This window comes from Megalopta genalis, chromosome 1 (assembly GCF_051020955.1).
Source record: "Megalopta genalis isolate 19385.01 chromosome 1, iyMegGena1_principal, whole genome shotgun sequence".
Taxonomy (NCBI): Eukaryota; Metazoa; Arthropoda; class Insecta; order Hymenoptera; family Halictidae; genus Megalopta; species Megalopta genalis.
In genome coordinates, this window is record NC_135013.1 from 37327029 (window position 1) to 37448924 (window position 121896).

General features: G+C 40.9%; 6 protein-coding genes across 15 annotated transcripts; 3 read left to right on the forward strand and 3 right to left on the reverse strand.

The window, feature by feature from the left end:
* The first annotated feature begins 11829 nt into the window (after positions 1–11829).
* Positions 11830–51349, forward strand: LOC117218773 (uncharacterized). 2 transcript variants are annotated; one of them, XM_033467418.2, is made up of 5 exons: positions 11830–12523; positions 40858–40931; positions 43204–45456; positions 45580–47556; positions 48330–51349. In XM_033467418.2, exons 1-5 carry the CDS (start codon positions 12496–12498, stop codon positions 48903–48905), a joined length of 4908 nt encoding a protein of 1635 aa, XP_033323309.2. In that variant the 5' UTR covers positions 11830–12495; the 3' UTR covers positions 48906–51349. The 2 variants fall into 2 exon arrangements, with proteins under 2 accessions (XP_033323309.2, XP_033323308.2); XM_033467417.2 differs by having other exon boundaries at positions 43204–47556.
* A 263-nt stretch (positions 51350–51612) lies between these two features.
* Positions 51613–56689, reverse strand: Sirt6 (sirtuin 6). The gene is made up of 7 exons (XM_033467416.2): positions 56350–56689; positions 56015–56142; positions 55244–55362; positions 55046–55169; positions 54804–54977; positions 54237–54360; positions 51613–54089 (listed from the first exon to the last, which is right to left on the reverse strand). The coding sequence occupies exons 1-7, from the start codon at positions 56413–56415 to the stop codon at positions 53592–53594; spliced, it is 1233 nt and encodes a 410-aa protein (XP_033323307.1). The 5' UTR covers positions 56416–56689; the 3' UTR covers positions 51613–53591.
* A 106-nt stretch (positions 56690–56795) lies between these two features.
* Elp3 (elongator complex protein 3) lies at positions 56796–60141 on the forward strand. The gene is made up of 10 exons (XM_033467415.2): positions 56796–57665; positions 57728–57920; positions 57989–58230; positions 58306–58509; positions 58570–58823; positions 58898–59087; positions 59159–59376; positions 59448–59708; positions 59766–59947; positions 60029–60141. The coding sequence occupies exons 2-10, from the start codon at positions 57902–57904 to the stop codon at positions 60112–60114; spliced, it is 1656 nt and encodes a 551-aa protein (XP_033323306.1). The 5' UTR covers positions 56796–57665; positions 57728–57901; the 3' UTR covers positions 60115–60141.
* Positions 60142–60923: 782 nt separating this feature from the next.
* plx (PTB_TBC1D1_like and TBC domain-containing protein plx) lies at positions 60924–109093 on the forward strand. Of its 5 annotated transcripts, none has more exons than XM_033467410.2 (16): positions 60924–61226; positions 87761–88135; positions 101878–102024; positions 102463–102645; positions 102722–103024; positions 103198–103402; positions 103486–103602; positions 103697–103913; positions 104105–104422; positions 104515–104801; positions 104880–105041; positions 105115–105431; positions 105503–105755; positions 105829–105947; positions 106011–106235; positions 106317–109093. In XM_033467410.2, the coding sequence occupies exons 2-16, from the start codon at positions 88049–88051 to the stop codon at positions 107235–107237; spliced, it is 3861 nt and encodes a 1286-aa protein (XP_033323301.1). In that variant the 5' UTR covers positions 60924–61226; positions 87761–88048; the 3' UTR covers positions 107238–109093. The 5 variants fall into 5 exon arrangements, with proteins under 5 accessions (XP_033323301.1, XP_033323302.1, XP_033323303.1 ...); XM_033467408.2 differs by lacking the exon at positions 60924–61226 and adding an exon at positions 86409–86929; XM_033467409.2 differs by lacking the exon at positions 60924–61226 and adding an exon at positions 86963–87334.
* Positions 109094–109426: 333 nt separating this feature from the next.
* Positions 109427–113735, reverse strand: LOC117218769 (U4/U6.U5 tri-snRNP-associated protein 1). Of its 2 annotated transcripts, XM_033467413.2 has the most exons (11): positions 113474–113734; positions 112685–113133; positions 112476–112604; positions 111993–112406; positions 111781–111922; positions 111421–111695; positions 111258–111345; positions 110986–111184; positions 109934–110120; positions 109718–109872; positions 109427–109633 (listed from the first exon to the last, which is right to left on the reverse strand). In XM_033467413.2, exons 1-11 carry the CDS (start codon positions 113634–113636, stop codon positions 109606–109608), a joined length of 2229 nt encoding a protein of 742 aa, XP_033323304.1. In that variant the 5' UTR covers positions 113637–113734; the 3' UTR covers positions 109427–109605. The 2 variants fall into 2 exon arrangements, 1 of the variants encoding a protein (XP_033323304.1); XR_004489864.2 differs by lacking the exons at positions 109427–109633; positions 109718–109872 and adding an exon at positions 110716–110834 and having other exon boundaries at positions 109928–110120; positions 113474–113735.
* A 1132-nt stretch (positions 113736–114867) lies between these two features.
* On the reverse strand, positions 114868–121430 carry LOC117218701 (uncharacterized). Of its 4 annotated transcripts, XM_033467259.2 has the most exons (9): positions 121018–121430; positions 120805–120939; positions 120501–120599; positions 120318–120410; positions 119922–120104; positions 116970–119834; positions 115742–116885; positions 115355–115663; positions 114868–115239 (listed from the first exon to the last, which is right to left on the reverse strand). In XM_033467259.2, the coding sequence occupies exons 2-9, from the start codon at positions 120901–120903 to the stop codon at positions 115028–115030; spliced, it is 5004 nt and encodes a 1667-aa protein (XP_033323150.2). In that variant the 5' UTR covers positions 120904–120939; positions 121018–121430; the 3' UTR covers positions 114868–115027. The 4 variants fall into 4 exon arrangements, with proteins under 4 accessions (XP_033323150.2, XP_033323149.2, XP_033323148.2 ...); XM_033467258.2 differs by having other exon boundaries at positions 115742–119834; positions 121101–121430; XM_033467257.2 differs by having other exon boundaries at positions 115742–119834; positions 121018–121429.
* Between the last annotated feature and the right edge of the window lie 466 nt (positions 121431–121896).

A 121896-nucleotide genomic window follows, 5' to 3' on the forward strand; every position in this document is an offset into this window, starting at 1 on the left:
TGTTCGCTGAAACTGCAAAGTAATGTCGCAGACGTATCGAGAACCGAAGAATAGGTTTGAAAAATTCATTCCTGCGTAGGAAAACGTTATAGCGGAGCTATCAACGCGGTGAGCTGGATTTCAGCTCGAAAATGATAGCCGGAGGAACCGTTCGATTTGCATAGGGTCCACTTATGGTCGAGGGACGATCATTCCCTGGGACTGCGACGCGAAGGTGCATTAGCTCCTTCAACATCGAGGCCTGATTGCCACGGTCCCCTTTGTTCCAGCCCGATAAAAACCGAACAAATAAGAATGAAAGTCAGAGGAAAGGGATTGACCGCGATGTCCAGATGGTCCATCGTGACCTGACGCTAGCAAAGGGGTAGGATGAGAGGAAGTCACCCCTCATTGTTCGGATCTCGCGTCTGGACCTGTCGGAAGTCAAATTAGATGCTCGGAAAAAATTGGCAGGAAAAAATGAGAAAGGGCAGTTGACGTTTAACCGTTTCCTCTCCTACCTGGCCGGAAGAGGGTTACTTGGGAACGAATTTCAACTATCTTGGATGCGAACGGTCCAGAGGCGAGATCCGACAGATCCATGTTAGCAGAATTTCATTTCAATTTTATGTTAGCGAATCTGCACCCGGAGAATTTTATTGCGGGAAATTGCTTTCCGGATAATTGAATTTTAGGGAATCCGTTTCTAAAGAATTTTGTTGTAAAAAATACGCTCTTAGAAAATTGAATTTTAGATAATCTATTTCTGCAGAATTTGCTTCTAGAAAATGTAATTGCAGAGAATTTGCTTCTAAAAAATGTAATTGCAAAAAATTTGCTCCAGAAAGGGTAAAATTGCAGAGAATTTGCTTTTAAAAAATTTAATTCTAGGAATACCACATCGAAAAAATTTTGTTGTAGAGAATTTGCATCCAAATAATCAATTGCTAGAAAATTCGCTGCCGAAGAATTTAACCATGAACCAATTCTACAGTCCTCGCTTCTAAAAAATCAACAAACAATTGCAAATTCTTGACGGTTAAATAGTAATTAAGTTTGATAGAAAACATTCTTTTGTCAGACCATAGGAAGGGCCAGAAAAATCGTGGGGACTAATTTATGATTCACCCTGTATAGCAATAAAACGGAATCGTCCGTGTCCGGATATTTGTGCGAAATTAGGTTACTTCGAAGCCCCCAGAAGTTTTCGAACAGCTTTGCGAACGATCGTTCCGTTTTTGCCGGAAAAGTTGCTCGAGGGACAATGGTCCTATATCTGTATCTGTTCGGAGCGTACCTGGCCGATGGCTGGCACAATAACACCAATTGCTCCGCAATTAACTGGACGGAGACCGACGCAGAATTCCCCGGCGAGCATCCTGTTGTGGATTAAGACCTACGGTGTTCATTTTTCTGGGAATTCATTGTGAAGTTGATTGCCGAAGAAATAGCGAACAATACCATAGAATACCATACAATACCATACATACCATACATACCATACAATAACATATTTACGCAATTCAAGGGAGAATCTAGAACACATCGATTTCAGTGCTTAAATAATCATTTCCTGAAGTTAAATGGATAAAGAGTTTAGTTTTATCTTAATTCGCGACTTGTTGTTTGTGCGACTTCTATGATGTCTATTAGAAATTATAGTTGCACGTTGGAGAAACGAAACGTGAACATAGTAAACGTCTATTCAATATATTTTATAATAATATATTCATTTTACGCATAAAAAATAATTATATATATAATTATTTTTATCTTGTCAATTTTTATATGTACAGGGTGTTCCACAATTATTTTAACAGCCGAAAATGAGGGGTAGCTGAGGTGATTTGAAGTAACTTTTTCCTTTGCGAAAATGCGATCTGCGGCTTTGTTTACGAGTTATTAACGGAACACACTAGAAAATTAAAACGGCCATCACGCTTAAATTACTTACTATTTCGGGTCCGAAAAATTAGTAAATATTCTTCAGTCGCTCTAAAGTAAAGGTGAACAGCGTTTTTCTTAAAAATATCACTGTTACGTAGTAAAAAAAAATCCGGAATGTTCTCGCTTCGTGATTTGTTCAATACTTCGAACGCGGCTCGAGTTCGTCCCAACCATCTGTCGAAGCCTCGTGCTGCGGGCTCTCGAACTTCGCGCCGTCACCTCTCATTGGTCAGTGTTTTCCGTTAATAACTCGTAAGCAAAGCCGCAGATTGCATTTTCGCAAAGGAAAAAGTTACTTCAAATGGCCTCATCTACCCCTCATTTTCGGCTGTTAAAATAATTGTGGAACACCCTGTATATATATAAATTGATATTTATTACGTGTAGGATCTGTTCCGATTGAACATGATGCGTAAAACAAATATATTATTATGAAATATATTGAATAGACGTTTACTATGTTCATGTTTCGTTTCTTATAAAATATATATAGATATAATATAATTTTATATTTTATAGATATTATTCCACCTTATCTTGTGTTACATTTAATAATATCTTTACTTCATGCTCCATATTTAATCCAAACGAATCCCGAACAAAATAAATACGGATCTAATTCGTATACTTTTCGTTATTCCATTTTATGTTCTATTTAATATTTCTCTGTGGAACTTCCTGCTCATCAGAAACAAGTTCTAAAGCCGAAGGAAGAAATGCCAGTTTCTTAGCAACTTCCGCGTCCGCTAACAACATTCCAGGATCGCGTAAAACCCGCAGCGTAATTATTGTTAGCCACGACGCGACGCGACAATTCGTGTAAATGGTACGAAACGAAGCGTTGCGCCGGTCTTTCATTGCAAAATAAATTGTCCCTTGGAACGGTAACGTTAGAACGTTTTACGGTAATAATCGCATGGTGACGATTACCAACCCTCTGGCACGGGTTACAGCTACAGTTAGAGATAGTTACAGATTTATAAAAAAGAGCATATCGGTCGTGGGCGTAGCGTGCTCGAAGGAGAGCTCGATGAATGGAAGGAGACCAATTTTGGTCATTTCGGTAATAATGTTGACCGGTCGTTTACCCGGCAATCATCATCCTTGACAAGCAATAAATTCTGCTAAACAATAAAGCGCGTGGTTCGGTTGTTCAATTCAAAATTATGGTTGTATACATATAATATGATTTTATTAAATATGATTGTGTTATAATTATCTATAGTTTCTTCATAGAGTTTTCAAAGTATTCCAAGTATTCAATGCATTCGAAGTATTCTTCGAACGGATATTCATGTTCGGTGCAAATCCATGCATTTATGGTAGGGTAAGTCCGGGAGTGATCAGCCACTGTAATTATCTCGAAGCGGCGGCGACATATGGCGTTACGGAAAACAATTTAATAAATTGTTGATCACGTATTGCAATTGTCGCGAAACCGTATCCTAATTTTGGAAATTTCGTTTAAAGCTTTAGACGGATCTGAAAGTTTTTTCACTAATTTATACATATCGTCGGAGCAGTAATTGACACAAATAGGTGAGTTTATTTACACTATTTTAATTTTAAAGGATATAGTATGCATAATACTACTATATTACCTCGATAGTACGCATGTATTCATTTCTACTTTATATTAGAAATGCGGTCGATCACTCCCGTAATTCTATTGGGTTGGCAACTAAGTAATTGCCGATTTCAGTTATAGATGTCTCTCACTTCCATTTTTATGATATCCGTAAATGTTATATTATAAAATTATTATTATTATTATTATTATGTTATTTTTTATTATCCGTGAATGTTAGCAACTGGACAAATTGAATGCAGCGGTCAAGGAAAAGCGACCAGAATTGGTCAATCATAAATGTGTCATTTTCCACCAGGACAATGCTAGGCCGCACACGTCTTTGTCCACTCGGCAAAAATTGATGGATATTGGTTGGGAATTGATGTTACACCCACCATATAGCCCCGATCTCGCGCCATCGGATTACCACTTATTTCGATCCCTGGACAACTCCCTTCGTGGTAAAACTTTTAACGATAATGACGCTGTAAAATCTCACTTAACTCAGTTTTTGGCCGAAAAGGATCAGACTTTCTACGAGCGTGGAATTTTCAAGTTGTCAGAGAGATGGCAAAAGGTCATCGAACAAAATGGAAAATACATTACAGATTAAACTTCATTCCAAGTAAAAAAAAATTTTTTATTTCATCGAACAAATCGGCAATTACTTAGTTGCCAACCCAATAGTATAGACCGACTATGTTAATCCGGGAAAATTCGACCACATTAATTGTTTCGTCCTTTAACGCAATTTTTATTCTTCTTCTATCCGATCTTCTTCAAAGCGAATTCGCTTTCTTTTTAAGTTGGAAATCACTTAATTTCCAAAGAATTACGTTTGGCTTGAGTACCCGTATACCTTCAACGGACGGTATGCACCTAATAAAACACACCTGTAGCTACTAGATAAAACATTTTTCAAGTCGTTAAAGAGTAATTACTGCGCGGCTTCTAACAATTTCCTAACAATATTTTTAAATAGGAGAATAACAAGATTAATGATTTCAAAAGCTTTTGTCGCACGCTTGGGGTAAATCTGCAACTGTGGAGAATGGAACGTCTGCTATTAGAGTTTCAGATCATTTAGAGTTCCAGATGCCATTCCAGATTACGCATATGGTATCATAAAAATGGAGCAAAATAAAGAAACTAATTTATCGCACGATTTCATTGGAACTTATCCTTCCTCATCTCACAGACTTCAAACGACTAACGTTCATAGTTCCTCGGCTTCAGCTCGACCAGGCTGTTCACGCGATTTACACATTCCAACAATTCCAAATGAACCCTCACTAAGAAAATTGTTACATAACATTTCACCAATTCCGCAAACAAGTGCGACTGTCACGGTCGGAAAACGCGGTAGGCAACTTGCAAATATTATAAATAGTTCAGAGTACATTGATACAAAGAAGAACAAGGGAATTATTATGTAAAGAAACAGGAATGTTTCAATTAAAAAGGGGGAAGAATCTAAATTAATGAACAAGACAATTAGAACAATCATTCGACTCAAGCAGAGATAATCCAGTTTTACAAGAAAGTGACACGTTATTAGAAGAATGGAACCAAAATGAATGCGTGAGATGCAGAGAGGACCATTTCGAAACCACGAAAAGTGACGATTGACTTAAATGTGTGAGGTGTAGTCGTTGTTATCACGAGGCTTGCTTCAAATATGAGAATTTTTGTGAATTATGCGGGAAGCTGGAGAAAAAATAGCATAATAATTATTTTCTTTATCTACAATATTTTTTGTAAGGCACAGTCTGTTATTTTTCGAGGTCGCTCTCACTCGTAATAAGTGGCCGCTGTAACCCGATGATGCGGGTGAGATCGTCCATTTACAGTATTTTTGTTTTTTGCTTGAAAATGGAAGTACATATTTTAATTTGGCGCAAAATATTGTTTAAGTATATGCAAGAGAACTTGCATTTTGAAAAAAATGAATTGTCAGAACGATTTAGGTTAATTAAATTGTCCCAGAAACTAGTGAATTAAATCGTGAGAATTAATTCTCCTAATATAAATGTACAGAAAGAAACTGTTTAATATAAATGTACAAATATATATTGTCTAATATATATGCACAGTAATATAAATGTACACAACAAAATTGTCTAATGTACATACGCGGTAATAAATTGTCGAATATAAATGTAGAAAAATAAATTGTCGAATATGAATGTGGAAAAATAAATTGTCTATTATAAATATACAAAAATAAATTGTCTAATATACATGCACAGTAATTGATTGTCTAATATAAATATACGAAAATAAATTGCACAGTAATGAATTGTTTAATGTACATGTACAGTTATAAATTTTCGAGAAGACTCAGTTGCATACGGACCCAAAATAAACATTCTTATATGACTATCTAGTTTCTGACGATTGATTTCTATTTCCACAATTTTCATTAACGTTTCTACGAAACCTAACATGTCTAGCACGTCTCAAAAACCATATTGAATAACCTAACGAATAAAATTATGGAAAGTTAAGAGTCGATCAACTACTTGCTATCAAGTAATCTCCGACATATAAAATACAGCGAAGTCTTGGCCAAAGAACGATCGTTGTCTGTAAAAGTCCACGAACGTCTTTACAACCCTCCGACAGCTCAGTTTTGCTTTGAACTTTCGAACAAAGATGACCCCGCAGAAGGCAAAATATATGACCCGAAAATGTTATCCGTCTCAAGGATGGACGACAAAGGAGTTAATCGAACGAAATTCGCCGTGCACGTCGCAGGTATCCGGCATTAACATACGGACACCCCCCCGGTGAACGTTACGGGATAGTTTCATTTTGTTTCTTGGGATGGTCCTCGGTGCCTGCGGGGATAATAACCCCCGGAGTTAACTGTTGTGTCCCGTATTATTTTATTGGCCTCGTAGAGATCGGGCAGCTGTTTGACCAACAGACTTCAGAGATTATGCAGCTACCTTTTTGTTTACCGCAGGTATAAGCGAAGATCGTCGCTGGCGATGACGCGGAGGCTTATTGTTGGCTTGAAGGGGCATTTATGACATTTTTTATTTTTATTACACGTTCTTACCGATGAATTTTTTCTCGCGGTGAAGAATTACAAATTGCTTTTCGACCATAAAACCAACGATTAAGAGAGGGTGGAGAATTTTTAGGGCTTGTTAAAACATGATTGCTAGACCGCGGTTCATTGTGCGAATTGGCATCTTTGAGAATTTTTTTTTGTAAAACCTTGAAGAAGGAAATGATATTTTACACCGACTAGAAAATTAGAAAGCTTAATTACTAACGGAAATAATGAATCTATTTACTATTTCTTACATATTATTATTTTTTACCTGTTATTATCATATTGTCATTACTCTTACTGTTATTACCGTCGTTATTATTCTCATTATTGTTATTATTAGACTCTGATGTTGTGTATTTATGACAAAATCAAGCATGTGCAATTCAAAATAGCAAAGAGATTAAATGGAATTAAGAACGCCAAAATATTATTTACAGAAAAAAATTTTGTCCAATAACTCTCTATTTGATTTCTACATTTTCCAATTGTTGCAAACAATTGTTATTTTGCATGAAGATTCGCAGTTTAGTCATTATACACTCGTATTCGTTTACTCGCTGATATTTAAACTTTCCGAAACGAAGAGTTCACCCAACAAACAAATGAAATTAAATTAAATTATTTATTTATTCAAGAAAAAGAACATATTTCCTAAAAATAGGCTTGGCGGTTACTGCCTTAAAAAGATTAGACCATTGAAAGTGAAGAAATAGGGGTTGATAGATAAGTGTTCGAGACAACAAAAGCTGATAACAAAGGGAAGCATGAAATAAACAGTAGAAAATTGAATTTAAATGAACCTTCGACGAATGGACCAGAGAAAAAATCGTGTAAATTGATGGATACGTGTAAATCGACAGAGAATGATCGCGGATAGGCAAGATGACTATTTCGGCGACCTCGATGGGACAGAAACGCAGAACTTTCGCGGCAGGTTTCTTATCGCTATCGCGAATGGCGCGACGAGCATCGTTCACCGTTCGTCCCCTGTTGTTCTGGCTGCGAGCTGACGCAAGTTCGAGCATACATTATCTAACGAAACTTTAATGCTCGGTCATCCATCCAATGACGGTGACCTTGCACCTTATCGACGAGCAACTATCGACGGCAATTTTCACGATCCGCGTTGTGCATTAGTCCAGATTCCTTTCGAACGACTTCGATAACGGACTTCGCCGGCTCTAGCGAAAAACAACGAAGCATAGAAACAAAACGCAGAACAGCGAAATATGTTTTTTGTATGCGTTTTGAATTCTTGGAACAAATCGAGTTGTCAGAAACTTTCCAGAGTTATTTACGGCGAAACTAGAACAATTCGGTAATCGTTGAAGCAGGCCATCAAAATATCTGCTTTGTTTTTAGTGACGTGAAAAATGTTCGTGGCACAATTCGAATGGAAGAAGTATCATTTCGTGAAGTTATTATTTTTGGTTTCCAACAGAGAATGGTTTTATACGCAAGCACAGTAGAATCTCGATTATCCGGAATTAATTAGCCAAATTCGTTCCACGCGTAGATTTAAATCGATCGATTGATTTGAAACGAGCCATGGCGACTAAATGAACTGTAAAAATGTGTTAAAACGTCGGTTAGTGCTGTAACTTAATAATTGCTCCATTATCTGAACATTTAACTATCCCTATACTGCATTACCATTTTTTACAAATTCAATAAGAACTGAGAACCGTGATGAAATCGATAGAATGATGCACGTTGATGCACATAGGTCGAAACGGAAAAGAAAGATTTCGGGGTTCTTCAAAATTATGTTACCTTTCGGAAATGAGGGAGAACACTTCCTGAAAGTAGAATTCCTGGGAACACTTGAAAGAATTTCATTTTTAGCGAAAATGCAATCCGCCGATTAGTTAACGAGTTATTCACGAAAAACGCTGGCTAATTGAGAGGCGAGTTCGGATGAAACAAGACAGAAACACAAGCGGAACGCCTTGCTATAGCCAAGCAGGCTCCTCATTGGTCAGTGTTTTTTGCAAATAACTCGTAAACCATTCCGCGAATTACATTTTCGCTAAGAAGGGAAGTTAGGCTAGGGGAAACCGAGGCTAGAGATTCCGATTTCGAGAAAACATGAAAATTGACTAAGAAATATTATTTATTTCATTTAATTTATTGTTAAATTTATTCTACTTTAAAATTGTTAATTCATATTTGATATGTTGCAATAAGTTTTTCATAGAAACACGTTTTTTTCGTGGTCAACTCAAGCGGAACTTCTTACCCCGTTGTGGGACAAGTTAGGATAAGATGTTACTAAAAAATAAATCTTACTTTTTAATGGAATATTTCATTCTTTAATGAAATAAAACACAATTTCATTAATAAATTTTGTTTATCAACTTCAGATTAACAGAGATACATATATATTTTTGAAAGAAAAAATATACTATCTTTGGCGCAAACGTTAATGTAGTAAAATTAAAATAATAATCTAATATTATGATAATTTTTCGGAACATTTTTACTTAGATACGTGTGGCAATGTATACAAATATTTTGTTTATATATTCCAATATTCTAATAAATGCTATTACAACATGTTCTTAATTGTTATTTGATTTATGAGAACAGAACAAAAATAGTGACTGCGAAATATTTATTTACCTGGTATGTGCGACTATTATCTTGTCTAAAACTACACAATTCGCTATCGCGGACGCTACCAAAATGGTTGACGGCGTGGCGCGATCGGTTCACGCTTTCGAAACAATTGAAAGTATAACGCGATTCTTTTTTATCTAAAATATATTAGCATCGAAACAATTTATCCCCGGAACTTCTAGCCCCAATCTCCCCTGCCCCTCACTTAACACAGTTTTGAAGAAGCCTGTATCTTTCTATTCTGTCTCGAACACCGTTCTATCGATTTCATCACGGATCTCAGTTCTTATCGAATTTGTAAAAATTATAATACTCGATTATCATTATTATAGATATTATATTATTACAGAAACTCGCGATTATCCGACATTTTGACAGATTTCTACAGTTCATTCGCTTGTCATCGATCGTTTTAGATAATTTCGCTAAGGAAAAAGTTATTTCAAATGATCTCAGGAACCCCCTCATTTTGCGGAAGTAACATGCTTTTGGGACATTCTGCTCAACCGATGCAGAGCCAATATGATATTACAACATAAGATGTTACATTATAACATTTTGTCTCATAACGGTTTCAAAAACCGAAACTGATATTAGAACTGTTTCCAACCCCTGATACCTACTCGAAAGTAACCGCGATTACTATGAATTAAAAAATTGGTTGCCTCACTTTTATGGGATAATACATGCCAGTCAATATTTCTATTTGGTAGGTTTATTGTTAATACGTTCGCTGCCAGCATCATTAGCATTTACACTTATTATATTTATCCTATTAAACACATCGTATCCTGTTATAAAATATGACAAAAATATCGTCAAAGAGTACAGTGAGATGTGATCTGAGTTCGCGCTCAGATTGCATATAAAAATGAACAATTTGGGAAGATTTACAATTATTCAACAACTAGTATAGTCAACAACTATAAAAATGAGCCGCGAGGCTCGAATAATCGTATCTCCTCTTCCCAAATTGTCCATTTTTGTGCGCAATCTGAGCGCAAATTACCACTTCAATGGCCGCGCGTCTCCGCAGTCAAACGTCGCCAGGGGCCGGCAATATTTATGTAAATTCATGAAATAATTCAACATGTGCGAACATGAAACAAAACAAAGCAACAACAACAACACATTTAATACAACAAATTTAATATTTTCCTTTGTGTGATAATTATTAAAGCATTACATACACACATTGCGTGCGCGGCTATTAAAGTGTTACGGAGAAATTATTGTATCTACAAATTCTCTAAACGCTACATGCGTTCTCTCCATGCTATAAGTTTCAATTCTCAATAATTACATTCCGGAAATGAATTCGACGTTCTTGACCGTGAAACACAAAATCGTGGTCGTGACACACGTTTGACGCTGTTGACGAACGTGTTAACACTAAACCTACCAAGCAGTAACAGTAACCGGCGTACACCGCTTCATAAAAGCGACAAGATCGGATTCATTTAATTTTCGTAAAGTTTGAAAGAGTCTTCGAAAGTTTGCAGAATCGCAAAATACGGAAACGATCGTTTCGACCGCGGCGGATTTATAGAATCGTTTCGTTTCAAATTCATCGCCACAGTATCACGATTATCGTTGAAATAAACGAAAGTTACGGCGTTCCGGACGAGCTCGGTAATCGAGAGCCTAACCCTACGCCGAGCCGCGACAGAGGAGCCTCGAGAAGCGTTCCACCCCCTTTACATAACTCCCGTTGCACCGTTCCTCCGGTGCACCGTTTCCCGGCGCGGATGCGCTCGACCGATCGAAAGAGGGAAGCGTATCGGATCCGGAGAAGCGTATTAAGCCCTGTCTGTGTCTGTGGACGGATCCAAGAGTCGCGCACACTGCGCGAGAAAGAGCGAGATCGAGAGCGAGTGAGAGAGAGAGAGAGAGAGAAAGAGAGAAAGAGAAACTCCCTACAGACATCCAAGCCCACCCACAAACACCGCTAACCGAGCCGGATGGTGGGGATCGGCGTCGATCCAAGCAGAAGAGAGAGAAAATCGTCGCGAGAGGATCGTGTCTTCGGCGTGGTGGGGGTGACGATAGAGAGGAGAGTAGTCCCCGGAGAGAACCGGCACGGACGGCGGCAGACGTAGCCGGGCGGCAGGTGGAGAAAAAAAGAGAGGAGCGATCCGGACGAAGACAGTCTCGTGTCGGGAGAATAGTGGGGGAGTATTAGTCCCACGGCGCGAGGAGGAGAGCGCGACGTTACGGGGGCGGAGAGAGCGAGACGCTGAAAGGAGAGGGTTCCCGAGCGGCGACGACGGAGCTGGAACCCGGTCCGTAGAGGGAGGAGAAGGAGGAGGAGGAGGAGGAGAGGAAAACGAGGAGAGAAAGAAGGGTGGGGATGACCGCAACACGGAGATCGGACGAGGATGGACATACGGGACCGTTCGTAGAGCAAATAGAGAGGCGAGCAGGGTCCGGAGGAGCGACGGATCGAGATAGAGGGGCGTACGCGCGGTACCGTGGATCCCGGGGGTGGGGGTAAGAGACCCTGGGGCAGAGAGAGAGAGAAAGTGGGGGAGCGAGTGATCCGCTGTTCTGGTAGGGTGAAGAATCGCGGTGGGGAGACAAGGGATACCCGGTGAAAGAGAGCAGGTAAGAGTGGGAGGGATGATGATGAGCTCAGACCGTACGCCAGGGAGAAATTGTCAGTAGAGTCGTGTCACTTCTCAGTGGTTAGTCGACTTGGCTTGATCTGTTCTCGTGGACCTTGCTTCTCGCCCACTCCAGAACTTGTTCTCTCGTGGTCGTGTGCTCCCCCTCTCCTCTCGGTCCTCCGGAGGGAGACCGTTCGCTGGTCGCGGCCAGTTCTCCCAGTCCGACCAGCGAGTCCTTTACTCGTCCGTCGTCCTTCGACCGCGTCGCATCGTTGGTTCTTCGCACAGTGGTGATTATCCCTGGTATAGCAATCGGTGGTGTCTCGTGTCCTAGTCTATACGCCTGGATAACGGATCCTTGGCTAGCAGCACGATCGGTCAACGGTCCAGGATTGGATCGTCATCCGGGAGTCTTCGTCGAGCTCGCTTCGACAAGAGGGTGCCCACCGTCTCATTATTCGAGAGGCTGCCGTCCGTCCTCGCATCCCTGAGGGGGTGTCCGGGTGACGTCGCCGAACCGGATCGACCGTTGGCTTCAAGGACTTCAGGACTCGGTGCGGATTTGTTCAAAGATCTCTGTCGAGGCACGGTGGAACGTGTGCAGCCCCCCATGGGGGGGTCGTGTTAAGTGTAACGTCCCTGGTTTGTTCGAATGTTAAGTGTGACCGGGACCGACCTTGGGACCACATAAGTGCTTCGCAACGCTGTGGATGGCCTACATGGATTACTCGACGAAAGGTAGGTGCGTATCGATTTAGACTTATTAGGGAGGGCATGCAATAGCGATAGGACTCGGGATAACACGCGTTCCGGGATCCTCGGGATCCAGAGCCGCGAAATGCTAGATCCTAGGGGGATATACCGGCCCCGCCTGTGATCGATCTTGCTCGGACGGTTCCGTTAGCAGACTACGCGGACTTTGTGGGTCAGCTTTTAGCGGCGTCGCGAATTTTTCTCGGATCGTCGTTAGGAGATTTCAACGGAGATCTATTCTAGGCTATTCTAGGGGTCAGAGGCGATGATCTCGTTGATGGATATTCATGCGGATGTTTGGTACCGTTAGATCGACGAATTTCTTCGATAAAGCGCTGATTTCAACGTTTTTCGATTAGGAGAAATATTCTAGTTATCTAAAATAACATTTTTAAGAAGATCTAAGAAACGAAAAGCACGGTGACTTAGATCTTTTAAGGATTCAGACGATGATTTTGTTATTTCTGCGTTTCGATTTACTAATGCGGATGTTTACTAATGTTGTATCGTTGATCATTGATATAACATCAATAACAGATATAACCCCGATTTCGTTATACATCAATTAGAAGAAATATTCCAACGATAACATTTTTAAGAGAGCAATCTATGAAATACAGTATCCACCAAAAATCTCAATGATGCAGCTAAAGTTAAAAAGTTGCTCGGACAGCGAGAACTAAATTAAAAGATGGAAAGTGTCACCCATACGCGAACGACGTGGCAGCAGGCGTACTAAAGGCCCGCAGTCCACTCATTACGTGTATAATTACATTCTAATGAACGTTGCAATGGACAAACACGTTCTCGTGACCACGAGCCTCCCGTTGACGTCTCCGGCCGGACGTGAAAGATGCCCGTTATCGCGCGAAAACGTAGATCGTCTGGGTCGTTACATTTTCCTAATGGATCGCGATAGCGGCGAGATGATCTATCAGGAGGATCGACGGCTAAACAGTGGAACAGAGGTCTTAATTAGAAAGGAGTCGCGTTATCGTCAGATAAGTCGCCGGAGATTGTATTGCAGCTGTTTCGAGATGATCTGCCGGCGAGATCGTAGATCGCGAACGAAAACAAATCGTCGTCACGATCTAGGCACGAGAAACAATGTTGCGCGTTTCTCTGTCTCTCTCTGTTTTTCTCCCATTCTCGTCGGTGCGGGTGGAAACTTTGCGTGAGAAAACCGTTTTCGGCTCCTCTTTGTCGGTTTATTTGTCACCGGACTGAGGAAAATATCTCAGGGATCGATCGCTTTGTGATTCATGCGCGAAATATCGGGTCCCTCGAGCCGACTTCCAGTTAAAAGGTGTTTTTATCTCCCGTGTCTGTTAAAACGTCAGCAGATTTTTGACACGCTCGATTGTTCGTGGTAAAGTGGAGTCGTGGACACGCGCCGATGTTATCTTCTTAGAATCGTTTTCCGAAAATCTTAACGTGGACGTTTTCTTTGATGTTAAACGTTCCACGTTTTTCATTCGAAGATCACCGAAGTTGCGAAGCAAATTCAGAGTTCCAATTCTTATAACGCGACACACGCAAATTGAAATTAATTTAACCGTTTCGGTCCAAAGAACGCGATCGCGCTGTTTAAATTTTGCTTCGAAAAATCCCGAGACATTTGTACGCTATGGTAGCGCGCTTAATTATACTGACTCTCGCGTACATCGCACAGATGTTTTTTTAAATGTAAATGATACAACTGGCACATTTTGTATTTTTGTATTTCATTGTTATCTTCTCAAATAATTCTTATTGCGCAAAACTTGAAATATTTATAAACTAATGGTACGCGTATTAAGACGAACGTTATCGCGCTGTTCGGCATTTTTTGACCGCGTTTTTTCAATGACCCCTGCGACTGAAACGGTTATTGACACTAATCGTGTCGGTCGGATCGACCGGATTCATATTTTCTTTTATTTCAAAATTACCGGCGTTGTAGAGAAATTGTCCTGGTAACAAAACTGGCGAAAAACTGGAGATAAAAGAAAAATGAATCTGTATCGTTGCTCTCGCGAGGCGTCGTTACGTCAGTGATTTCTAGTGCTAAAGTGAAATAGCGCTCTGTCGTTTTCTGATTAACATTCAAGCACCAAAGTCACGGAACCAGAGTCAGCAGAAAAATTCCTCGTCTCTTAAGAAAACACTGCAAACGGACAAAGTCTAACGATTGTGATCTCTTGTTTAGTAAACAACGACCTCGGCAAACTCTCCGAAAGAACATCGCGCACGATCTTTTTCTTTAGCGACGAACATCATAAATAGATCACAATCGACGCAGCTCCGAAAGAGGTCGCGCAAAAAATTCGGCAACGTTTTCGGTCAACAATAATTTGTCAAAACCTGCAGAATCCTGTTCGGAGACAGATTCTACAGATCGCGAAACTATTCTCCGAGCTGTACTTTGATCCTTGAATCAGCGCAGAGAGCGTCGAACGCGACGATGTAGATGATTATCTCGGGAAATATCTGAAGTTCGTGGTATCAACAGCGCGAGAGAAACGTCGCGACGATTCGCAGATAGGATCCCCCGGTGTCCTCGATCCCGCGGCTCTCGATCCTCGAAACCGTGTTTCGGTTTATTTTCGCGTCGATGCCGAGTCAAGGAGACCGCCGAGTCTGTTGGGATCAGTCGAACGCCGCGAAAACGAGGGAGAAAAAAACGTCGGAGCCGGCGTATCGTATACCCGGTGTCTGATTTTCTTAACGAGGCGCGGCATTGTTCCGGGATCGAGCTAACCGCGGCGTTAACGTCGGCCCCATCACCCATCAGGAGCCTGGGAAACGTTTCCGCGGCCGATCGCAACAGGAAACGACCGAATTTAGCTGGCTAACGAGTCGAACGCGCAACGGATGATCGTTATCTATCGACAGCTCGGCCCTCTTATCTCGCGGCTTTTCGATTAACGCACGAAATGTCGATCGGTATCTGCCGATCCCGGGTCCCACCATTAATTCCGCGATGGATTTTCTTCGTTTTCTGTGTCAATGTTGCCGACCGGCTCAACAGAGGATCGATCAACATCCCCGCGGACTTCGATCACGGTATCGCGAACACTCGATCGCGTTTAGATGGCGGCAGGCTGTTTCAATCGATTCGTCGAAAGAGGTTCGCTGTATTATGAGATTAACGCGTTAATCAAATGAACGCGTAATCAGATTAATTCAATTAACACTAAATGTTTCATACTTTTTCTAAGTTTCGTATTCTGGATTTTGAGATTGCTCGCGTTGTAGAAATGTTTTCGTTGGAAATACTTCAATTGATTCCTGAAGTCATGCGTACCCTTTAATAGAGTTGGCAAAATTAGATAAAATTGTCAAGACTGAATAAAAACATCAAGACTGAATAAAATCGACAAGACTGAATAAAATCGACAAGACTGAATAAAATCGACAAAACTGAATAAAATTGTCAAGACTGAATAAAATTCTGTATTGTTACCCTTGCGCAGCGTTATTATGTCAGTCAATTATAGTACCGGGGAGGTTTAATGTTACTAAAACTGAAAACAAAGGGTAACAATTTATCATAGTAAATGAAGTGTTAACACTTTTGTAAACACTTATGCAAATTCACATTTCTATGTGTCGTTTCACAAAAATTCTAATTGAAAGAATTCCTTTGTCAACTGAAAGATAACACGCGTTAGAGTAAAAAGAAATTAGAATGCTATTGGAACTAAGAAAATTGCCTTAACATTGTTGTTTGGAAAACATCATCGAGATTGTCGCTTAAAAAGCAGGAATTTAAATACTCCAGATACAATGAAAAGTTTTATAGATAGAATAGAATAAAATTTTGTATCCAAATAAAATAAAACATTTATTAGTTAAACTTGATTCGTATAAAATTCTAGAAAATTTATCTAGAAGTATTATACAAATCTGTTGGTTCACTAACCTCTAATAACGATTAGTTCCCCAGTCATTATTGTAGCACATAAATTGTGCTCCGCTTTATTGGACAAGTTTCACCAACTCTTCCTCATCTGTAGACATTTTCGTAGACATTAGGTCATGCGATCGTCCATATTTAACGAAGAACGAACTTTACGGACAATGACGAAGATAAACGACTAAATGAATCACAGACTAGCATTTCTTATTCAATAAAATACAAACTCGTGAAATTCTTGGACGTATGTAATACTTAACCGCACAAATTGCACGGTAAATCTATTAGAGAATCTTTTGTAGAAAATCTTCGACTTTTGACCAAAACTGTGCGAATACAAAGCTGCGATAACTTAGACATTTCGTGAAGGACGAATATAAATATAATAGAACGACATACAAGACAAAAATAGTTAGGGTATCTACGAGGAAATATGGACGAATAAAAAATTATAATTATATTTAAAAATGTAACTATATGTACAAATGTAATTGTATTTATAAATATAACTATATTTAAAAATACAGCTATATTTTAAGATACAATTATATCTAAAAATACAATTATATCTAAATATATAACTATATCTAAAAATACAACTATATTTAAAGACATAATTACATTTAAAAATATAAGTCTAATACTTTTAGAACGATCAAGCGGTTGTGCTGATAACAAATATCGAAGTCAGATTAAACAAGCAGAGTCACTAAAATATTTATCAACCCTTTGCAGTCGAACGGCGCCTCTGAGGCGCCACAAAAATTGCTATACCTGAGATCAACTATACCAAATCAACTTAAACAGTACCAGCTTCGTTACTATCAAACAGTTTCTATACAGTTAGTATAAACAGGGGATACTTATTGGTTAAAAATTACAACAGATACAATTCCACACGTTATACGTTGCAATAAAGTATGTGTGTAATATGGAAAAACCGTGGTTCAGAAGAGATGCTTTAATCTAGGATGAAAACAGCAGATTTGTATTGGAAGATTGCGTTGAGAGTTCGCGGTGCAGCGTCCACAAAATTAAAAAACCGTTGAGAGACCGGGTGGAGCGAGGGTGTTGGCCCGATGAATGGGGAAGCATCGAGTCAGATGGTTCGCGGGAAACGGGATTCTTCGACGTAACGGCAGATAAGGATAGGCGCGGAAGGTCCTTATCGTCGTGGACTCGGCGCTACCATTCGGTGTTCTCTCGAATGTCCCTCGACGCTCTCGGCTCGGCCGAGATTAGGGGACACGTAAGCGAGGCCTGTCGGCGACGCTACGCGACGCGACTCGCGAGATCTCAGGCGAAAGAGCTCGTCTCTCACCTTCGGTTCCCGCAGGCTTGGTCGCGAATCACGGCTATCGAGCGGCGCGAGCGAAAAAATAAATCGATACGGGCTTCCTGGAAACTGTGGCACTCGGATTGCGTCACCCGCGATTCGCCGCGTAATCTCGTTATCTCGTAAGCTTTCGTTTCCACCGCCTCTCCCATCTTTGTCGATTTCGGACCGTGGCGTCGCCGCCGGTCGCCATTGCCACACGTCGGACGGCCGATCGATGATAACATCGGACGCGGGAGATCTCTCGTGTCCCGGGCCCGAGAGATAACTTCGTAGGAGACGACACCGTTCGGATCGCTTCCAGCGAAGTGGAATTAGTCGATTGGTCGAGCCTCGTTCGAGTAATTTATTTCCAATTCATGCTCCGAAGGCTATTGTTATCTTAAAATCTGCTGATAATACGCGCGTGGCAATAGCATCCGAATGTAGCTAATTGTAGCTATAACAACAGATTCAACCTCGCATTTGTAGATCTTCAAGAATGTTGGTACTCGATTCTTCCGATTTTTAAGGATGTTCGAGGATATTAGAACTTCAGATTCTAGAACTCGTGATTCTTAATTTTCCAGGCTATTAGAACACGATTTTTAAGGATATTGGACCCTTAGATTCTAGATTTTCGTGGGCGTTGGACCTCGATTTTAGGATATTAGGATTTGATTGGTTTAAGGTTATCAGAACTTTAAATTCTAAAACTCGAGATTCTAAATTTTCAAGGATATTAGAACTCTATATTATAGATTTCCAAGGTTATCAGAGTTCCATATTCTGAAATTTTAAATCTCCAAGGCTATTGGCGCTCCATTGACACTCCAGAATCTTAAATGATTTTCTAAGCAACGTGATTTGTGTGTATTTAACGAAAAGTGAAGAAATAGATGAGATAATATGACTCCAGGATTGAAAGAAATATTCTCTAAGATGATGTACCCGTTTGTAGAGATGCCAATAATTTGTCAATCGTCGTCCGGAGAGCCCCAGATTCGTTCGGAAGTGAATAACCGAGGGAATTACATTTTCACGGGGCAAAACACCGGGCTACGGACCCGTAAAAGCCGAATTAGGGCGTGGCGTGCTAAGCCAACCACTCCCTTTTCTCACCCCACAGTCAGCAGCCTTCCCTCTCGAAACATTCCAATTAGCTTAGGGCTCGTTAACGACCGGGCAAAAACGTTTCGGCTTCTCTCTTCCGGCATCAAAGTCCCCGGACTTAGAGAAAACCCCTTGCATCAATTGATATCGTCGGTACGATTAGGAAAATATTGCAACCCGCCACCTTCTTTCTTAACATTTCGCAGGTCACCTAGCAGGTTTCGTCTACCGCTTTATCAGTCCTCGCGAAGCGGTGGCTGTGTCAATGTTGACCCGGATTATTGAAACTATTCAAATCGTTCGTTTAATTACTGAGTTCTCGGAAATAGGAACAACGTATTCTCGTAATAGGAACAACAGAAATGTTAATAAGCGTGCAAGAATCTTCAAAATATTTTTAAAAATATGTTTCGAAAAATAGCTGAATAAAACTGAGAATACAACAAATTACATGCGGCGGCGATTGAAAAGTTTATTAATAAGGATTCCGGTAGGTAAAAGTGTCGAATAAGAATTTTTTTTAATTTCGTGCCAGTCACGATTGATTTGTTTGTGATATCGATCGATCTCGAGTTCATGGCCGTTTCGGGACATTTTGACTCGGGTCATCGCCCCGAGGAAAACAACAAAAAAGAACAGTTGAGAAGACAAGGTGTTGCTGGCGGAAGGTCGCATGAAAGACTGCCGCGAAAATATAGTTTCGGTTCGGAGCAGCATAAGAATCGACGAACCAATTCTGCCAGTTGAAAAATCGCCCAAAATCATCCGTTTCTGTTCTCGTAAAATGTAGAAAAATATAGAAAAATAGTGATAGAGAAATTCAAAGAAAAATAGAGATAGAAAAATAGAAAGAAAAATATAGGGAAATAGAAAAAAAATGTTAAAAAATAGGAATAGAGAAATAGAGAGAAAAATATAGAAAATAGAGAGAGAGAAATAGGGAGAAAAATATAGAAAAATAGAGATAGCGAAATAGGGAGAAAAATATAGAAAAATTGAGATAGAGAGCAAGACAAAAATAGAGAGAAAAATAAAGAAAAATAGAGATATAGAAAAAGGGAAATAGAGAAAAAATTGAGATAGAAAACGAGAGAAGTATATAAAAAAATCGAGATAGCAAGAAAAAAGAAGAATAGAACTAAAGAGAAAATTATAGAGAAACCGAGGGAGAGAGAGGAAGAGAGAGAAGGAGAGAGAGAGAGAGAGAGAGAGAGGCGAATAGAGAGTTGTCCGGCGTGTAGTGTGCGGCCGATCCATAACGCGGGGCAGTAAGTATAACAACCGTGTTTCTAAGGTACATGCGGAAAGACACGGTTGGGCCACGTATACTGGCAGATTGTTTCCCGTGACATTCTTACACGCGGACAAGCCGGCTCCCCGGCCAATCGTAAAACCGGAGAAGAACTCGTTGACACGTATATAGCCACCCCCGCGGCGCGGCGAGCCACCCCCGCGGCGCGGCGAGCCATAGGCGCGGCAGGGGACGGTCGATCATCCCCGGGATTTATTAAATTCATGAGGGTAATTTCTCAGGGCTTTAGATGTGGTTATAGTTAACTACGCTTCAAACCGCGGGACGATTATTGTCGCTTGGCCGCGAAGACACTTGCTTCTTACCCCCTTTCCTTGGGTTAGTTGCTTCATTCCGCGGCCAATCCGGCCGTCGATAACGCTCGTTCCACGTGGTTAATCACCAAGACTGGTCCTACGTTGCTGAATAATTGATCGGGCGTGTTTCGCCCTCGAAAATTTCCGAGGCTTTTCATCGTGGAAGTTTGCTCGGAAGGGTACGGAGAGATAAGAAACAGAGATAAGAAACTGAAATGAGATCGTCGCGCCAAAATCGGGCTTGATAGCGGTAAGGGTTGTCCTCTACGAGGTCTTTAGATCGATTTCGTACACTGCAAGCTGTACAGATCCACTTAATTTCAACGTTCATAATTTTTATTAACTCCTTGCATTACAATAACGCGTCAGTGGCGAAGTGCACGGGCATGATTTACTGGATGTGAATGTTATTCGTTTGTTTGATCTTTATGCAAAATAAAAACTGTCTTAATTAATTATAAGAAACGCTAAATTAAATAAAACTGCCTCTTCTTGTAATAATTTCAATGAATTAAGGACAGTGTAAGAGTTTGGTATCTTTGTCATTTTTCGGTATTTCACCTAGCCAATTTTACAAATTGAGTCTGTTCAAAGTATCCAAAAGAATTCAAGTTCCATTCTATTTACACGAAATCTGATAAATTACAGCTTCTTTCGAAAAAACAGATAAAGAATCGGCGAAGCTGTCAGACCCGTTAAAGCACATGCCCCGTTCCCCGCGAACTAATCCGCAAAGTAAACACACGATCCGTTCCCCTTGTTAAAGGTTCCATTAAACGAGAACGTCAATTAGACAGAATTAAGTCTTTCAGTTATTACGTTCCGCCCATTCGAATTCGCTGTAATCGCGGAAAATCCGCAATGTGGTAATTACTGAACTGCGGATTTTATGCATTTATAGCACACGCAACTGTCTAGGACCCCAAGCGCATACTAGACTGAATAATAATCTCATGTATTCAAAGCGAGGCGTTCTGAAAATTTCATACAATCGAACCATTCAACGAGATTTAAGAACCCTTCTACTCCAGCATGATCATCGTTCGACGTAGCTTCTCTCTTGAATGAATATCAGCACGCGATTAAAGAGAGAACTTTGCTTTAGCATGCATCTCTGAAAAATTTGCTCTAGCACGCATCTCTGAAAAATTTGCTTTAGTAAGCATCTCTGAAAAATTTGCTCTAGTATGCATCTCTGAAAAATTTGCTCTAGTAAGCATCTCTGAAAAATTTGCTCTAGCATGTACATCTGAAAAATTTGCTCTAGCATGCAACTCTAACGAATTTGCTCTAGCATGCAGTTCTAACAAATTTGCTCTAGCCTGCACCTCTGACAAATTTGTTCTAGCATGCAGCTCTGTAAAATGTTTTCTAGCATGTATCTTGGAAAAATTTGCTCTAGCATGTGCATCTCTGACAAATTTGCTCTAGCACGTATCTCTGAAAAATTTGCTTTAGTAAGCATCTCTGAAAAATTTGCTCTAGTAAGCATCTCTGAAAAATTTGCCCTAGCATGAAACTCTAACAAATTTGCTCTGGCCTGCACCTCTGACAAATTTGTTCTAGCACGCAGCTCTGACAAATTTGTTCTAGCATGCAGTTCTGAAAAATGTTTTCTAGTATGTACCTCTGAAAAATTTGCTCTAGCATGCATCTCTGATAAATTTGCTTTAGCATACAGCTCTAAAAAATTTGCTCTAGCATGCAGCTCTGAAAAATGTGCTCCAAAATGCACTCTAATAACAATGTTGCACTATGTGCTCAACGAAAGTACCCAGAACGTCTCGAATCTGTTAATTTTCTGCTTCTCTGTGTAACAATTGATCCAGAAGATCCATAGTCGGGCAACGAAATTGACGAACGAGGCATGTTCCGGCCCCGTTGGCCGTGTTCTGTCGAACCGTGGAGAAACCGGCCGCGGAAAAATTAGAATGTCGCAATTACAAATTCGTTCTGGTTTCACTGTCGGCCTGAGAAAAAGGAGTTTTTCCGCGGCTTCGATCCCCGTGTGGCCGCCTTTCATTTTCCATACCGTTTATTGCCCGATCCGGCCCCGTGGTTCCCAAGAGAATCCCGTAAACGTGAGAAACGCCGTTCCCATTTATCACCCGACGCGTAAATACGAAAGCAGCGTTACGCATGCGACTTCCATTTTCATAAATATCCAGCGAATCGCGAGCCGCGCGATAAAGCGGGGCTTCGATTCGATTATGCCTTCTTCTGTTCCCTCTCAACAAACCGCGTACACATTCGATATTATCGAATAGTATGCCACAGTTTGTGTCAGCATCGCTGTACTGTTATTCTCATTATTCTCCGCGCACTTTAACACTTGTTTTTTCCATGTACACTTGTTACCAGACCGCGGATTTTATGCGTTTACGGCAACAATGAGTAGATCGGACGGAAAACAGCAGCGACGCTATTACAGAAATTTGGCAACTTTATTCTATTGTTTATAACTAGACCGCGGATTTTATGCGCTTATGGCAGCAATTAGTAGATGGAAGGGAAAACAGTGACGCTATTATAAGAATTTGGCGCTATTATGTTCAGAGTACGGATTTTATGCGTTTAGAAAAAGATTTGGCAGATCAGATACAGAACTGTGAAGACATTGGAAGCAATTAAAGACGAAGTTATTATTTTCAAATTTCTACAATCATTGAAAGAGGAAATACATTTTCATTTTACTTACATTTTTATGCATTTAATTTTGTACAATTTTTATTTTGCACAAAGTTCCGCGATCTATTTACAACTCTTTAAAGAGTTACATTCTTTTTCTTCCAATCGAAGAACACAATTTTTATTTTACAGAAAGATCCGCAGTCTACTTTCGATCTATGAACAATTTTGATTTTGATCGAAGCACACGTTACAGCAATTTTTAAAAATTAAAGTTCACGTTATGCCAACTTTTTATTAAAGCACACGTTACAGCAAATTTTTATACTTTGATTTTTGGAGGTTCTATGGACAGAACAGTTTTCATTCCTAGTATAAGTGTAATAAAGTATTCCTAGTTTATTTGTAATAATTTTTTAAACAATCTTCTCGATCGTCTAATGATTCTCGAGATAAATCTCGGCATTTCGGCGAGTACAAGCAGCAACGTAACAATTTCTCAGACTTCGTCCAAGGTCTCTCAGAATTCGTCCAAGGTCCCTCAGAATATGTAAGCGTTTTTTTGGTTTCTCGGAGGCTCTGGTAACGGATCGAGGCGTAAATTGTCGGTCGATATCTGTTTTCGGGATTCGGCTCGTCTGACGAGGACGCTCGAACGTCTTTTTCATTTTCTTCTGTTTGTTCCGATGCCAGAGGTCGTCTTCTCGTGTTTACACACCAGGCAGATCAGCCGTTTTCGGAGAAAGCCCGTCGATTATGATCACGGCGAGATAGCGGCGTGTTTCGAAATCCGTTCGATGACGACGCATCGTCACCACCGGCTCGGTCGAATCGAGGAATCGCTCGACGTACCTACATATTTATCGATTGCGAGCGAACCTCCTCGAGATCCAGACTTTGCAGAAATATTCGAGAATGAGTGGGTGTTCGAAACAGAATATCTGGATTTAAGATATCAGAATAAAACGAAGATATTTTTGTGCCTGGTTTCTGTTTCTAGACAGAAACTCTCCGCCGACAGCTTGCGACACTGGCAAATGCACATCGAATGCAATTAAATATTTCAGATTATTTAGAAATTTTTCTCTCGTTTTAGCATTTTTATGGAATCGATTTAACTCGGTTAAATTGTCCTATAGTAATGGAAAATCGCATTTCTTTCATGAGAACGCGACACGTGTTACTTCGTAACGATGGTAAAACCGAGTTTATTCAAATTTCTCACAATTTTTCCAACAATGTGAACAACAGCTTTAATATAGAAAAATAAGACTCATATGTTAAATGACTTATCAATTTCACTCGTTTCTGTAACAATTTTTAACGACAGATTTTGATAACGGGATAACGAAATTTTGGTTCGATATAAAAGAAATCGATATAATTATCGTCAATGATCATTATTTATAATGAAAATGGGCAGCTGAGATTTTAGACAGTGGAAAGATTAAAAAAGTTTAAGGACATCCATGTGCTGTTTTCAACAGATTCAATTATTAAAGAAAGAAATTTTTATTTGACTTTGTTGCACTTGATGTAGATAAGTTTCATTTTGCATAAAGATCCGCGATCTACAAATAACATTCCCATTTACTAAATTATCCGCGAAATCTCCGTCGCGAGTCGGACTCGTTATAGTGCAAGCAGTTAACGATTCAATTACAACGTACGACAAAACGGAACATTTCCGAAATATATTGGAATAATTGTCAATTATCTCGCAGCGCGTTAATTATAACACACTATCGGTTAATTCGTCGCTCGAGAGAGAGAGAGAGAGAGAGAGAGAGAGAGAGAGAGAGAACGTAACCGGTTACACCGACATGACGTAGCATTATTGTATCTAACAAGCCAGATACCGGAGATAACATCATCGTACGAGATCGCAGAATCGAATCCCAATAGGGCAGATCTGGATGGTCAAAGTGTAATCACTTTGAACACGAGCCGATACCGATCTTCGGCAACTAAATCTTCCATTGAAGTATTCGGTGACATCGCGACGGCGTACTTTGTACCCGTCAAATTAGAGACTAATCACCGTATCCGATACTGTCTAATGATTCTGATACCGCGGCTCGATATCGTACTGCAGAGACACTTTCGTTCCGAATCACTGTTCCCTCGATCTCTGCTCCTCGTTTCAGAATATTCGAATCGAAGGCACGCTTCCCTTTGAAACAATATCAACTGTCAGCGCGACCACGAGAAATTAAGAATCGAAGAGCGCGTCGAATGTGTGCATTGCAAATTGATCATGCATAGAATATCGCACATTGTTTCGATTCCGTGTTATCCGATCGATTCTACCGTTCGTGAATACTGATTACACGTACTTGCGTGAATTATTAGGGATAATTATTAGCGTTAATTATTAGCATTAATTATTAGCGTTAATTATTACCGTTAATTGACTGTGCTGATCAGCATCTTCGTAACGAAACGAAGAAGAAGTCTGACAGAAATTCATTTCCTCCATTATGAATTTTAATCAGTTATACTTCCATCATTTATTCATCTTGGCACCTTATCTTGTTCCGTGGCTTAGATCAGCTTTGAGCAGAATTTTATTCGGATAACGGATAAGAGATAATTTTAAGGAGAGTAAAGATTTTTAGAAAGAGTTTTTTTTTAAAGAGTTTAAGAAGAGTTCATTTATGAGACACCGTCAAATATAAATATCGAATCGGATATGAATTTTATTCAAATGAGAATTTGTTTGAATAGGAAATCATACAGGAAACAATTGATTTGAACAGAAGTAACAGAATGTTCTGAATGTATTCGCGAAAATCTATTCTTATAAAAATACAGAAAAAAGAAAACGGTCAAGGATTGTTCGCGTAATTATTCGAATAATTTAATTAACAAATTTAATTAATTTTAATTAAATACATTCATAAATAATATTTATGAATAAATTCGCATAATAATAAATTATAAATTCGCATAATAATAAATTATAAATGTATAATAATCATTATTCATCCGGGCAATTATCTTAGAGGAAATAAATATTCGAAACAAGTCGAATAATGTTCGACTCTGGTTTCCATTAGAATCTGGCAACGGATTTGTAGTTTCAATGAAAATCTGGCAACGATTTCTAGCCTCTCGATGAAAATCTGGCAACGATTTCTAGTTTCGTTTGAAATCTGGCATCGATTTGTAGCTTCGATTGAAATCTGGTTCGTCGACCATGAGACGGTCCGTCGTTGATCAGCGATTTTGACGCCTAAAAATCTTCGAGATCCATGATGGCGGACCGGAAGCGAACGCCGGGAGGCAGGAGATGAGCAGAGAAGCAAAGTGAGGAGAAAAGAAAAGAAAAGAAAATGCAAAATGCGAAAAGCATGTGTCACCGGGCAAACGGAGGGTGGCCGCAGGGTGTCACGGGTGGGTAGGTCCAAGGTTGTCAGGGCTACGACTCTCGAAACACACTAACCGACCGCCATCTTTGCTTCTCCTGCGTGCTGCGTGGGTGTATCCGAGCGTGGAGAGAGCGGGGATGAAGGGGTTGGCGGGGGCCAGGGGAGGTGGCGGGAGAGGGAGAGCAGCTGGGTCGACGAGAGACGAGCGAAGAGATGGAGAAAGAGGGACGAGAACGACGCTCTCTGGTCGAACCTCGGGAGAAACGGAGAAAATAGAGCCAAGCAGAGAGAAAGAGAGAGAGAGAAAAAGAGAGCGCCGGAGATAGGCAGAATGGTGGGGCCGCCGGAGAATGGGGGAGAGATGAAAAAAGGGGAACTCTGGCGAGGGGAGAGGCGAAAATGCGACGAGACGCGTGGGATTCGGGGGATGCCCGGGGTGGAATAGACCGCCCTAGTTACGTGGGAGGATCTATAAATTCTACGACTGAAAATAGAGCTAATTGAACAATATCTTATTGCATCATTTTTTTTATTTTATTTTCTATTTTTTATGTCATTTGTCGCTATTGTGCAACATAGTTGCTATATAGTTGCAACAAGTTGCAATAAAAGAAAAAGTAAGCGATGAAGTAATTGAAGGATACTTAAATAATCTGACAACAAAAGAGAATAATAAAACAAAAGAGAAATAATATAGTAATAAAACAGAATAGTATAGATCGTTAGAACAATCGAAATAAGGCGCTTTATATCGTCGAACAAATAAATGTTAATATTATCAAGTATCGCAGTTATAAATTATAAATATATAATTTAATATAGAATATCACATATATTTTGTAAAATATATCCTTGTTAACCAATTAGCTGTTTTTGACGAGTATGTACTATACTGGCAACATTTTGTGTTACGACATTCTTTATTACATTTTACAAAAGCGTTGTATTTAAACAAAATACGAACAAATTCAAAAATAATTACAGTAACTTACACAGACTTCAAAGAGATAGCAACAGATAACCGGTTAAAAGCTATCAAAAGCTAGTGAAAAAGAAAATCTTAACAATTCAATTTCATCTAAAAGAGATCTGGTATAATTAATTTCATCCCTATATTTGAAATTAATTCTAATCTAAATTCCTATTAAAAATCTGTTGTAATCTGAAATTTCGAACTAAATTTCTACTGATAAGCCATTATAATCTAAATCATAGTAATCTAAATCAATAGTGAACCAACTACATAGTGCTATCAAAAACCAGTGCTCGTCTAGAAACTATTAAAAATCCCAGAAGTGAGTACCGCAAGGCTGAACGATGGACCAATAATTAGCGTACAATATTACAGCCTGCTCAAAATTTATTAGAAGCTGAAGAATTCAGCCTGGACCATCTATCGAATAACGCTAGGAATATCAAAGCATGGTGAAGTCAAAAGTCATGCCTAGGAACTGAAATCTGGACGATGACAGAAAGAGAGTATCGACGTCCGTAGAAGTAGCCAGGAGTAAAAGAGTGACGAAGAGAGGAAGAAAGAGACAGTTGGCCCGCAGAACGGGGGAGGGCTAGGGGGAGATAAAGCGGATCGGAGAAAGAGACGGTGAAACTGGTGGGGCTCTAGGCAAGGAGGGTGGGAACGGTGCGGCTCGAGAGGGGGGGTTAAAGGAGCCCGGGAGAGGGAAACGAGATAAAAGCTCGGACAGATGAGAGTCGGCCAATGGCGGGGATCTCCCCACCATTGGTTCAGCGCAGCATCCTATGATTCGTAGGTGGCTCGGAGTCGGCGGAAGTGCGCATGTACGCCCTCGATGGACTGACTGACACTGCTCCCTTTTCCACGGCCCTCTGCGACACCCCGGCTCTCCCCGGGGGTGCATTGCGGATGTAGGGCGTGGCGGCTGAGCCCTTCGAGCTCGGCCACCCTCCATTTCCTGCTCGAGAATCTCGTCGAACGAATTCGCCGAATCTTCGTACACGGCTCCTCGATTTCTGCTGCGGATGCATTTGTTCGGTCGAAAGTTCCTACGGTTATTTTTTTTTATTTCGTTCCATTCGATCTATTTATGTACACGGATAAACGCGTATTTTTACAAGAACAGAAGAAAGATATATCATATTTTTCCTGACAGAGAATCAGCGTATTAGGTAGACGATTTATGGAAACTTGTTTTGAATTTTGTATAAAATGTGTTTAGAATTTTTTGAAGAAATTATAGCGAAATCAGAAATTTTAGATTGCAATGGCTCGATAATACAAATTTGATTAGACATTTCAAATTATAATCGATTTTTAATACAGATTTGAATTCATTTTAAATAGGGGTGAAATTAATTGTAGCAGATCTTTTATATAAAATTTAATAATGATAAATGTTTATCAGAATATTTTAGATTATAATTGCTTATCGATAGAAATTTAGTTAGAAATTTCAAACTATAACAGATTTTTAATAGGAATTTAGATTAGAATTAATTTTAAATAGGGATGAAATTAATTATACCAAATCTTTTAGATGAAATTGAATTGTTAAGATCTTTTCTTTTAGAAATTTTCGATTATAATATAATTTCATTCTTTCAATGATATTTTTTTTTACGACCCTTTCGAATTAGACTAGAAAGATGGTTGAATGGACAAGGGTTTTGAACGCTATCAACATCTTCATATTAGATAATATATCCTTGTGCCGAGAAAAATCGTGCAGAAAATTGGATATTTTTATCAAACCGAATGCTGGTTGGAGAATGCGAAGCACCAGATACGGCGATTATGACAATTTCGCAGAAGTTCTTGTCGTTCCCATCAGCTGTGATCTAAGTTGAATCAACACGATCAACGGGCAATCATCATTATCTGTGAGAAGAATACAGTTCTTCCCCGCGATCAGGCGCACGCTACACGCGAATATTCGAAACAAAAGCGCGTAAAAACTGAGCGCGAAACCGAGTCAGCCGGGATCGATTCGGCCGAGAGTCGGTTTCTCTCAGCGCAGGCTGACCGAACCGGTTGAAAGTGCGATTTGCGTGGGAGCGATGGTTGCGCGCGAAGAAGGAAAAAAAATAGAAATCGTAGTTTTTGTGGTTCACAGAGCCCGGTAACGATTGTCTGTCCCACCTGTGATCGACGATCGTTAGAAATGGAAAGCACCTGGATTTCCACCTGTCCGCCGCGGAGAGCACAGTGTCCGTCCCGAATTTCACCGGTCGTCCTTATAGACTTGACGTGCTCCCCGATTTCATATTCCACGCGAACCGGGATCGCCTATATCTAGTTGATCCAGATAAAGCGATTTTCGAAGTAGAATCTCTCGAAATGCTGATAACCGACGGCGAGCGAAGATAACCGATTTTTAAGGTTGAATCTGCAGCGACAGATAAACCGGCTGTTTGCTGCGTTACGAAATTGCTGTCGCGATGTCTGTATCTCGTTTGAATTTCAATTTATATCGACACTCTGACAAATTGCAGATGTAACTACAGATGCTGTCCGCAAGGATCCATAGTAGGGCCGTTTATTAGGAACGACTTGCTTTTGGATCTGAGTGCGATAGGATGTAAATGTGTTGCATATGCGGATGATTTGTTCTTAATGATTGAAGGGCGTAATCGAGTGGAACTGGAGAGAAAGGGAACTGAATGGATGAGAATTGTGTATCAGTGGGGAGAAAAAGTAGGAGTGTCCGAATCTAAGAGTGTGATGTTGATGATGAAAGGAAATTTGGCAATGACCAGAAGCCCGAATGTACGTATGAAAGATAAAGGTATGAAAAGAGTTGAGTGTGTGAAATATTTAGCTATTTGGATGAGTGAGAGAATGCAATTCAAAGTACATTTGAAAAGTTTGAAAGACAAAATAACTGGAGTGGTTGAACAAATGAGTAGAGTGATGAGGCGAGAATGGGGAGTGAGAAATGCGTGTGATTTATAGAGGTTTATTTGAAGCGTGTGTGATGTATGATGCTAGTGTATGGTGTGATAGTATGAAATTTCAGTATGCTAGAGATATTATGAATAGATGTCACACAGCGAGTGGTTGTGTATGCTTGTCTGAATGTGTGCAGAACCGTTTCGACGGGTGCATGGAATGTAGAAGAAGAGGCATGATTTGGCAATGGAAGCATGGTGAGTGTTGGCGAAAATGAGATTGTGAATGATGAGGAAATTGCTGGGGTGGAGGAACAAGAGAGAGATTTATAAATGAGAGAATGATAGAGATATGGCAGCGTAGATGGCATGAGAGTGAAAAAGGGCGAGTGACGTATGAATATATTACGAACGTTCGATTTGCATGGAAGACGATTAAGTTTGAACCTAGTTTATATGTGTGTTTCTTGATAACTGGGCATGGAAGTATGAATGACTTTTTATGTAAACGTGGATTATGCGAAACTAGGATGTGTGGATGCGGTAGAGCACATGAGGATTGGAAGCATGTGTTAGTTGAGTGTGGATGGTATGATGATATCCGTAATCTGAATGACTGTGTTGTGAAAGTGTGTGATGATGGGAGTGTGGATGTAAAGAGCGTGTTGGAGAATCAGGAGACATATGAATGTTTTAGTGTATTGGCGAAGAATGCGTTTGAGAGAAGAAGAAGCCTGGTGTCCAGAGGCGCAGGGGAGGTCCCCTTGCAGGTTGAAAGGTCGGTTGGATACGGTTCGCCGGATTCAGTCGGCCAATTCCTGTAAGGGCCTTTGGAGAGTAGCGACTCCACGCACTCGAAGCGCTGGTTCACCAGTACCGGAAGTGTAGGCTTCCAAACTGGTAGTAGCTAACACTACGAAAGATCAAACCAGTGATCTTGACTGGTACCGTGGGGACCGGGAGCCCCCGAGGAGTGCCTCGGCCCGGTCATGGGTAAGACCCTCGCGGGACCAATGATAAGGCCAAATGCTGGTCAGAGGCCCCTTTTTACAGGGTCTCGGCGGGTGAGCTGCGCATCGTTCAGCTCGGGCACCGTCCTGCAGAGACGGTAGAGCGTGGAAAGTCGCTCGGCACCACCGGTTGTCTACTCTTTAGGACCTGCAGCCTGGGAGTGTACCGGCAGTTTCCGCATTAGCGGGAACGCGCTGATTGGGCGTATCCCAATCCCACGCCCATGGGGGCCGTGTGGATAAACCTTCGGGTTGGTGCCGCATGGAAGACGATTAAGTTTGAACCTAGTTTATATGTGTGTTTCTTGATAACTGGGCATGGAAGTATGAATGACTTTTTAGGTAAACGTGGATTATGCGAAACTAGGATGTGTGGATGCGATAGAGCACATGAGGATTGGAAGCATGTTTTAGTTGAGTGTGGATGGTATGATGATATCCGTAATCTGAATGACTGTGTTGTGAAAGTGTGTGATGATGGGAGTGTGGATGTAAAGAGCGTGTTGGAGAATCAGGAGACATAAAGATAAACCTTCGGGTTGGGGCCGCATGTTAAATCATCAGAGACGAATATGTAACTATAGATGTTTTTTTTTCTTCGCGAGAACTTTACGAACGCCAGATTTTGTGCTATAAGAGAATTCGAATTCGATGGAAAGCGAGACTTGACGACATTAACATGAATTTAATATTACATTCTATCTAATATTTATTTATAATCATTTGATAGTAAAGTGTCCGGATTTTCGATAGAAATACGACTATAACGGAGTTGGAAACTATTCGAATTATAGCTGCTCAGAACTGCTCGAGGCAACCCGAGATTGCGTGTGATTGCTAGAGACTGCTCGTGACTGCACGTGATTGCGCGATACTGCTCGATACTACACGATACTGCACGATACTGCACGATACTGCTCGATACTGCTCGATACTGCACGATACTGCACGATACTGCTCGATACTGCTCGGAACTGCTTGTGACTGCTTGTGACTACACGTGATTACACGTGACTGCTTGTGACTGCTTGTGACTGCATGTGATTGCTCGTGATTGCTCGCGACTGCTCGCGACTGCTCGTGACTGTTCGTGACTAATTATGTCTGCTTGGGACTGCTTGGGACTACTTGGGACTACTTGGGACTGCATATGACTGCTTGCGAATGCACGAGAATGCACGAGACTTTTCGTGGCTGCTCGCGACTGCACGTGACTACACGTGACTGCTTGTGACTCTTCGTGACTGTTCTTGACTGTTCGTGACTGTTCGTGAATGCTCGTGAATGCTCGTGAATGCTCGGGAATGCTCGTGAATGCTCGGGAATGCTCGGGACTGCACGGGACTGCACGGGACTGCACGGGACTGCACGGGACTGCACGGGACTGCACGCGACTGCACGCGACTGCACGCGACTGCCCGCGACTGCCCGTGACTGCCCGTGACTGCCCGTGACTACCCGTGACTGCCCGTGACTCTCCGCGACTGCTCGTGACTCTTCGTGACTGTTCGTGAATGCTCGTGAATGCTCGTGAATGCTCGGGAATGCTCGGGAATGCTCGGGACTGCACGGGACTGCACGGGACTGCCCGTGACTGCCCGTGACTCTCCGCGACTGCTCGCGACTGCTCGTGAATGCTCGGGAATGCTCGGGACTGCACGGGACTGCACGGGACCGCACGGGACTGCACGCGACTGCACGCGACTGCCCGTGACTGACCCGGGACTGCCCGTGACTCTCCGCGACTGCTCGCGACTGCTCGTGACTGTTCGTGACTGTTCGTGGCTGCTCGCGACTGCACGTGACTACACGTGACTACACGTGACTGCTTGTGACTCTTCGTGAATGCTCGTGAATGCTCGGGAATGCTCGGGACTGCACCGGACTGCAAGGGACTGCACGGGACTGCACGGGGCTGCACGGAACTGTACGGAACTGCACGGGACTGGACGGGACTGCCCGTGACTGCCCGTGACTCTCCGCGACTGCTCGCGACTGCTCGTGAATGCTCGGGAATGCTCGGGACTGCACGGGACTGCACGGGACTGCACGGGACTGCACGGGACTGCACGGGACTGCACGGGACTGCACGGGACTGCACGGGACTGCACGGGAATGCACGGGACTGCACGCGACTGAACGCGACTGCACGCGACTGAACGCGACTGCCCGTGACTGCCCGTGACTGCCCGTGACTGCCCGTGACTGCCCGTGACTGCCCGTGACTGCCCGTGACTGCCCGTGACTGCCCGTGACTGCCCGTGACTGCCCCTGACTGCCCGTGACTGCCCGTGACTCTCCGTGACTGTTCGTGGCTGCTCGCGACTGCACGTGACTACACGTGACTGCTTGTGACTCTTCGTGAATGCTCGGGACTGCACGGGACTGCAAGGGACTGCACGGGACTGCACGGGACTGCACGGGACCGGACGGGTCTGGACGGGACTGCACGGGACTGCCCGTGACTGCCCGTGACTGCCCGTGACCGCCCGTGACTCTCCGCGACTGCTCGCGACTGCTCGTGAATGCTCGGGACTGCACGGGACTGCACGGGACTGCACGGGACTGCACGGGACTGCACGGGACTGCACGGGACTGCACGGGACTGCACGGGAATGCACGGGACTGCACGGGACTGCACGCGACTGAACGCGACTGAACGCGACTGCCCGCGACTGCCCGTGACTGCCCGTGACTGCCCGTGACTGCCCGTGACTGCCCGTGACTGCCCGTGACTGCCCGTGACTGCCCGTGACTGCCCGTGACTGCCCGTGACTGCCCGTGACTGCCCGTGACTGCCCGTGACTGCCCGTGACTGCCCGTGACTGCCCGTGACTGCCCGTGACTGCCCGTGACTGCCCGTGACTGCCCGTGACTGCCCCTGACTGCCCCTGACTGCCCGTGACTGCCCGTGACTCTCCGTGACTGTTCGTGGCTGCTCGCGACTGCACGTGACTACACGTGACTGCTTGTGACTCTTCGTGAATGCTCGGGACTGCACGGGACTGCAAGGGACTGCACGGGACTGCACGGGACTGCACGGGACTGCACAGGACTGCACGGGACTGCACGGGGCTGCACGGGGCTGCACGGAACTGCACGGGACTGCACGCGACTGCACGCGACTGCCCGCGACTGCCCGTGACTGCCCGTGACTGCCCGTGACTGCCCGTGACTCTCCGCGACTGCTCGTGACTCTTCGTGACTGTTCGTGAATGCTCGTGAATGCTCGTGAATGCTTGGGAATGCTCGGGAATGCTCGGGTCTGCACGGGACTGCACGGGACTGCACGAGACTGCATGGGACTGCATGGGACTGCATGGGACTGCACGGGACTGCACGGGACTGCACGGGACTGCACGGGGCTGCACGGGGCTGCACGGAACTGCACGGGACTGCACGCGACTGCACGCGACTGCCCGCGACTGCCCGCGACTGCCCGTGACTGCCCGTGACTGCCCGTGACTCTCCGCGACTGCTCGTGACTCTTCGTGACTGTTCGTGAATGCTCGTGAATGCTCGTGAATGCTCGGGAATGCTCGGGACTGCACGGGATTGCACGGGACTGCATGGGACTGCATGGGACTGCATGGGACTGCACGGGACTGCACGGGACTGCACGGGACTGCACGGGACTGCACGGGACTGCACGGGACTGCACGGGGCTGCACGGAACTGCACGGGACTGCACGCGACTGCACGCGACTGCCCGTGACTGCCCGTGACTGCCCGTGACTCTCCGCGACTGCTCGTGACTGCTTGAGACTCTTCGTGACTGCTTGTGACTGTTCGTGAATGCTCGGGAATGCTCGTGAATGCTCGTGAATGCTCGTGAATGCTCGGGACTGCACGGGACTGCACGGGACTGCACGGGACTGCACGCGACTGCACGGGACTGCACGCGACTGAACGCGACTGCCCGTGACTGCCCGTGACTGCCCGTGACTGCCCGTGACTGCCCGTGACTGCCCGTGACTGCCCGTGACTGCCCGTGACTGCTCGTGACTGCTCGTGACTGCTGGTGAGTGCTGGTGAGTGCTGGTGAGTGCTGGTGAATGCTGGTGAGTGCGGGTGAGTACCGGTGAGTACCGGTGAGTACCGGTGAGTGCGGGTGAGTGCGGGTGAGTGCGGGTGAGTGCGGGTGAGTGCTGGTGAGTGCGGGTGAGTGCGGGTGAGTGCCGGTGAGTGCCGGTGAGTGCCGATGGGTGCTGGTGAGTGCTGGTGAGTGCTGGTGAGTGCTGGTGAGTGCTGGTGAGTGCTGGTGAGTGCTGGTGAGTGCTGGTGAGTGCTGGTGAGTGCTCGTGAGTGCTCGTGAGTGCTGGTGAGTGCTCGTGAGTGCTCGTGAGTGCACGGGACTGCGCGGGACTGCGCGGGACTGCGCGGGACTCCACGGGACTCCACGGGACACCGCGGGACTACACGGGACTACACGGGACTACACGGGACTACGCGGGACTACGCGGGACTACGCGGGACTACACGAAACTCCGCGGGACTACACGAAACTCCGCGGGACTCCACGGGACTCCGCGGGACTGTTCGTGACAGATTATGACTGTTTATGACTGTTTATGACTGTTTATGACTGATTATGACTGCTCGTGATTGCTCGTGGCTGATTATGACTACACATGACTGCATGTGTCTGCTTGTGACTGTACGAAAGTGCCCGAGAATGCACTATAATGCTCGTGACTGTTCGTGACTGATTATCACTGCCCGCAACTGCTCGCAATTGCTCGGACTGCTCGCGACTGCTCGCGATTGCTCGTGACTGCTCGGGTCTGTTCGCGACTGCTCGTGACTGATTATGACTACACGTGGCAGATCGTGACTGCTGGTGAGTGCTGGTGAGAGCTGGTGAGTGCCGGTGAGTTCTGGTGAGTGTTGGTGAGTGTTGGTGAGTGCTGGTGAGTACTGGTGAGTGCTGGTAAGTGCTGGTGAGTGCTCGTGAGTGCTCGTGAGTGCTCGTGAGTGCTCGTGAGTGCTCGTGAGTGCTCGTGAGTGCACGGGACTGCGCGGGACTGCGCGGGACACCACGAGACTCCGCGGGGCTCCGCGGGACTCCACGGGACTACACGGGACTACACGGGACTACACTGGACTACACGGGACTACACGGGACTACACTGGACTACACGGGACTACACGGGACTACACGGGACTACACGGGTCTACACGGGACTACACGGGACTACACGGAACTCCGCGGGTCTCCACGGGACTCCGCGGGACTGTTCGTGACACATTATGACTGTTTATGACTGTTTATGACTGTTTATGACTGATTATGACTGCTCGTGATTGCTCGTGGCTGATTATGACTACACATGACTGCATGTGTCTGCTTGTGACTGTACGAAAGTGCCCGAGAATGCACTATAATGCTCGTGACTGTTCGTGACTGATTATCACTGCACGCAACTGCTTGCAACTGCTCGGACTGCTCGCGACTGCTCGCGATTGCTCGTGACTGCTCGTGACTGCTCGCGACTGCTCGTGACTGATTATGACTACACGTGGCAGATCGTGACTGCTGGTGAGAGCTGGTGAGTGCCGGTGAGTGCCGGTGAGTGCTGGTGAGTGTTGGTGAGTGCTGGTGAATACTGGTGAGTACTGGTGAGTGCTGGTGAGAGCTGGTGCGTGCTGGAGACTGCACGCGACTGCACGGGACTGCACGGGACTGCACGGGACTGCACGGGACTGCCCGTGACTGCCCGTGACTGCCCGTGACTGCCCGTGACTGCCCGTGACTGCCCGTGACTGCCCGTGACTGCCCGTGACTGTCCGTGACTAGACGTGACTAGACGTGACTGTATGTGACTGTATGTGACTGTATGTGACTGTCCGTGACTAGACGTGACTGTATGTGACTGTATGTGACTGTATGTGACTGTATGTGACTGCATGTGACTGCATGTGACTGGTTATGACTACACGTGACTCCAGGTGACTGCATGTGACTGTATGTGACTGTATGTGACTGCATGTGACTGATTATGACTACGCGTGACTCCATGTGACTGCATGTGACTGTATGTGACTGTATGTGACTGCATGTGACTGCATGTAACTGCATGTGACTGTACAAAAATGCACGAGAATGCACTTGAATGCACTGGAATGCACTAGAATGCACTAGAATGCACTAGAATGCACTAGAATGCACTTGAATGGACTAGAATGTACTAGAATGTACTAGAATGCACGAGACTGCTTGTGACTGCTCGTGACTGCTCGTGACTGATTATGACTGCTCGTGATTGCTCGTAATTGCTCGTGGCTGCATGTGATTGCATGTGACTGTACGAAAATGCACGAGAATGCACTTGAATGCACTAGAATGCAGTAGAATGTACTAGAATGCACGAGACTGCTCGTGACTGCTCGTGACTGCTTCGGACTACACGTGACTGCTTGGGACTACACGTGTCTGCTTGGGTGTGCTCGGGACTGTACTAATCCTTTTTAGTCGACTATTTTATTCGAATAATGATTGTTCATTAGTCGTTATAAATTTCTCTATCTAGTTATACGTGTAAAGTATTATTCGAATAATTTCGAATAGTTCAGATCATTTATTCGTATAAAGATTGTAAATTTATTCGTAGAAAAATTGTCAAATTGTTCTAATGGTTTATTCGAATAAGGATTGTATAATTATTCGAATAATAATGTGAATAATCTTTTACTGTTCCTGTAAGAAATTTGATCATTATGAAGAAATGCTAATGAAACGGGCGATTCGATGTCCATTTGAAAGTTAAACGCGTCGGAAAATTGTTCGGTCCCGCGGGGTAGCTAAACGAACGAGATTCCCTCGGTGAATAGTAAATCGGGGGAACGGTGTCCCGGTGAAGGAGAGGAGGAAAAAGGAGAAGGACGCAAACCGACCATAAATTGCTCGTGTCGAATTAATATCCCACGCTTTACGCGCAATCGTGCGAGCTAAACGCGGACGCAGACCGCAAGCAAAGTGACCGCTCGAAAAACCCGTTTGGTCCGCGTGATTTACGCGCATGAATAAAGTCACCTGCCCGGCAGGTACGTTTGTCACGGGAGCCACGCGGGGAACAGGTTCATTCGAGACCGCTTGTTCGCACCTGTTCCTCATAATTCCAGTAACTTACCGTTTCGCCAAGGGAGCACCGTAGATCAGGATGACGATCCTTCTCGATCCTTGTCGATCTTTGTTGATCCTTGCTGGACATCCTGTATCCTGAAACTGGTAGCACGTTGCTACAACGGGATCTTCACTAGTATTGCCGTTTAAAATGATTCTTTATTCACACATCATTCGCGACAAGCAGTGTTAGTACTGATATTACAATGTCGATGTTAATACTGATATCTACATTGGCTGATCATGAGTGGCGCATTCTACGTGACGCTAAATCTGTCATGCAGTAACGGTACCATTGTAACCGGCGTGCATTGTTTCATAAAAATGAGATGATCGAATTTAATTAGATTTTGTAAAGTATTTATTATAAAACTTTATCCAACAATTTATTCGGAAAATTTCCGTGAAAGAGTCTCTGAAGCTTGCTGGATTGCAAAATAAAAGAACGGTCATATTTTGACCGTGGTAGATTAAAATTACAATTATAAAATTATTCGAATAAAAAAATTGGAATATCTTATATTCGAATAAGATTATTATTATTGTACGATGTTTTTCGTAGGAGATGGTGTGACATGATGACAAATGATGACAATTCTGAACGTTGTTCAGCTATTTTTTGGAACATCTTTTCGAAGATATTTCTTGCAGTCTGAAAGTCTCTCCGTTGTCCCTAATGCAACAGCAATTTATTTGATTTAATTCCCGGACAATTCCCCGATTTCAATACCCTGAATCAACGTTGAGCGACGCCTCGCCAGGGTTAATCTAACCGCTCTTTTAGCCACGATATGACGGAAGCATCTCGTTCTTCTTAATCAAATTGGTTAATCACGATGTGTAATTCTTACATCAGAAATCGGTGTAAACTGAATTTCTCATTTAGCTTCGAATTCGTTGTTGATTTCGTTGACGTTCGTTTTCGAGTTACGTGAATCTGTTTCTACCGGTAGTGAAAAATCGATCTGCAAAGGATTAACAGATTTCGGAATCAAGCAGTCAGAACACCGCGCTGACAGTCGCTGGCATAGAGCTGTTATCGCATAGCCTGTTGTCGCTAAGCCGAGGAATGATCGAGGCCTTTTATCGCCGGCAATCGAGTTCCCTTATTTTTCTCTCTGGTCGTTTATTTGCGTTCCTCGTATCGTTCTCGGAAGTGGAGAGCTCCATTCTCGCCTCCGGGATCCTTGGACGTCGTTTTCCACCAAGCAACGGTGTAAATAGGAACGGATTGCGGTCAGGACGTCGTTGCGAGGCCACTGATAAGTGTCATTGTCCCAGCTCCGGCGGCGTTCTTTTGCGGTCGTCTATCAGCTTCCGGAATATACGGCTGATCACCGTGGTACACGATCGCGTGTCGCCTCGGGATCGTTTAAACAACGACGACGAATTTACAAACAATAAGCCATTATCGTCGGGCCGACGGCAACCGGTCGACGAAATCTTGTCGCGGAAACGTCTCGCGGACGTTCATGGATATTCAGGTTTTCGGTGGACTAATTATCTGGAATTCGTTAGCTCTGGGAATCGGTCGATCGCGGGGACACGATAGAAGTAATTGTTTCTCGAGTCGACAGTTTGTGGAACTAGGTTAGACGTGCGAATTTTGAAGGGTCCGAGACATCCGAGAGCAAAGAGATCCTCGGCCTTCAGCCGTTTGCAATCGAAGCTATCTTACTTCGAAATACAGAACATATTTTCTAAGCTGCATGCGAAATTTAGCCTACTGACAAGTACAGTACTTGCAGTTTTAACAATTTTTTTTTTTTTAATATAAATCAATTTAATGATATAAGAAAAAATGGTATAGCAATTTTTGATGGCTCCTCGTCACGTGAGGACCAAACTTTTTATACAACTTTGTTTTGCAGGGTGATAAGTAGACTGCGGATCTTTATGCGAAATAGAAATTTTTGAAGAAAAGTGTAAGGAAAGTGTAATATTATTAAAAGTGTATCTTTTAGTAATATTGATAAGTTAAAAGTAGCCTGATAGAATTATGAAGTTCCTCTTTTATCTTCACAATTTTAAGTATATTTCAGCCACTGATTTTTCCTATAAACGCATAAAATCCGCAGTCTAGTGAAATGGCGTACAGCATCAGTTGAAGGTTAACTTCGCAAGATCAGCTGTTAATGAAATTGATAAATAGATCGTTAGCATTTTAACAACCGCTTGATCGTTCGAAGTTAACCGATGCCTAATTGACGCTCAGATTGTGCACAAGAATGGACAAATTGGAAAGAAGACGATACGATTATTTGTGAGCCTAGTGGGGCTCGTTTTTATATTTGTTGACGATATAACAATAATCGTATCTCTTCCGAAGTTGTCCATTTTTGTGCACAATTTGAGCGTTAATTAAAGCGTGCTTTAATTTTTTTTACAGTCACTGTCAACGCTGGTCCCAACCAGGAGAACGACAACGAGGCTCAAGCAGATGCCGCATCGCCACCTTCTAACGTAAGTCACCTTACAGGTTAATTTATTTAAATTGATAGAAACGATTTGTTCCTTTTATACTGTTTTCCTTTTTCCTCTCTTACGTTAACATTGTTGTAGTAGATAATATTTAACTGACATTATAATCTATCACATTTATCCTTTGTACCTTGCTTTTTCGGAGCTTCATGTCGCATCGACTTCGAGGTCATTAGCGACTCCTGCTGCGGGTTATATCCTTTCAATCAGTTTGTTGTCCGTTACTGTAAAGTGTTCTTCATGTATTAAGGCTGAGGTTAAGTTTTCTTTACTTATAATATGATAAATTAACATTTCCTTGATATCTTAAGTCTTAACTTATCATCTGCAGTACAAAGTAATAAAATGCTGTTTCTTATATTCGATCCATTAATAATACTAGAAAAATATAATCTTTGTCTATTGTGTACAGTCTTTTAGCTCAATTCTAGTTTCAGTCTTTTTCTGATTTTCCTGTTATATTACAGTCTTGACATAGTTCGTCCTTTCTCGTCCTTATCGAGTATTCGGGAAGGGTATTCCTTATTTAACTCTATTTGTTCCTGCGTCAATATTCATAAATAATATATAATAACAATATTAATAAAATAAATAAAATAATATAATAATGATATTCATAAAAATAATATATCAGCCTCTCTTACTTTTACTTCGTACCTCCTGTAATCCTACTCCTTCGTCTTGGATACAAATAGGAACATCCTTCGGGATGCTAGTTATCTTTAGCATCTTTCCCCCGTAAGTTACCTTCCTTTCGATAGTAGTATTCATTATATTATACATATATCGGTCTCTCCCGACGTCGTCAGAAACGAAAATGTACCATCAGTTCCTGATCTTCGATACGTAACCCGTCGCAGCGATAAAAGGGCGCTGTGTAGATGCTAATCATAATAGCTGTGCGATCCACTATAATCACTTCAAGCTAATAATATGTATCTGGGTTACGACACCGGGGTACCTGTGATCATTCGATCGGGAAACAGTCCTAAACACTTATCGTGTCCTCTTTCGCAACTTCGCCCGAAAAACCGTGGCAACTGTAGCTCGTTCCAAGGATCAATAGTTTGGACACTGATAAGCCGACAGGAGTAGCGTGCCTCGGTGTCGTTGAACTCGTCTTTGAACTTGGATCGAATCGATATCTTTAGAAAAAAGCGTTTAGAAGGATTACAGTAACCCCGATTCCCGTGGTTTCTTTTCTGACGGTCGTCGATGACTTTTCTACGAATATGGGATGCAAACTTGGACCCAGAAATATACAATGATGTGCATCCGCTATCGTAATTAGACTCTTTAGATTAGTATGAACAAATTCCTCCACTTCCTCTTCTATTCCTCCCTCGAAATTGTTGTATTGTATTAGGTCATTAAGTCGTGAAATAATTTTACAGTTAAATTTGTTATTATAATTTGTTATAAAACATTGTTATAAATATAGCTTCATAATTAGATCACTTCGTACGATTTTTATTATAATATACAGTGACTCCCATTAATATTTGGACACTTTTTGAAACGAGATAACATTTTGAAAACTAGAGTAAATAATTTGAATTTTTTTTAGATGATAGAGGGGCTAGTATACTAGACAATGACTAAACTATTTTGTTACAATCCTGCTACTACTTGGAATGAGAAAACAATATACCGAGATCCACAAAACAGATTTTTAAAATTTTCGTTATGGGCTCAGATAAAGAAGTTAAACAGCGAGAGTTTTTTCATTTTCTTTTGTCATTCTAGCCAATAGAAAAATTAAAAAAAAAATCCATCCTAGTTATGGTCTAGTAGACTGGCCTAAAAAAATCAAGTCGTTTAGTCCAATTCTAAAAAAGTTATTGCGTTTTGAAAAGTGTCCGAATATTAATGGGAATCACTGTACATATGTGCTTATAATACCAATGTGGGCGGTCCGGAAAGATAGGAGGAGTGGTCCCGCTAGAGGAATCATTCTAGCAAGCCCTGCCTTACAATTAGATGAGGGGATATTGGAAGAACGATTGAAGACAGTATAGAAGCAAAAGCTCTCCCCAGCTTGTAAACAAAAATGAACAATTTCGGAGGAGGAGATACGATTATTCGAGTCTCGCGACTCGTTTTTATAGGTATTGACAGTCGGCGACTATAAAAACGTATCGCGAGTTCACGTTCAATTTCTAATCCTCGATTCTGAACAGTTCCGTGATCAAAAGAATCTGTCTTCGGCTTCTGGAACACACAGTTTAACTAGCTGCTTACTTTGAAATTTTAGGTGGATCTGCCAGAAAGCGCGCACCCCTGTCCCGCGTGTCCAACTGTGCTGTCCAGCTTGCACGAGCTGACGAACCACCTGCGCGGCCACAACTCTCCCCGTAGCACGGACTGCAGCAGCGAGGACGACTATTGTTGCGGGGTTTGTAACAAGGTGCTGAGCTCAGCGAGCTCATTGCATAGGCACGTGCTGGTGCACTCGCGCGAGCGTCCATTCAAATGCAAGCATTGCGATATTGCATTCACCACGAACGGTAACATGAACAGGCATCAGAGGACAGCGCACAGATCGACAACACCACATAGATCAACGCCATCACACAGGTCAACGCCACCACACAGTTGCACGGACTCGGAGGGTAGCAGCGATTCGGACAAGCTATCGAAGCGCCCGGACATCGAGGAATATAACAACAACGAGATCGCGAAACGGAACTCGCCGGATTTCATCGACCGACAGGAGAAATCGCCGAACCTGAAACGGAAGGCATTGGACAACCCGAACGACGAGGAGAATTGCAAGAGGCACAAAACTCTGCTGAATAACGTCCGAGCAGAGATCAAGTCGAGGCCGGAGGACAACCCGACTGTCTTCAACTGCCCTGTGTGCGATAGACAGGACTTCGCAACCACCGCACTACTAGAGGCTCATCTGGAGCGCAATCATCCTAGCTACGAGGCGAAATGCGAATCCTGCAACCTGTCCTTCAAAAGCCACCGTGTGTTGAATCTCCACCGATTCATGATCCACTTCATGGAGTACTCGATGAGCACCGCCAGCCATAAGTCAGTAATCGGTTTCAACGATCTGACCTTCGTGGATTTTTCCTCAGGCAAGTTTACTGCAATTGCACGAGCCGTCTGCGAACAGTCAGTTCATGTGCCTGCTTCCGGCGAGAAGGCAACATTCCAATGTACTAAGTGTCTTCGAGCATTCCCTTGTAGAACGGCGGTAGACGAACACGAGATCGACTGTGGCACGGCGGCTAACGAACACGAGATCGACTGCGACACGGTGAGCTCCCAGGCCAGGGTGATCGACGACATCCAGTCGAAGAGGGACGACTTCTTCGCTGGCCTCGACCTGCAGAACAAGGCTGCTATGACCGAAGCCAAGGAAGGCAAAGATCTGGCCGACATCCAGAGCATCATCTCAGTCACATCCGGGCCGATTCTGCAGAATTTTCCAAGGTCAGACGCGAGTACTCCTGAAAACAACATCAAGTTTAATCTGAGCGTCAGCTCGTCCGGTTCATCCGGCACGTTCTCTTCGGAGTGTAACGAGGAGGAGTTGCAGGACGCTTTCGCGGCTGAATTTAGAAAGATGAAGCTGAAAGGCGAATTCCCGTGCCGTCTTTGCACCGCAATATTCCCAAATTTGAGAGCGCTGAAGGGCCACAACAGGGCGCATATGGGCGTCGGTCCAGGTATGCCTTATCCGTGCAATATGTGCGCTTACACCAGCACCGACAAGGCCACCGTGGTGAGACACTTGAGAACCCACAACGGGGACAGGCCGTACGAGTGCTCGTTGTGCAACTACGCGTTCACGACCAAGGCGAACTGCGAGCGGCACGTGAGGAACAGACACGGTAAGCTCAACCGAGAGGACATCAAGAACGTGCTGATCTACCACCCGAGCGAGGACTCGACCACGGACAACGTGGGCCGAAACTCGCCCAGGGTGATCAAAGAGGACTTGAGGAAAGGTTTGATGTATACTACCGATGAGCTGCATCATCAGACGCAGATGCATTATCCGTCGGTGCCGATGGAGGGCCGCGGCGAAATCCGAATAATCGAGGAGGCGAAGCTGCATAACTCGTTGTCCTTGCACAGCGACTACGAGAAGGCCGTAAGCTTCCCGATGTCGGGTCAGCAGGCAATCGAGTTAACGCAGAACGCGGACGAGAGAAAATCCGGGGACATCAAGCAGCAGGACTACACGAAGCTCGAGGAGGACCTTGAGTCGAGATCATCGGAGGGTTGTATATCACTAGTCAGCGATACCAAATCCGATTCGTACCAAAGAATACAAGCTAGTCCGATAAACCTGAAGAAGCGTCTGGCGGTGTCGGAGGCGGGCGGCGAGGACGGTCCTCTGGATCTGTCGATGGACGTTCTGGATCTCAGCAAGAAAAAGCGCAAACAGGACGGAAACTGCTCGGCCACGCAGGATCGGTACGAAAAGGAGGCAAATCAGCAGATCCAGCAACAGATGATATTGACCGAGATTCTACTGAAGTCTGACCAGGTGCGTAACGCGGCGGGGAAGGGGGTCTACCCCAACACTCCCCTGTTCTATCGCACGTACCCTGACAACTCAAGTCAGAGGATACTGCCGCCGTTTTTTTTCACACCACACGTGTTCGGACAGGAATTAGCGTTGAAGGAGAGGCTCCATAAGGAATTGGTCAGAGGCTTGCAATTGACCAGCGGTGGGACTTTGGTGGAGCCAACGATCGGGACCGCCGGGTTCAACGCTTATCCGCAAGGCAAGAACGCGGTCTCGCAATCTGCGAACGATCAGACCGACTACACGAAGCTGATCCCATCGAAGCTGACGAACAAGGCGTTGACCGGCAGGAACAAGCCCGACAACCGCATACCGTCGGCAAACCCGATGAAGATGGTGATCAAGAACGGCGTGCTGATGCCGAAGCAGAAGCAGAGACGGTACAGAACCGAGAGACCATTCGGTTGCGAGCACTGTTCGGCGAGATTCACCTTGAGAAGCAATATGGAACGACATATCAAGCAACAGCATCCGCAGTACTGGAGCCAGAGACCCAGAGGAGGACACTCGACCAGAGGCAGACCGCCCGCGAGTCATCCCACCTTGCTTCAGAATCTGGAGCAAACTGCGTCCCGAGTGACGCAGTCGTACCCTAATATTCTGCCTAAAGCGGTGCCGAGCGCAGAGTACTCTGCAAAACACCCTATTTCGGACCAAGTGAAGTACGCCATCCTGGCGCAACAGTTGAAGGCCAGCAAGGTCGCGGAGAACGACTCCGAGGAGGAGCTGGTAATCGACGAAGAACGACAAGAGAAGGAGCAAGAGCCACAGAAGGAGAAATGCACTAGCTTGCTGAGAGATCAGTTGGAGGGCTTGGAAGCCGCGAAAGAGATGGAAGTGGAGCCCGAGGAGTGTGCGAAAGGAGAGTCGACCAACACCGAGTCGGCGAACAGCGAGAATGCAAATGATGAATCAAAGATTTCGGACTTGGAACAGTCGATGGAAGCTAGCGAGCAAGACAATATTAAGACGACGTTCAAGGCCGACTCGGTGGATGAGAAGGCGGAGAAGATGGAAGACCTGGCTAGCGTGCCGGATCTGTTGAAGAATGCCAAACAGCAATTACCGCCGTTTCAACCGCAGTATCTGAGCGACGAGGAGGGCCTGGTCGCGTCGAACAGCGGCAGTAGCAACTCCGGCAGCGACGAAAAGTCGGATTCCGTGAACTCGTTGAATTCTGTCAGCACATCACCAAAAAAAAAGAAGAAAATGAAGAAAAAGAAGTCCGCGTACTCCATGGCGCCGAACCGAGTTATTTGTCCCTTCTGCGAGCGGGCATTCCCGTGGACGTCTTCTTTAAGGCGACACATCCTGACGCACACGGGCCAGAAACCCTACCAATGTGTGCATTGTTCCCTCCTTTTCACCACTAAATCAAATTGTGATCGCCATCTGTTGAGGAAACACAAGACGAACCCCAACAAGATACGCAGGGTCAGGAACTCCTCTTCGCCGGACAGCCAGGCGGTCATCAACAACAACAATTCGTTCTCAATGAGAAACGTGCCCGAACGGCCTTATAAATGCAATTTATGTCCTAGCTCAACCTTTTCAACCCTGGGCAACTTGAAAAAGCACCGCTCGACGAAGCACGCTCGCAAGCTGAAGTCTAGATCCGACACTCCGTCCAGCGAACCTCAAAACAGTCCTCAAGAATGCTCGAAGCAGAACGAACAGACTGATGACGACAGCCAATCGTCGAGCGTCTCCGAGAGCATGGACACCACGCCGGTGTCCGGAGTATCCAAAACGAATGTGAACACCTCGCCGACCATCAACGAAACGCCCAGATCCCGAAGACCTTCTCCGAGGTCGTCGCCTGGTCCCAGCGATGTACCCTTCAAGTGCCACCTGTGCGACTGCGGCTTCTCCGAGAGGCAAGATTGCTTGGAGCACATCAAGATGAAGCATAAGAAATCGTACGCGGTGCTGATGGCGAAGGGTGCACTGGATATGGACATTGATACCGTTGAAGATCATCAACAGCCGCCGCCGCAACACCACCCCAGCGACGGCGAAGAGAAGAGAGGCCGCTTCCCGGACTACAGCAATAGAAAGGTAGGTATCGAGTTGTTGATGAGATTTGCTGACCATGGTGGTCCGAAATCGTCAGAGCGAAACCTGTCATAAGCTGTTCCGTGAGAACATTTAACATTAAACCTATCAAGTAGCAATGGTAACTGGTGTCCATTGCTTCATAAAAGAGAGGTAGCTAGAATTTATTTAGATTTTGTAAAGTTTTCATCACAAAACTTGCTCCAATGATGTAATTTATTCAAGCATTTTCCATGAAAGAGTCTTTAAAGCTTGCTGCAGAATTGTAAAACAAGGAAACCGTCATTGTGACAGCGATAGGTTCAGTGTTAATGAATTCGAAATTGTTCTTGCATTACGTACAACCCGTTACAATTAACCCTTTGTACTGACTCTGTTATATCACGATCATTTTTACATTATCAAATTTGTTTCAACTGAAAAAACTATTATATGAGTCACGGGACTCAATTTCATATGCACATAAAATACAGGAACAATAAGTTATATGAAATACAGATACTTCAGATCGGAAAAACTGTTTTGAATTAACTAGAACTTAAAATGGCTTCAAGTACAAAGGGGTTAATTCCTATTTGTAGCTTTCGCGTCTGGCAATCGACGCGGACAATGTTCATTTCGCAAAGAAAATCCGTACAGTTTAGTCATTACGGTTTCGGACAACCTGTCGGTATCCGGCAGGTGTGTCTAAGCGACGTGTTTGTTCTGTGATAGATATGCGATTGCCGCGACAACCCGGCGTGATCCAAACGAGTTGGTTTTTCGAACATTTCCAGGTTGTCTGCGCCTTCTGTATGAGACGGTTCTGGTCAGCGGAGGACTTGCGCCGGCACATGAGGACGCACACGGGCGAGAGACCGTTCTCCTGTGACATCTGCTGCCGGAGGTTCACGTTGAAGCACAGCATGCTGCGGCACCGGAAGAAGCACGAGTCGGTGGACTCCCCCATGTACGTGGGGACCAGCGGCGACGAGGAAAACTCGCCCACTCAGCCACCCACCATTACACCTAGGACTGAACAGCAACAAAAATCACCTGTTCTGGTAACTGGCAACACGGGCAGTTCTAGGATACAGGAACGAATCTCGCTTCCTAACGTGGCCCCCGTTGCCACGGGGGACGCGGCGCCCAGCGGACTCGTACGATTCCACCCTTACAGGAACTTGGCGTCCCTAACGAGGAAAGTGAACACCGCCCCGCAAAACACGAACCTGGATGCCGGCGAGAGCACGGATAACGATCTGATCTCAAACCTCCTGGGCATCCCGGATAAGAATTTCATCGACCGAGTGCTTCAAGCGTCCGCAGATGACGCCGCCAAACTTCTCGGTGTGAAGCACAGCCATGAGTGAAATCGCGATCCCTGTCACCTGGACAATTCACGATCGTGCCTTAGATTGTTGCCCTCCACGCAAGGGTGGCTTTGGTACAGTTGACAGCGCTGGTTCTCTAGCCCCTGCGAATTTTAAAAACGATGCATTGACACGTTATCGTTGGTAAAAAGCCGTTGAGATCTTACGATCTATGGCTAGTGATGCTATCGCACGATTGGTGGCGCTCAGATTACGATCTCGATACTAATTATACACACAAACCAGTGCCGTTAATTGTACCAAAGGATGGAAGCGTGAACGCGCGTTACTTCGATGAGTCTTAGAAACTTTTAGACAGTACAGATATGTGCCTAGAAGTTTCTAAGACTCGTCGAAGTAACGCACTTCCGTCCTTTGGTACAGTTAACACAGCAAGTGGTACTTTTTGTTGTTATCGTTCGGGTTTTCGCGGTGGTGGGATTCGAAGATCGGGAACTGGTTAGCACCCTGCCGCTTCATCTCCGAAGATACGCATAAGACATTCCGAACAATATTCTTCTGTTTCAATTAAAATTTGAATAGCATTGTTCAGTTGTTAGTCGTTGTAGATTCGGTTTAGATTGGCGTGAATCTTTCGTTGCTTGTCCAAGTTATGTCCACTGGGCATTAAAAACCGTCTGAATCCCACCACTGGCTTCAGGTCACGGTGAAAGTACCATCCTCTAATCTCAGCTCTTCCTTAATCCTTAATCCGAAAATAACCCTGTTCGACCAACTTTAATGTCCGCCTCTCAGCGGGGAATAACCTTCCGATGGTGCTTTCAGACGATGATAAAAACGCCGGCATCGATAAGAGTGAAAAGTACATCATCCTATTTGAAATAATTAAAATAATGAAACAGCGGGAAAGATCTCGTCGGGTTTCACCGTGGAAAGAGGAGAAAACGATCGATTTCGTAATCGCAGCGCCACCAATCGTGCGATAGCGTCACTACCTATAGATCGTAGGATCTCAATGGCTTTTCTCCAACGATAATGTGTCTACACATCGTTTTCGAAAGCCGCGGGAGTTTCGAAACGCGGTTAGTGTGTAATTACATCTCTCTCTCTCTCTATCCCTCTCTCTCTCTCTCTCTTTCTATATCTATCTATCTATCTATCTATCTCTATCTATCTATCTATCTATCTATCTATCTTTCTCTATCTGTATTATGTACATATCAATATTTCTGCACGTGTAAGTGATATAGAAGAAGCGATGTCGTACGTCAGAAACGACAAGCTATCGTCCAAAGATACGTTGTACGCAACGAATTAATTAAATGTTCTTCTATTTATTGTTTACAATATACTTAGAGTCGGGACTGGAGAGGATATCTCTTCCATGTAGGAGGGAGCATCTCTCCCACGTAGGAGAGAACGTTAGTCTCGATGTTAATTCGAAAAATATAGAAGTATAAATACATATAAATATATACATATGTAATAATCTACTTCTATTCTGTCGCGTACAGATCTACTTGTATATAGATAGCTTAATTCATAATTTTTTGTAGGTGTATATTTCGCATCGTGGATAGTTAACATGAATGAGTTCTTCGCGGAGGAAACGATATTTAAAAGCCATTATACCAAATAGTCGAGTCACGGTTCGCTGGCAGATAACTTTTACGGATCGAACCGAGCCGATAAAACATTTGTATTTCCTAGTTACATACCTTCCTTTTCTTTTTTTACCCACCGCCTCTATTCCCTTCAGTTTTCGTGCAATCTCTCTTCTTCGTTCACACCGTGCAGCCCCTTTTGCATTTCATACAAGTAAACAAAGTTACTACTGCTTCGACCAATGAGGACCCGTGGCACTGAAGCCAGAACTATAATGTGACTAGACGAGCGAGATAATTGCCACCGTAATGTTAAGGTTAAGCGTTGTTCTAGGATTATGTATGAACAATTGGGTGTATCGATTTCTGTACAATTTATGCAAACCTTTAGAAAATGTTCGAGAAACAAAATTCGACGATTGTGCTTCAATAGTTGGTTCTTCGAAGACTTTTAAAAGTACTAGTATATTTTCTCTATTTAACCAGTGAGTTTAGTGCAATTTTGAATGTGTTTTTCTATGATCACAAAAATATTATTAATTGAAAATTCTAATTAAAAATTCGTACTTGCCATTCCGGTGATTTATTTGATTTGAATTGAATTAATCGTATTGAATTGAATCTGAAATAATAGAAAACGTTATTCCAAATCTTATCAGATGTCGATACATCACAAAATGTTATATGTATATGATGATATAGATCTATTTATTAAATAGGAGAATACGTTCAAATCTTTGAAGTGACAGTTTTTCTTGCTTCAAATTTAACAAATTTAAGCTATAAAATAATTATTGTAGTTCACATGTACATGATTATGTTGTATTCTTGTTTAAACTTTGCCTACGAATAAGAATATACGATATCAAAGACATTAAACGTTGTTCAATCTATTATTACACGAGTAACCGAACCCACTATGTATCATTAAACTTAAACTTCATGCATTTATGACAAAAATAAGTACATATACAAAATAATAGTAAAACTTATGTCAATGAATCAAAGAAAAATTCTACAGTCTAATGTGTTTGAAGATATAAAGATCTGTAGTCTAATTACCACACCTTACTTTAATCTTAACGATTGACAAGCAGACGCAGATCAAATTAATAGGTGGGTATAGATAACATAGTCGCAGATCCCGTTTCCATAGTTTTATTTCCCGTCGAATGCTATAATATTTCACTAATAGTAACGTCCAGTAAATAATGTCAATTAAAGTAATAAATTATTAAGAGCAACCAAGCGCGCATCGCTATGTACATATAAATATTACACGTTTCACTAATCTGCGTTCTACCGTAAAACACGCTATCGACTGAATAGCGTCGAATGCCGATATAAGAAAGACTCGCTTATATATCTTTTTCTTCTTATTCAAATTTCCTTCTTTTTTTTGTAAATCATTTGCACTTCCTTTCCCGAGTTGCTCACGAGGGCATAAATAATGGTTTACGAAAGTATTCCGAACACCTTTTAAAATGGAATAATCTGTTTATAATTGGACGGAATGACTTGAATTTTTTAGAGATATTGAAAAAATAAATTTACTATACAATGCCTAAAAAGTTCTTTTCTTAAATTGCAATTACTTAAAATTATGGTACAAATAAAAATCTCATGTCTTTTTAACAGTTTTATCTGAGCTTATAACTTTTATTTTAAGTCATTTGGTCCAATTTAAAAAAAACTTATTTCATTTTAAACGGTTTTCGAACACTTCCGCGAGCCATTGTTCATCATCACAATGTGTGAACATCGACGTATCTATTGCTTGGTTCGACGTTCGTTCTGGAGAAGAGATCTGTATCGCAGTTGCGATTGTACAAACATGTGCGTTTAACGAGAAAGAGACACTTAACTATCAAATGACCAAACAACATCGACGCTCGTACGGAGCTTTCTATTAAAAAGATCTCAATCTTAAACGTTCCAAGCTAGCAACGAGTATCTCAGTTAAAACATCATTATAGAACTTCCTTAATCGCTCCATCAATAATCGAACAACCTCCGGAAGTATTGGTCACAGTTTCAGAAAACACGAACAGTGTATATATATCATATATCATATATATATATATTTATATGTTAATTAAACGCACTTAAACGTAATATGTAATGTGTGTACTTCTAGGTAACGATAGACAGTATACTGGCCCAAAAACCTCATTCTGAAATTACTTTAAACACTTCCAAGACTCAAAATATGTAACAATAGTTTCTCGATCTGTTTTGGCTCACAGCCCGCCCCCTTCTCAAGCATTGTTTAGTATCATCTGCAGCCAAACTATCATAAAAATTTTCAAATAAAAAATTGAAGTTAATTCTTAACATTTGTCAGATGTATTCAGCACCCATAACCTCTCTGACTACATCATTACCTGTAAGTACACATCTCTCTTGAGAGATCTACGCAGGATCCCTATCAACGTGTTACAAACGATCCTAAATAAATCATCTTAAGTACATAACGTTAGACAATGTACTACGACAATGGAAAGAACCCATGATGTGCATGCATCTATCCGCAGGTCGGAAGTATGATACAACGTTAGTCGCTGAAACACTGACCTTCAGGGCATGAACTACGCTTGTACACACGCTCGAGTAATGGGGCAAGCGGACAAAACATGAAGCGATCACGAAATTACTACTACACATATGTACACGTATTGCGCAGCGTTCTCTGGCATCTGACGATAAAAGCGATTTACCGAACTTCTGTTACAATTCTCTGTGACCTTTTCCCCCCCGCTTACTACGATATCGTTTCCTGTATAAACAAATCGGTAGCACTTTAGGCATTCTTCACATGCAGATAACATCCATTCTATATGCACTCATGGATAAGTTGAACGTAGACTGAAAACTAAAGGGGTTTTTCTGTTTCAGAGCCCGAAAACTCGATCATTCGTCAGACTTATAACAGAGGAACCGCTCCGGTCGCAGCTTTCTCGAAATCTACAACCCTTTTCGTTGAATCCTTCAAATTTTTGTGATCTGATTTAACAGGAAAAGGCTTGTCGAATTTTTAGTTTGTTGTCAAGTCTCCGAAACAGAAGGACCCCTCAACAAGAATATTAGGTCGTTAAGATCACCATATGTTGAAATCTTCATGCTACAGTATATCTGACACTTGTAAGCCGGGGTCCGGCTGGCTGACACTCTCCGTTGAAAACTCCTCGAACGGTTCCAGTTGATCCTTGATGTCCTGCTCGATCTTCACAGGGTTACTGCTCATGTCGCCGACCACCGGATCGTTGCATTCTATCTTCGGCGTGTTCAATGATTCCGGATCCTCCGTTTTTATGTCCTGGTCCATCATAAAGGCCGGCTTCTTCGTTTTCGCGTCTCGTTTAGTGTCCGTCCGCTCTCTCTCGTACATGAACGTCTTCCGTTTCCTTTTCATGGGCTTGCACACTTTCTTGTACAGGACGTTCATCTCCTTTACCCTGCTGGTCGGTATTGTCCAGTCCATCTCCTTGGACGTTGTGTCGGAGTTTCGTGTTGGATCCATTGTGCTCTCATATTCTGGGATCTCCAAACCTAATTTCTTCATCACGTTGACCATGATGTCATCGGCGTTGCCGTTAATGATCAAGTCCGCTTTCTTATCCTAAAATTAAGAACGCCGCTTTCATTTCGCATCGTCGATCTTTCGAGTAATCGTCATTAGATAACTTACATATAAACAACCTTAAATTGTTAATCTATCGGTTAGTGGACTCAGGAGAGTATGGTTAATTACATGATGTTATCTTACATGTTTCGTGGGTTGTAGATTACATATAACCAGCCGACCTCCATACTTTTTGGTGTACAAAGGTAGATTACCACTGGGAATAATTTGTAACGTTGTCCCCAGACATATACTCAAGTCAGCCACACTGTAATTGTACGTTTCTCATGTTAGTCTTTCTCTAGCCAGCGTGCCTGCTACCGTGTAAATGAAATATAATTGTCAACTGAAACCTGAGACACCGAGATAGGATTTTCTGATCAACGAAAGCTTTCCAAAATATTTTTTCGCATACTTGCGTAGATGCATCGAAATTTTAAACATCTAACATGTACTTCAACAACCGTGAAACGTTTAGGCGCTCTTCTTTTCATCTGTTCGCAAAAAAATACCAAATTTTTAGTGAACGAATAAAGAATCAGTCACGTTTCCACATGACTACACGTTTCTCTTGCGGATATGATTTTGATCAATTTTCTTCTTGAAAAATTTGTGCAACGCCTCCAGATTTCCACCTTTAGTGTTTACATAACATGGAACATAATGTGCGAATAAATCAACATTTTCATTAGCATAGAAACGTTGGATTACCTAGAATGCAGGTCAGACAGTGTCAGATCACTGTCTGGCAAGTTGTGTTCCCAATCGAGGATGGTGTCGTGCATACGGCCACGACAAGGACGACCACCTATCTGTTCCGACCTACAGACTGTGTCTAATGATTTCTTGCCCACGCTTTTCGTTGCAAAGTTCCGAATGAATTGCCTAGAAAAGTATGCTATATTAGTTCTTCTCCTAAATACTGTCTGCAATTTCAAAGGCAAGATATTAACCTGCCACATTTGTCGCATTGTTCTGTAAACATGTTTCCATGCAATTCTGCGAGGTGCTGTCTTTGCAGTCCTGACCGTAGATGCAAGCCATCGATATTCTGACTTATGATGAATTTTACTTTTTCTACAACAGAATTATATCAATTTGATTTTAACACTCCAGCTACATGCGGTTTTTTCGGCATTAATTATACTCACTGGCTTCCACTAATTTTTTTAATGCCATATGTGCCTTGGTAGGTATTGCTTCATCGAAGGATGTGTTCATTGTAGGTTTTAGACCTTTCTGTTCTAATGTCCATACTCCATTTGTACCTCTAAAATACCAAACAATCAACCATGCAAATTGTAATTACATACTTCAATCCAATAAACATCTAAGCTAGCATATCAAATTTTAAACAAACATCATGACCTGTACAACAATCTATTATTCTAAAAAATTCACATTACAATTGGAATTTTGTAAAATCTGAAATATATTTCAATTTTTCAGTTGCACTTCTAGTTCCAGTTCTAACGGTTAATTTAATTTAATTTCGTGAAATACTTTCGAACGATGTTTCAACAGTGAACTCATTAAAAATAATACGAGCTAATGATTAAAAGTCGAACATCTCAGATTTTATTTCGCCTGTTTTTGATCTAGAAAAAAAAGGGGGAAAAGCATTTCCGTCTCGTATCTGGCGTCCAATCATGAGTATGCCTGTTAAATTTATCATCGTTCCGGGACGGATGATCGTCACCAAAGCTGCGCACAACAATGGTGGACACCGCGACCGAAACGGATTCCGGGTTGTTTCTTCGCGGCTCCCGTTCCCGCTTGATTAATTTAAAAGAATTGACCGGTGGCGCTTTCGGGCGCACAACAGATCCGGAATGATGGGCCGTCGGGGCTGCGGGGGGAGGGGATGGAAATACATAGAAGTAGGGTGGGGATTCGAGCGAAAAATTACAAATGATAATCACCGAAAATCCGGAATGCCCGCAGCAGTGCTGATGCCGGCGCCGGTGTGAACAACGACGTGACGTGCCGCTTGTATCCAATCGGCGAGTAGACCGCATTTCAGCCGTAACGCCTCAACGCTGTCGTATCGCTGAAAACAACGAACGATGGTGGGAATTAAAACAAGAGAAAAAAAAACAGCGAACCGAGGAAAGCGGTGGGAGCGAGAGAAACGGGACGAGGACGGGCGACGGAGACAGGCGGACACGAAACAACAAAGGGTCAAAGTTGAAAGGGTCGCGCGGATGACCGATAGACTCCCGCCAAACGAGCCCCAGTAACAATGGAGATTTTTTACCTCTGCGAGACCCAGCACTCCTTTGTTTTCGTAGTGCGATAGCCCGTCCGCGTAGCTGCATGACATTTTGCTTCGATGTTCACGGCACTGGCGATTATTCAACCCGAAACCCTGAAAGCCCGTGGACGCTTACAATGGTTCTCGATCCGGTTTTTTTTTCCTCTAGCAGTAACCAGCAGTAACCAGCATCCCGACGCCGATATCAGCCAGCTCTCATGTGCCTGTACTCGCGCGCGCGACACGTAAACAATTTGTAAGTTAATGACCGCGTGCTGTTATGTTTATACGCTACGAATGACGATAAGTGATAGGAAACTCGAGATCCACCGAGAACGCATTCTCTGTTTTATAGACTGCACTGCATGCAATGAAATGGCACTTGAACAGAAAGAAGATAATAAACGTGCGACGCGTGCGCAATGGGCGAACCCGGAACTGGCGGCTATAGCGTTGCAGACGCTTGAGTTTCTCGCGTATATTCAATTCATGCCGCGGCTAGTCAGCGCCACCCACAGCCGGCCTTTCCGACTAAATTCGTGGGGCGCTATATTCGAACCGTCGATTTCTCCCCTCCTCCGCGGCGCTCTTCTTATTGTTGACGAATTGTCGTGTAAAAGCGCGCGCTTTCGTCACAGCTTCTTTCATCTTTCTGTCGATTACCGACTGCGTGTCACGGATGTGTGGGTACATGAGGTATTCATTCTAGTAATAGGAACAATTTTCGCGAATATTGCAAAAATTAAAAGAAAGTACCTTTTATACCTACAGGAAGAAGAAGATATTCAGAATGATGATTTTGATAATCTATTTCTAAGTGATTGAAAACAGATGTGGCATCTTTGAATTAACATTTGTTAACAGGTGTAGGCCAATATAGCTTGTCCAGAGCACATAATTTCGTATGTGTTGCAATTTAAAAAAACGACGAATTCCGCAGATGTACGTGCGTTCAGTCGAGCAAAAGATATGCAGGCAAAGATACAAATAGAAGTGAACACCTTAAAATTGTCAGTCTCCCTTTAATTGCTAGAAATGGCCAGATTGGAGGGACCTTCGGGAGATGACAGAAGTCCTGGGATCTCTAATCCTAATTCTGGCAGTTTTAACAGGATATTTGCAGGTCCATAGAGTCGTCTTGTGGACTATGGTGAATTCTGGTGGATCCTGGGCAAAATTGAACACACAATAGCGTGATAAAAAATCATTTTGAAATTAGCCTACTCTTACAACCCTAATCTGAGCTGTGGTGTTAGATCTATCCTTATTTTTGCCTATGCTCTAATCTTAAATTCAAGTTAAATACGAACCAACTGAAGGTAAGTCGAGAAAAATAATTTGACAATTTACTTACCAATTGACGATGTTTGGATGGTTGCAGCATCAACCGTTAGATGACCAGAAGTTCGCTTCCACGAATGGAAGCGTGCACAGTGTCATTCGAGTTAACCTAAACTCCTATATTTTTTAAATAAAAACGGAGTTTAGAAGTGTTAATTGTTCGTTAAAGTTATATCGCCTGTGTGTGTGTAGGATAATTTTGTAACATACAATAATGGTTCGGGAGAAAAGAGGTAAATATTTTCTTTTTGGTAATATCTAATAAAAATTTTTCATTCAAATGAAGTAATTTTATTTTTAGAGTTTGAACAAAGTAAGGAGGAACGAATGATGATAACGATTGGAGAGATTATACAGGAATTGTTAAAGGCACACGAAGCAAATCGGGATGTAGATTTAAATAAATTAAAAACAAGAATATCTTCCAAGTATGGTTTGGACTCTTCGCCTAGATTGGTTGACATTATTGCAGCTGTACCTGTAGATGCAAGGAATATATTATTGCCAAAGTTGAAAGCTAAACCTATTAGAACTGCTAGTGGAGTTAGTACTACAATATATGATAATTCATGTACCAGTTTATTGTAGAACATACATTGAGTCTTTTGGTTTGTGCAGATTGCTGTTGTAGCTGTAATGTGCAAGCCACATAGATGTCCTCACATTAATATGACAGGAAACATATGCGTGTATTGTCCTGGTGGTCCCGATTCTGATTTTGAGTATTCAACACAGTCGTATACTGGTTACGAGCCCACATCTATGAGGGCCATTCGAGCAAGGTATAATCCATTCCTGCAAACGAGGCACCGTATTGAACAGGTGAATGTGAAACTTCACAAACAACTCCTTCACGAGTGCTAATACCAAATCTTGTTATAGCTAAAACAATTAGGACACAGTGTAGATAAAATTGAATTTATTGTCATGGGAGGAACATTTATGTCTCTGCCAGAGGATTATAGAGATTATTTTATACGAAATTTGCATGATGCACTATCTGGACATGTTAGCAGCAATGTTAAAGAAGCAGTGCAATACTCTGAAAGGAGTCGAACAAAATGCATTGGTATTACCATAGAAACTCGGCCCGATTATTGCCTCAAGAAACATCTTTCGGACATGTTACATTACGGGTATCCATGCTTCAGAGTTATATTATAAAAGGTCATAATTTGCAGAACGTATTTCTAAGATATAATCTTTGCAGGTGTACTCGCTTGGAGATTGGTGTACAATCCGTGTACGAAGATATAGCGCGCGATACTAATAGAGGCCACACAGTACGCGCAGTATGTGAGAGTTTCCAGATGTCGAAGGATGCTGGTTTCAAAGTGGTAGCGCACATGATGCCAGATTTGCCGAATGTAGATAGCGAAAGGGACATTAATCAATTTATCGTGGGTCACTCTCTTGTATAATTTCGAATTCTTTCACTTCCGAATTTTTTTAAAGGTCCCTCTACTTTCAGGAATTTTTTGCGAACCCAGCATTCAGGGCAGATGGTCTAAAAATTTATCCAACGTTGGTCATTCGTGGTACAGGCTTGTATGAGCTTTGGAAAACCGGAAGGTACAAAAGTTATCCGCCCAGTGTTCTGATAGATCTTATAGCTCGTATATTAGCCCTCATTCCGCCTTGGACTCGTGTCTATCGTGTACAAAGAGATATACCAATGCCTTTAGTCAGGTATGAATATATTCAATAGAGTTTCGATATTTTATTTGAACAATTGTCTAACGTAGTTATTTAACATACAGTTCAGGTGTAGAACACGGTAATCTACGTGAATTGGCACTGGCAAGAATGAAGGACTTAGGGACCGATTGCCGTGACGTAAGAACTCGAGAAGTAGGTATACAAGAAATCCACCATAAGATACAACCTTATGAAGTAGAACTCATTCGTCGCGATTATGTCGCCAATGGTGGTTGGGAAACCTTCTTATCGTATGAAGATCCTACACAAGATATCTTAGTCGGTTTGCTGAGATTAAGGAAATGTTCCAATGAAACCTTCAGGTAATTATCAGTTCAAACTTTTACTTAATAATGCTACTAATAATTCATATCTTACAGACCAGAACTTAAAGACAAATGTTCCATTGTAAGAGAACTCCACGTGTACGGCAGTGTAGTCCCTGTAAATGCTCGAGACCCTACGAAGTTCCAACATCAAGGTTTCGGTATGCTTTTAATGGAGGAGGCTGAGCGCATTGCGAGGGACGAACATCAATCTCAAAAAATCGCCGTCATATCAGGTATAAAAATGCAATTTTATATTCTAGTTAATGTTTACGTTCGAACAGTTACTAAGCTAAGTATTAACAATTCTTACTTAGGCGTTGGGACGCGGAACTATTACAGAAAAATGGGCTACGAACTCGATGGCCCGTACATGTCTAAAATGTTAATAGATTGCAAATAAACTGTGATTTACACTTGTACAATGGAACCCCACATAATCATTTAATCCTCTTACACGTTAAAAGAACGTGTACATTGATGTGAATAATTGTAGACTCGAAGTAACTTTTACATTTTTAATGATGTTTAAACAAAAACTTAACAAAATGTATTTGCATATGCCTATAATAGGAATAATAGAAAATATAAATATTCAAATATGGTATTTTGTTAAGTTTCCGTTTAGATGTAAAAGTTACTTTGAGTCTATAATTATTCACACCACTATAGAGTAGAGTAACCGGTTACCGCAGGGTGACCTATTGCTGTGTCTTTGGTTTGTTTTCGGGCATAATTAACTTCATGCTTATAGAATAAGACATTAAATTTTTATTACAGAACAAAAATATTTAATATGTCCTATTCGATAAATATAAAGTTAATAATGCCTGAAAACAAACCAAAGACATAGAAATTGGTCACCTTGCAGTAACCGGCATCACTATTCTACCTCCTTCGGATCCTTATTTCTATAAATAGATCATAAACTTTGTATTTAGTAGATATTGGTTCTTGGAAAGAAAACAAGAAAGAATAAAAATTTATTGAACAGTAAAATCATGCAGAGATTTCACAGGGGAAATTTCTCTTTTATTAGCATAATATAAAGTAGTTTGTTGAAATAAAAAAAAAACAAAAGGGCATCGGTAAGAGACGCGATTCATCGAAGATAGACGATTCGATCCCTCGATTGGCCGATAAAGGAATCACCATGGGGTCCCCCACCTTTCCTTGCGCCACCTGCTGTCACGAGCCGGAGAGAGTAAACAAAAGCAAGTCGCATTCGTAACACCGCTGTCGATCAGTGAACGTTGTTGCTCGCGCTTGAACGGTTCTTTCACGTTTGTGATGTGTGTTGTTTCAAATACGTCTCGGTCACGGACGCGCGATTCGGCAGGAACGAATTACCGCGTGTGCGCTACGCTGTCTGACATTTCTGCGACCGGGACGAGGATGTCGAGGAGCAAGGAACGGGTCGGTGAACGCTAGAGGACATTTTGGACGTAATCAAGGCGGCTCCTTGACAGACGAACACGCGAGACAAACAGTGTCCTGGCGCCAAATCCTGTCAAGGTGAGCGCATTATTCCCCATCGGCGAGCACCGATTTCTATATTTAGGTTAGGTCCCTTCGCTGCAATTCTATCCCTCGCGATATATCTCGCTCCTCGAGAAGGAAGCATCTCGACCGGCGATTTCGAAATTCACTTCGGTTCACGTTGTCGGAACGACACGTTCAATTGTCAAGTTAACATTCGGTTGGGAAACCCGTTGTTTTCGGCGGTTGCACAGTGCATGATTTTCAAGCGTACGCAGCGCACAACGCTACCGCGTTATGTAAACAAAAAGAGAAACTCCTCCGACATTTACGATCGCGATGCACGTAATCCTGCACCGTAACTGGTTCTGACATGTTCCTCCCGATTCCCTGATTTATCGAGGTACTTTGACCTTGCGCGAGTGTTCGAACTTCGAAGCACTTGGCGAGAAACAATAGTCGATGAGAACGCAGTTAGAGTCAACAATTTTGAACAAGGACGATAAATCGTGGGTGCTCGTTACGTGGAATAATTTATGAATAAAATTCTTGCCATCGTATACTGACTTGTGTCGACGTAGGGACAGTTACGTTTCGGCAAAATCGTTTCAACAGCGAAATCTCGGACCCGATATAATTGTCTTGTTTTGCTGTTGTCAGCCAGGATGATCAAGTATACGTATGAAGTCATCGAAATCCGACGCTTGTACAGATATGATAATTACGGACTGGCAAGTCGTTATTTATAAAGAAGTCATGGAACAGTTTTTCCCAGATAATTGATGTCTCCGATCTCCGATTCACGCTTCACGATTCGTTTTCATTTATCGAACGAGCTTTAAATAAATGGTAAACACAATTTGAAAACAATTCGTCATCGAACAATCATCTCCAAGTAAGGATACACGCGTTAGATCTCCAAGGACCCCCAGCTGTAAAGTAAACATACCCGTGATGCCGCGCAAAGAAATTAACCTTTATCGAAAGAAAATCGCGTTATATCACGGTATTATTGGATAAAAATCGGAGCAATAAATTATCGCTCGGGTTGCGTAATTCTAATTGCCGATCGAAAATTACGATAAGTGGCGTGTTCGCTCACGATATCCATCGTGTGTCGAGCAAACCCGTCCATCACATTCTCCCTCGTGTGTATCGTAACGAGTTATGTTCGCGCGCGGGTGCACTCCTGTATGCGGTTCGCGATGATTTTGGCTCGCCGCTCGCGATATATTCGCAAAGTGGCCGCGAGTCATGAATTCGTCTCTGACCGGCCAATAGAATGACTCGCGATCTATAGTAAATATCCGGCTACTATTATTAAGTTTGTCCTTAACGATCGTTACGGGTATCGTCTCGCAACCATTAGCTCCCGTCGCACGAATGGCACCGGAGCCGTTCGCGGACCTCGCGAAGTTATCGGGTCGTGATCTTGTGACCGGTTGTGTGTGCTTGCGTCACTCGTGTTAAGTGCCTTCAGGATCCACGTGAAAAATCCCATAAGGAGTAACCGTCCCCGATCGTCCCGTGCTAAATCCAACTGTCGCACACCGTTTTGGTAAGCACCAGCCGTGAAAATAGCGCCGGAATTGCGCGTCGGTCACCGGTGACCGGCAGGAAAATTCTATTTACCGATCACTGATAACAAATTTCTACCTCGCGGAAGATTAAGAGTGTGTCTAGAGAAAATTGTTTCGTAGTGGTCACGGGTGGTCGACACGAAATTATTTAAAATTGCGAATTTTTATGCAAAGTAAGAATGTTCTGCGATCGATTGGAGGAAATCGAAGCTGTATAAAAATCAATCTTTAGTTAACCTAGTGTTCTCAATTTTCGTTTACAGATAAGCGTTTCGTTTACAGATAAACTTGGAATTTGAATGTTTTGAGAATCCAAGAAGATTCTTACCGATTCAAAACAATATTGAACAGTGCGCTGCATATTGTAGTTTCAAGCTGCTTCACTGCAGGTGCAACTGCAGCTTCCGGTTAAATCCTCTCGGCATTAGGCTCGCGTTTCTGCAAAGCATGCTCAGCCCGCGTTCCGCGCGAGCACACGGCGATCTGTTAAACATTCGAATTATTATTAATTATAGTTTATCGCGTCACGGTAGCTCGCTCATCGTATTCAGAAATAAGTGCAGCTCGAGTGGCACTCGATACGTGTCGCATCGAACGTTTGCACTCGTATTACCGTGCCATTGTTTATTCAAATAACACGTTAAGCCACACAACGACAGCGACGGCCGAGGACTTGTATCGCGAATTCCTAGTATCGGATTCGTGCGCCTACACATTACGCCTGATAAGGGATCGATATATCTGTACGACGATTTTAAAAGCGGAACAGTGTAGAGCAATTAGGTTCGAGCGTGTTGTACGCCTTCCCAAATATGTAGTGCCGTGTATTAGTTGAACATATTGACACTGTCCGGGGGCGAAGCGGGGGAACGTCCTCGTAATATCCGAGAAAACCGAAAGATGGCGGTCACTTAGGTAATCGTCATTTTTCACGTCCTTTTATGACGCGGCTCTAAAGAGGGGAGAAAAAGAGTCCTTTTCTCATGGTTATTTTCGCGCTTCCTGTCAGGTTTATCCTTTACAGTCATCTTGGAAAAACATTCTTTGAAATGCTAAACAGTCTGCTTTATTTTGCAGTATTTGAAATTTAATCCTTGGCACTGAACATACCGACCACTAACAGCCACTGACGCGCGTTGCTTTGCAAAGTAATAACACTGAATTCGTGTAGACTTTTCGTCACTTTGATCGTTATTAGACAGCTGGTTTTTATATAAAAATTTTTTGCGTTAATTGCAACAAATAGGAGCCAAAATTCCTTCTTGAATCATTTTAACTGACTGAAGCTAGCGTATTGAAGTTAATAAATCATAGCAAAATTTTCACTGTATCAAATTGCACTTACTTTTATCATAAATGTATAAAATCCGTAATCCGATCATAACGTACGCTTGAATCGAGAAATGTATTTAATTATTTCTTCTTCATAATTGAAATAATTTTGAAAGAAGATAATATGCGATACCGCTGATTATGACCGGCACGGTTGGCTTAGCGTTCACACGTTGAGTGCTGCGTTGGTCACACATGGGCGACTCTAATTTTTACCTAGTTTTTGAAATTAATTTTTATTGTAATATATTGTAGATGTTGCCACGATTTTTAAGATACAAAATAGCGAAGCTAATATGTACCATGGTAAATTTCAACTTTCCAGTTTTGCTTTCATTTATATACAGGGTTCCCCGGAAAGAATCATCCGATTTCAAAAATTTATATTTTAAAAAATTACACACAGAAAATTATAATTCAAACACGAATATAACGGGAAAATGTGTAAGTTTTTGTTTACAAGTGTTCAATATGACTTCCTTTCGTTACACGTATGATATCATTGCGATATGAAAGTTCTTGCCAAACACGGTGTAATGTATCTCTGGCAATTGTTTATACAGCATCACAAATGCGTTTTTTCAGTTCATTTACACTTGTAGGTAAAGGTGGTACGAAAACAAGATCCTTCACAAATCCCCAAAGGGAGAAGTCGCATGGGGTTAGGTCGGGTGATCTCGGAGGCCAACTGTGTAGAACCATATTATCGGATGAACTGCGACCAATCTAACGGTTTGGTAGTTCCGTGTTAAGAAAATTCCGAACCTCTAAGTGCCAATGGGGTAAAAAGTAAAACTCGCACATTTTCCCGTTATATTCGTGTTTGAATTATAATTTTCTGTGTGTAATTTTCTAAAATATAAATTTTTGAAATCGGATGATTCTTTCCGGGGAACCCTGTATATTGAATGACTTTGATATTGTGGGAATGTTTGGTGTTGATATTCGGTACTTAACGCGTTAAATAGAAGGGAACTTAATTGTCTCGTAATTGAGCAGTGCCCACGGCTTCTCGCAGTGCATATCGAGTTCAATCTTCGGATTTATAATTGAAAAAATGCTCCGTCTCGCGACGAAGTCGAGAGATCAGTGTAGTTGTTAGCATTTAGTCGAGCATGCTTCCTTTCTCGGCGGTCGCATCTGTATTGTGCGTACCAGAATTTGCATTTTTGTGCGCCGTGGTAGCCCGTTGCTGGGAATGCACGGTGTTATGCCTGCACGCCTACATGCCATGCCAGATAAGACGTCGACATGTGCAACGAACATTGTCGGAAAGTGGGACACTCCTGGTTGACCATGAATTTCTTGTTAAGCCTCGCGAATTTATGCTCGCGCATGGTATCGCGTTGCGGGGAATCTAGATGGAACTAATCTGAGATTAATCGGAAGCGACTTGCCATACCATCCGGCCGCCATTTTCACGCCGTTCCGACGTTTGCGTGGCCTCGGAAAACACTGCATTTATATTTACGATAGTTGTAGTTATTAATATACAATTAGTGGCTATTACGGTAGTATGGTTATTATCATGTATTCTTTCACACTTTTTGTAAAGAGTGCACTCGGTAAAAAAAGTTGAACACCACCGAAAATTTGAAATAATGCATTTTTTAAATTAAACTTTCTAAGATATCAGCTTTACATTAAATTTATGGCGAGATGTCGTAAGCATTCTTATCAGTGTTTCTCAGACTTTCTTGAACTGGTAAAAATAAGTATGAAAAGTGATAAAATAAATTAAGTAAAGACTTAAAAATGTATTTGCAGCTCATTTGACAGTAATTGTTGGCTCGGGCGGTTAAGAGTCCGTTTGCGGCACTTGACTCTTTCTTTTCTTTTTTTTAATCACACGATTCGTCATTGTTCTCATTATGTAATCGCAGTGGCGATAATTAAAAAAAGATTTTCAAGATTCAGATTTTTTTTCTTTTTTTCGAAATATCTCCTAACCGAGAGACGAGGCGAAAGCAGTTGAGAGCCGCTGCGCCTAAGTAAATCCAAAGATCGATGGACGCTGTCCAATTGTTCGACACAGATCGATACGCATCGATGCATCGGCGAAACTCAATTCCGTGACGAAATTGGATCGTCGCGTTGATTGTTCGTTGTGCAAAGTTATCGAGACTTTGTCGCGTGTATTGCGTGTCTACGAAACCACTGCTCCCGCGTCACATTCGGATTCCTTGAACACGCTTATGCTCGTTTTTGCGAGCGTATCGCTGTCAGATGGGCGGCGAATCCGTTCGATCGCTCTTAAGTGGCCGACTCCTCGAGCTTGAAACCTGTCCGCGAAAAAATCGATTTTCATTCTTAGGTCCTTTGTCCTCGACCAACCACCCGCATCGCGAGTGCTGGAGTGGTCTCGAAATACTTTGGTCAATGCACTCTTCGAGACTTCAAATTTACAGACTACAGCGAGAATTTATAATATTTCATAAATTCTTGATTAGTCTATAAATATTGCAATTCAACAGGTTGCATTCGTTTCCTAATAAAGAAATCGTTCTTAGATAATTCCTTGGTCGACAACGTTGTACAAAATTTTAGTAAAAAATAGTGGATACTCAAAAATTGAAAATAAAATCGATGATAGTAATTGCTAGAGAATTATGCTAATTATTATGGTAACTGGAAAATATATACTGTTTTCCGCTTGTACAATTAATTTAACAATTAAGTTGTGAGTGATTAGTAAGACTGTGGGTCTCTGTACAAAATAAAAATTGTCTTTGTTAATTGTAAAAAGTATAAATTGGAGGAAAATCACTTACCTATTTCAATAATTGTAATAAATTGAACATAATTCAACAATGTCCTTAAATTTATCTGATGGCTTCACGATTTTATATTTGACCTATTAATTTATGTCACGAATATACATGAAATCCGCAGTCTAACGATTCTACCTAATAATTCGGATTAATCTACAAAAATATAGTATACTAGAATTGTCGCGAAATATTCCTGTCTGTCTGATCAAGAATGCCAGATCGTTTCGAATAATCAGTATCGCGGGAACCCGTAGGCTCTCCCCCGAGAAGGGCGCGACAGAAAAACAAGGCAGGACGAGGATATTTTCTCAAAGGCAAAGGAGCAGCACGTAGCTGCACGTAATCTCGCGTGACATATTTTAATCGCCATAAGTTACGCCTCGGGTGGTTATGCAGGAGCCCGAGGATAAATTGCGCGGGCCTGGCTCCTCGCTCTTGTGTAGCTCGTAAAAAAATATTTAATAAAACCGGAACGCGAAAGCATGCCGGCATTAATCCGCCAAAAAACGGGCGAAAATGCCGCGAAATTGGTTGCGACGTTCCACGGCGAGTCTTTTCCTTTAAATTTTAAAAAGTGCATGGCACGAAGGCCGCTGAAAATATTGGGCAGACCAAAGCGAAGGGGGTGCGAAAAGTGCTTCCCTTAAGCTGATGAGCTATTTTCGCTCGAAAATATCAGCCCTCCGCAGAAATAAAAGCTAGATACAAGACCTTCGTTGCAACATCGATTATTCGATTCGAACGTAAAAGAAATTGCTGTAATTTACAGCCGTTACGCTTGAAGCTACTTTAACTGGATCTAAGCTATTTTAACGCTAGATCGTTAAAAGTGACTAGCATGTATTGCTTTGTAAGAGAGACAAGATTGAATTTATTCAAACAAATGCTCTGTCCAGAATCAATTTCTTTTTTGTCAGAAAAATTTCGTATTAGTCTTCAGAAAAATGTCTTATTTACCAGAATAAATTTCTTCTTGATCAGACAAATGTTCTGATCTGTCAGAAAAAATGTCTTACTTACCAGAATAAATTTCTCGTTTGTCGTTAAAATGTCGTAACTGTCAGAAAAATTTCTCTTCGCGGTCAAAAAAAAATTCTTTGTGAGAGAAATTGTTTGATCTCTCGTTGGCGTTGCAGTTTCCTGCATTTCACCGCGGGAGTGAGTCAACGCGTTCATTCTCGGTGTTCTGAGAAATCGTTTGTCACCGATGCGTTGCCAAAATGTTCCACGTGCGATCCACCGAGACACGGTTGCTCTTTCGAGCGGTGAAGTTTCCCTCGTATCGACATCCATTGCACACGTGCACCGGTTACATAACACGCACGATGCACCCACCTACGCGGCTACGTGATTCTATTCTCGGCCGCGGGGATGCGTTTCGTTGTCGAAAACCTGATCGACGGCCGACAAGTAAACCGACCGAACAATATTTATTCCAGCCTGAAACGTGGTCAATCGATCTCTTTTTCTCTCTTCTCTTTCTCTCTCTCTCTTTCTCCTTCTCTCTCTCTCTCTAACTCGGGTTTTCGTCCTGCGCCGGATGCTACCACGCTAGAACGAGTTAATTGGTCCGAGAATCCGTTCGTTATAGCACCTGATCGTTGTAGCATATGTTCGGACACGTGTGCTCGAGGATTTTCTGTTCCAAAGGCTGACGCTGGAGAAGGGTTGTCTCTAATCCACTGGAAGCGTGTAAATGTTATAGCCGCGAAAAATTGATCCGTTCGAATTTTACTCCCCTAGTGAGCGAATTTATATGTGCAGTGGACCGCAAAGGAGTCAATCGACTTCATTCAATTTTTTATTATTATTATTATAATTATAAGTTCATTTATTTTAGCCTGGTTGCACTAACTGTGAGGTCATTAACGATTACATGGTTTACAATTTTACTACTATTGGTTAATTTGATTGGTCTAAAATTAGGGGTAATACCAATTGAGTAAAAGCAATGTTATTAAGATAGCAGTGTGAATTTATTTATTGTAATTTAGTGTAGTTCGCTAATTGTATAGGTTAATTAGTTTAAAATTTACATTAATTTTGTGAATTGTATTCATGATTACATGACACGAAGATTTATATTCTAGATTATAATTAAAATTTATATATGTATATCGACATAAGTGACTATAATAGAAAACTATAACGAGTCGTATAGATTTATGGATTTAAAGGAGAGCAGGACGCTCGCTATATGTTGTCATCGTTTAGGTACGGCTCGAGGACCCACTTAACAGAGAATCTGATTCGTTCCAGGGAAAACATCGCGTTCAATTGAAGCTGAAAGTTTTCTGTGATATCATGCTCACATTCTCTCTAAAGATTTTATTAAAATTGACAAAAGTAGCTTAAGGTACACGATTCAAGACTATCGATCAAAATGGTCAAAGCAAGTTAAAGAATCTCACTATACAGAAAGTCTACTGTACGGAATCCTGCGGTCACCGAGAATCCCAAGCTGCCATTAGAGGATGTAAGACTTCAAATCAATTGCTTGGAATTATTGAGTGGCCAATGAAATTAAATCGAATAAACTTCGTCTTCGAGTGCTTTGTCTTAAGAACATTTAGTTGCTAAGGTGCGCTCGAGAAACGATCCACATTGCCTCAGAATCCCTTGTCGTAATTATCATTCGAATAAAATTATATTCGTCACTATGTATCCGAATTAAATTTTCTTCGAATAAGAATTACTTCGGATAGGAATTCATTGATTTATTTATTACACGAGAATATAGAAATATTTACAGTCTGTTTACCATTTCAAAAATCTATTTTCTCGCAAGCCCTGGTTCTCTGTAATTCTCTGGAAGCTCCTCGACGTATATAAATTTATCTGATGGCAAGTATTTATAGGTTTATTGTTAGTGAATGAACGGAATTGTTGATCTCGTCCAGGATACAGCGCGCGAAGACACACGATCTCGGCTCGTTCCAATCTGAAAACCGACGGACGACATTTGTTCCATAACTCGAAGGACATTTCTCGGGAACGCACGTCTGCCCGGTCAATTGTACAGTTGACTCTTGGCCCTTGGTGTATTCTGTGCGACGCACGCCGTGCCGAGCGAAGAGGAGCTTAGTCTAATAAAGAGGAGGAGGCAGTCGGAATTACCGATTACGTGGCCGTGCGGCCGCGTCCTCGGGATCGTTGTATTTCGAGATCGCGTTCAATCGAACTTCCGTTACCCAGAACACCGCGTTTTACGCGCTCGAACCCGGCTGCTTTTGTACTCGAAGACGCTTATAGTGCGGAGAGCCTTGAAGTCGACTTTGAAACACCTGTATAAACTGTCGTGTTGCTGGTGAAGTGCGATACACCGCCTCAGCACTTTGAAGAATCCCTTTAAACCAGGGACATTCATTTAACCCGATGAACTTTCAAGTTTCTGTTGTTTTTTTTATTGTACGTCGTTATTTTTGGCGGTGGATCTTCGTTTAGGCAAAACTAAAATTGCCTGCGCTAGTTAGGAGCCATTTTAGTAATTCGGTTGTGTCTGTTATAAAGTCTTGTTATTTGTAACGTTTATTTCGTTACATATTCGGTGTATTTCATTTGTATGATCTAAAAGGGTTACTATTATTATTATCGTTATTAGACATATACAGTAAATGCTCCCTAATTGACGCTCTGCTTGTACACAAAAATGGACAATTTGGGAAGAGGAGATACGATTATTCGAGCTTTGCGGCTCGCTTTTGTAGTCACCGTCAGTAACTATAAAAAAGAGCCGCAAGGCTGGAATAATTGTACCTCCTCTTCCCAAATTGTCCATTGCCAATTTATTGCACTGCTCAGAAAAATTATAGCATAGCAAAACTTTCGATAAAAATTGGCCAAGTTTGACCGACAACAACTCCGCGAAAAATCATCGTAGCATAACGACGTTTCTTTTTATTTAAAGCTTGAAAGCTTTACTTTCAGATGCTGTTTTTCGATTTTATGTTCGACAGACGCCTCGTAACATCATTCGAAACATTTGGAAACGCCAATACCGACAGTTACTTTAAAGTGTTGTAACTTTGTGAGAAAAAATCGAAGCCTTGTTTCTTTTCTTTTCATATAAATAGGAAAGTATCGAATTTCATTCGGCTGCAAACCGTATTTTCGAAAAAAATTTTGCAGAGTTCGTGCATTTCATCAAACTTGACAATTTTCAGTATAAAAAACTCGTCTCACTGGTCTCACATTTAAAGAGTTACAATAGTGAAGGTGCATCAAACTTAATATCGAGAAACGTCATCTTAAAGCAAATGTTTCAAGTTTTAATTTGAAAAAAGAATCATCATTTTACGAGGATTTTTCGCGGAGTTATCGCTAGTCGAAGTTGGCCAATTTTTCTCCTAAACTTCTTTAAGCTGTAATTTTTTTTTCTAACTATTTCTTCAATTTGAATTTTTATACAATCACCTGTTCCCTTATCAGCGGTTTCTAACAACCTCGCAAAACTTGCTAGACCGTAGTTTTTGCACGTTTTCAACTGATGAGCAAAACAGAACTACGTGGCCGTAACGACGATATCTTCTTTCTCTTCATTTCCCTTTCTTTTCTGTTTTATTTCTGTTTTCTCTTTTTTTCTGTTTTCTCTTTTCTCTCGTTTTTTTTTTCTTTTTCGAGTTAGAACTCGTCCCCGCGTGTTATCGTACGTCGGTCCACTCGAGTGCACGCCATTAGAAGAAGACAGCACTCGACGGTACTTGGTCGGCTTTCGAACGAGGACGCGGGAAAAGAAGAGGGTTCCCTGGCGGAGAAACCGAGCTGCGGGCTCTAGGAGCCGCGATAAGCAGATCTAGGGAGAAGAAAACAACTGGGACGAGCTGGAAACTACTGGCTCGGATGCTAGTTTTATCATAGTAACGCGGATCGTGTCAACACGATTCTGCGTCAATTAGTCCGATCTACCAGTGTGATTCGATGTTGAAAATGATAGCAAAATAATTTTTATTCAGTTTCATTTTCTGGAAATGGGTGCATTTAATTAGGATTTGATTATTATGTTATTTGGAACCCAGAGACAAGTTTTGAAAGTGACAGCCAAATAATTTTTACTCAATTTTATTTTCCGGAAATAAGCGTATTTAATTGGGATTTAATTTTTATGTAATTTGGAACCTAGAGTTAATATTTGATTATTAACATTTTTCGGATGCGGATTTTTGTAAGTTCTGCGAACATTTTTGTTAGAAAATTCGAGCATTGCGTCGTTAACTGAAATAATCGAAGAATTCAGAAGTATATGACGATTATTTGTTATGCACATAATTCAATTACAAGCTTGCAATTTATGGTCCTGAAACCGTCAGTACGTCGACATTCGTCTTCAAAGGATTAATATTGCATTTAGGATCAAACGAGATCACAGAAAACAATGCTCATTTCATTCCGGTTTCTGTGTATCAGTCGATGTAATGAAGATTTAATTGTTCTTTAATTTAATTGTAATGTAATTGTAAATTATTTGTTTACAATTAACTTGAAATCCATTTCTGTTTAATCGCAGTTTACGTAAGTCTGTCGATCAGTGCATTTTATGTGCATTTAATTAGCGAGATTTTCATATTGTATTTAATCAGACGAAATTGTAGAAAGCAATTTTTTGTTTAATTTTAGGTATCTTCTGCAGCTCAGTGAAGTTAATGAGAATTTAATTAATATTGATAATAATTGTTAAATTGTTTGAAACTTGAAAATACTCTTTATTTCATTACATTACGTGGATATAATTAGCGAGACTTTCATGTCATATTTTGGAATCATATTTAATTGAATTCCAGTTCCCTATAGAATTCTCTAGACATTCATACTGTATCTACGATCGCACAAAATCACAGTGAACAATCTTAATTTAATACCGGAATGAAATCCTCTTGTTTGCATAGCCATCAAGCAATTTTACGATTATTGGACCGCGGATCTGTTTGCATTTACGGCACCTGCGGACCCACGCAACACTAGAATGTGTCTGTAGAAAATTGCAGCCGCTGGAAATTCATTAAATTTTCCGCGGTCTATCTCTCGATAAAAGCAACGCGAAAATGTAAATTCGCTTGCTTCGTTCTGTTTGTTTATGACAATCAGATTTGTATCGCGGATCGGGTAGCTGGTCGCATTTAAACGCAACGAAAGAAAAGTATTCTGGCGAGAAGTAACGAAGGCTCGCGGATGAGACTGTGAGAAGTGTAAATTCTTCGTTATGGTTCAGCGCGCGGAAAATATGGCGAGCTCCGCAGAAGGGGGTTAATTAGCGTACAAGGGACTGGCAATGTTCCGCGAAATAAGAAAACACGGTGTGCTCTTTAGTTCGTGTCCGCAGGCCGGGAAATTTAATGATGGCCATGATTACCATAAACTCTGTGGATTTACATGGGATCCCACGGTTCCGACTCTAAATTGAACAAATGTGTTGCCTCGGTTAACACGAGTCTTCGGAAAATTATTCAATTATCCCCCTTTTAAAGGACTACTGTGTGGATCTATAAATTAATTAATTTATTACCCGTCAGAAGGGCGAATGTTGACTCCGCTGTGCTCCAGGGACTTTCTCGACCCTCTCTTTGACCGCAATGGGTCTGTATTATATTTTATAATTCGTTTCAGCTAATATTTTCGATGATATTTAGAAGGTTTATTATACAATTTTCAATCGAGTGTAATAAATTTTGGCTGACAAAACAATTATCTTTAATCGTTCAATTAATTCACACTAACAAAATAATGTTCTTGGCAATGGTTTCTCTCAGAAGATATTTAAGAAATAAGAACTATACCGTGTCTCTGGTTGTATTTGCAATAAAAAGGGTTAAATGAAATACAAAAGAATTAGAACATCGAAAGGACATAGACTGACAGAATAATTTTCTCGATAATGATATTTTTCAGAAAATATCTAAACAACAACTGGACAGTGTCTCTCGATGTATCTATACAAATTAGAGATTAATGAAATGCTGAACAATTGGAGCTTCAAAAGGATTCGATCTGAACACTAAACCTACGATGTTGATCGTTCACAATTTCTTATAAAATTGTCGAAATTATAAACTCTTCGATAAGAAATAATTGAATGAATGTCTCCATGTAATCGCATATTATAATAAATATAGCGAAGGGTCTAAATAAATTCAGTTTCGTCATTTTAATAAAACAACACATATCAGACACGTTTAGTACTCTGTACGTATCCTCCCAATGTTTAGTTACTGTGTGGTCGCATAAAGATCCGCAGCCTAATCACCCACGTTCCAAAGTTCCCTCGTTTAAAGGAAAATCGTCGGGAGACTTGAGAAGCGTCGGATCACCGCGACAGCCGATAAATCACTCGAACTTAGCATATTAAAAGCCGAGGTAAAGATCGCGACGGGGTCAGAGCCGAGTGGGATAAGGTTGTCATTTTTCCGGCAGAAAAACCGGCGGAAAAAGCGTGATCGTCGCAACCGGTCCCCTGTGGTTGGCATGATCAATCTGAATCCGCATAAACAATCCTTCGAGGCTCGATAATTGCGCATGGATTACCCAACGCGGCGTCGTTAGGGAGGGAAAAAAGGCTGTGTCGGCCCGTAAAGGAAGATCTCGTTCGCTGTTTAAACGGGGTTAAAGTGATGTAACGCGAGCCCGTTCGAACGGGCGCGAGAGACGAGACGAAACGAGACGAGAAGAGACAAGAGCAGCTTAGGTGGAAATAAAGCGTCAGGTAAATAATGGTCGGTCTCTTTCGCTCCTGCGGCGGCCCTTATCAATAGAGCGCGATTATTGCATTATTTAAGACTCCGTTGCTGTGCCGGCTCGTTGAAGCAGAATGGACCTCTTTCTCGGCGAGATTATCAGCCGATGTCCTTGACTGATGCATCCTCGAGTACGCGGGATCCTCGTGCCGAAGATACCGCGGCAACAGTTTAATCACGTTCCCTTCATCGATTTTATGGTACGTGACGACGATAACCGATCCACGGAGTACTTTCCTCGATCCAGACGAATGCCTTAGTCCTGCGCCGAGCCAGAATGCACTTGTCGAATGGCCCGTCAAACGTGCCGACCACGGAGGAATTTCAACACTTCGACGACCGTTGTCACGTACACAGTGCAGCAAATTGACCAAGTTGTGGAGAAATCAAAGAAATTTTTATGGAAATCGGATATTGCGAAGACTCCTCTTTAAATCGAATTAAGCGAAGTTGTGGCAAAATCGAAGAGATTTTAATTGAAATCAGATAAAGATATGATGTTTGTTTTACGTTAAAATTAATACGTTTCAATTACAATTTCCTTCGGAATTGATTCGTGCATATTTTTTCAGGTGGAAAAATGGATTTCTAGAATATTGTGAACATTTTTCCTTTAATTTAGTAGCAACTTCTTCTCAAATCATCTAAAAATTCTGTTTCAATTGTTTACTATATTTTTGAGTACAGAAATGGTACATCATTGTTTTCCTATAATCTGTAACTAAAGAATCCTGTCAACATGTTTGTAAAAATATTTCATATAATACTTTCTGTAACAAAAAATATCCAATAAAAATTGTCTGTCAATTGATTCTTTCATTTCTGGATACAAAAATGGCACATAATTGTCCTCGTACAGTTTGCAGCTAAAGAATCGTGTCTACATTATTCTACAAGTACGTTCTGCAATACTTTATTTCGACAGAGTCCACTAAAACCACTGTTTCAATTGCTTGAAATCTTTTGTTCGGTTTGCCAACCAATTAGTGATCGGGAAAAGTGCATTGATTCTGTTGCAAGTGGATAAAAACCATAGTTTCCAATTCGTCGCTCCAAAAAGTATAAAAATTGTTCTCGCAGCTCAATGAAGTCTTCTCTGCGAAAACAAGAGACGATTAAGGAGTAGGGTTTTCAATCGATCGATGTCTTTTCATTGGTCTTATTGGTGGACGGGAATGTCTGTCCGATCGCGCAGCGATAGGAAGTCTAATCGGAAGAAAAAAGAACAAGATCTCGGCTGATGCAATTATCAGGATTGCGCAATCACAATAGGGAATCGGAATGAAAGGACCTTTCATGGTTCATTGGCACGCGCCGGTGTTCTTATTGCATTCCATGGCGGAGTCCGGATATTGTTACTGCGGTCGCGAGATACTAAACTGTTCTACCCCGGCGATGGTAAAGCTTATAGAATCCGGTACCTGATACTGTTACGTTTTTCTTGCGTTTCCTTCGCCACCGCGTTGATCGCGTGCAGCCATTTAAATCCTCTCGGTATATTTACCACTATCCTCGAAATCCTTCTCAACAAGCCACTTACAGCTAAACTGCGCCAAACCGACATCCTAACTATACAAATTGCCTTAGGCCTCTACGTTTGATTTTAAATTTCGCTTTGGTAACTTTGTGAACGATCTAATCGAAAATTTGATCCATTTTACGAGTAATTAATTGGCAATATCACGAGTCAGCGATATAAACGAAACCTAAGCGAAATAAAATATTGTATGTCGATCTTGAGGAACAGAAAACTGTGTTTCCTCTTGTAATAGTTTCATTGGATCAGAACTAATAGAAGAATTTAATTGAATTTATAAGGAGTCTTCATTTTATAATGTTACTTCTAAATTTCGCGCCATTTAAATTTTTTATGCTCGATTGCCATATATGTATTATTCGACATTTGACAAGTACATAGTTGCCAAATTATTATTAGGAAGATAGAACTTTAAATGCCTTTTTCTTTAAACTTCATTATTTAGGCATGTCTTAGTATTGAATTGCAATAAATTATTTTTCTCGCAAACTAGATGAACAAGATTGGAACATATGCGTTCGAAATCAATTTCCGCTCGAGATTCCTTATGCAAACGCTTGCGATGTCTCAAACGGATTCGTGGCCGATCGGGACGGTGTTAATGAAAAATAACAGATTGTCGGTTCGGGAACCGGTTCACGGGATTGCATCAACGTTCGCATCGCCCGACGCAAGAGCGATTTTCATTCTGGATAATCGCAAGCGGCAATTATCGGCCGTACACCGTTGCACTTGCACCAAGATCATCCTCCTCCACCTCCTCTTCTGGCCGCATCGATGCGACGGAGACGTTTTTCACGGCCAACTGGGCCGCTCGTTAAACTCCAATTAAGTGGCTCCACCGAGGCGAGAGATCATTTCCTGGATTGCCCTTTGCGAAAACTCGTCCAGACCTTTAGATCACCACCTTGCTCCTTGAAAATCCTCGTTTAGGAATATTCGAGACTGGTTCATTGAAAATTCCGGATACTATCGAAACCGATTCTTGTAACCGGAAACGATGTCCTGTAACTGCACGATCTTTGACGAAATTATTGAAGCGATTCAGCCGTTGGAAATGACTTCTAACAAAACTCAATAGTAAGTTGATTTCACTTCACACTTTTGTATTAGGACCAAATTATATTATTTATTTTAATTAACAAGCAATTCTAAATTTAACACATAGCTATATGTATATATATTTTTCTAATATTATCACTGGATTGCAGATTTTATGCATTTATGAGAAAAATGTACAAAATAGTAATAATATTAAAGGAATTTTTAAATGCCGGTCTTTCAATTTGTTAAAAACGATTAAAAAAATAACGAACTTGCTATTTAGTTTCTATATCTTGCAAATGTAGAAACATATTTCTTCCATTGACTGAAAGATGTTTGGCGATTTAATTTAAGTAGGAATATTATTAATCCTTTGCACTTGGAACAGATTTTGCAATCATTGAGATTTCGTCGTACAGAGCCGAATTGAAAGAAAAATCATTATGCTGCTGGGAAATTTTATAGGAGCTGATAAATAAAAGATTTTGTTTTTCATTATGCATATTACGTGATCACCTTACAATATGAAGAAAAATAATTAAAAAGAGATGCCACTTTAACATAAATACATCGTGTCGTCATAGTTTTGTATCGGCGACATCCGAGTGCAAAAGATTAATTGTATTCATTATATTCATCGCATTCATTCATTTTAGAAACTTCTAGAGCTTACTACAATTACTACAATTTCTCTTCAATTCTTATAAGATTACTGCTCTCCGAACAACTTTCACAATTTTACCAATTTCACAAGTTTCCACAACGCAGAAAGCAAAAGTCCCAGAGAAGCTTCCGCCGCCATCTTGGAAAAGCACCGACTCCAAGAGTTCCTTCGAATGTACTTGTTGCTCCGGAACTTCCATTTCCCTTAAGCAATTACACTGTTATTTGTCACAGAGACACTGTATATCGCGCAGCTCGCAGCTTCTTTTCCGAGTTGCGCATCGCGACGCCGTTTATTTTCGCTGGAAATTGTTTTCCTTTATATTCCCCGGGCTCTGCTTCGAATTCGAAGCCGGCTAAACTGTATCGCGGAGCGAGTGTTGCGCAAACGAGCTCGAAAGCGGCAAGCGCATCGCGGAAATTTCGCCTCGGGCCAGTTGCCGTCAATCCCCCGTGGATTTCGAATCGAACGCCTCTTTGTTACGTAAAAATACGCTGCTCGCCTCTTCCTGGAACATTTACAGTCGCCAGAATCCAGCTCTGCACCGTGATCGACTGAGTGTTTCATCGGTAGATCGCTCTTCTCGAGTGTGTAACACGTGGGTATTCATCCAAAATCGGTGGAAAATGTATGAAATTAAATAACAATAAAATAAAATAAAATAGGAAAACAAAACAAGGAAATAAAATAAAATAGAGGAAAAAGCAATAAATTAAACACAAATAAAATACAATCATTTAATTGAGAAAAAAGAAACTTGGTTGTGCTTTTTTCTCGCAAAGTTTTAAAGCACTTCTCTTCTAATCTCTTGTACAGTTTTGTATTAGATCTATTAATTTTCGCCGAAAATAAAATAAAGTAAAATGATTAATCAATCGTGTAAATCAGAATGCACCGGAATCTATATCCGCCTCGATGTAACCGAAGCAGCTGTTTTATTAGATCGATGCGTCGATAATATCCCGAGGCACTGAAATAGAGGACTGTCCGCGGCTAAAAATATGAGATAAACAGTTCGCGGTCCCAAAGATCTGTGTTTCTGCCAAACTTTACGATCCCGTTGGCGGGCCGGTAATTTACAGGTGTTTGTCGGCGCATTTTGTCGTGCGATTCGTCGTGTTTGCTCGCTGATCTCTGCTTAGATGATCGTCCGATGTAAAATTACTCCGGCGGAGCAGCTTCGGTAAACCTCTTTGCGCCAGCACGTCGACAGTCACTCACATTGATGGTTCTTTTCATTGGCAAATGCGTCTGCGAACCTGGAATTTACATAATTCCGCACGTACGAGCTCTGCTTTTTGCTAGTCTGCCGTCTTACGTTTTTACTTTAACCCCTTGCTCTGTAACAACTTGTCAAACTTCTGATGAAAATCTCACACATGATTTATTGAATACATATAAGATCACTCCTTTCTTCTAACACGAAACGAAATTTAATTCTTCTGGTATTAAAATCTATGAAATGACAGTAAAAGAAGACATTAAAAAAAGAAACAAAACTTGTCTAGATCTCTTAGAGAAATTTTGACACTAGGCTTGCCGGAACCGCAAAAAATGGCGGTTTATCGCGATTGTAAACATAAATTTATGACAAATTTGTTCATTAAATTTGTTAGTTTGCACTGTATTGTTGCTACTATTTATTGCCACTATTTATTGTTAGTATTTATTGTCACTATTTATTGTTACTATTCATTCTCACTGTTTATTGTTATTTATAGTAAAGTAATATAAAATAGTTGGTTTGAGAATCTTTGGGATCGATTTTCGACACTTCCTAATGGAATAACCGAAAGAGTTTCCAATCTTCTTAAATGGAGCTGTTTAGCTGCCATTAGATAATTTGCATTTACTTAGTTTGTATTTACTTAGTTCGCATTTACTTAATTCGTATTTATTTAGTTCGTATTTAATTAATTTTGTATTTAAGTATTTTGTATTTAATATGTTTGCATTTAATTAGTCTGTACTTAAGTAGTCTGTATTTAATTAGTTTGTATTTAATTAGTTCGTGTCTAATTAGTTTCTATTTGTTTAGTTCGTATTTAATTAGTTCGTCGGGAGAAGGTGTTATAGACAAACGCGGATTTCACCGCCACCTCTCGACCGATCAATGTAGATCCAACGCCCACCTGATTCGTCCTTGAAACATTATCTGACGCTGCCTGCGCAAACAGTTCCGGTAGTCCACAAGATCCCTCGCGCACACTTTGACCGTTCGACCGGAGTCTCGCGTTTTACGTCCACCAACTACGGTGTTCTTCCCTTCGCCATCGGTTTCTCAGGCGCGTCGGCCATTTTAATCAGCCGGAGACCTCTTCATCGTTCGACGGTTAATAATAGTCGAGCGAGGACAAACAATCCGCCGAGAGCACGAAAACTCGAAACAATATCGCCGCTGTCAAAACTGGATACAAACAGCGAGATTCACTGATTTTGTTCTCTTGGCACGCAACGCTCGCAGCAACAGTTTTACGACATCTAGTTTCCAAACGAAATCACGAAAATACAGGGATCGATGATTTTCTTCGCGATCCACGGTGGTCTGGAACGAGACAATTCGTGGCCAAAAATTAATTTCTTTACCAGAATTTGATATTATTCGATTAATATGATTATTAATATTATTATTGTTGTTGTTGTTGTTGTTATTTACTTATTTATTTACGGGCTACTAGATCCTTTTAAATCATACGAATGAAATAGGTATAATCTGGAACAAGATGAACGTTTCAGAGATCGTGATTTTACTTCAGATACTGGTGGAATTAATAAAATTGCGGATAAATTTTAATCCGTTAATATTGCCCATACATTTTTCGAATAAAAAATGTCATTCGAGAAATATATCGATTAAATTCTCAGAATATTTCCAATGAAATTTTGTTCGAGGAATTATTCGAAAGATTTACTAAAATAACGTAAAGGAATTTCACAATTTTGTTTTATTTAATGTATTCGATGAATTTATTCGGAATATTGCTCGAATAAAATGTTATTGGAAGAATATATTCGAAATATTTCTCAAATAAAATCTTATTCGCAGACATAATTCGAGTAATGTTCAACTGTGGTTGAGAAATTCACTTTTGGCCAAAAATCACCGCGTTCCAGACCACTGCGCGATCGCGACTTCGCGACGAAGTTGCACGAGCTTTATTTGGAACCGACCTGTGCAACGGAGTTTCCGATGTCTGTGCGATGTTGCAACTCATTGTTAGTAGTGTGGACGGGTCACTCATTTGCCGTTGAAATTCTTCTTGCAAGTTGCCGAGGAGACCTGTTCGGGCTTCGCGATGGCCTCGGGATCGGCTCAGATTATGCAGCTTAGACGATCAATTAGTATCAAGTAGTATCGATCAATTATGCCTGTTGATAAACACTTTTTCCCCATTGAAACAGGCTCTATCCAAATGTATTAGCAGACGTATTAATAGATTCACATTCTATTAGTTTTTTTTTTTTGTTATCGGTTTCGTAATTTTTAAAACGTTTCTGCTATCGAGAAATGATAAATGTAGGGCACAATTTAACGACAATCTATATTTACTGCTGGTCATAATTCACTCCATGTTTACTGTATGTTCGCTTAATTTATGATGATTTATTCTAATTTTTTACAAGTTTTTATAACCGCTCTATAATTATTTTACATTTTCTGTAAGTCATTATTAGGATCAGGATCTTCAAGTGATCCATCATATGATCCATGATCCATCATTGCGAAATTATTATTAAATGGTTTGGTTCATTTAGAGATCATTTCATAAAATACAAAACGCAGAGAAATTGTGTTGCATAGAACAATCTTCACGGTAAAAATAGATCAAAAAATGCTTTCCCAAGTTTGCAAGCAAAAAGAAATTCGTTTAATGAAATAACGCGATAAATATGTGAGAAGGTGTTAAACAGTGAGGAAACGAAAGACTAAATACATCTAATGCGGGAAAAATTTCGGTACACTTACACTTCACACATTTACAAGTGCCATAAATGCACCGGGATCCACGATCTAATAGCAAGCAAATAGAAACTTGTGTAAAGAGAAAGCTAAGGGACGAAATTTCACTAGAATATTCCTCATGGTAGAAACAAATTCAAATAGCTTAAAATATCATAATTATAAGTGAAGGAAAATAACAAAAGCACGAATTGAATATACAGCAAGCTGTTAAACAATACGGAAATACATCCTGGAGCCGACACACCTTCACACTTGTTAACAATGCAATCAACGTGTAAGATTCCAAAGCAGTGTAACGATGCAATTACCCCTTTGCACTAGAACAAGGTGTTAGACTCGTTACGGAAATTATGTAACGCAAGGAACTAGATATACAGGTATGTAGATGCCACATGCTGAAGTAGAAATCAAATTCTACTTTTCTACTGTTATTCATATTTTAAGCATTGTAGCAAATTTTGACAAACGACAAATCTAAATGTTCTTAATCGTCTACGAATTTATTAGTGACAAAGAACTGCCAATTATTCTAACGAAATCGTGGTGCAAAGAATTAAAGTGTAGTTAGCGCAATAATTATGTTACACGCTTCTTTTAAAATTCTGTTGATCTATTGTTAACATTTAAACAAATACAACAACGTTTGACACGCATTAAATATAAATTGTCATTCTCGTCTAGAAATTTATTGGTGACTCAGTAGTGTCAATGAACTGAGCTGTGAGATAAATCGTCGTGCAAAGAGATCAGATACATTTTGCGGAGTAATTATTATTAGACCGTGGATGTTTATGCAAAATAAAAATCGCCTAAGTTGATTGTGGAAAACGTAAGGCAGATGAAAATGTCTTTCTTTCTTTTAACCATTTTAACAAGTTAACAACAACATTAAAATATAAAATATTCTTTAATTAAAGTTAAAATATGAAATATACTTCAATTAAAATATAAAATATACTTTAATTAAAATTAAATTATAGATACAAAAATATTCTCAAATTCTTCCAATGTCATCACAATTTTGTTTATTGGTCTAGTCGGTTTTATTTACGAAGTTAATTTCACAAAATATAAAATTCTACCCTTCTGTTATCAACATTTAAGCATTACAGCAAGGATTTTCCGCCAACAAATATCAATTTTTTGTCTCGTCTAGGAATATATTAATGACAAAGAAGTGGAAATTAACCTAGTGGAAAAGATCGGAATGCAAATGGTTGAAGTGCACTTAGCGCAGTAATTTTTCGCAAGCTCACGACTGACGCTCGGGGGGTTGAAGGGTCGTGGCTGGATCGCGAAAGAAAATCGGTGTATTAGTTGGACAGCAGGGGTCGAGGGCTGTCGGATCGGCCCGAGTACGGCCTCATTTCCCTTGCAGATCGTTGTAAAATGCGGCGAGTGTGCAGGCACGCGAGCTGTCCGCTCGCGGGAATCGCGTGGCGAAAAAGCAAAGGTGTCACGTATGAGCAGACTCTGCACGCGGTGTCGCGGTCTCCTCGTTATCGTGCGACAGAGAGCTGCGATCGGAATTGCCGCGCAGGAATGTTTATAATCGTTCGGCCGGTGCGATTGTTTATTACGCTACGTGACCGAGATATTCGACGGGTTTTATCGTCAGCTTACGGCCGACCACCGGCCGAGCTGCGCGAAATAAACGCTCGAAATTCTCCGATTATACTACGCCCGACAATGCTGAATTAATATTTCGGGAATCGTTCGTTCGTTTGCGAAGAATTCCGCTCTTTACGGCTCTGTTGGACGGTAATTGTGTCCGACGCGTTCGGTTTAATTTCAATTCGATTTTCGCATTGATGCACAGATAATATTGCGCCTGTCGATGCGAAGAATTTCTTTACTTTCGGATACTGATACAGTGGACCCAGAGCTGTACGAAATTACAATTGATATTTACTCAGGGAATTATCATTACAAAGTGATTCAATTACATAATAATAATAATAATAATAATTTATATAAATTATGTTACATTCTATTAAATTGTAATTCATAATTGCAATTAAATTACATTAATTAGAAATTAGGGTGCAACTGGATTGGTGCAACTCTAAATTCTATTCGAATGATATTTCGAATAACATTTGAATAATATGTAACATTTTATAATATATCGAATAAAACTTTATCCAAATAATGTTTTCAACAAATTCCTCGAATAAAATGTTAACCGAACAACGTTTCGAATCAATTCTTCGAAACAAATTTTATCGGAATAACGTTTTAGCTCGCTTCTCTATCGGAACAAAGCTTCGTAGAACGTTTATATTTTACGCTTTCGATCACGAATTTTTCAACTTATTTTTTAGATCGTAATCATTGCGGCACTCTGCGTACTTTACGATCGACTAGGATGACTTCTTAGGATGTTGACTGTGAACGATCATGCAAACTCGCGTTTTCACGGTCGAGAGTTTCGAACATTCCCTACCGTTAGGAATTTTATTACGAAGAAAATACCGTCGAGATCTTTATCGAGGATTATTACAACTTTTTACGAAACTGTACTATAAATGAACAGACGTCCGCAAACGCGGAGATAACAGCCGCTTCCTGACGCATACGATCACCTACAACAGCCGTTGCACAACCATAACGCTGTGTCTCGTATCTGAGTATGCAACGATAAAACCGTGAACAAATGAATCACCTTGTATAAAGATATTTCCGTGGTCAGGAATTTTAAGAGAATATAAAACTCTTAGTCACCCTACTATCATAGCGCCCAGGGGAAGGGGTGGAGTTTATCATTGAATCTGCGGGTCTCACCGTGAACAATCAACCGAGCCTGCAATCTCCGCGAAACCGAAGGAGGAAACAATCGCATAAATCCCTCAAAATTCAATTAGAAAAGTTTCACCGCGATTTATTGTGTGAAAATCAACGCCTATCCATATTTATCGCGGAATACCGCGGCGCAATTACGACACCGTCGTTGATTCTCCCGATGAATAATTTTCGTTGGCCATTGTTTAACAAACTGGCGGCGTTCGTTTCCCAAAACGTTAAACACCGGCCGCCATAAATAATTGAACAACTCTCGGCGTCTGATTGGCTCGGCAGCCTTTGGCCGTCGTCTTTAATTCGTCGTTACGTAGACGCCTGGCGTTAATCGAATTGGATCTCGACGCGAAAATTAATGTTTAAATTATCCGTAATTGTTGCGCGCAGGTGTATAATGTTGTTCGTAATCCAACGACGCATATCTCTATCGTTACGTTGAGTTTACTAATTGGATAGTGTAAAGAACGGCAACGTATTCATTAACTTCTGCAGCTTCGCGCTGAGACAAATATTTGAAGAAACTTTGGTGAAATTCTATATCGTCGCTGCATCGGCTCAGAAAAATGTGTATTCGTATAAATAATTCGAAGTCGATTGATTAGATTGCCGAGGGAAACTTCTTCCCATCGAATGTCCCCTATATCCTTTTCAATGTTTAACCTCCTGTGCGTCTAATGGCGGAAGGATAATTATGTTTACAATCCCCTGCGGATCTCCCTGTTTGTCTTCTCGATGACGAACGAGCTGAAAGAAATTAATATCGATGCCGATAGATCGGCACACAGACTTAACGATGCCCGGCCCTCCTACTTAATTTCTTATCATTTACCTCTTAATATACTAAATGACCGACGTCCTGGAAACCTCGAATTTCGATCAGTTTTCGAGCATTATTTTATTATTATTATTCTTATTTTACAGAGAACGATCGAATAAATCTTTAAATTTCAATATACCTTAGAATCAGTATTGGACACCAAATGATTAATATTTTTAATTCGATTAAATGATTGATGACACTTAGACACTTAGTATTTAATAAGTTTAGTGTTACATCTAAACTGTATCTCCTTTTTATTAAAAAATATTAAGAGACATTTCCAATATTTACAGAAAAATCGGTAGGTTTCAGATTCTGTAAAAAAAATTGCACAAAAAACGTAAGATAAGATTTTTTGATTCAGTGCTTCGTTTTCGAGAGAAACGAGTTCGAAAAATTCCCGAGGATGTACCCGCCACTGCGTCTGACCGCGACCCGCCGTACCCGCTCGTCAAGTGCACGTGTACTCGCGATATTCAAACTCAAATATCTCCTAAACTAAGGCCTGTACCAAAAAACTTCTTTGAACGATTTTGGCTCACTTTTGTCGGTAGAATCGGTCTATACCATCCTTCTCGCTATAATACACGGGGTGTCCTGTATGAAAGGTGTCGAACTTGGCCAAACTTCGTATAATACATTGACGAAACTCGGCCGTTAATCCTGGCTCGTCCTGTACATCATTTCGCAACGGAATTTTCGAAAGAGGGGGCACACGTTCCACTTCTGTAGCCGAAGTAGTTTTCTGGCCAAGGTCGACGGAGAAAACAACGGAGCGGGGAGCAATCGCCACGAGGTCGATCCATCGATAACGATACAGAATGTCTGGCGACAGGAGTCGCAGTTCGATAACACTTGGTCCGCCCTTCCACTGCAATTTCGTTGCGAATAATCCGGTCGGACTAGCGTTACCTGGAGCCGCGCGACAGCCAATCAAGAGAGGTCCATTCGACTGGTGAACCGTCGCGACGCGGCACGCTCGTCAGTCGATGTTTGCTCGTCCGTCGGTAAAGGTGCCGAGTCGCGTGGCTTCGCGCCGTTGAAAACAAACCTTGTTTTCCCAGCTGCTCGAAAGCTCGTCGCGTACACACAACGTATCCGCGAGCCGAAGGGAACCGGTTGACGAGTGAGGGTCCCAATTAAATTCCATTCAGTGAAGCAATTTCCACAGTGCGAACGCTATAATCGCGAATCTTGTTCGAGAATTCTGAATATAAATCGTCCAGCTCTGAAATCATTTAGACCTGAAATCGTTTAGGTCTGAAATCATTTAGATTTGAAATTGTTTAGATCTGAGATCGGCAGGTTCTGAAATCGTTTAGATCTAACATCGTCCAGATCTAAAATCATCTAGATCTGAAATCATTTAGATCTCAAATCATTACCGACCGAGCGATCGGTATACGTATAGGGTAAATCGATCGCGTCCCGTTTCTTCGGCGAATTCTGAAGAGATCCGGCTGCTTAGAAGGAATAGGGTCAACTGTTGTGGACAGCCTTGGAGGTAGTCCCAAGTTTGCACTAAAATAAATGATTCCACGGACTGGCCTATCGGGGTGTCGTGACTCCGCGAGAAACTCGCGGAACGATTTCGTCCGCTACTCGCGATGACCTCGTCTGTGAAAGTTAGCCGACGATTTCCGGGTGCTACCCCTATCAGAAAAATGTTTCTTGCCGTGACTGCAGCGAAATTTCTTATATGTGTCAAGTACGGCATACTTTCGTGGATCCGTGAAAGTAGACCGCCGGTTTAGTTTATTTTACCGAGAGTGTTTACAACAATGATTTTTTTTGGTTCGCGACGGACGGAACGCAGCTGTTTCGAAAGTAGACGAGAATATGCGACGAGAGGATGCTAGTTATAGATGGGGATCGACGTTTGTTTATTGTTTACTCGCGGCTCGAAGATGTACGTTGCATTGCTCAGATATTTATCTTGATAGAATGTTGACCGATGTTCGGTGTAATTCGCGCGCAATTTCGCCAAGCGTAATTTCGAGACGCGACGATGTTAGTTTATTTGCATGAATCGGTCAATAAAAATGCGAATTTGCATAATAGTCCGCAGTATACTAATTAGACTGCGGACTTCCCAGGTATTTATAGCGGCCGTAAACACGGGCGGAGGAGAATAAATAGCTTCACGAATTCGAGATTAATCGGATCGCGTTTTCGGAAAAATTCACGATCCAGATATCGTACTTCGCGTTTTTCCATTTTCGACAGAAGGTCGTACGTAAAATACGTTGCGTATTCCCGCGATTCGAGAGCCAGTTATCGAACGCGCGTATCTCCGTAAAAATGCAGGAATTTAACAGTCGCCAATTTTTCCTAGAGATAAACAGAACTTCGAGACCGAAACAAAATAGCGTGAGTGCATTCGGTGCATAGTGACGTTCCGTGAAGCAGAAGAAGGCCCTGGTTGTCGGCGTTCGAGAAGATCGAGGAAAGATCCATCGCGGAGGAAAAGGATCACGGAGACCGGAAGCGGTCGAGGAAGAAGCTCCGTCAGATTAAAATCGGTCGAGCTGCGGAGGCCGTTGGTGAAAAATCGGCGAGATCGCTCGAATTCGAATCTTTTCACCGCCGATGGGAGTGAGAGGGAAACTCGAAGGGCGGAAAAATGATCACCGTGCCGATATCCGCTTCGAGTCCTTACATGAAGGTTACGTCCTACAGCGATGCGAGCGCCATTGGCAAAAAGCCTGCAGTAAGTAGATCGAGAAGTCGTTGGCATTATTTAGCGGTGGGCCACCAGTCACCTCGGGTGTACGTGCACCAAATGCACCATATTTTCGGGTGCATCCTGCACCGGCGGACGCAGCTGTGCTTCTATTATGTACAAACACGATAGAATCCCCGTAGCCATTCAAATTATGGCACATGCTTGAAACGTAATTAAATTACCATCGACTCCTGACAATATTAAAGAAAGATTTTGTATATATATATGGCAAAAGTAGGTAGGCAAAATAGAAGATAGTAAAACGAACATAGATAGAACTAATAATTGTAAATAATTCCTTATAATATTATATAGAGATTTTGTACATTTGTAGCAAAAGTGGATCGACGAAATACCAGACAGTAAAACGAACATAAATTAGATATATAATTATGAATAACCTTAACTATAATATGTTCATTTACGGCAGAAATGATTAGGCAAAATTCAAGATAGTAAATCGAACACAGATAGAATAAATGATAATATTATAGGAAGACCTCGTACATTTATGGCAAAAATGGATGGACAATAGACAAGATTGTAAAACAAATAGAAATGGAACAAGTAATTATAAATAACTATTTACGATATTACAGAGAGATCGTGTGTACAGTTACGGGAAGAATCATAGACAAAAAGCGAGATTGTAAAACGAACATAGAATTAATAATCGTAACTAACTATTAATAATATGTTTTGTACATTTGTGGCAAAATATAAGATAGTAAAATAAACATACATGGAACATATAATTACAAACAACTCCGTACAATATTGTAGACAGATTTCTTAAATTTATAGCAAAAAATCGTAAACAATAAAAAACTCTTAAACCAATATAACTAGAATAAATAATAATAAATATCCCTTTACGATATTATAAAGAAATTTAGCAATTTTATAGCAGAAATAAGTAGATCACACTGGAAATGATAAAGATTCCAGAAATAGAACAAATGATTACAAATAAGCAGAAGATTCTGTTAAAATATCGAAAACATATCTGTCAAAAAACCAAAGAAAATTTTCGTTCATTTTAGCTATACCCGGTACGCATTGTGGACAAACACGTTCGAATGATAATAAATTAATTTCGGAAACAGCGATCGGTGGTCCGATCGCCGCCGGAAGCCGAACAGAACGGTTTCGCCACGCAGTTGATCGATCACGTTTTTATCGGAGCGCGTGCTATATCGATCGCTAGCGATATTTCGGAGCTAGTGTGTGTCCCGTAGTCGCGATCGTCGCCGTCGACCTCCGTTTTTATTATTCATCGTTATCTGCTTATCCGGGATTATTTACTTTCCGTTCGTACGCGCACACGATCGTCTGGAGAGGAAGTTCGCCAGCCTCGGAGATGATTTTTCCTTCGCGGTTCGTTCAGTCTTTGGACGATGCACAGGGTGTCCCCGGAACTGACGTTGCACTCGAAGCGTTACTTTTTGTTATACCTGAAACGAGGTGATTTCCGAGACGGTTCGAAGTAACTTTTTCCTTGGCGAACAGGTTGGTTGCGGTTTCGTTAACGAGTTTTTAACGATAAACACGGACCAATGCGAGAACGAGCACGCCTGATGCACCGTGGCAATTGTTAAAAATCTATTGTAACTTTACTTCTGCTTCGTATATCGTAAAGCATTTTTGAGAAGTTCATTATTACGTTACTGTCTCCGTATAGTATTCGTTTGAGTGGTATGCAAGATTGGGTACCCAGATGTTAATTTATTTATTTAGTACACGGTGTGCGTTACTATTTTTATTTAGTATCTTCGAAGAGGTTCGCATATTTATTTATCTACTACACAGTGCGTATTACTATTCTTATTTGATATTTTCGAAGATTCCCAATGGTAACAGTAACCGCAATTATATCGTGCTTGGTAGCATTTCAATAAAAACAATGAGTTTATAATATTATATATGTATATATTTAATATTATAGATTTATTGTTTTTATTTATTTTACATACATATAATATAATACAATACAATATAATAGAATAGAAATAGAATAGAATAGAAGATCGCATAAAACATGTCATGTGATGAATATCTAGAACACATAACAATATCCACATCGGACCAACGAAATCGCCTCAGGAAATTACCGAGATGTGACAAGAGTTCTGGGACACCCTGTGTGTTTTCGTGGAATCGGGCGTAACGGTGGCTAAATTTACTATGACGGACGAGAGCGTTCCCTCTGGCATGGACCGTTGATTGACCGTGTTCCCAACGATTCCGTGAAAAACACCGGCTCTCTGTCACGGATGCTTCGGCGGTTCGCGACATTTCTTGGACCACGCTCTCGGTTTCCCAGTGCCTAAGAATACCGTTGCATTCTCACCTCTACCTTGCCGTCGTCGCGGTGAAAGTTACGTAAAATACGAAACACGGCTAAATCGAGTCCCGACGTGATTACTGGGTCCCAATGTCCGATGCGAATCTCGATCCTTGGCTGTTCGCTCTGTGATTTTTATGGCGAATCCATGGGGAACGCGTAGTCAAGCTACAGCTACTTAAACATGAAAAAATTATCTGTTTTGCGTTGGAATCCGTGAGAAACTGCCATTTTCACGATCTTTTACACTAGATTTACAGAGAACAAAAAACAGCTGTTTTATGTTAGTTCATAAAAGATTGTTACTTTAGACTGTTTTCGTTTTTAGACATTTAATCTGATTTTTAACAAACGTTATTGTAATATTTGCCGCAAGTAACATACGTATACATTGAATAAATCAAAACATTAAAAATTAAAAAATTAGTGAGCCGCTATATTGACGGATTCTGTAAACATAGTGTTAATTGTTTGCAACTTGTAACAACGTCGACCGATTTGGATGAATCTTTCGAATTTGCAGTTTAAAAGATTTTCAATAACAGAATTAAAAAACGAGTTCTTTTTTATATTTGTTTGTCGTTTCAAATAATAGAAAAATTAGGAAAAAGTATTTTAGTCATCGTAAAGTAAACTAGCCTCTTTAACATTTAAAAAAAATGTTGAAGTCATTTGTGGTACAGTTTTAAAAATATCATTCCATTTTTTAAAAGGTGTTCGAACGCTTTTTGCCAGGAATGCTTTTTACACTTGAAAAATGTTCGAAGGGGTACAATGACACTCTCGTGCGAATCTTCTATTTTCCATTGGTCATATTTCAGTGTCCAACAAAGATCCACTAGATTAGGCTACCAGTGAACTTTAGCTAAACATTGGCAACGGTTCAATCACAACAAGGTTACGGATATCGCGAACTTTGGACAGAAATGAACAGATGGAATTCAGAACAGTGAATAAATTAGAAAGATTGCTGTGTGAATAAATTAAAAAAATTACTCTATAAAATCTCACTTTTATTACTTATTTAATTTGTTATTACTTCCTTTGTAACAAATGGTTCTTCTAGCCGTATACATGAATAAAATGGTTATCATTATAGTTACACCGATTCGTTAGCCTCGCCTTTCAACGGTCGGCATTCTTTAAGAAAAGTGGTTACGGATGACTCGTTTGATCCCGTAGACAGGAAACGATGATCGATAAAAATAAGGGGACAAATATATATGTATGTCCTACAGAAATGAAAGGGTAACGCACCGATCCTCGAAAGGAGAGTCGCCGCGACTGATTGCGATACGTCAATGCAGCTATGAGTGACAGTATCGTTGGCACCGGGCGATACATCAACTTAAACTTGTTTGAAACACATTTTTACGTCGAACCGTACCAGTTTAGTGGAAAAATAACGCGCGCTTTGCCGACTATCGCTCGCACCGAAAAGTATAGTCGTCGACAGATACGCGTGAATACCTTCTGAATCGAAATTTCAAATTGGGCCAAACTAATTGAATTTTTTCTTTCGTGCTACAAGGACTAGTTTATTAGATAATGTGTACAAACATTTTTGGAACAATGAAAATTGGATTTCGTTAGACAAAAAGAAGAGATCACGTTTTTTTGTTCAATATTTTATCTGCGCACATAACGAAAATCGATACAATGCATTTTTTAAAATCTCATCGAAGTGTGCTGACACAGAAACAAGTGGCACGCACCGAAAGGTAACGCAATGTCGACATTTCTTACCGACTTCGGTCGAAGGTCGTGAAAAACCGCGATGCTTGCTATATTTAATTGTTTTGAAAATGTTCGGCATGCGCGTAAAGTCATCGAGACCTGAAAAACGCATTGCTTAAATTTGCCTCAAATGCTCGGATAAAAAAAGATGATGAATTTTTGTCGAGCAAACTAGCCTCTCTATCGTCACAAAACAATTCAAAATGTTATCCCTTCTGAAAGGTGTCCGCACACATATTTATCCAGGACTGCACGTCGCGAACAAAGCAGCATCGGGAAGAAAGAACAGCTGGGAATAAAGGAGAAGTGTTCTGTATAAAATTCTATAGTAAAGAGAAAACAGTGACGACACGGTCGACGAACTTTTTACAGAACTGTCGAATAAAACTAAAAACGAGCTTCTAGATTTTTATTCGCCGAGCCGGTTGTTCGTGTATTGTTGATGCTCCGTCAGAAGAACGTCTCTCGTCTTCGCGCTTTTTAATAATGGCCACGGGAAGGCGGCTCGAGGAAAATTCTGCGGTTGCGTAATACACAGGAAAATAAATGTTATTTAGCGTAGTCGCTTGAAGGCTACCCAGCGAGGATCCGCTCCTTCGCATTCCACATTCGTGCAATACATTCTCCGTCCTCTATTGTTCGATCTATCCATTCTGCTTCACGGTTTTGCGTTACTATTGTTGTTGTTGTTGTTGCTGTTTGTCTTCTAGCCGCTTCCGACACTCCAGTTGGCAAATGAAATATATTATTTCGTAACGATCGAAAAGTAAACGTTGTTATCTCTGTGTCCACAAGTAGTTTCAATATTAATTCGACGATACTGCTGATTCTTTAGCTGCTGATTATCAATTCTTATCTTTAGCCGCTGTTTTAAAATTTGTTTCTTCCAAATGCCGTTTAGCAATTTTCTTCTAGCCGTTGTTTAATCATTTTCTTCTTTAGCCGTTGTTTGAAAATTTTCTTCTTTAGCTGTTGTTTAAGAATTTTCTTCTTTAGCCGTTGATTACCAATTTTTTTCTCAGCCGTTGTTTAACAATTTTCATTTCTGGCTAGATGACGAAATGCTGGGTCAGAGTGGACCCGAGCAGGCAAGTGATCGGCAAATATGAGCTGCGCCGTATTCGAGCTCTACTGGCGGATATTGCCGGCTCTCGTGGAGTTATAACATTTCGATCACGTATAGTGGCCGCATGCATTCGCGATTCACGGTATTTCCACGAATGACCGGAGCGCATCGGGAACCAATAACGAAAAATTCACGCGTCTCTTGTACGCGGGTCGGGTCTTGTAGTAGTTATTGTCAGATACGAGTAACCATGAAGTGCTACGGTCAACCATAGTCGGCCATGAGCAGATACGGTTGACCATAGTCAGCCATAAGCAGATAAAATCGACTATAGTCAGCCATAAGCAGCTAGAGTCGACTATAGTCAGCCATAAGCAGATGGAGTCGACTATAGTCAGCCATAAGCAGCTAGAGTCAACTATAGTCAGCCATAAGCAGATAGAGTCGACTATAGTCAGCAATAAGCAGCTAGGGTTAACCATAGTCAGACATAAGCAGATGGAGTCGACCATAGTCAGCCATAAGCAGATAAACTCGACTATAGTCAGCCATAAGCAGCTAGAGTCAACTATAGTCAGCCATAAGCAGATAGAGTCGACTATAGTCAGCCATAAGCAGATAGAGTCGACTATAGTCAGCCATAAGCAGCTAGGGTTAACCATAGTCAGACATAAGCAGATAGAGTCGACCATAGTCAGCCATAAGCAGCTAGAGTTGACCATAGTCAGCCATAAGCAAATAGAGTCGGCCATAGTCAGCCATAGGCAGATAGAGTCGACTATAGTATAAGGCAGCTATAGGCGACCACAGTCAGCCGCAAGCAGATACAATCTCCCATCACCAGGCGTGCCAGAACCGTAAAAAGCGATTCGTCGAACGCGTAATCATATTACCGTGATTATACACTAACAAAATAGCAGTAATAAGACACAACAGTTTTTTGCCTGTTGATTTGCCTAACTTCCGTGTTGCTTTCGGTGCCGACGCTATTTCGATCACGCAATTTTCCACTACGCGCGTACGCGGAATTTTCAGGCAATGCCTCTGCGATATTTTTGTTTTCGAACCGTTCTCCAATCACGTTGGAATTCTTTTGTTCGATTTCGGCGTGTTGATCGATTGGGAATCTAATAGAACGTTCATTCGATATCAAGGATCGAAAAAGGCAGGGAATATTTTGATTGTGCTTTGAAAAGGGAAATTTTAATTGAATCCTGGAAAGTAACATTTTGATTTTACCATCTGAAGGGAAATTTTAATTTGATTCTGGAAAGGAAAATTTTAGTTTTACCCTGAAAAGCAAGATTTTAATTGCACCATGGAAAAGAAAACTTTAATTTAACCCTGAAAAGGAAAGTCTTAATTTTATCATGAAATGGAAAATTTTAATTTGACCCTGAAAAGGAAAGTTTTAATTTAACCCTGAAAAGGAAAGCTTTAATTTTACTCTGGAAAGGGAAATTTTTATTTTTATTTTCGTAAGGGAAAGTTTCATTGTATCCTGATCGAAGAGTGCGTAACAATTGAATGGCCCTCGAATTTTTTTAAGCGACGTACGCGTGCTGGTATGAAAAACGAGAAGCTCGTTGCCATGCGAGCCAGGTGTCGAGCATAATTAAACCCTAATTGCTCGGCGAGCGGTGGCTCTCTGCGCTCCGTTTGATTTGGCTCCACGTCGGAAAAAGGAAAGCACGACCGGCGACGATCGCCATCCGCGTTAAAGGTCTTTGATTCCGCCTGACACAGTTTCTATTGAAATCTTCAAGAACGCGTCGCGCGTGTCTGCGAACACCTCTGTCGATTAGCATAATTGATCCCCGACAGTCGTAAATAAATTCGCGTGAATTTCATTTGTTCGCGGCGTTAAGTTTGTTCTGACCTTTCACTCAACTGTTAACCCCCGCGTCATTGATGCGAAGATATTGTTATAAATAAAAGTATCATTTACTAAAATTTAAATCATAATTTCCTATGAATTCTGTTAATATTGTTGCTAATATGTTCTCTGATATAAAAACAAAAATCAATGAAGGTAAAGACAAATATAGTTTATAAAACGATATATAATAACCTGCTTCTCTCTAATCTATTATTCGTATAAAAAGATATTAATTAATCTAAATAATATTAATAATGATACAATATAAATCTCTTTACCTTTCAATGGTTTCGCAAGGTCCACTCGCGGGAAACGCTGCAGTGAAAAATTTAGACCGCAGTGTGCGCGAACGTTCTAGACGGATTCGTCCGGGGTCGCACGCAGCAGCCAACTCATCTAATTATATGCAGACAGCATGTCGCTCCTAATCGTTCCCCGAATACCGGAGCTTTCACTCGTGTTATTTGAATATCACGATCTCGCAACAAAATGCCCGCATTATCGCCAATTCCCGCTATATACGAAGCATAAACCGTCGACTCGTCAAATACGCGCAGTTCGTTCATTATACGCACAAAATGTACGTCTTTTTTATCCTGTGCTTACATGCAATTTCGAGTCGTCACACTGTTTTCGATTTACACAGTTATTCAAAAGTAGAAACATTAAGAGAATCGTCTAAGAACGTTGTCATATTGTTTTGAATTAATTCAAATATTTAGGGGATGAAAACATTAAAAGAGTATTAATAATATCATCGCACTGTTTTCAATTTATACAACTGTTCAAGAGTAGAATCGTTAAGATAATCGTCCAATGACACTGTCATATTGTTTCGAACTAATTAAATTGTTTAGGATATTAAATCACTTTTGACCAAACCCTCGATTCTCGCAACGAATACCGAAAATATTCGCTTCCCGGAAAGTTTAACAACGAAATCAACGAAACAGTCCACATCTGTATATTCGTGTTCCAGCGTTTCGCGAAAGTCTGTTGCACGCGAGATTGCAACGCTTGTAATTCATCGAACGTTTATTCTCGTGTCTGACAACGTCAATCAACAATCGCAGGAATGAAAAAAAAAAGAAGAAGAAGAACCAGGAGACGAACGATTGTTATGTACGAAGGTAGGCCGCGTTCGCAACCGACACAGTTTCCATTAAATCTTTGTTCATTAATAATTAATACGTCGTTACCTGTCACGCGGTACATTTACGTAATTATACGTCGTACGTGTGCTTACCGATGAAACATTGTAATTAAAGGGGAACCGGACAGGATGAAATAATTATCCCCACTCGCAGAGAGCACGATTACGCTTTTTTCCAGATTCAGTCACGACAACCTAAAAATAATTTCGCTCCGCGGTTCGTACGTGTGGGCAGCCCATTAACAAGCAGCACACGCGATCGAAATATTAATAACCGATAAGAACGACGCAGAGCGACAGTTACTTGCCCTTAAACAGTGCCCGCTCGCCGATCGGGGCTGATAAGAGCGTCGTTTTTTCTCGATATCGCGTTCCCGTTGCTTCGTGTGCGCAGAGTGTGGCAACAACCAAATGGGAACACCTAAATAACTATGTTATTTGCAGCCTCGGACCGTTCGGGGCAAAGACACCGTGTATTTTAAGGGACAGATGCATCTGTAGGATAAGACTTCGTTCAAGGCCATTTTTTTCTTACGAGGTTCCAAGGTTGTTGACATCTCGGTCTTGGAGCAGCGGCGTTCTCAATGCAGTAATCGTTAAAAATCAATAGTTGTTATCGTTAGAAGACTGCTGATCTTTGGTAATCTTATTATCGGACTACGGATTTTATGCCATTTACGGCGAAAATGGGTAGTTTCAATTTAACGCAGTAGCGAAATTAAATCAATCTAAAAAGGTTTTTGTATTATTTCCAATCTAATAAACTTATTACAAAAAAAGAATGGACGTTTTACTTAGTTTCTATTTTTTGTAAATGATGCAGACAATTTTTATTTTGCATAATAAAATCCGCGGTCTGCTTATTATATATTTAATTTAACATTCATCGCAGTAAGAATACAAAAATTCATTTATCGAGATTTTTCCACTGTTTTAATCTTTTCACTTTACTTATAGTTTCACGTTTTTATCAACGGTGCTTGTACTCCACAGATTCTCTGCGATATGTAAACTGCGGATTTTATGTGCTTGCGGCTAAAAAACGGGGAGAAGCGAAATAAAACTAGAAAATTCTATTTCTGTGTAAATCTCGTCGCAATCGAGGTGGAACGCTTTCATCTTCTATAAAAATGTGCGGTCCAGTGATGCGTAACGATAGGACACACTTGAACGTACTTTCTCTTGAGAAAATAATAACATGGTTACATCCGCAACCGAGCCGATCAAATTATTTCGTTAAGTATACTAATTCTTTGCCGTATTTTGTTGAGTCCGACACGCGAGTTGGAGATTTCGTGGAAAATCGGAAAATCCGATAAGAACTCGCGTAGAGTGAACCTTCCAAAGATGGCGAACGCGCGCGGATTTGATGAACGATTTAAAAATGTGCGCAACAACAGAATACTATCAGCGTCGAATAAATTTCCTTGTCGCGATAAATTGCACGAAAAATCCGGCGAATTTCGCGAGATACCGAGACCGTCGCGGCGACTCCGGTAGCCATAAATACGATCCGGTCTCGTCTCGGAATTTCATTGAGGCGAGCGTTCGCGGCTCTCATTAATTCTTGGCCGTGAAGGCGCGTCGGAAAAGCGGACGGAAACGATTTCTCCGGCGGTCTTTTCTCACGACCGTCGATCACGCGACCGTCCTTGGTTCTGGATCGCGTCGGATCTCTTGCGAAACAACCCACGGGTTCTGGGCATTTCCACTTAACTGTAACCCGATGGAACGGCGGACGAATCAGGGTCGGGAAGACGGCGTTCAATTTAATTTCCCACGTGAATTCAATCTGCTCCTAGCGTCACACGAACCGGCGCAACAGCATCTCCGCGACGATGATCACGCGTGCACCTTGAATTCGTCGATGATCAATTGCCAGCGAGCGCGTGGAGAACAAATGAACGGAGATACCAGAAGAGATGCGGGCACGCGAACGCCTAATGCTCACCCCCGTCACCTTGAGCGGATCTTCCAACCGGTATTTATAGCGGCTCTGCAAATAAAGTTCGAAGTACGCGAACTTCGCGGAGATTCGCTTTTCGAGAACTCGCTTCGACCCGCCGGAAGTGGACCGGCAATTGCACAATTAGCGGTAATTAGGCCGTTTCGACTGATTCGTCGTTTCTCCTGAAACAGTGGCTAGAGATCAATGATTCTACAGAACTTGTGACGCGAGTTGATTTCTCAACAGATCTTCCTTTAAATAGTCTTTGTTGAAACGTTCGAACTCGGAACTGTTGCTTTCGGAGACGTTCTCTTATCGTGGAAATCGTAATTCGCAGCATTGTAGAGTTGGGCATATTTTATTCGAATAACGAATTGTATTCGCAGAATTTGTTCGAAATTTTCGAAGAGTTTATTCGATATATTATATGAATAAAATTTTATTCGAGGAATTCATTCGATATATTATACGAATATAATTTTATTCGAAGGATTTATTCGACATATCATATGAATAAAATTTGATTCGATATGTTATTCGAAGAATTTATTCGATATGTTATACGAATATAATTTTATTCGAAGGATTTATTCGACATATTATATGAATAAAATTTGATTCGATATGTTATTCGAAGAATTTATTCGATATGTTATACGAATAAAATTTTATTCAATATATTATACGAATCAAATTTTATTCAAAGGATTTATTGGATATATTATATGAATAAAATTTTATTCGAAGAATTTATTTGATATATTATACGAGCAAAACTTTATTCGAAGAATTTATTCGACATATTATATGAACAAAATTTTACTCGAATAATGTTCAATTCTGCAGCATTGTACAACTCGGTAATGAATTTACGGTCGACTTCGATGTTCATTTTGGCTCGGTGACCATTTGGACTGATTCAGTTTTCCTGTAACGGTATCTACAGATCAATGGTTCTTGAGAATCTCTGAACAAATCGTTAACAATCATTATTAAAACGTTTGAATAATTTCTCTCGGAACTATTGCGTCGTAAAAGATATTCTCTCACAGTGGGAATCACAATTTGCAACAATGTACACATCTTGCCGACGAGTTCGATGTTTATTTTCAGTAAAAAACAACGTCACTGTGTTGCTAAAACGACCGGCGGATCATTTATCGAGCGCTGCTATGCATAAATGCACCGTGCATAATGGAGACTGAAGATCATAATGTGTTCCGTGAAGACCAACTTGTTTTTAGGAACGGTAATAATTGTATAAATTACCGGGCGATTTACTGAATCGCGGTGCTGGTCAGAAAAGAAAAAGTTGACCTGTTTGAAATACGTAAAGCCGCGGTTCTGCAATTCAAACAAGGTTCATTATCTGTTACGATCGTGCCACTCACTCCGGTAACTTCTTTCCCCCATTTTTTCCTATTGTTTCGCCGCGTCGACGGCGACCGAGAGGGTAGAACCTAATTTTGTGCTGCGCGGAACATGGCCGAGCTTCCGGCGCGTTAAAAACACCTCCGACGGTGTGCCGGTATTTCTGTTTACGGATCAAGTGTCAGTCGTACACATATTTTCCCGGTAAGAAGAAGGGCCCGGCCGGATAATAAAAAGAAAGCTTGTCTGCTAATTGGATGAAGGAAGCCCCACCGCTTTGTGTCGATCTGCTTTCTGTGTCAGCAGCTACCGACACACGGTATGCGCTTTTTATCAACTTCATTTACTTCATCGAATCAACAAGGCCGGCACTACCGAGAAATTCGATTTCATTAAATTTCGTTCGGAATATCACCATCTAAATTATCGTGGGCGTTATTGGATAACCGAGTGAAAACAAATCCAGGTACACCGTCATCAGAAGATTCGATAAGATCTCTTTACTATATTTGGAACAAGATCTGTGTCAAAAGGGACCCAGGTACATATCGCGCCATAACAAGATTAAATGAAACCTCTTTGCTCTATTAGAAACATTGTTAACGAGCTGGTTCAATTGAAAACATGAAACATTAGACTGTTAGAAACTCTATTAAAAATACAATACTTTAGATTGATCTATACATACTCTGACAGCAATAAAAAGAGATGATCGAAGCGAAAGTATAGTATCTAAATGAAATTACGAAGTGCTGTGTGCTTTGCGTAACAATAAAAGTGAACGTAAATCGTAAGGCTGTTCGTCAAGGAGACTGACGGTCGCCCAGATAATCGTACACCGATACAACGTTTATCTCATTGATATAAATCGCTTCCTGATCAATCCCATCAAACCATATCGGTCGTGATCATATCTGGATGGTATCTGGTATCGATCAACGATGTGGTTTGCATAATAAATCGTTTGCACTTATCGGTATTGCAACGATGGGAACGTTCGCGCGAAGATCGATCGACCAGTTTTTCTCCGTAATCTTCGACTCGATGGCTACAGACTGCGCTAGAGGTGCCCTTCGATTGGCGTCGATTGTTTTCGTTTCTTGCGTTTCCTTTTTTCTTTCTCTCGTCTGAACGTCTCGGCGAGTGTTCCACGCGTGTTCCCGCGATGTCGTCACGCCCGGAGACACGCCGGTACCGTTGGACGACACAAAACCGTGTGTCTTTACGTGAAATAGTTTGCATGGAAATCAGTGTAACCTGATGCCTTGATCTCCCCGTTCTCTGCTCAGCGGAATCCAATCTACGATTCGTGAAGCAGATGGTCTCGAGTTGAACCGTTTGCTGGATACCATCGTTCCCTTTAATTTAGTCCGATTGTTCGCGACATTGCGATGCACCTTGATTTGCAACGATGCTGTTATGCGATTTTTCTTTACGAATAGATTAATATTCGATCAGTTATTCTTATTATTTCAACGACATCCTGATCGCCAGACGGTAACGATACACTTTCAAGTAGGAACATTTGTCTCGTAGGAGAAGTAATGCATCTAGTTCAAGATAATAAAGAAACTCATGAATACTTATGAGGACAGATGGCGACACTTTCCAGGATCGAGAGAACGGAACGAATCGAGAGGAATCGTTCGCGGATATTGAACTTCGAAACGATTCAATTGACGAAATGGGACGAAGAAATGAGGTATAGACGAAGGAATAGGAGAGGGAACCATGCAGTCGTCGAGTGCTCTCGAAATAAGGTTTATTTTGGTCCACGGCCATCGGCCACGTTAGGTGCACGTTTCCTTGCGAAATCGGTTTTGTATATTAATGGTGCAGTTGCCACTCAAGATGCTGCATCCTGGATTATTTCTGGGCCGACTTATCGTTTTCAAAATATATCCGCGCCGTTTGATTCGTGGACGGCAACCTTCCACGCGGCGAGTTTTACCGCATACGGAAAAAAACTGAACCGCCGTTGCATTCTTCGATAGAATCTAAATGTTACCTTTCTTGATACAGTAATAAAAGGTTAACAGAAGCACAATGTCATCAAACGAATGGCACGGTTAGATGACCGCGACACAATATGTCAATTCCGTGCACGAAAATTACGTGCATAATTACTGCTTTTCGTCGCGTGACGAGTTATAATTCCTGGCTGCGTTAATACCGTAACGACCCGTTTCACACCGGATCTCGATTCAATGATCCTTTGTCTGTTCGCAGGTTCAGCAATTCCTAAGAGACATGAAGGAACACTCAGCCTCGTCCCGATTTGAAGGCAGGGAAGTACCTCAAAGGTCGCAGAGCAGCGCGGCCAGCTTGATGTCCTTAGGTGCTGACATATCACCTAGTTCTTCCCATTTCTTTGAGGTAAATCCAATTTTTCCGTTCGAAATCGATAACGGCCGTTTCGTAGACATTTGATTTTCGTAAACCCAGTTGTACAAGTATTTCATACATTTATTTCAATAAATCAACTTATAAACTCCTTCGGAAAATTATTACTTGAGAGGAAAAAAACACAACCATTAGAAATATACCTGATATGCTTAAATAAGATAGTTAAACAAATGAAATTGATAAAACAAATAATTTGTAAAAATCGCGGGAGAAAGTTAGCTTAAGTGCGCGCGCACCCGATACTGTTGCATCTTCATAAGGTGGCTGGTCAAGGTCACTTCCATGACCAGTTCTCACCACCGCACTGTTTGTCATGTGATCCCTTTAAACTTTCTGCCACCCGCTACCGTACAATTGCTTATAAATTGTTTCTATGTCCATGCGTTAATACGTTCCGGTAATTTTCAGGTACTTTACGTCGGGAAAATCAAAGTATCGCATCCGAAGGTATCGGAGGCCTTTATCGACGATGCACTGGTACGGTTTCGCGTTCACGGTCTCGAGAAATCGAGACCGTCTACGACTAATCTTCTCACGGAGTACCAACGTCAATCACTTCTAACGTCTTCCAATAACAGGAGAAACAGCACGGTAAGTCGAACACTGGGCAATTTGTATCACGATGACGAATTGCGCAGATATATATGACGAATATCTTGTTCTACAGGAATCTAGTGCTAGCGAGACAGGAAGCATAGAGAACGTTTGTGGAAGCGGCATCATATCACAAATCAATCCATTGGGAGTACCGTCGACGCTCACCGGCTCCGTCGAAGTCTTCCCGAAGCCGCAAAATGCCATCCTCGCGGAGAAAGATGAACGAGAAGGGAACCGAGACGCCGTGAACAACAATTCCATGCAAGTGCCAGAAGTTATGCGCAACCGGGCCTCGTCCACAGGCAGCGTGTTGAATTCTAGAAGGGATTCCATGAAAGCCAGCGACGAGCACAACCGTACCATGCTCTTCCAGGTGGGGTAATTGTTTTTGCAAAACCGCGGAGAATATAAAGCTAAAGGGTATAGGGAAAAGTCAGATTCTCTTAGATTCTAGTACTTTTCTCTAGATGTATGTTCTCCTGGACAAGTAGTTCAGATCAAAAAAATTGTACAAAGAACGTGACCTAATTAGACCTTGAATTCCAGGTAGGTCGACATGATTTGAGATTGATCAGTCCAGATAGGAAGCAGGTACTCCTGCATAAACTGCTGAGGGATGTAGCCAGTTGCGTGCAGGGTATCAAGAATCCCGAACACTTTGGTTTCATTTGTAAGGAGAACAATATAGAATGCTTTATCGGCTATGTGTTCAAGTGCCAGTCGGAATCGGTCGCAGACGACCTTGTCGCTGGTACGCCAACCTTCGTAACGTATTCGATTAGTCAAGGTATAGAACTATCCAAGTAACTAAATTTCGATTTCGTTTCTTTGCAGCGATTTCGCAAGCGTTTGTCGGTACATGCGAGGTTCCGAGAAAGGAAAGGTACTCTGTGTTTTCGTGCGAGCACTGTCCCATGTATTGGTACAGCAAATTGTGCCAGGAAGTCGAAGGTAATTTGCGAGAACGGTGATTTTTTAACGTCCAAGGAAATTGCCGTAGCCGGTCCGGGGTCTAATGAGCTCGCGTGTCTCGGTCGGATTGCAGGACAGAACGACAGGAGGACCCAGAGCATAATCTTCTCGCGGATGGAATTGTTGCCCGAGGACGAGCAGGAAATCGTAGTCAGCAAGTACAAAAGCGCCGAGTCCGCTGGCGGTACAGGGACAACTTTACGCGAGCAAAATCAGTTTTTAATGAGACTGCTGCACGCTCACTGCGAGACGAAACAAGCCAGGCATGTTCACGATACGGCCGAGAATAGGTACGATTATTTCTCTTCCTCGTGAGAAATTTCATTCGTAGCATCACCGTTGAATACTTGAATATCGTTAGAGAGCCAGAAATGTATGACAGTTGAATAAAGAATGGATTATTCAGAGCGTAAGATATGAAGATGCAAAAATAGTGTGCAGAGAGGTATAGCGATATTGTTGAACGTTATACATGTTTCAGGAGTGAATTTCTCAATCAGTACTTAAGCGTGGGTGTTGGAAGCGCCATATTCAAGAAAGCGAAACGATCGCTTACAAATAGTTTTGATAACCTGATGAAGAGGAAGGGTTCGCGGGACGACCTCGGCCTTGGCCCGCATTTGAAGGATTCGAGCCACCTTAACACTGTGATAAAAAGTGGTAGCCAAAGCCCAGATATTTCGCGACAGCCATCGATAGTCGACATATCTCCGGACTCTAGCAGACCAAGGTCGTTGAGAGTTTCTCCGGAACAGCAATTAACTGTGAACACTGGACCAAAGAGTTCTATGATGGACATGTACGTAAACTCATACAAAAAGGAATGTAAAATCGGTAAAAGAATTTGTTTGTAAATTTAGTAATACCACATTTGTTTTACTTCTTATGTAGCTTCCTGAAGGTAGGAAACTCACCAAAAATGTCGCCAACAGAAGCCGACGGTAACAACTCCGTGCAGTCAAATAGTTCTTGGAGACAAGCAATATTGAACCGTGTTGTAACTCCTAATAAAGATCACGAGAAAGAGAACGATAAACCAGGAAATATCAATATTATGAAGTCGCCTCAGACACCTGCTAAGCGTAGAACGAAACAAGAACTTAGAGATCTATGGAAAAAGGCAATTAATCAGCAGTTGATACTTATTAGAATGGAGAAAGAGAACGCAAGGCTCAGAGGTAACTTTTACTATTTTTTAAACTAAAATTGCTCAACAAATCTTTGCGTATTCAAACACATTTTATTCTCTGTTCTAGTGCGTCAAGAGGAAGCGACTGTTAAAAGAATCAAACTAGAATACGATGAACTTAGTAGTTGCGCACGCGAATTAGTGGAAGTATGGGATCTTCTTGTTAGCAAAGAGTCGAGAGTCTCTACGAAATGTGATAATCAAATGCTGTTGCATGCTATAAAGCAGGGTACGTGATCAAGATCGTCCGGTTTGTAAAATGATTTGGTATAACAATTTTGTAATAAGTTTCTGTTACGTAGGCGTACCCAAAGGAAAGCGAGGAGAAGTATGGCAATTCTTAGCCGAGCAATTCTGCTTGAAACAGCCGCCCATAGACACACGCGATTTTCCTAACTACAACACACCGTATGATCTGCTCCTAAAGCAGCTTACGTCCCAACAACACGCTATTCTTATCGATCTGGGCCGAACGTTCCCAAATCACCCGTACTTCAGTTCAGCCTTAGGACCTGGACAATTAGCGTTGTTTAATTTGCTGAAAGCTTACTCCCTATTGGATCACGAAGTCGGCTATTGTCAAGGGCTCAGTTTTGTTGCCGGCGTTCTCTTGCTACATGTGAGTGTTGATCACACTAAAATTAGAATACCTTTTCTATTTTCTAATGATCTTATATTATTTTTAATCAGATGTCAGAAGATCAAGCGTTTTTCTTGTTGCGTCACCTGATGTTCCGAAGAGGTCTAAGGAAATTATATCTACCAGATATGGCGGCGTTGCAATTATATTTGTATCAATTGTCCAGATTGCTACACGATAGGCTACCGGCGATTTACAACCATTTTGACAAGCATGAGGTCTCGCCCACACTATATGCAGCTCCATGGTTGCTAACGTTATTTGCAAGTCAATTTCCACTGGGCTTTGTGACCAGAGTATTTGGTAAATTCCAATCACTATTTTAGTGAACACTCGCAATTGCCCAAATGATTATTTCATACATTCGTGTTCGTAGATCTGCTCTTCCTGGAAAGTACAGAAGTACTTTTCCGGGTGTCGATGGCGCTGTTGGAGGAACACCAGGATCAGTTGCTTCGTTGCGACAGTTTCGAAGAAATCATGGAATATCTGAAGGTAAAATATAATTTTTACAAGAAACATACAAAGAAGACGCTCCTAACTATTTCATGATTGTAGACACAAGTGCCAGCTGTGGATAAGGAAATTCTGGATCGCGTGATGAAGCGTGTGTTTTATCCTGATCAAGAAATCACGAAGCAGCTGAATGAGTACAGAGTAGAGTACCAAGTGTTGCAAGAAGAAATGATATCGGTGAAGCCACAAATTGAGAACATGGAGAAAATGAAGCATCTGAACAAGCAATTGACGCAGGAAGTCACGCATCTGAATGAACAACTCGAGGTGAGTTGCGTAAAATCTAATTGGCTGCCGAAGGCATAAATTTTTCAGTCACTTCGGAAACTAACATATATACATTTCTAGATAACAATGAGCAACTTGCATCGTTTGGAAACGACTCGTTCAGTGCAACAGTCGACTCTCCTCAAATTGGAGTCTCAAAACCGTAGTCTAGAGGTGACCGTTGCAACACTAGGCGCCTTCATTCAACAATTATCTGAAACCCGTCCAGACATTGAATATCCAGGCGAGATTCGTCGAATAATAGCGCAGCTTAGTCTCGCGGAGAAGCGAAGAGCCGCGACGGGAAGGTCATATCCTCTGAAGGTGATTGAGGACAACAGTAAATACGGAATGATCAAGAGCAACTCCACCGGAAGAGAGTCCCACAACTTCTTGAAGAACAACAATATGATAGACGCTCCGTATCCTCTGAAATCAACGTTAAGCCAGCCGAATCTGGCCACCAAGCTCGAAAGGGTGTCCTCGTTCTTTTCTAACTCGCACAACCATATACAGAAGCAACGAGCACAACTAGCCGCCCTGAGAAACGAGTATTCGATCGAACAGCCGATTCGAAACGACGAGAACGATCCGAAGACGGTCAATATAGACATCCAGATCACCGACACGGTGAATTCGAGCAACGAGCAGATCCCACAGATCGATAATAATCATCTGAAGATACAAGAAGTCAACCTGGAAAAGTCGGTCTCGCTACCATTGAATAACAGGATGAAGTTGAAGTCATCAAAATCGGCATACGAGTTGGGATCAGTCAAAAAAGTATTAACCACTAAGCTGGAGGTCACGACAGACGATGACTTGACAAACTTAACAGGAACGATGCATCCTCTGGACACTTGTAGCGACGTGAACTTCAAGTACGGTGGAACCACCAAGCTGAAGTCTATCAAGCCCACTAGGCTTCCAAGTCCCATCGGACAAGAAGAAAGCGTCAACAAGAACGCTCAAAGCCAGAACGTAGAAACACTGAACAGATAACAATTACTAATGATGTTACGTTCAAGGAAGATACCTTGGAAGGTAACTACCTTGAGGAAAGTATATCCCACAAACTAACTGTACAATGTGTTTCGTCCCGCGTTACTCTCTCGTACAGAGTGTTTCATTTATTTTGATAGCTTGGAGTAGTTTCGTTATCTTTAATAATACCAAGATAGACCATGTAAGGGGAGTCATTTAATTCGAGGAGATGAATATTATAATTGCCAGCGCTCTTCTCTCACAGTGAATTGTAATATTCGTTTCTGTGATTTTATTCTTTGTGTAAGGTACAATATTTAAAAGCGGCGGAGGTATTTCAAATTGTTAGGATAAGTGAACCACCCTGTATACACTCATACACTTTTGATACAATGATCGATTTTCATTTTTTAACGAACGTTGCCTCGGCGGATTGTCGACCGAACCGCCCAGGATTCGTACTTCCCCTTTTACGATACTTATACCAATGATTTTAATACCTTATTGCGAGTGGAAGATTAGAGAGAATGAGAGAAACAGAGTCAATTTATAATATATTAAAATACGATTACTTGAGGATATTAGTATATAAATATACGTATATATAGAGAGAAATTAGGATGAAGCTGTGAGATAAGTTAGTACCTACTAAAAATATTTATCTATTTCGCATAGTGAATATCCATTTTGACTAGTAGGAGAGAGTATAGGGAACATTTATACGAATATAATATATACGATCTTGCCGATTATAAGAAATTTGTTTTAAATAACAGTAACACCGAGAATTCTATTCAACTATGTAACACGATAGAATTTTGTAGCGGAAACTTGTAAAGTATAAAAGTTTGTAGATGATGTCGATGTGTTACTGTTGCAAACTAAATTTCTTAGAGTCCAGCAGAAAACGTCGTATCTGTAAGTTAAATACGAGCATCAGAGTGTACTGTAGGTTGTTGCAAAAATAATAGGAATTCGTGTAAGAATGTATTCACTCTTTGTTCGGACAACGATCGATCATCCGTTGTTGGCACTAAAGCATGTTCAATATCACATGTGCAAATGAATGATTCAATCAAACATCTGAATGGCCTTTCGAAGCTGTTCGAAAGCTTTCCGTGAAGCTTAATGCTTAAAGCGTTATAACAGTTACAGAAACTACATTAGTCTCGATTAAACAAGAGAAAAAAAAAGAAAAAAAGTTCCTATTACTTTTGCGTGAACCGTCGCGAAAAGTGCCAAACTTTCCAAAACGAATATCAAGAATTGTGACTAGCAGGTAGGGAAAACAAAGTGTTTTATTAAAAGGATCATCAGAGAACGTGTAACTATACCGTGTATAATTGGGAGACGCATATTTATAAAATATAATTTATAGACTATTGTGCACTGATTCGAGGGAATCAAGTATTACTATTTTTGCACAAAATGAAGCCTTGTGATATCAGGGATACAATTAATGCCATTCAGCATTGTAACAGTGACGGATCGTGTTACCATTTTTTCCGATTACAAAAAAAGAAAGAAAAATTAAAGAATACGAAGTCGACAAACTATAATAAATACTCAGTAACGTTGGCGGCGAGTGTTATCAAACGTTTAATTGTCAACTAATCGCGATTTATTCGTCTCGAATGTGAAGATATATTTTCGGTCTCGCGACAACAGTTTCATATTGGAGAAGAAAAGAAAATCGAGACCGAGCAATGCACGTTCAATAAACGTTTGTATAGTAATTGTTAGGAACTATAAAATATTTTGTAGCGTTCAAATTTGTATCTTCCAATTAGTGATTTGTACGAATAGATTTTAGACGTTAATTATACATTGTGATTGAGAATACAGAAGTAAAGATATAACCCCAGTTTTCCGAATATTTGTAGACTTAATGGACACGTTGTTACTGTTAGCATAGAATATAGTTCGACACCGTTTACGCCCTCCGCTCGTACATTTGATTGTGATAGCAGCGAATGTATTTCCTTGAAGAGAGTATTTTGAATGACAGAGAAGAAAACGTCACATGAATTTATACTGCTTTGTATACATCGAGAAAATTCATAAAATTTTCTCCGGCTATTGTACTGAAAGTTTTACATCTTTGTCACCATATACACAACTTCGAAAATCGAATGAAAATTACTGGAGCCTCTGTTATATAATCCCAGAAACAAGATACACGGAGAAGCGTGAAAAAGGTGAACCTCTTTTATAAACTTACATAATGTTACTTTATTATCCTGTACGTGGATTAACAAATCAAAAATGTGCAATTCATTTTTTGACAAGCGATGTTCCTACTATGCCTGAAAAAGATGTGCCGATAAGATCCTTCCTCTTGTCTGCATATTATATACAATCCTCATAAAAGACAACATTAAAACCTCTAATGCTTCGACTTCGATATGCTAGTCCTGAAAAAAAGAAAAATAACCAATGACTTTTACGTAAAAAAAATATTTTAAGCCTGTTGGTTATTACAAATTGTGAAATCTTACGTTTGCATTTGTTTACTGCCACTAAGAACTATATAAGGTGACTGTGTCTCCTTCTGTTTCGCTTGCAACAAATTAAGGGTGCCCAAAGGTGTATCTGTAGATGACATCCGTTTCATTAGGACTTCCTGTTCCGCCTTCTTCATTCGTTTTTCAACCTAAAAATTAGACAATTGGTCAAGGTCAAGTATTAAGCGGAGCACATAAGTTTGATTCTACCTTATTTTTCCCTGGACCTTTCCCATGGAATTTATGAGAAAGATATCTAAAAGCTTCCTTTGCGCTTAAAACGTGTCCATCGTCATCAATGTATTCCAGTTTTACGTTCGGTTTGAAACCATCTTTCTCTTTGAATTCAGAGGTAGGACCATTAAAACGATCTCTTCTGCCGAATTTGTCGTCATCCCTAAGAAAAGAAAAACATGTGGATAAAATCACAGAAAAGTGCAAACACCGGATGTAGTAAACTTTCATAGAATTTACGATAGCCCAAAAAGTTCGGTGTTCGAAAAGTACAGTGAAGGTACAGTGAATGTCGTTCAAAAAATTAATATTTCAAAGTGAACTGCTGCCTCTTGAAGATACATTACATTATGCGATTAGATCAACGTAAATCTAAACAAGTCGATGTAAAGATAATTACATCTACACTCTTATTTAACTAAAGTGTGTTTTCTTTCCCTCGAGAGAGAATTAAAAAAAAAATGTGAAACATCCTTAGTCTAACAAAACCTTTCCACAAGATAGTCCACATGTTGAGACATGCAATATTTATGTTTGTTAAAAATAACAGAACATTGATTGCTCGTTGTTTGTATTATATATGAACATAAGGTGACCATAACTTATATGTCCACATATAACACGATTACCAAGTGATACGTTTCCAGTGGATTATTGATTAGTTTATTAATTGAATGAATGCGATTTCCACGCTGGACTTGTCTAGAATGTGTACAGATCCTGCTCGGCGACGGTAGAATCGCATAATATAAACATACCTCAATAAATCCTCTTTCTCGGCCCTTTGATCGTCTCCGACAAAGCAGTTAACTCTTGTTGCGGTAGCGGATCATCCATTTCCGAGCACCGAAATCCGGGCTCTATTTAAGACTGTTAACTAACAGTTTGAAATTCACTAGAGACTCGTCTAACAACATTGTCGAATACATTCAATAGAAGAATATTTCTTACGTACGTTTGAAAAAATACCGCGAAACGTGTTGTAAGAAAGCTTCTTGTATTGAACAATAGTGATACTCCATACATACCCGTACGTCTTGTCCTCTATCGAATAGTTCTGTGCTTGAAGATGAGCGAACCGAGATGCGGATGGCCGACTGCTGTCTTCCTTTTGCAAATAACCTTTGCTCATTGCAAGCTTCAAAGCTCCGCCAACGCCATGTCCGAGTGAAGGCTCGGCGTCCAAAATTGCAGCTTCCATTGCTACCGGTTCAGACGTACTTTCATCTATTAAAAAAAAAATAGAAAATGAAATTTTTGAAAACAGAAACAGCTCTGTATTCGAAGTCGATAAAAATACCTAGATGCACGGTGTTCCAAGCACCACGACCATCATCTTCTTCCTCATTTGTAGGCGGCTCTTCTTTGATCCCATCCATCTCAAAGTCCTATCATTTTAATAAAATAATTTCAGTTGCATATAACATTGCTAATTAATTTAAAAACAAATTGTACTCTAATACCATAAGTTCCTGCCCATTCTCTTCCCTGTTTCCAGCAAGACCATAAGTGGGAATGTCTCCCAAAGTCCGGCAAAATTCTGCGGTAGCGTTCAAAACAATATGCCCGCATTGATTTTCTTCGGAACTGGAAGGTTCCTGTTTGATAGTGTCTACAACTTTCTCAATGCTCGATAAATGCATTTCCTTCGAGCGCTGTGCTTTTTTCAACGTTAATTGCAGTTCAAGGTCCTTATCATCGTCTTCTAATTTTACTCCACTTAGATCTTCGGAAGGACCTTGATTGGAAAATTAAAATATATTTAAAATCAACCTAACCAACTAAATTAACCTAAATAATAGTAAAAAAAACATTACAATTACCTCCTAAATCGTCTATATCTAAAGAATCGTTATCTTTTACTTCCTCGGGTCGCTTAGTTCTTCTGCTTCCTAAATCACGAAGATAATCATTATCTTCAGGAATTAAGTCTTCTGCTTTTAGTTTTTTCCGAATTTTTCGAACCTGCAAAAACATGAAGCATTTACACAAATAGTTCGCAACAATCATTTGTTAACATCATTTGCAGATTTACCTTTTTCTTTGGCTTCTTGAATTTTGCGAGTTCTTCGTCATTGTAATATTCACTAGCTAGCTTTGGCTCTGTTATCTGTAATGATTCTAATCGTTTGGTAGCCAAACGCTGTTTAACATAATCAAGCTTCGATTTGCTATCTTTATGTTTCACTCCTAATACGAAATTGTCTTTTCTTTCGCCCTCAATCTCTTCGTCATATTTTTCCAAGATAGTTTTCTTCGGGAAACCATATTCATCAAAATTGTCTTCATCATATGCATCATAGCCAGGTTTCTTAGTCTTATTCAAAATATTACGTTGATAACGCTCTTCGTCAGTTATGTTTACATTGACGAGTACGTCTTCGCCATCATTTAATACTTCTTGATCTTTTAAAGTTAAGATTACAGTTTTACCCTCTTCAAATTTTTCCTAATGGACAACAAAAATTTTATAAAACTATCCTATGTATTAAAACAGTGTATGGATATAAATACTTACGATGTTATGCTCTACTTTAAGACCTTTCAAATTCTTTTCAGTGTACGCTGTGCTCCTTGCAGTGTGTATTTCCTCTTTTACCAGATTTCCAATTCCAAATTCTTCATCCAACTGATCCAACATTTTAGCCTAGGTGAAAATTACAACATTAAATTTTGCAATTAGTAAAACATCACCAGACATCAAAGAATTCTTAAAAATGGACAAACCCTCTCTTCTGCTTTCCTTTTTTCCTCCTCCAAGCGCCTGGTTTTATCAATCCAGGCTTTGGTATCATCGTCAGAATCGCAATCACCCAAAACTTTTACTTTAGATAAACTAGCCTCAATCTGTCTCTTCTGTTTTTGAGTACCAATTTTCTCCTTTAGCTTCTGTGTCTTCAACTTTTCATTGACATCAGGAGCAGGTTTATGGTAAAACTCTCCTAGATCATCTTTAATCTTGTTAGGATCATCTTTGGGCGTGCTATCGACTTCCAAAGGCTTTAAACCTAACTTTGCACGTAGTTTATTTGTCTCTTCAATAGACAAAGAGGTCTGTGCTGCTCCTCCTTTATTTGGTGATGGACTACGTTGCTTGGAAATCTCTGGAGGTGGAGGTGTAGATGGGTGCGACGACTTAGAAATTTTTGGCGGAGGCGGAGCATTAACTATCTCGACTGAAATGAAACGAACACAGCATTAACTGATACTAAATACCGTGGGCTCATCATAGAAAATGCTTATGTACCTATGTAAGATATAAATATTATTCGCTTCAGTTCCCTCCGAATTATTTAATCTTGAGACTGCTAAATGCGTTTCTGTCGATGTGACACGAGATATTTTCGAAACCAGAGAGGACCGAGACGAACCGAAACCGAAAATGCGTAGCGTTAATGGAACTGCTCGTAAACAATTACATTAGGGGACCGTAGTGTACGGTGATTTCGCAAGAACCGCGCAACACCGTACAACCGTATCTCTAATATCTTAAAAATGAATTAATCAGATAATAACCATCGCTGTCATAATCCTTCCGCTCTTTCCTTCTATGCTTTTTGTGATGCCTGTGCTTTTCCGATTTCTCGCGTTCAGGCGTGTAACTTCGTGAGCGGCTACGGTGACGCTTCTTCTTCGCGTCTCGACTTTTCTCAGTTTTATGCCGTTTATTCGAACCCATTTCTCACTTTTCTATACACAATTGAGCAAAACGGAAAAGTCCTTTCTGTTTTAGATTCTGCACAATTCCGCCATCTTATTAGGGAGGGGGTTGGCGATAGAAGATCGATTGTTACGACATCTAGAATCGATTCGAATATCGAGTTTCGATGAAAGAGATTGCAGATCGACTCACAGTTTTTATAAATAATATCTTTTAACTTAAATTGTTGCGTTAATTAGGAAATTTGAGGTTTGAAATAAAGTATATCTCTAATATTGTATCAAAATATCTTTCTTTCTCTGTTCTGCTTCCCTTTTAAATTGCAATGTCGGGAGCCAATGAAAAACTTGAACGCATTGTCCGTTCCTTCCTATGACCAATCGTTTCAAGAATTTCCACTCAAGACCAGTGGTGTCCATGGACATATTAGCGAATGTGGCGTCTCTTGTGGAGAAAATATGAAGCTTAATTCGGGGTCCGTACAGCACTAATTGGTGCAATGACAAAACGTTCAAATAGTTTGAGCGTTGTGTTATTAACTTAATTGGCGCTGTACGGACTATGAATTAAACTTTAATTTTTCTCCACAAGGGACGTCGCAATCTCCCACATCGATCCTCAATGCAGGATCGATTAGACATTAACACTTTGCCGGCCGCTGTCACGCTGACGTGAATTCTGCTCCTCAAGGGTTATCGGCCGGGATCACGTACGCGTGTCACGGGCTTAGCGCAGCGACGATGTTTGTTGACATTTTTGTAAAATATTAAACCTAAAATTTTTTTTGTAAATAATATAAGTGATAATTTTGAGGTATAAAAATATGCAATAAAATTTATGTAACACTAATTTTAGTGCCATTTTTAATAATAACCATACCCCATGTACGACGGATAGCGTAAATATCACGATGTAAATATCACAATAGTAAAGGCGATGCGAGAAATTAAGGCATGATACAAGTTTAAGAGAAACTACTGTATCGATATCATATAAATAAACAAATAACAATATTGCGAAGTTTGGATAACTATTGGATATTGATCTTCATAAAGGGACGAATTTTTTCTTTAGAAAATCAGGCTATGTCTAAAAATAATTCGTCTAATTTTAACGTTAGAAAAACGAATTTGTTATGCAGATAGATTTTTGTAAATATTTAAAACTTTTATTTTTTGTTTTGCGTTTACTGGAAAGTTAAAAATATTAGGAATAACTAAAACATGGAACTATATAAAAATGCAAATAATTAAGTAATTGTACAAAAATATAGTTATATATTTTTAAATTTTATGTGAACTACACCAGTGTACGTATTTATAATTTATAAAATCAACGTTCAAGTATTTAAAAGAATTATATACAACTTTCTCTCACGTAATATGTATTCAGTCTTTAGTAATAACACATTACGTTAATTTGTACTTAATGAAATCTAATTCTTGACGCAAAATACCAGTTAGTATAAACTCTGTCGACTGTATGGTGACCGTTGTTGGAGCTTTCGCGATGAACTTTTTCGCAGTTGCAATATCTTCCTCACGGGAAACGATAACTGCTTTTTCTGGCCATTTTGTCGGAGGTCGAACCAATGGTTTACCACCGCATGAATTAATTATACCTGTTAAATTAATACATTAAAGTTACAAATATTTTGTAAAATTTGAAAAAATAAACGGCTATTACTTGACCGTTAGTTTTACAGTTTGGAGAAACTAATATCTTTTTAAACATACTTTTCAATTCCGGCAACGGTGGGGCGACGTTAGGCGTTAGAAGAACAGTATATCCATCCAACAATTTTTGTTTCTTCGCCTTCTCCAAGCTTCCTCTTAATCTGAAACCAAATTTAGCTTCCGCAGCAGGATCTTTCAATACATAATTATCCAATTCTGCAAAGTGTCCTGCCTTTTCACTTTCGACCAACCAACTTATTGAAACTATCGGCACTGCTTGTGCCAATGCACACAGAAACTTAACAGTTCTTCGAACTTTATCTGTGACTAACACAGTGCATTTTGTTGGGTCTTCAACTTGAGATGAGCCTACAAGCAAGTAGAAATACAATTATAGTACAAATATAGTTAAACCATTACTTTTGTTCATAATTAAGAAATACATACCCAGTTTTGTTAACAGCTTAGTGTAATCATTGGATATGCCAGTGAATAAAATTTTATGTTTTATTTTATATGGCGATGATGTTGCAAATGAGGTAGACATATTTCTTTTTGACCTAGTTGGTGTTGACATAGCTGACATATCCATGCTAGAATTGATTTCTGAAAACGTTGTTTCTTCTAGTATACTGACTTCATTCTTCTCTTCCGTGACCACCTTTTGCGCGTTTCCTTTCTTTTTTCCTTTTTTAGTAGTTTCTTTACTTACAGTATTATTAGTTGCAATGTTCCTTCTTTCTCTTGTAGTTGTGTCATTCGCTGCAACTTTATCAACATTTGTAGTATTTCTGGAAGTTCTAGCGCGCTTGGCCTTTGTAGGCACCTCGAAGCTGGGGTTATCCAACTTATATACCTCCGAGGAAGTGTTCTCTATAATTTCTTCACTGGTATTAGTACTTGTGTGCCCACGTTTCCGAGTACTTCTTGTTCTAACACTTTTTGCATTTTCATTCGTCTCTTCCTGGTTCTTTACATTTACATTAATACCTTGCCCTTCCACCCAGGAGTTCATAATCATCTCAACTTCCTGCGATTCTTCTCCTACTTGTGCGCTGATATCCTCCACATTACGTTTGCTCGTTGCCCGTCTACTATTATTTCTTTTGGTCCTTTCTGTTGTACTTCTACCACTTTCTTCTTCAGATGAAGTACTTATGGCTTTGTTGATAGTCGCTTGACCATTCTCGGTCGTTAGATCTACAGCTGTGCTAGGAGATAGTGGTAATGTCGGAGTATTGGAAGACAATCTCGTAATTGTTATCCTCAACTGTTTAGTCTCGGCATTTTCTTGACTGCTGGTAAGCGACTGTTGTGAACTGTCCGAGTTGAACACCGGCGAATCTTTTCTCATTATATAGTCCAAAATATTTGCAGAATTGCTTCTGGTAGCTGGAACACTTCTAGCGTTATTTTTTCTACCTTTGATAGCCACAAACGTTTTCTCACCGACATCCACCTTAAACTTTTTCACTGCGGTACTTTCAGTTACACCAGTTGAACTAAGCGACCTCTTAACACCACGCAATGCCCTCGGAGCAGTTTTTCTTGCAGGTTCAGTCTCTTTTGCAATCAGAACTTCTTTGCTGACCTGAAAAGCAGATGTACTATCAACATCCTTCTTAGTGGTAGCACGAGTCCTTCCATTGCCCTGAATGGAGGGACTGTCTCTTACTTCTTCTTGCGGAGGATTTGGTTCTGTTTGTAGCGATTTGCGCGAAGACATCCTCTTCGCTGGCATAATTTCGTTTATTTCGTTCTCATTGCTTTCTGGTATCGTCATCGGTATTTTATCAGCATCAAAATTGGTAAAAATGCTTGAGACTACTGTAGTCCTTGACTTGCTAACTTTAGAAGGTGCGTTGTTTTCTGCATTCACACGTGTAACTGATTTTCGAGTTGACTTTCTTGGAGCTCCTTTCTTTCTGGTTTCAGCCTTTTTTGCACCGGACTTTGATTTCGTGCTTCTAGTGCACAATTTAAATTCTGTCGACGTCGATGAAGTAGGACTTGCTGGATTCGACAGCGTTCCTGAAATTCGAACTTCGGGTAAGCCTGACATAATGTCTTCTTCATCAGACTCCAGTGTACTAACGGACAGCTCAGATGGTCCAGCATCAACTGATGTGTTATATTTTTCATCACCTTTGCCTGAATCTCCTATAGCGTTCTTATTACTCTTTGGTGAGTCTGTTTTCTCTATAATGGACTCAAACTTGTTCAACTCCTCGGCTTTATTTGTTCTTGAAAGCCTTGTCGATGATGAATTTTCGGACGCAGACTTTAATAAAACAGCAGGAGCAATATTCTCATTGTTTACAATTTTATTTACTGACTCTGTTTCAACTTCTTTCTTAGAATCAGCTACATCTCCGTTAAGACTATCACTATCTTGAGAATCTACAAGAATATTGCGTTTCCTCGTCGAGGTAAGGTTGGAGAAATAGTCTTGGGAGTCATTATGATTTGTAGCTTTTCTCAAGCTAGACCTGCGTGACTTCCTATTTGTTAGCACTGGCGATACCTCTGGTTTAACTATAGGTGATTTGTTTCTCACCCTACTTGTAGACATATTTTCTCTATTACTCTTTGGCGTTTCTTTATCAATATTAAGATCAGTGGACGTTTCTTCACTCTGTGATGATTGTAGTATATTCGTAAGCACTTGAGTTGAAATTTGTGGTTGATCTTCGATGTTTTCATTAACGTCATCAAACATCGCATTCAGATTTCTCTCCAAAGTATCATCCAAATATACTTTCTTGGAGTTTCGCGATTTACTTTTCTTCTTAGTTGACGTAGTCTTCTTCTTTTCCTCAATGTCAGCCAGCAACTGTGTAGGTGCCATTTCATAATCAATGTCTTCGACACTGAATTCGTCTACTAAATGAGGATTCAATTGATCTGGGTCATTGGGCGATGGTTCATTATAGATAGGAACTTCTGCAATAATTTGCGTTGGTGTGTTATACTGCACGTCAGCTTCCTCCTTCTCTTTATTATGCTTAGTGTTATCTTTTGTTAGATTAACGTTTGTGGAAACTTCCATGCTGGGTATTATTTGCGTTGGCATTAAGTCGTCTATATCTTCTGTGTCTTTGTGCTCCATGTTGCTTACAGGTTCATTTATTTCAATTAATTGCGTTGGCGCATCCATGTCCAAATTCTTTTTTTCTGTCATGTTCTCAAGTACGTGCATTTCAATCACTTGTGTTGGTGTATCGAAGTCGACGCTATCTTTACTGATATCGCCCTGTCCTTTTGAAGAATCCTTGCCGTTAAGGCTCACCTTTTGCGTGGGTATATCAAACAAATCATCAGATTCCCCACTCGACCCAGCATCATTTTTGTTCTGCTTGCATTCATTCTGTCTCAATTCAAGAGACATAGACGCAGCTTTTTTTTCTTTCGCCGCTATCGCGGTGAAATGTCCTTCATCATCTGTATCGGAGTCTTCGCTATCAGATTGCCTCTTTGTCTGACTTTTACCCTGACTGCTATCCTGACTATCAACTCGCGAATACCTCTGAAATACACCCTCTTGATCAGTATCATCAGAATCATCTTCCATAGAAGTTTTAAATGCATAATCAACTTGTTGCGTCACTTTTTCTAAAATTTTCTCAGTGTTAATGTTAATTTGTGTTGCAGCATCGAATATATTCTCTTCGTCGCTGCTTTTCTCAGTCATCTCATTGTTATTCACAGGAGAGTTCGAATGGCTGATCGATTTCGGTCTAGACTTGTCCACTGAATCATCATCAATGAAGTCCACTAACAAATTCGGCGATTCTAGAAGATTGCGACTTTCATCGTGTTCCGAGCACTCATCGTCGAAGTTGGTCGTTATCGATAACTCTAAACACTCCTGCGAACTTCTTCGGCTGATCTCAAATTGTTTAGAAAGCGTGGAATTTTCATCCTTTTCGACTATAGCTTCCTCGGACTGAGTTTCATTCTTATGTGCCTTCATACTAGATTCATCTACCATTAATTCTGCTTCTTTTATTTGTTCCGCATTAACAGAACTCGTATTTTCATCGCCTTTGACGGAAACGTTCTGCACATCAATCTTTCTTGGTGTCTCCAAGCTATGAATATCCACATCATCATGCTGTGTTTCTATATCATGAATGTCTGTCACATTGCATTGGCTATTTGTATCCTCAGGTTGCGTCTCTATGTCATGTATGTCAGTCTGTTTATCAGGGTGTGGAGAACTGCAGCTGCTTAAGCAGATCTTTTGAGTTTCAACATCGTGGATGTCGGTACTCAAATTGTTCTGAGATTCAAATGATTTCTGCGTTTCCATATCATGAATACTGACCCTCTGTTCATCTTGATTCTCCTTTCTCGGGAGAGATAGAGAGCCTTTAGACTCGTGCATGCTGTTCTCAATAGAAGAGTCTGGTAGATAGCTTTTGCGACTGTTGGTAGAACTTCTCGCAGGTGTGGATGGTCGTCGGAATAGAGAGTCTTCTTTGTCCGCTTGGGTCCCTGGGATCATAGAGGTCTCGGTCTCCAATGTAGACGAATAGTTCTATATAGAATCATTTAACAGAATGAGAAAATTACTTAAAAAAAAATTTTCTACTTCTGTACTTTAATGTTTTTAAATGATAATTACTATGGATGTATCTGGTGTTCCTGGAATAACTGTATTCACAGTTTTCAGACGACTTGCAATCGGGGTTTCTAGGATTAGGGATTCATCCACTGAATTAAGTTCTGAATAAACAGCCCGCACCATGCCAAATTCGATAACACTTCCACCTTTTAGTTGATAGTATCGACCAGGCCTTAAAGCAGACTGTAAATAAAAGTAAAACAAATCTTAAGTACACACACATAGTTAATATTTCGACAAATTTTTATAAATAATTATTTCTGTCAACTTATTTCCTGTGACTTGATAAATACAAATATAATACATAATTGTATCAATGTTTAATTAAGCCTTTACTGTACTTTCTATATTAATGTGAAAATAATCTGTATATAATCATAAACAATATTTTATTACACCGTTGAGTATTGTTCGGTTTGAAGAATTCATGTCGCAAATCCATGTTTCACCACTGTTGGCTTCGATTTCTGCGTGCTTCTTGGATACAGTCTGTATATATTATAACAAAAATAATATATTATTTCATATCCTGTTCCTTATTTGTTATAATAAACCTAAACGAAAAATGTAAAAACTTACTTGATCTAGTAGTACGATACTGCAATTTGGATGTCTACCAATTTTAGTAATTCCTCGATTAATTGGATAAGTTGTGGAACCGATTCTCAATGTTCCAATCTAAAATATTTTATATATGTAAATTAAATATAAACAAATAATATTACGGTGAATCAATTATTTTTAATACTCGTGTAAACAATAAAAAATTAATTCGTCGAAACAATTCGAATTCAATATCGTAATATCGACAAGTATCGACGACAACACGGAAAATGTCATGACGAAGAAAATAGTTATGCATAAACTATTAAGTATTATGTACCTGCATTTTCTCTTGCACTGCTTCATATGGCAATAAATGAGATAGTTTCTGCGTCGGCATGAAATCATCTTCAATTATTTGTGTCGGCAAAATATCCATCGTGAATGAAATTTAATGGAGTGACGCTAGTTGAACCTAGATTGTATGTTTACAAAAAACTTGTTTATCTTCATAAACGCAGTTGGCATGTACAAGTACTAACAAAATATTTACAATTATATAATCGTAGACGAATTACGAGTTAATAAATAATCAGCACGGTCACACACAAATATAAGGAGAAAATTACACATTACTTATGGCACTGTTTATGAAGGAACACTTAATCATAAATAAAACATTACAAGATAGGGCGAAACATTGATGCGCGATTGCCCGCCGTAAGAATTTTGGTTTTGAACCGGTGTAGAATACAGATGTGTTCACGTCCCGGATTTTCCCGAACAATTTTGATGTGTCAAATGCGATAGTTCACAGTTTAATTACACGATATCGGTGCAACAAATTTTTCTGAACAGTTCTGTGCCCCTGGTTTAATTTTTGATTGCCTAATTCTGGCATAATTGATGTTCTTTAACGAGCCCTGCATTGGGCACACGTGGACGATTGTGGCGTCTCTTATGAAGATAAGGTGAAGCTTAATTCAGAGTTCGAACAGCGCCAATTAAGATAGTGGCAAAACGCCCAAACTGTTAGCCAAATCACTGAGAGTCGATTTTGGCTAACGGTTTGAGCGTTTTGCCACTGCACCAATTGGCGCTGTACGGAGGTCGATAGAAACGGCGCGAATTTCAAAACGGTAAGAATCATTTGTGTTCTATACAAAAGATTTGTTTGAAAATTTCAGTTGAAATTAACTATTCAATATACAATATCTTTTACAATTGCTTTCTGTAATATTTGTCAATATTTCTTGTTATCCAGCATATCAAAATAATATGTATATGACAATATACATATTATAATATACATATTATTAAATATACATATTATTGTATACATATTATATTAAATATATGTGTATGTATATATGTATATTAATGATAGAACGTTTATTCTAATACATACCGATTTGTCTGCTTCACATAGAAA

Excerpts from the sequence above, each read along its gene's own strand:
- LOC117218769 (XM_033467413.2), bottom strand. The coding sequence starts at position 113,636 with ATGGGTTCGAATAAACGGCATAAAACTGAGAAAAGTCGAGACGCGAAG. Across the intron at positions 111,923-111,992 it reads TCAAGAAGCCAAAGAAAAAG|GTTCGAAAAATTCGGAAAAA; the intron begins GTAAATCTGCAA and ends ATGTTTTTGCAG. Across the intron at positions 111,696-111,780 it reads AGATATAGACGATTTAGGAG|GTCCTTCCGAAGATCTAAGT; the intron begins GTAATTGTAATG and ends TTTCCAATCAAG.
- plx (XM_033467410.2), top strand. The coding sequence starts at position 88,049 with ATGATCACCGTGCCGATATCCGCTTCGAGTCCTTACATGAAGGTTACG. Across the intron at positions 103,914-104,104 it reads CACGATACGGCCGAGAATAG|GAGTGAATTTCTCAATCAGT; the intron begins GTACGATTATTT and ends TACATGTTTCAG. Across the intron at positions 104,802-104,879 it reads AGAGAACGCAAGGCTCAGAG|TGCGTCAAGAGGAAGCGACT; the intron begins GTAACTTTTACT and ends TCTCTGTTCTAG.
- Sirt6 (XM_033467416.2), bottom strand. The coding sequence starts at position 56,415 with ATGTCATGCAGCTACGCGGACGGGCTATCGCACTACGAAAACAAAGGA. Across the intron at positions 56,143-56,349 it reads GAGTGCTGGGTCTCGCAGAG|CGATACGACAGCGTTGAGGC; the intron begins GTAAAAAATCTC and ends CGTTGTTTTCAG. Across the intron at positions 55,363-56,014 it reads GCGGGCATTCCGGATTTTCG|AGGTACAAATGGAGTATGGA; the intron begins GTGATTATCATT and ends TTGGTATTTTAG.
- LOC117218701 (XM_033467258.2), bottom strand. The coding sequence starts at position 120,903 with ATGGATATTTTGCCGACACAAATAATTGAAGATGATTTCATGCCGACG. Across the intron at positions 120,600-120,804 it reads CAGTGCAAGAGAAAATGCAG|ATTGGAACATTGAGAATCGG; the intron begins GTACATAATACT and ends AAAATATTTTAG. Across the intron at positions 120,411-120,500 it reads GTATCGTACTACTAGATCAA|ACTGTATCCAAGAAGCACGC; the intron begins GTAAGTTTTTAC and ends TAATATATACAG.
- LOC117218773 (XM_033467417.2), top strand. The coding sequence starts at position 12,496 with ATGGCCTACATGGATTACTCGACGAAAG. Across the intron at positions 12,524-40,857 it reads CATGGATTACTCGACGAAAG|TCACTGTCAACGCTGGTCCC; the intron begins GTAGGTGCGTAT and ends TTTTTTTTACAG. Across the intron at positions 40,932-43,203 it reads CCGCATCGCCACCTTCTAAC|GTGGATCTGCCAGAAAGCGC; the intron begins GTAAGTCACCTT and ends TTGAAATTTTAG.
- Elp3 (XM_033467415.2), top strand. Across the intron at positions 58,824-58,897 it reads TCGGACATGTTACATTACGG|GTGTACTCGCTTGGAGATTG; the intron begins GTATCCATGCTT and ends TAATCTTTGCAG. Across the intron at positions 59,377-59,447 it reads ATACCAATGCCTTTAGTCAG|TTCAGGTGTAGAACACGGTA; the intron begins GTATGAATATAT and ends TTTAACATACAG.